This window comes from Heterodontus francisci, chromosome 38 (assembly GCF_036365525.1).
Source record: "Heterodontus francisci isolate sHetFra1 chromosome 38, sHetFra1.hap1, whole genome shotgun sequence".
Lineage (NCBI taxonomy): Eukaryota > Metazoa > Chordata > Chondrichthyes > Heterodontiformes > Heterodontidae > Heterodontus > Heterodontus francisci.
Window position 1 is genome coordinate 34,302,168 of NC_090408.1, and position 138,036 is coordinate 34,440,203.

The window sequence follows — 138,036 nt, forward strand, 5'->3', positions numbered from 1 at the left end:
CTCTTCAGATAATTGTCCAATTCTCTTTTGAAGATGTAACAATATTGCGGAAGCATTACTTTGCTTCTAACCCAAGCTGTATCTGATCTGGAGCTACTTGATGCTGACACTGGATACTTGAAATGGGAAAATGTTCCACTCCTCAGTACTAACAGATCTTGCCATGATGAGCATGGAATTCGCATGAGAAAAGTTTTTAAATGAGCTTCAGTGTCAGTGAGAACATTCATTGGGACATTTTGAATGTTTTTGTTAGGCTGTAATGTGCATGTGTTGAGGAAAGACTGGGATATATTGTACCCAGGGTATGACATCCTTCAGCACCATGTGGAATGTTAAAAATGTACGCAAATTAAAATGTCAAATCAATGGGTGGCCTGCCTGCAGAAAGCAGCTGGTCACTTGTCAACACAGGTCATCCTTTAAAGAATGTAATTGCTTAACAGCATTTACCACTTCACATGCAGCTCTGTTCTGTGAGGAGGGAGCTCCATTCCCAGATGGCTTCACACTGGCCACAATCAGCCCACATAACACAGCATTGAACCAACTTTGTGACGGGCTGCCAACAGCGTTGAATAGACCACCAGCTCCATCTTTACAAGGCAATGAACAGCAACAGCTTTTTGTCTGAAATAGTCACAAGTTTCTCTCTTCAGTGTGCTATCATTTACCGGTGCGTGAATTTCTGGTCACCTTCTAGTACCCCATCACGTGGCCTTTCATCATCCCCAAGCCTAGACATTGAATATCAGCAGGCTATACAACCGTGGAATGGGCATCACAATTGAGCCTGATCCTGTCCTTATCTGGCTAGCTGATGCCAGATCCGGACAGATACAGAGGTTTTATGGATAGTATGTGTGAGAGAGAGAGAGAGAGAGAGGGAGAGGCAGACAGACAGAGATGGAGACAGGTAGACAGATGGAAAGCATACCTGTGGAAAATGCTTGAATTTGTAGTGTTATATGGAAGTTACAACACAAAAACACCAGGTTGGTGTTTACCCTCCATGTGAGCAATAGTCCTAATCCCTTTTGCCCACCCTGTCCCCATATCTGATCTGCTTTCCTTCTACCACCTACCCATTCTGAAATGTTGACATTGCAGACTTAGCGATTGAAGCAAAGACAATGAATTCCACAGCTATGCAATCCCATGTGTCAAAAAGGTTCCTCTCCTCTGTCCTAAACCTTTTATACCTATAACCCCTAGTAGACCTTTTAAGCACATCAAACCATGCATTTCTATCTACTCTGTCCCTTCCCTCCATAATTTTAAACACTTCTATCAAATCACCCCTTAGGGTTTCGAGGGTTAAGTCTGTCCTGTTCAAATCCAGCCTCAGAGCTGAATAGTCTCCCTGTGAGTGTGGATCCGGTGACCGTTATTTTGGAGAATCGCTTCTTGTGCTGTGTGGATGAAGGCTTCTGTATTTGCTGCAATTTCGGGCTGATTGAATGGGGTCAGGTTCCTTTCAGGAAATGAGCAGTGATGCAGTGGGACATATGCCAATGGTTAAAAAATTTGCCCCAGACAGCAGAGCATTGAGGTGTTTAATAACACTATAATTATTCGCTCTTCAGGGCCAGAGGTTTCATTTCAAAGAATTTGTTCAAAAATGTTTCAGTGTTGACAGTATTCTCAACCCTCCCTAGCATTCCCCACCTGCTCTGTTATTGGGCTGTAGGCGGGAGCGGTGGGGGGTGATGGTGGTGTGAGGCAGAGTGTTAGCTAGTGACCCCTGCTGCAAAATGCATGGGGTGGCCTAGTGTTCTCCCCATGGTTGAATATCGTGATGACACACACTGTCTAAGCTCACACATGGAGAATGGTTACGTGAATGAGTTAACAGAAGGCTGCATGGATCTGTATCCCAGCAACAGTCAGGAGAAAAGGGAATGAGTGAGGTAAAAGAAGACAATTTACATTTCTATCGCAAGCAATGTATCTATATTCCAATCTATCTTCAGTCACAGAATTCAAAACGTCCTCCTTATCTCAACTTCATAAACCACCCCGTTAAGAAAAGTATTTTTTACTGGTTTCATCTGAAAACATAAACCAACATTTTAAATGCCTTTGCTGTTTGCCATATCTCACAATCATGCTGGACATTCAAGCAGAACATGGCATAATCTCACTGTAAAGCACCAGCATAAAGGAACACCAGGGGACGCTATAACCCCATCAGTTGTTGAGAGAAGACGAGCAGAAAGTGGCTGATTTTACACAGGGTTCAAAGTGTTCACTAGTCATAAATCTGCCTTTTTTCTATTTGAGACAAATTTTTAAGCAAAGACTATAAACACTTTAATAGAGTGCTTGGAATGCAAATTAGGGAGCTGTACCCATGCCTTTCTTATGAAAAACAGAAAATAGTGAAAGGAAGCCTTCAGTATCTGAGAACAGACAGGACAAGTTAACATTTTGGGTGTGAACTCTGAGAATTGAACACAAAATTACAGGTAAAGGGACATCTGGCAAGTGGGAGGCTTTTAAAAGTGAGATTGGAAGAGTTCAGGGCCAGTATGTTCCTGTTAGATGGAAGGGCAAGGGTGGCAAGTTTAAGGAGCCTTGGTTGACGAGGGATATTGAGGGTCTGGCCAGGACAAAGGAGGCGGCATATGTCAGATATAGGCAGCTGGGATCAAGCGAGTCCCTCGAGTATAGGGGATGTAGGAGTACACTTAAGAAGGAAATTAGGAGGGCGAAAAGGGGCCATGAGATTTCCCTGGCAGATAAGATAAAGGAGAATCCTAAAAGGTTCTATAAGTGTATTAAGTGTAAAAGGGTAGCTAGGGAGAGAGTAGGTCCCGTGAAGGAGCAGTGTGATAATCTATGTGTGGAGCCACGGGAAATGGGCAAGGTCTTAAATGAATATTTCTCATTTGTATTTACCGTGGAGAAGGTCATGGAAACTAATGAGTTCAAGGGAGGGAACAGCGATATTTTGGAGCATATCAACATTACAAAGGAGGAGGTTTCGAAGCGCATTAAGGTGGATAAATCCCCAGGACCTGACCAGGTGTATCCTTGGATGCCATGGGAAGAAAGGGAGGAGATTGCTGGGGCCCTGGCAGAGATTTTTGTATCATTGTTAGCCACGGGTGGGGTACCAGAAGACTGGAGGATAGCTAATGTTGTGCCTTTATTTAAGAAGGGCAGCAGGGATAAGCCAGGGAACTACAGGCCAGTGAGCTTTACATCAGTGGTGGGAAAGTTATTGGAAGGGATTCTGAGACAGGATTTACATGCATCTGGAAAGGCAAGGTCTGATTAGGGATTGAGTTTTTTGAGGAGGTGACCAAGAGGATTGACGAGGGCAGGGCGATGGACGTTGTCTACATGGACTTTAGCAAGGCCTTTGACAAGGTCCCACATGGTAGGCTGGTCCAGAAGGTTCGAACACATGGGATCCAGGGTGAGCTAGCCCATTGGATACAAAATTGGCTTGGTGATGGGAGGCAGAGAGTGATAGTGGAGGGTTGTTTTTCAGATTGGAGGCCGGTGACCAGTGGTGTGCCGCAGGGATCAGCGCTGGGCCCTCTGTTGTTTGTCATAATATTAATGACTTGGATGTGAATGTAGGGAGCATGATTAGTAAGTTTGCAGATGACACCAAAATTGGTGGTATAGTGGACAGTGAAGAAAGTTGTTTAAGGTTACAACAGGATATAGATAAACTGGGAAAGTGGGCAAGGGATTGGCAAATGGAATTTAACGCAGACAAGTGCGAAGTGATGCATTTTGGGAAGTTAAACTAGGGCAGGACATATACAGTGAATGGCAGGGCCCTGGGGAGTGTTGTTGAGCAGAGAGACCTTGGGGTGCAAGTACATAGTTCCCTGAAAGTGGCAACACAGGTAGACAGGGTGGTGAAGAAGGCGTATGTCATGCTTGCCTTCATCGGCCGAGGCATTGAGAACAAGAGTTCGGACGTCATGTTACAGTTGTACATAACATTGGTTAGGCCGCATTTGGAGTACTGTGTGCAGTTCTGGTCGCCGCACTACAGGAAAGATGTGATTAAGATAGAGAGGGTGCAGAAAAGATTCACAAGGATGTTGCCTGGTTTGTAGGGCTTGAGTTATAAAGAGACATTGGATAGCCTGTGTCTGTTTTCCCTGGAGCGAAGGAGGCTGAGAGAGGACATGATAGAGGTATATAAAATTATGAGAGGCATAGATAGGGTAGATAGCCAGAGTCTGTTGCCCATGGTAGGGGTGACTAAAACTAGAGGGCATAGATTTAAGGTGAGAGGGAGGAGGTTTAAAGGGGATCAAAGGGGTAAATTTTTCACACAAAGAATAGTGGGTATCTGGAATGAGCTGCCAGAGGAGGTGGTGGAGGCAGGAACAGTAGAAACATTTAAGAAGCATCTGGGCAGGTACGTGAATGCGAAAGGCATAGAGGGATATGGAATTAATACAGGCAGGTGGGATTAGTACAGATAGGCATTATGGTCGGCGTGGACGCGGTGGGCCAAGGGGCCTGTTTCTGTGCTGTACGACTCTATGACTCTATAATCTAGGCTGATTGCACGGCCGAGTACCATCCTATGGGTAAGATGTTAAACTGCGGCCCTGGCTACCCGCTGTGGTGATTTAGGTGGGTGTTAAAAGATACCATGGCACACTATCAAGAGCAGGGTGTTCTCCTGGTATATATATATATATTTATATATTTTTTTGTGTTTATTTTATTTCATCTTAGTTTGTTCAGTTTGCTCACCCACTGTTTTTTTCATGTTTGTACTTGCGGCTGTTCAATTTTCATTCCTTAACATCCTTTCTGTACTAATGCTTAGTCTTTCAACACATCATTAACATATCTTTGCCCCATGACCTTCTGGTCAGCTATTCTGTGAGCTTGTCCTACCTACACCTTCTTTGTTATCTCTTGCCCCACCCCCACTTTACTTGCTTATAACCTTTCACATTTCTAATATTTGCCAGTTCTGAATGAAGAAGGGTCACTGACCTGAAATGTTAACTCTGCTTCTCTCTCCACAGATGCTGCCAGACCTGCTGAGTATTTCCAGCATTTCTTGTTTTTAGTTCTCCTGGTATCCTGGCCAACCTAATTTCCTCTTATTTGCTGTGCTTTGGGACAACTTGAGACATATGATAAATTGTTATATAAATAGATGTTTTATTCCTTCTTCATCACACCGTAAGGATGCTAGGGAACATAAGCAAAAGGCAATGGCTAGTAAAGCTGATGGCACAAAGAGTAGGAACACTAACATCCCTCATCTTGATCGACACAAAAAATAGCTAAAAGAAAAATTATAGTTTGCACATTTTTTGATTCTCTCGGGGAATGTGGGCCTCGCTGGCTAGGCCAGCGTTTATTGCCCATCCCTAATTGCCCTTGAGAAGGTGGTGGTGAGCTGCCTTCTTGAGCCACTACAGTCCATGTGAAGTAGGTTAGCAGTTAGGAATGCTGTTATCATCATTTCAGATGATAAAATCATGAATGAGAATGACACATCGATTTGTTGCAATGAAAACATATCTAGGGGAAGATGCACTGGACCTTTTAAAAAACAGTCACAATGATTACCTATCTAAACCAAAGTTTTGATTGTTTAAAAAAAAAATCTCTTGCCTGCTGTTGATTTAATTGGAGAGTTCACAGGAGCAGTCATTGCGACCACTCCAGGTGCTTACAACGACAGTTATGCATAGCTACATGCATTTGAATATTCTCAGGGCCCGAGCCAGTCTTACTCAAGGGTCTGGGAGCTTGTGGGGGTGGAGGAATGCAAGGGACAGCAGAAAGTGAATGTGCTTCAATCTGAATTAAATTGTCCAAGTGTTGGAAGGCCTGTTTTTGTATGAGTTAGAGTTCAATACTGTGAAGGAGTTGACTTGTCACTCCTCCAGGCTTGATCAAGAAATAAATTGCTATTGATTAATGGGAATTAGTCAACAAGACCAACATGTTAAAAATTTACAATTTTTGAGCATCTTTTTATGCGTTACTTTTTCTAATTTGCCTCATACTTATATACACACTTAGTTGCATGGCATAGGGAGTAAAATACCCTCTATCTGTTGTATTTAAGTATATGGTTATTTTTGGACATGCCTATCTCTATTTCGAGGGGATCAAGGTTGGATGGAAGTCAACATATTTAAGCAACAACTGCCACATGGTGTCACTTGATTCTGCAAACTTTGGCTTATGTGACACTTTAGACCTACTTGGGGTAGAAGCCTGTCTCAGTGAGGTGTGACCTCCTGGGTTATTCACAGTTGTATTGTTTTGGTATCCAGTACACTGTGTCCTGAACTGCTGAAGTGGAGTTAGCATTTTCCTGATGCTTTTCAACCTGGGCTCCAGCCAAACTCTTCATCCTTCAACTGCTGTGTCTTCAGGGTGCTTTTGCTATGGACAATTTAGGGAGGGTAGAGATGCAGTTGGTTGCCATGTGTATGCCAGTTGCTAACCCCTACCAAATCCCTAGAGATTTTATTCTGCACAGCCAGCAAAGTTGGGACTCATTCACACAAATTTGATAAACACAAGCTCAATTTCTTCCCACTCTTCTCACATCGTTAATGCTTGAGGTATAGTTGCATGGGCACAGGCGTTCTCTGGTACATCACTCACGTGACCATCGCTCATGGGCGAGGCCAAACATTGTTAGGATACTCAGAGGATCATTGTTGAACCAATCTTGTGTTCAGCCAACATCCACACCTATGCAGGTTCCAGCAGGAGTCACAGGCCATCAGGCAGATTTTATGGAATATGCTGTATCACAACAGCAACATGCATTTAGATAACATTTTTCATGTAACAAGTAGCTCAAGACACTTTCTAGGAGAATAAAGGATACTGACCAGGATGTGGGAGATATGTTACAGGAGGTGATGGAAGATACAACTAAAAAGAGGAAGGTTACAGTGTGGCTTTGGATGTACATATGTCTTGGAAGGGGATTCTAAAGTACTAACATCTCTTCCATTGATGGAATTAGGCCTAATTAGCATGGGTGAAGGGTGCATGCTGCGATACAGATCTAAAGAGGGCTGCAGAGATGGGCATGCAAGGCCATGGAGGGGTTTGAAAAGAATAAGGTACTTAAACTCAATGTTCTAGGGATGGGGAGGCAATGGAGGCTGGTAAAGACATTTTTAACAGATGTACAGAATAAGATTTGAGGAGTAGAGTTTTGGAGTGCAGAGTCTATCTAGGGTGGGTACTAGGAGGTTGGAGAAGACATTAATATTTTATTGCATGGTAAATGCAGCAGTGTCATTCAGAGTCAGTGTTAAAGGTACAAGGGGCTTGTAAAAAGAACTGTCTGAAGTAAAATCAGCTCTCGGCATGTGAAGAATTTACATTATTTGAGCAATAAATCACTTCACATCCTGGAGCCCTATCGCCTCCAAGAGGCTGCAGTTGTCTCCAAATGTACAGCTTACTGTCACAACACAGCAGGCAACAGTAGTGCAGGCAAAATGAATCATACTCAAGAACAGCAAATGCTATATAAGGGAGAAAAAGCAATGTTGAGCAGGACTCGAGTGAAAAATGCTCAAGAAAAAACAAATGTGGTCTCTTGCAAGATACTTTTCTTACTTCAACCTCCCTCTCATTAAAATATTTCTGGTTTCCATTTTATTGATACTATTCGTGCACCTCTGCAATGACCACTCTTGTTCTGCCTAAAAGGCTAATTCCCTGATCCTACACACCTCCAGCATATCAAGACTCATCACACTATTATAGCTTATTCTTTCCCAGAACCTGAAAACTGCACCCAGCCTGCTGTGATCATAAGACAATTGGGTGAGCCAAATATCCTTATGTGTCGGACCCTCCTGACCAATGGGAAAAAAACTGTTACAGGAAGCCATACCATGAGTGTGTGCTTTTGGGTTAAGAGTAAACCAAAGGCAGAGTCCTAAGCTGAAAACCTTGGGCTGAATCTAATACAAAACAGAAACTGTGTGCAATCAGGGTTGATTGAATTTATAAGCTGACAATTATTACACGGCTCAGTCCTGCCGTTTAAATGTTTGCTTAAGTATAGAGCAGATGTTTGTGGAATAGTCCAAACAAATGACACCGAACATCTGGCAGACAGCTGGACTGGGAGATGCCTGAATTAACAAGTGCAGTGTAGTGCACTGGCAGATAACAATGAAATTAAGCTCTGATCACAGAATCTGAGGAGGAATAAATGGCCTGTATTTTGCAGTTGTAAATGACAGAGAAACTGTCAGCATTTGCTGTCATTATCCAATGAAACTGACAGCACTGCTGGTCTCCGCATATGTGGTTGAACCCGGAAATCCAGAAGTTGCTGTCTGTGATCCTCTGCTCCTCTACAGGGTGCACTGTTGAAGTCCCTACAGACAGCAATCTTTAGAAATCACTGAACTGATGAGAACATTCCCGTTTACACTCCAATATCTGTTAACCCCACCCCCTGAAAAAGGTAAGCCTTGAAAATGTGGAGCAACTGTTACTTTTTTGACAAAAAGTGGATTAAGCCATAACCCTTGCTGAACAATTTCTCTGGTCCTGGAAAATAAATTTTATATTTGTGTAATCTCAGTTTTTTCCCACAATACTAACCCATAGTTTTTATAATATACATTTTGTTTTTAAAGTTTATGATATTTCATCTTCTATGTCCCAAACTTTACTTTGCTCTCTGCAAAATTTATAAAAAGGATAATTAGTGCATTTTACTTCCTGGTTTGCTGCGAGAATGCTTCAATACAATTGTCTGCTTAACCTTCTTGATGACATCACTGTTGTTGGAAGCCTGGGGATCCCAGTGACTTGGCACCAGATTAAAATTAACTTTGGGAAAGGTGAGAACAATTCCATAGAAATCAATAGATCTTTGTGGGCAGCTTTCATCACGGTCACCCTCGCTTCACTGCTGACTGCAAAATCCAGGCCATTATTGCCCTTGGAGGGTGCAGATGGGGTAATGATAAAGATTCCAGTATCAGAGATAGAAGCAGACACTATAGATGAAGGCAAGAAAACCGTAGATGCACATTTCAGACAGAAGGGAATGAGGAAGATGGCAAAATGCTGCATTATTGAGATTTGGATCTATAAAGAAAATAGATAAAAATTATGTTCCCATTAATGTTCGAGTATTTCTAAAGCTAGATCCAAATGTTCATTCCTGATGCTGCCTTAGCAAGCTAATCAACACTCAACTCGCACTGCAACAATGGGAAATATTGACAATATGTTATTTGACGTAATTTCCATCCTTACCACTATTGCAAACTCCTATTTGAAAATAGGTGATTTAAATTCAAACTCTATAAAGGACAATAGATTGCACACAGAACATAGCATTAAATTTGAAAACAAATATTTTTTCCTTAACTTTTACCAGCAGCACTATGGCCGCCAGCAACTTTACACTAACAGATCTCCACCCCTCCATCCAGGTGGACTATCTGGCAGACGCCGAGGAGTTCACTATAATGATATATAAAATGACCTCATGGGTGGAAAATTGGCCAGGGTAGGGGCATAGCTTTGAGGTGAGTGGAAGGCCCATGACGCTGAAAACATGCCCCAATTCTGCAAGAGAAAAATATCCAGAACACCAACGAACAATTTAGTGAAGGAAAATCTATAATGTATAAAAGTTAAATATATAGGGCTTGGTGATATGATTATCAGACGGGCTGCCTTTGAATCCATCACAGACTGTCTGTGAGGTCCCTACATAAGATGAATTTGGAATGAATTCAAAGCACGAACCTAGCCCCACGTTAACACTAAACTGGCAAGTCCCATCACAGAAACCACAATGATAACGCAGTATCTGGCCTAGGACCACATAACAGAAGTGGAAAATGATCCAAATCCATGTCATAGGCATGGTTTGCTTTAGAAGCACATTTTAGAAATATACTAGCTGATCTCCCATAATAGTGCTCATGGTAAATTAAAGCATGGAGTTTTATAATAGGGATGTTATTGATAAAAATCTGGCAGAGAAATGTTGTAAGTAGTGTAACACAGGAATGCTCACAAGTCTTTTAATAAATAAATAATTTAGATTGTAGGAGTAGATAGATATTTTGAAGTTTGGTTTATTTGGGAGGTTCAGGAAGTATTCAAACACAACTTTCCCTTAAATAGGTGGAGTATAATTCATCATAGAGGTAGATTATGTATGATTATAGGAGAGATTTGGGTGGTCTTCTCAGTTTTCTTACGTTCCCTAACATAAGTCAAAATGCAGTGAGGAAATAAAAGACAGGGTAAGGCGGCCATTTTTATTTCTGGATTTTCCTCTGCTTAAAATCATGAACTGTGCCTGTCTCAGGTGTGGTCCATCTCCAGCTGCATTGTAAGGCATCCCTTCTGCAATGAGGCTTTTTCTTTGTGCAATTACATAGAACAGGAAAAACTGAACCATGAGATGAAACACTTATGCAAACCTCGTGCAACAAAATCAGTGGGGAAAGAATGTAAATTCCAATCAAATGAGGTCTGACCTCATCACTTCCTTTGAACAAATTTGAGTTGCATTCTTATAGGGATAGCCACAAATGGTCTTTAGCAACAAAAGATCATTGATTTATTTCACTGCTTGAAAAGCCTTACCAGGAGAACTTTCTAAAAATGATACAAAACATTAGAATTGTGACATCCAATATATTAAAGTTGAGAGATTGTTGCATTCCTTCTACGTGCAACATGCACTAACTACATTTTTGTTTAAATAATTGAGGAAAAAAATAGGTTGATACCAGCTGTAGAGTGAAGAAAAGCAAAATAAAAGATCCGACCTGAAGAAATTGCAGCCTCTATCTCTTAACATTTCCCCTTTCATGCTAACAATTTTCAGGCGGGTTAGTATTGGGCCATGAGGGAAAGAGGGGGGGGGGGGGAAAACATCTCAAAACCAAGCCTGAGAAGTGTCATTAGTCTTCCGATTTACCGTACCACAGCTCTGCACTTCCACACTGACATGCCTGTGATTTGAAGCTTAGCATCTGACAGATCATAATTTTCTGTCAAATTGGTGACGTGCGGTGGCGCCAAACCAGGGTGCAGCAGTAATAATGGATTGTCTAAAAAATAAGTCTGAACGAAATAAATTCCATTACTATGAATGCAAAGCCAAGCAAAAGGACTGATCCAATTGAAACATTGCAGTTTACCGATAAGGCTTCAGTTGCAATACTCCATGAGTAGTTGCCATTGATTCAGTTTTCTTTGGGAGAAGGAGGTGATCAAGGCAATGTTAAATTACAGAAAAGAGAAGCAAAGGACAGTATCTGACTGTGATAAAACGAAATGCATAACATTTACTTCCTCTGGAATCTAGGGCAAGGAAATTGGTCAAAAATGAAAATACTTTTCAGAAACCTAACAATTTTCCTCATGTTTTTAATTCCATCTCATAATTATAAGACATACAGTCTATAACTTGATAATTGCAGGTTAGTTGCCTGCAGCTGGAATTGGGAGGAGCCAATATCAACACAGGTGGGATTGCTCACTTTGTTGGGACTGTTCCTTCAATCAGGAGGTATTGAGTCCAGTAGAGCTGCTGCTGTTATAGCTGCTGTAATCACAAATACCAATGGATTGGAACAACTTCAGTGATCCACCTTATTGCAGATGCAGTTTCACAGAATATACCTTCTTTGACTCTCAGTTCTTCAAATATGACTGATGCTGATTTCTTCAAAGATGGCAAGCATGTTATTTGTAATTGGAGTCAGTATTAAACCCAAGTCAAAGTTGGGAAGTGATGGTTTTACTCAAGATATGTTGGAAATCTTTTGTAAAAAATTGATGTGCAAATGTTACTATGTTTGATCTAGTCTGCTCCCCTCGATTGTACTTGTTGTCTGTAAAGTTCTCTATTGGAATTCAAATCAATGGGGTACGGTCTCTGACTATTTCAGGACCTCAGAACTGTTGATCTGCTTGTTTTTTCCCCTTCTACAAACTACAGGCTTTAAACACAATTTGTCGTCACCTAATAACTACATCTTGCTCTAATTCAAAATCGTAACAGGAGAAAAATTAATATTGTTCTGCACTGTAGGTTTTGGACCTTTACCTCGGTTTCTCAAAAAATCTCATTAAAGATCTATGGATCACAACATTCTTTTAAACTCAAGCTTTTTCCACCATCTTCCTTGCTTGGTATTTCTAAAACTCGATCTTTAGATATTAATGTAAAATTAGAACTGGAATGAATTTGTTCATGCCTTGATATATTTGTGGGAATGTGTGGGTAACACTTGTGTCCAACTAAAGTTTATATTTTCTAGTTAAAGAAACTCACCGAGCAGTCTCTCAGTAATGACCATGGTCCCTAATTTGCACAGCTGATCAATCATGGCATGGTGGTTGCAGTCTTATCTGTGAGTCAATAGGTTATGTATTCATGTCCCACTCCACAGCACTTGACCACAAAATCTAGGTCAACACTCCAGTACAGTATTGAAGGAGCATTACACTGTCAGAAGTGTCATTTCTCGGACAAGACAGTAAACTAAGGCTCCATCTGTCCTCTCATGTGGACGCGTTCAAAGAGCAGATGAGTTCTCACTGGTGGCCTGGCTAATATTTAACCCTTCACCAGCATTGCTGTTTGGGGAACCTTGCTGTGTGTAAATTAGCTGCTACATTTCCTACATTACAATAGTGACCACACTTTTTATTAAAATAAAAGTACTTCACTGTCTGTAAAGTTCTTTGGACTATCCTGAGGTTGTGAAATATGCTAAATGTGCTATATGTGCTACAAGTCTTTTTCATTTTTAAGCTAGCAACCTCACTCGGCCCACAGGATAGTTGGTGAAAGAAACAAAAACAGTCACCTTGGGTGTCATAGGGGTGCTCTTCATTAACAGCTTCAGACTGGATTAGAATCTACGTCAAATTTACTAAACAAGGAGGAAAGTTGAGACAGGCGTATCAATCCTCAGATTTACAATTTTTATTTCAACAATTGATAACTTAAACGCACAAATTCAGAAAAAAAGTTCTATAAAATTCTGAAACAGTTTTAATGCAATAAAGTTAGAAGTGTAACTATTTAAATACATTGTACAATTCCAAACAAGTCAATAAGCAAATTGTTTTTAAAAATTAACATGAAAAGAACAAAATTCCATCTCGCACATGTAGGTAAACATTGTGACATTCAGAACATTGCATTGCTAGTTGCTTCTTGCTGTAATTCCCCATCAATTTTTGGGTACTGAATAAAACTCAGAATCTCACTTGATAGTTTGATTCTCCTGGAATGACAGATCAAACAGGCCACTGTGCCAGTGGTTTTGCGAAGGGTCTCCAATACCAATCCTCCAAGATGAATGCATGCACTTCAGCACGAGATTCACCCATCTGAAGGATGCAGCTAAGGCATCCAATTATTGTAGTCAGGACTGTGACTGTTTTAACTTGGGTGTTGGGATAGAATCATCCAAAATACCTAGTCTTTCACCTCCCCATATGCATACAAACTTTGAATTGGACATATCTGCATTTTCAAATGCTATCTTTTCTGCCTCAGCCCCCCAGCCTCCATCCAGGATTGATACTTTGGACTCTCAGGCCCCTAAGATTATGATCTCCAAGTATTACTCTAACACCTGTCCCCTTGTCCAAGGTCCTGTTTACATACATGTTGTTTGTTCAGGATCTGATAATTGGCACTCTAGTATTAGTCATCTCCAGCTCTGTTTCAAGTCTGTCCATTTACATACTCCACCTGGGTGCATGAATTGTCCAGAATATTGTGCAAATGTCAACATGTGAAGCAAGTGAAATGGAGGCCATCCATTCAAATTGTGTGAATCCAGCATGCATGACCTCTGCTCCTTCTACGAACAGGACTAAGAACTACAGCAACAGCTACAAGATTTAAAATTAAATCTGGCCAAAAAGGAGCTAGTTTCTCATTAAATTACACATTGAAACATGAAGGACTACAAAGAAACAGATTTATGCTCCAATTTGCAAAAGGCTATAATATTTTCATTAGCATTTCTCAACTTCATTCTTAACTGAATACCTTTCAGCATGAATAGACTATCATCCAATTATAAAGGCACAAGTTCAAGCCTCAGGGCAGCTCAATCACTTGAATTTGCTCATTTCAGTTGGTGGTTTTCATCTGTAGAGTCAAATACAAGGAGCATTACCTTGGGAAGACACAGGTAAGGTCAATAGATACTGCTTCTTCGTGTGTGTCTTTTATTTTTCATCCTTCGCCCCAGTTGTCTCCTCACGTCTTGCAACAAACATAGCAATGAGGCACAAGCAGGCCCTACCCTCTCCAGCCTCCATGCTGCTCTGAACCAGTTGCTAGTAATGAGCTATGAGTCTTTCCCACCCTCTGAGGAACAGCATCTGGCTTATGCTCAACACTTCTACACAAGAATTTGCAAAACTAGTGGTTAGAAAATGCACTTTCAAACCCTCATTCCACCCTTGCATCTCATTGCATGTATGCACTAGATATTGCCAGGTCTGTCCCCACTCCATTTCAAGGCAGCCAGTCACAGTATGCTTGGATCTGGCAGTGAGAGATTGTGGCTCAGACTTGCATTCTCCTGACTGCAGAAATATGCTCGACAGTGTACAGCAAGTGAAAGGATTAAAATATGAAAAGCTTTTTAGGAAGAATCAAGAAAATTATCTAATTCTGTCCACATTATTGAATATGCCTGGATAGAAATGTAATGGCATGACGAGACATACTCAAGGTTTATCCTAAAAAAAACTAAACGATAAGGATGTCCAACAATGCTAAATCACAACTGATTACAATCTAGAACACAATCAAAAAGCAGGTTAATTGCATTTTTCAGGTTAAGACCCTAGCAGAACTTCAGTACCAAAGATATAAAAAGAGGAAAGACATAAAATCATCTATCCAGGCTTACAACTGGGTTCAAATCCAGCCCAACAAAAGAGGGGAAACCCCTTTCATTGGAAAGCTGTTATTCATGGTAAAGTGAAAGGGATTTCAACAGAAACAGAATCAAATCCCAACAGAAGAGGGTCTACAACTCTCACATTCAGTTACAGAAAAAGGCTCTTTTTCCAGTTAAAAACAGAAAATATTGGAAATGCACAACCTGCTGGTCAACATCTGAAAGAGAGACACGTTAAGTATTTCAGGTGAGTATTGTTTGGGTCTTCATCCAAAACTCGTCTTTTCTGTTTTCAGATGCCGACATAGTTGGTATGCATTTCCTGTTTTTCTTTCATACATTCTGCCATTTGCAGATTTTAGCTTCAACTTCTTACAAAAAACTTAAAAGGTTTCAATTAGATTGCACTTAGATGTCTTGGAGCTGAACTCCACCACTACAAACTGAAGATAAGTATATGAAAGGTCCCTAAATCTCAGTGAACATTACTATACTATTCAAAATGCTCTATAATGGAACCTTATATGGCACAGGCCAAGAAAAGCCAAACAAAACAGTGCTGCTAACCATACTTGTAGATAGATAGCTATAATAGGTACATCAGGAACCAACTGGGAGCTAGTAAAGGTTTGCTTACTGTGGGATACTGCCAGAAATGTACTCTGATTTCAATAGCGATTTTTCTTTTAAAAGCTGTAGTGGTTTTCTTTTTTCTAAATATTATTGTTAATGATTCCTTGAGTTCCCACCAATCGTCCTTATTTTTTATTCAACATTATTGCAGATCAGAACTATCAAAACATTTGTTATATAATGTAAAAGGAACATGTAACATGCAAAAAGGACTGAAACTATACACTTTGAAAAGGGCCAAGAGAATAGTTTAAAAAAAATTTTTAAACTTGAGTACCAGTCATACAGCACTAGTAAAATCTTTGTATTCTCCCATTAACAAGATCACATCAAACATTGCTTTTTCAGGAATTTGTGATGGTGTGTCTTAAATCCATTTGCCAATCTACAATGTATATATCCAGATCCCAGAGATGAATAAGGAGTTTTTCATTAATATATACTGGACTAATGCAAATCTTGAAGTTGTGTGCGGTTTGTGCTTGTAACTCAAAGTACAAGTGAAGAAAGAAGTGTGTCACAAGGATGACAATGTACTCTGTTCACATGGAGGGGTGAGGGAATTCTTCGTTTCTTCACCAATACTTCTCCCTCAATGAACATTACAAAAAAAAATCAATGTTGAATGTGGAACATTCCCATATGCAATTGTTGTAATGTTCAGAAATACAGCAGCCAGTTACTATACTTAAAAAGTACTTCATTTGCTCTGAAATACTTTGCAACATCCTGAGAAAATGAAAGGCACTATACGAATGCAAGTTCTTTCTATCTATCAAATGTTAATGGGGATTTGTGTCTCTGGAAGTCCACATTTTCAGTACAAGTTATTTTTTAAAAAATTCTATAATGTGATGTGATTCAGAAATAAAGTTACACTGAAAGGCAAATTTTTCCACAAATGGAAAAAAGGCAAACTGGAATCAACAGGACAAAAGTTATTCAACATATGCTCACTACCTGAATGGAACAGCCTAAGTACAATTCATCTCTTGGTGTATCTTCTAGATGTGCCTTCATTACACTATAAACAAACAATTAGAGTTGCAGGAAACAGGAGATGGTTCAACAATATTTCCCAGCATACATAACATGAACATTGTGCAAGTGTATAAAAATTATATTTGTGCAATTTATGCATAATTAAGCTCACAATTATAACATTTTAAAAGTGCACAGGAGGAAGGGGAGAGGAGAGAGAAGGAAAAGGTTTAAGAAATCTGTGTTAATGTATAAATTTGCACACTATTCAACAAGTAAATAAATTACAAGAAATTTTCTGTGTCGAAAGAGAGAAACGGTGCATTAATATAATGTCACCATATCTCAAAAAACAGCTCAAGGTGCTTCACCTACAATTAATTATTTTTGAAGCGCAATAGCATTTGCAGAGAAAATGTTATATACTGACACTACCCCTAGAAGCAAGGCGATAGACAACACATGAACAAGGCTTGGATGTTCTATTGAGTTAACAAAAAGACAGCATGTTGATGCACTGAACACAAAGTAGAACAAATAGTAGCTAAGATGTAAAGTCATGCCTTTTCACAATGCTTTCCTAGTGCCAGACATCACAGATATTGGCCCTACTCACAATTTCTCATTTTTATTGGAAATTATATGTGCTGTCGTACTTTCATAAGGAGTATTAATGATTAATTACTACTGAATATTGTAAGTTAATCTGTATTACTCTGGAACCTTCACAGTGTTCAACAAGAATGGTGTTGCTGGATTTAAATAGTCAGTGAATAATTATATTTTCTATGGTCTCAACAGAATTGCAACTGCCGAAATAGACATTGGAACACAAGACATACAGCATTTAACTAAATACAAGATAAATCCTCCTTTTAGCAAAATTCAGAATGATTTTTGTTGGCATATGGGAATGTAAAAGGGGGAGACCCTGAAACATGAGGATATGAACAATAAAAGTTCTCTGGGCATTATAAACTATTAAAGGATTTAGAATATATTTTGGGTTTCTGACTTTTGGTTACAATTGATGAATTCTGATACATAGCCAGCTAAAAATATTTGCCCTCTTTATTTTGGTAGCATGTAAAAGCCAAAGAAATGAAGGATAAAAATAGAGAATTCGTAAGACATTCTCTTCAGTTAGATTCACACAATATCTTGGCAGCACTGCACCAAGAGCATGTTTACAAATTTCGACTAACTTTCGGCTAGACTACTACAAAGGTGACTAGAACAGCGCTTGAAGATAAATCCCCACTGCAAACTGAAGGCCTGCTCAGGTCTGCAAAAAAAAAAACCCGACCCGAACCCGACAGAACCACATCCGGCCCGAGTCCTTCCATTTTTCCCATGCCCGACCATCAGTTAGCTTACCTTCCGTTTTTCACTTTGTTGTTGATCTGCACAAGCTGAAAATAACTAACAAAACCACCTTCCTAGTCAAAAAATTACATTAACAGTGGAGCCACTTACCTGTGATCGAACATGTCCAACCTGACCCGAGCCCGAATACCGGACCTGGAAGTGCAACCCGACTCAACCCAGACACATGTCGTCGAGTCCCAGTTGGGTAGCAAGCCTGTACTGCAAACCCTAAATATACTTGCAATTATGTTATTTGGTGCATTTGAGGGTACTGATTTCCTCTGCTGAGGGCAAAAGCTTTATGCAAAATGTGTATAACCATAGTTTCAGTTCTCACCAGTTGGAGAGTAGAACATAAACACTGAAATGTAAAAAATTTTTGGGAGTCAAGACCCTCTGGTCAGGGCTAAGAAGTTAACAAAAGGTGCTTTGTACTATTAAACTTCACTTGAAAGTAGGTGGAGCATATGTTTATAGATTGAGATATTTGAAATCTCTTATACTGTGCCAGTGCTGCCAACTCCCAACATTCAGATTCTATAGGGTCGGTGGTATTAGCACACTGTAAAAACAGTTTGAAATACACCATATGCGAATAATATCTTTAGTTTTTACTGAAGTCTCACTCCTAAAGCAGGTTTTCTACCAATATTAATCAGAACCGAGGGGAAGCGGAGATCTAAACATTGATGAGAAGAATGACCAGAGTCACTAATAACTCACTCAATAATTGATAGTTCAAAGCAAACTTCCAGAGTCGTTGCTGCAAAACATTTCCTCGACATATACTTAAATCAACGCTAATGCATCATAGGAGTTGTACCTACACAGGAAAATATCCAAGATGCACTGCTGTGCCAAAACTGGGATTTATTTCGTGCAAGCATGACCACGCTTTATGCTTAAATGTTTCTATGATACTCAATTCTTTAATTGGCTCCCACGGAAATCTCGTGTCCATTATATTTTTTGAAATTTTAGTGACAGATTTATCTAGTCTTTAAAGTCGTAAGTGAAAAATTGCATTTTAAAATGATGTTACAAAAATATGGATCCTGGATTAGCATACATCAGTTCTACTCTACTGAAGCAAGACTTTTAATGTATAATTAAACAGCAAATGAAATCCACTTCCTCATAGCCCTAATCTTTAGCAATGAGCTCAAGTAGATCTTGCATTGGTAGGCTAGTCAAAAACAGACAAAACTCTGCATTTTCACCTAGCATGAAAATTCAAGAGTTGAATACAAGAAAAAGTTGAGCCAACACACAAGCTCACAGGTATTCTAACTACATCACAGTTTGTAACAGGTCTAACTCATTAAAAAGACAGTAAAGTGCACATATGTACTGCACTCCAACACAGGAATATCCGCATCTTACAGCAGCAATTCTAAATACAACACAGCTGAAATGCCAATGCGGATACTGCATTCTGAAGAAATTTCTTTTAATAAAATATTTTTAAATAATTAGCTCCCAGCTAAATGTTGAAAATGACAAACTGCTTCAATCATGGAAATAGCAATACTAAACACTCAAAAACCCTCACCAAAAAAAAAATTAAAACAAATCGAGCATCTTGCAGTACATTTCCATGATCTATTGCAACTCACCCTCCAGCATGTACTGAAAATGAGAAAAGCCCCAAGACAAAACATCTAACATTTAGCCTGAATAACAGAGACTAAAGTCTGTGAATTATTCAAAAACAAGAAACATAAAAAGAGGGAAATAAGATGTGTTTCACCGATACGTTGTCTGTGCATCTTACTGAATGAAACAAACATCACGTCTAATTGCCTAAATATATAAAAATTTCAACCAACTTGCCTTGAGGGGGTACACTGACATAGCTGGCATCACTCTCAACTGGTCAAGTTATCATCCACTAACGCAATCATTACATTTGCTAACTTTACTAAATCACTACTAATCCTAAAGCACATTATATTCATCAACACAACCTCAACTCTCAATTCCCTAAAGCTATTTAATGCATTGTAGCATTGAATCGACCTGCAACTAAACTGAGCGCAGTAAGATGCAGCTGAACCACTTTCATTACTAATTAACAGCAAATGAAATCCCCTTTCTTATTGTCCTAATCTTTATCAGTGAACCTTGGGAAAAAGATCTTGCATAGGTAGGCTACTCAAACGAACAAAATTCTATATGCAATTTTACCTAGCCTAAAATATTGTGTACCAAATATGCTGGTTAAGTATCTTTGGAGTGCCAATATAAGCCATAAGTGTCACTCCCAGCTGTACTATCTAAAACTTGAGAACACTCCATACGCAAGAACTGGAAGTCACATTTGCATGGATTAATTTTAAATTTCAAGCATCCCAATGGATGCCACTAAAACCTCAGATCTAGCCCATCATACCCCACCTCTACAGCACTTCATATAATTCCTTGAGTCAGGTTCAATTAAAGGATGAAGCAGCTAATCATAAGATAATGAAGGTATGTTTTCTTTGGTCTTCACTTAATATAGATGGTAGAGTCGATGCAACAAGTACAAAATGAGTCACCCCAAAAAAAAGTAGCAAAAAGTATGAAAACAAAAACAAGCATCAGCAGACCAAGTACACCCTAATAGAATCCATGGAAAGAGCAGTTTGACTACAGTAGCTTAAAGCTACCATTTCCCTCCATTTAAATAGGGATATCAAGCAAATTAGTAAACAGCTTAAAAATGTTGAGAATTGTAATGATTTTGTAATAGCTGATAAAGACTGTCATTATTCACACATCCAGAGTTATATTTTCAAGCAGGTAACCTCAAATTTTAAAAATATTTTTCAAACGCCACCCAGATACAGACAGTTAGACATGACAAAGCAGGATTCTGTCAGTAACAGGCTGTCTGGATGCCACTTCGCAAACTGCCCATACTCTGAGGCACTAGTTACCTGATCAGAAACAGTGCTTGTTATGGTATTAGTACATTTAATGAGAATGCTAAAAATGCTTCAGTTGACTAAGTATTACCAACGCTTCTCCTGCCCTTCCCCACACCCTCATGTATGGCCATGACGTTAACTCATGCATCTATAAACAGATGCTTGTACTGTCTCATAATATTATAAGGGTAACCTGACAGCCTTGAAAATCAGGGCTATGCAGCATAATCAGCTCTCATCTTAAAACACCAAGGTTCAAATGAATTAGTTTTCTTCTCAAGCTGGAAGCAGCAGACAGTGCAGCAATGTACATGTTTTGGACATAGTCAAAGAGACCCTGTGCCACAAAGACTGCTGCTGGCATCGTGACAGTGAATAAATACAAATGTACTCAACAGTCTTCAGTTTACTAATCTACTGACATGAACAAGCTGTGGTTCATTCCACATGACAGATAAATATTACAGGATGCAGCGTAAATATGACCCAAGTTGGATATTTTTGCTTTTATAATGGTTAAATATACCTGAATTGCGCGATTACAATAATTGATAGAATTCCTAAAACAGCTTTGAAAGTCCCAATGACTCAAAAGATTTAATTAAATTCAGTTTGATTTCAGCCTTTCACCATATAAATTTCAAATAATCAAAATCGAACAGTAGGACTTTGGCTTTCCACTGCAAAGTTAACTGGTACTGAGTCAGGGGAAAACACATCTACAGTAGTCAGTCTTACTTTTGGGAAACACGTACAGTTTAGTATTTAATCCAGGGGCAGCAGTATTTGTTTGGTTCAACCAGTCAAGGTGCTGGTTCTGGTGAAAGGTTGTTGACCTGAAACATTAACTGTTGCTCTCTCCATAGACACTGCCTGACCTGTTGAGGATTTCCAGCATTTTCTGTTTTATTTATGATTTCTGGTGACACCAGTTGGGTAGCTTTTTTTTTAAAAATACATTGGTTTAATGCTTTTACAATATATTTTCTCCAGTGTGCTATAGAGCAGTTAAGTCTTGAACTGAACAAGCTCTGATGAGAGCCAAGTTGACTCTCTGACTAATGTCATAAGTCTAGGTATCATTGGAACCCCCCAAATCATAACCGGACGGTCAATTAAATCTCATGCTCATCTACTGCTGATTGACAGATCAAATATTACACAGCTGTTCCTGGAAATGGACAATGCAGGATGGATCTGTTTGGAAATGGAAAGGGATGAGGCATCAGTTAATTAACATTAGATAACATTTGTTTCTCAATTTTCTCCTCTCCTGATAGTACTATCTCTCCATTTCACAGGCAGCAACTGCATTCTGGTACCCCACCCATATTCATTCCCAGATAATTGGTATTGGTAGGCTGCAGAAACTACTGAAAAGTAATCAGAGAGGAAGGCAATGAATTTTCCACTTCTTATCCCAGGAGTGCAGTGCCCAACTGAAGCATTTTCTCATACTTCGCTGACTGAAAATCAGTTAACTCAGCACTGATCAGGAATCAACCTGGGAAACACAGTTTTACAGGACTGATAACAAATAATCTTTAAGGACTGACCATAAGTCAGCAATGTATCAACAAACATCGTTGCAATTGGTTCTATTTCTCATTTCTTTGATTTGAAAATATTTAGGGCCGTACATGCGCAAAATATTGACCAGGCAACAGAACAGGCCAATCAGAATACGATGATTTAGAGGAGGACTAACTTCAGACTTTGCTGGAATGACTGAGCATGTACCAAGTTCCCCAGTGGAATGATCTCAAAACAGGTCAATGTTTATAAACAGACAGAACATAACTTTTTTTTAAAAAAGTGATTTTTCAATAAAAGATCTATTCCACATTCATGCCTGTGAGTCAGTTGCATACCACTGCATTTGAATTTTTTTTTAAAAAGGTAGGAATTTGCAGGTTTTAATGGAAAATTGCTTGTGTTGTTTTTTCAAAACAATAACTAAAATAATGCTAATCAAACACTGTAATAAGTGCCATGTCAATGCAAACACTCAAGTTTGAGACACTCATTCCAGAGACAAATTGCACCACAGCTGCAGGCCATACAGCTCAGTGAATCTGGAGTACCTGTCACAAAGGGGCAAAAAACAAATAAAATATTTTGCAAGTAAGAATTCTACTTTCTGTTTCTCTAAAAAGACAAAATCCAGTGGAAGTCTACATTTTGCAAATTTATTTTTTTTTAAAACTCAAAACACTTTGCTGCACTTAATCTGATCAAATGACCAAAACTGGATCTCTTGGTAGGGCAGAAAAATAAATGCCTTTTTCATAAATTAAAAAATATACAAGAGAAGGCACAATTTTTAAACAAATGAGCTCCTGCAAAACTTGTTCAACTTCTGGGAACCCTAAATGCGGCTCATTTGCTCCAAACCTACTGATACCAGATATACCTGTGGTAACAGTAACGCTTGTCCCATGTTCTAATCACTAAGACTGTGTTGTGCAAACGCAGTGAGTCATCGTTTGTGTGTGCTCCAAGTTGCTTTTAGTGGAGAAAGGCATAGAAAGGGCCTTGCAATCGTACTTAAACAGTTGTGATAAAAGAGTATAATTCTGCTGGTTGAACTACATTAATAGCAGGGATTAGTTTAAAAGGTAGTCAAACCCAGGTCAGGAATGTAACGATGATAAAGGGCTGAATGACTGAAGACAGAGTTTGGCAAATCAGGTTTGTGCAACGGTTAATCGCTGTGGTCCGAGCAGCTCTGGTCTCCAGCTGCTGTACACTGGGGCTTGTTTTTCTCCCAGTGACAGATGGCATTTGTGTATTCTACAATAAGCTTATCCATCCAAGTTAAAGGTTTTGGGAAAAGCACTGCTCCTTCAAAGAATCCAAGGTGACCACCATGCAGAGTTAACACAAACATGACGTTTTCTTTTTTCTCTGAAGAGGAAAGCGAGAGAGAATGAAGTTAGATAACACTGGTTATTCTCAGAGAACTCACCACACAAAAGTAAACACCATCAGCTAGTTCAAAATATTGCAACTTTGACTCTTTGCAAGCTTCTATGTAAAGAATTACCTTGGTTTCATATTGGCTTTATAGCTTCCTTGATGGCTCAGTTGGTAATTGCACTGATTACTGAAATACTGAGCCATATTGACCATAAAGATTCCAGGCACCAACTCCATTCTGGATTGAATTAGTTGGTCTCAGCCTTAGGAATGGCAAGGTTGTTAGTTGGCCTCAGTACCCATTTGGCAGGGGGAGGGGTAAGGAAGAGAAGTGGGGGTGGAGGAGAGGCAGGGGGTGGGAGCAAGAAGTCAGCCAGAATTCTTGCTCACTATCCAGTGACCTCTCCTGGAATGTTCACGTGTGGATGTTAGGTGAGGGCAAGATTAGGCCTGGTTGTGATGTCTGCACCACAGTCAATGAGGTGTTGCACTCCTATTAAACATGTAGATTAAACCTCCGCTTACACTGATTAAACAAAGCACGTGCTGTGCAGTTTATCCTGAAGTAACACCTATTTAAATAATGTATCCAATACATCTGAATCTCTGCGATAGCCCACAAAATTAAACACAAAAGATTCCTATTTAACTATAAGTTGTTCCAGCTCGTGAAAATTTCCACTTTGTAGGATAAGGATAAAAGGACGTGTCAGTAAGTGCAGTGTATTTGTTCAGGAGATGGCGCCGTTGCCAAATATTTACCCAGCAGCACCTGCTGTCCAGCTCAAACTGCAGCATAGCTTCATAGACAATCGGCACACTGTGAGTGCAAAGTAACCAAACAAACATCAAGGGTTTCAGACCTCTCCACTGCTGAATGACTTTTCCACTAAGCAGGCCATGTTTTCTTGTACATAACAGGAAATCAACAGCTTGACTGATGCAGCTAAGAAACTTCAATGTCTTTTATGGTACCTCTGCTCCAAAGGGAGGTTTATATTTACATCAAGCGAAATTAAAATTAGTAGATGAAAGATCTAACCAAAAGAGAAAAACTATTTTCCACTAACTTTCAACGAGGATGAAAATACATGTTGTGCTACACACGCCACATGTTTTTACCCATCAGTATACTGCAGGCATACTAAACTCAACATTGAAAGGTCAGAAATAGATTTGACTTCTGTTTGAGGAATTGTGTTTCCTGATCTATGACAATCATTGATATGAAAAAAACATGGTCATTAGGATAAATATTTTTAAACATTACAATAGCCTCTGCATGCAGACTCAAGTCCACATCATTGTTGGATAAACCTGCAGCCTATCAGCATTGACATTAGAGACAAGAGTTCAAAAGTTAATTTAAACATCGCCCTCAGACATGGAGTCAAAGTTCAGAGCCTTAAGCCACATAAAATATTGTTTTGTATAAGTGAAGCTGAGGAACAGGAGTAGGCAATGCAACTCCTCGGGTCTGCTCCACCATTCAGTTAGGTCATGGTTGATCTGTACCTCAACCCTATTTATTATACATTTCTACTCAATATCCCCTTATACCCTTACCCTACAAAAATTTAATCAATCAATCTCAGTCTTGAAAATTTCAATTCATAGTCTTTTGGAAAAGAGAGTGTTCCAAATTTCCACTACGCTTTGAGTGAAAATGTATCTTCTGATTCCACGCCTAAGTGACCTTGTTCCAATTTTAAGATTATGCCCTTTTGTTTTGGATTCCTAGACCATAGAAAACATTTTCTCCATATCCACCCTATTGAATCTCAAATCATTTTAAACACCTGAATTAGATGAACTACCAACCTTGTAAATTTAAGGGAATACAAGCTAAGCTTATGCAACTGGTCTTCAATTTAATCCTTTAAGCCCAGTATCATTCTGGTAAATTTGCTCCATGGCCAATCAATATACCTTTCTCGAAGTTTGGTGCTCAAAACTGAATGCAGTATCCCTCATGGGGTCTGACCAAGGTTCTGTACAACTGAAGCAGCACTTCCATAGTTCTGAATTCCAGCCCCCTTGAAATAAAGCATTTTTGATTACTTGCGCATTTGTGCACTAGCTTTCAGAGATTTGTGTACATGGATACCCAAATCCCTTTGCTCTTCCATAGCTCTTGACCTCTTGTCACTAAGAAAATGTTCCAATTTGTCTTTCTCAAATCCAAACTGGTGACCTTACACTTCTCCACATTGAACTCCATTTGCTATATTTTTGCCCACTCAGTTTGTTCCTTTGTAACTTCCTCCTCCCATCTAAATAACTTACTGTGCCTCGTAACAGTGTCATCTGCAAACATGGATATACAACTCTATTCCTTCATCCAAGTTATTAATATATAGAAACAAAAAGGTTCTAATACAGATCTCAAGGTATACCTGATACTTAATACAGATACCACTTGTCACATCCTGCCAAAGAACACTCTTTATCCCAGTGTTTGTCACCCATCTCAATTTTTGACAACCATCTCTTGTGCAGAACCTTAGAAAATTCCTTCTGGAATTCCTATAGATAATTCCCCTATAAATCAAGCTCCTCAAAAAATTCGACTATTTTTCAGACATGACCAACCCTATACAACCCTATGCTGACTCTCTGATAAGTTGAAACTTGGCCAAGTGGTCAGTCACTCTGTCTATGATGGATTCCAGTAACTTCAACTGGCAGGTTTATTGTTCCCTGATTTGTCACCTCCTCCCTTAAATAATGGGAGTGACATTCGTAATTTTCCAATCCAAAAGGCACAATTCCTGAACTGAGTGTGTTGGAAAACTAGGATTAACACAGCTGCAATTTCCTCATTCAATTCTTTTAATACTCTTAGGTATTCACTTTCCCTCTTCCTTTCCAACCCCCATCTGAAACGATCTGGAATAGAAAGCTTTAACAGCACATATATAACTGTTTCACATCCATGCAAAACTCAATAGTGAAAATCCAGGGCCAGGTCCTGATCTCTCTTCTGAAAGCAACTGAGATCCATATGGCAAGACATCTTCAGATCACTCAGGCTCAATTAAGTACATCTCCACTTCATAATCTTAAAATTTGTTTTCTATTTTAGTGCTTTACGAAAATGGATGCTTCCAAAATATTTAAATTGATCAACAACCAGCAGAGAGCACTGCTTGTGTCCAAAGTGTGATTCGCAGCACATAAGTATAATTCAGTTTTTGCATTGTGCAACTATCAGTCTCAGACTGGTAGCACACCATAACCACAGTAGAGGAAACTAAGAATTGAATGAATTCATTCCATCTGTGCAAAGAGGATTATTTCATGGCTGCCAAGCTTTTCTGGTACTTAAGAGTTCACACTAATCTATTTTGCTGCAGTCCAGAACAGTTATTCTTTAGAGATATACACCATGCTGAACTCATGGTTCAATCCGAGACAGTTGTGCAACAGGCTTTCCCATAAACCACTTCTTGTATCAAACAAAGTTTTAAAATCTAAAAACACATACGTTTTATTGAATACGTTCCTCCTGCTAGTGTTTTGTACTTCAAATTGTGCTCCAGATGAAGTAATCCGTCGCTCTGCTGTGGTCTCCCAGTTAACGCTGGTCATTTACTGAGAGTTACTAACTAACACTACATTTTGATTATAATAAAAAAAAAGTGCTGGAAATACTCAGCAGGTCTGGCAGCATCTGTGGAGAGAGAAGCAAAGTCAACATTGCAAGTCAGTGACCTTTCATCAGAACTGGCAAAGATTAGAAAGGTAATAGGTTTTAAGCAAATAAAGTGGGGGTGAGATAAAAGAGAACAAATGGGAAGGTGTTGATAGGACAGAATAACTGACAAGGAGGTCATGGGGCAAAGGCAAAAACAAAGTGTGTGTTAATGGTGTGGCGAAATACAAAGCGTTAGTGCAGAGAGGGTGTTAAATGACAGAATAATGAAAGCCCTAGCCAAAAGCAAAACATGAAAAAGTGAGCAGACACATGGTAAAACTAAAACAAAGTAAAACTAAAAAAGGAGGGGGGGGGGGGGGGGGGGGCAGTCATGCTCTGAAATTATTGAACTCAATGTTCAGTCCGCAAGGCTAGAGTGTGCCTAATCGGTAAGTGAGGTGCTGTTCCTCGACCTTGCATTGATGTTCACTGGAACACTGCAGCAATCCCAGGAAAGAGATGTGTGCTCGACAGCAGATGGGTGTGTTGAAATGACAAGCAACAGGAAACTCAGGATCATGTTTTCGGACTGAGCGGAGGTGTTCTGCAAAGTGGTCACCCAATCTGCGTTTGGTCTCCCAAGTGTAGAGGAGACCGCATTGTGAGCAGCGAATACAGTATACTAAATTGAAAGTAGTACAAGTAAATAGCTGCTTCACCTGAAGGGAGTGTTTGGGGCCTTGGATAGTGAGGAGAGAGGAGGTAAAAGGTATTACACCTCCTGCGATTGCGTGGGAAGGGGATGAGGTGTTGGGGGTAATGGAGGCGTGGACCAGGGTGTCGCAGAGGGAACAATCCCTTTGGAATGCTTCTCTCTCCACAGATGCTGCCAGACCTGCTGAGTATTTCCAGCACATTTTAACTTTATTGCAGATTTCCAGCATCTGCAGTATTTTGCTTTCATATGACATTTTGGTTGCTGAAAATTATGCTTGATGTTTGATTTATGGGACATTAGCAAAACTATTGTTTTTAATTTTCTGCCCTGTTGCATCCATTTCAGGCCGATTTTATTGGCAGAATTCAACACAGATGCGAAACATAATTGACTGCTGGGTATTAAAAAGTGGAGTAGGGTAACTCGAAGACAGGTCATACCATTCTGGAACCATTAAGTTAAAGCTTGGAGTGATTTTTTAAATTTATTTTTATTTAGAGATACAGCACTGAAACAGGCCCTTCGGCCCACCAAGTCTATGCCGACCATCAACCACCCATTTATACTAATCCTACATCAATCCCATTACCCTCTCACATCCCCACCTTCCCTCAATTCCCCTACCACCTACCTCTGCTAGGGGCAATTTATAATGGCCAATTTACCCATCAACCTGCAAGTCTTTGGCTGTGGGAGGAAACCGGAGCACCCAGCGAAAACCCACACAGTCACAGGGAGGACTTGCAAACTTTGCACAGGCAGTACCCAGAACTGAACCCGGGTCACTGGAGCTGTGAGGCTGCTAACCACTGCACCACTGTGATGAAATGGTTACAGGGAAAGCTGGTTTGAAGACTGCATAATTGTGGGGTTATGTCAAGTAAGAGAATTGCCAATGCTGATTCATAAACTGCTTTTATATTGCACCAGCATAACATGCTCCCCATGCACAGGTCTTGCACACCTGGTAGAAATACGGAACATTAACTTGCCAGATTCCAGGTGCTAGACTTGTGCACTTGGATTATATATAAGTAACTATAGTCTAACTCAATTATTTAAAAACTGCAAATAATATATATTTGAAAAGTAATTTTCTCGACACTAGGAAAATATTTAATCTATTGGCTTTTAAATCCCAGAAATAACATCAGCAAAATCAATTTCCCAATCTTCACTGATTTTTTAGACTGCAGACTTTAACCCATCTCTCCCAAGTTTCTAAAAACTCCCCAAAAAAATCTTAGCACAGTGTAAAATTAAGAGTTACGCATTAGATACAGATAAATGGCACAACTGCTGAACTGCAAGCATTTGTACCATGCAATCAATAGGCGGCCTTCAACAGGCCACTACAGCAGGAAAATAAACAAATTAAAGTTTCCAAGCTAACCTTTTAAAGATTGTGTCGTCTTTGTATAGAAACAATACATGTATAAATTACATTGGTTCAAAAAAATAGTGTTGAATAGTGTTGGGCCTCTACATTTCTACATTACGGCCAGAATTTTATGGTGGATGGACGGGAGCCGGCCTCTGACGTAAAAGTCGAACCCGCTTCCGCCTCGCCTGGGGATCCGTTCCGTATTTTACGAGTCCCCAGGCTTTAATTGTTCAGAGGTGGAACTTCCACTTGCTTGAGGGGGAAAATCCCACCTTATCAAGCTGCCGGCCAATTAGCAGGCTGGCAGTTCTTAGTCCCAGCAGCTCCACTGGCAGCGGTGGCCACTGCTGGGCAGGGAGAAGGGGGAATGTTGGGTCTTGGGGGTGGTTGGGGTAGCTGGGCGGCCCTCCATTGGGCATGGCCCACACCCAAGACCATCGGAAGCTGCTTGCTTTTCCCGGCTCCAGGATGCCCGCTTGCCATGTGTAAAATCCGCATGGAGGCAGGCGAAGGCCCTTAAAGTGGCTGTTAAGGGCCTTGATTGGCCTGGGCGGGTGGGCTGTTTTTCACTCCCCACCTCCCCCCCCCCCCCCCCCCCCCACCCAAAACGACCCCTGCCCTATGTAAAGGTGGACGGAGGCGGGAGCGGGTTGGGAAAGCCTCCTGCTCCATTTTACACTACACCCCCGCCACCATCCAGCTCGTTGGGGTGGCGTAAAATTCCGGCCTACATCCTCAAAATATTTTAGCACCATTATATGTAGAAAATATGAAAACAAAGAGGACATTGCCATATTTCCCTCTACCCCAAAAATACATGACACTGCAAAGAATGGTGTGCACTCCTTATTTTCCATTCTCCTCTTATGTGGTCCCTTGGGGCTACCCAAACACTTTTAATCTAAGGGGTGCAGTGCACAGCCTAATCAAAGGCTATTAGGAAACTTGTAATCAGCAAGCCCTTTGGGACCCCCTCACCTGATTTTTTTTTTTGAAGGGGCTTGCGAGGGTGGGAGGTGGACAAAGATAACTGGCCTCATCCAAGGCCGGAGAAACTGACATCATGCACTCCAGTGGAGTGGGAGCTTAAGCTCACAGCCCTTTGTTCTATGGCATCAGCCCTTCCATGCTTACTATCACTATTGCTTTTTCATAATACCAAAAACATGGTTGGATTTTAAAATGATCGTAAGTTGAATCTGAGCTTGACAGCACCAAAACATTCTGGCACATGTAGATTTAAACAGTAATGTAAATTACTTGAATCCTGAAGATGAGCTGGATCCAGCACATAGCTGCATCACTGTCATCACTTTATATGAATTTAGAGTCAGTCATTACAGCACCAAAAGAGGCCATTTGGTCCGAGTCCATGCCGACTTTCTGTTGAGCAATCCAGTCAGTCCCATTCCCCTGCTCTTATCTCTTTAATCCTGCAAGTTTACTTCCCTTAAGTACCCACCCAATTTCCTTTTGAAATCAATAATCTCCTCTTCCACCACCCTCAGACGACGAGTTCCAGGTCATTAGCAGTGGTTCTAGCACTGAACCTTAGGGAACACCATTAGCTACCATCCTCCAATTTGAAAAACAACCATTTACCACGACTCACTCTTTTCTGTCCTTATGCCAATTTTTTAAAATCTAAGCTGACACTGAGCTTCCTATTCCATAAGCCTCAATTTTGTTAACTAGCCTTTTATGTAGGTACTTTGTTAAACACTTTCTCAACATCCATGGAGACAACATCCATTGCATTCCCTTTATCAACCTTTTCATTCCAAAATTAATTTATGGTAAGTTTTCAATTTTGCATCTCTAATATTCTTCTTCCTCTCCCATAGGGAGATCGTTCTATAAGCAACTAGGGCCCTCCAGTACCTCATTCCAGTGGAAATTCTTCATGAATGCAAGCATCTTGACAATGAGGTGAGGGGCATCATGTAGCAAAGCCTGACCCCTGTCCCCAGCTGACATCTACAAATTTATATTTTCCAACAATTGTCACTGGAGAGCAATCAGGAGCAAGAGCCCAAGTTGAATTTTTCCCTCCTCAGCAGAGGAACATGGAGGCCAGTTATAGGACCTTAACATTTGCCCTAGCTGAGTGCAACTAACTCAGCAGAGACTGAACACTGCAATTTCCTGGTCAGTCTAGCATGGTGTAACAATTGGCATTGCATTTAATCAAAGGGCAGAGTTCCATGAAGATATTTTCAGAGGAAAGGAGGAACAATTAGACAATGAAACAACCTGGCTGAGATCAGGGATTGAACCTGGGGTGATTTTTCGAATTCAGATTAACTATCAAGAACTCTAGCTACTTAAAAAAAAAATTGTTCTTATGCAAGTATTAAAGATGGATGGGGACTTTTTTTTAAAAATCATTTCTAGCATGCAAAAGGCATAATCGTTACACTCACCTGCAAGTGAACGAGGGATAGTCAGCAAGCTTTCATGCACTAGAGGGTCATCAGAAGCATTCACTAGTAGAAGAGGAATCTGGATCTGTGTCAGCAGGTAAAACAGTCATTACATTACAAACAGATGCCATCTACTGACAGGAATAGCAAAGGCAAGCTTTTCAAATAATTTCATCTGCTTGTTGACACAAAGTTTGCATACCTTTTTTTTGACTAGCTTCCCCCCCCCCCCCCCCCACCCCCACCCCAAGTATTCTTGCTATACAAATGTTGACACTGGGATTTCAGTAAAGCTTAATGGCTGGCATGTTAAGTGCTTTAAGGAATGCACTGTAAACTCTTCTTTCCCCCCACCCGGGAAAAAAACTGGACTTTCAGTAAAGCAGAATGGTGAATATATGGAAAATGTTTGTACTCTGCCTAGCAACAACAATGTATAGTGTTTGAAGACCAGCACAAAAGCATGTTGTAACCATTTTAACCAATGATTACTCTGAAAGATCAGGTATTCACAGCTTCCACATTCACTATGAAGTGCAGATGCATAAAATGTAGCCACTGAAATCAACACTAGCATTTACAAATAAGAATATGCAATATTCATAGATACCCATAAAATCAACATTTTAGAAGCCAAGCAATACACCAGTGTGAATTAACTTAGATTTCTTTTTTAAAAAGCAAGACAAAGAATTATTAAGTGAGGAAAACAAACCCTCTGTTCTCCTGCAGCTGCAGTAACAATTCTCACTGGACACCCCACAGCACTGACTACTCCATCCTCCTGGACAAAAATATAAATCTCGTGCAAAAATATGCTGGAGAGACACAGATTTGCTTGCATCACAATGTCAAGCTTAGGAAGGCCCATGATACTGGGGAACTTAATCTTTCTTGCCACATGGCCCACAACATATACTGATTGTACTTTCATTAGTTGCAGTGGCAGACGTTTAAGGGGATATTGAGGGGAGGACCCACCATCCATGGTTAACTAAAAAAAGTTAGATAGGATCAAAATTAAAGAAAAAGCATACAATTGCGCAAAGATGGGTGGCAGGCCAGAAGATTGGACAGAATATAAAAAAAGCAGCTGAGAATGACTAAAAGATTGATGAGGGAAAAATTACAGTACGAGAGAAAGCTAGCTAGTAATATAAAAACAGATAGTAAGAGTTTCTATAGATATTTAAAAAAAGAAAAGAGCTAACAAAGTGAGCATTGGTCCTATAGAAAGTGAGTCTGGGGAATTAATAATGGAAAATAATCAGGAGACGGCAGGTGAATTGAACAGGTATTTTGCATCTGTCTTCACTACAGAGGATTCAAGTAACATTCCAGAAATAGCTGTAAATCAGGAAATGAAAAGGAGGGAGGAACTCGAGAAAATTACAATCACCAGGGAAGTGGTACTGAGCAAATTGTTGGAGCTGCGGGCTGACAAGTCCTCGGGTCCTCATGGACTTCATCCTAGGGTGTTAAAAGAAGTGGCAAGTAAGATAGTTGATGCACTGGTTTTAATTTTCCAAAATTCCCTAGATTCGGGGATGGTTCCAGTAGATTGGAAAATAGTAAATGTAACTCCTTCATTCAAAAAGGGAGGGAGACAGAAAGCAGGAAACTACAGGCCAGTTAGCTTAACATCTGTCATAGGGAAAATGTTAGAAGATATTACTAAAGACGGTATAGCAGGACACTTGGAAAAATTCAAGGTAATCAGGCAGAGTCAACATGGTTCAGTGAAAGGGAAATGATGTTTAACTAGTTTATTGGAGTTCTTTGAAGTAGTAACATGTGCTGTGGATAAAGGAGAACCAGTGGATGTACCGTACTTAGATTTTCAGAGGCATTTGATATGATACCACAAAGGTTATTGTGGAAAATAAAAGTTCACGGTGTAGGGGGTAACATATTTGCATGGACAGAAGATTGGCTAGCTAACAGGAAACAGGAGTAGGCATAAATGGGTCATTTTCTTGTTGGCAAGATGTAACAAGTGGTGTGCCACAGGGATCTGTGCTGGGGCCTCAACATCTTTTAATTTCTATAGATGACTTGGATGAAGGGACCGAAGGTATGGTTGCTAAATTTGCTAATGACACAAAGATAGGTAGGAAAATAAGTTGTGAAGAGGACATAAGGAGGCCACAAAGGGATATAGATAGGTTAAGTGAGTGCACAATGATCTGGCAAATGGCATATAATGTGGGAAAATGTGAAATTGTCCATTTTGGCAGGAATAATAAAAAAGCATATTATCTAAATGGTGAGAGATTGCCGAGCTGAGATGCAGAGGGAACTAGGTGTCCAAGTACATGAATTCCAAAAGGTTAGTATGCAGGTACAGAACGCAATTAGGAAAGCTAATAGAATGTTATTGTTTATTGTGAGGAGAATTGAATGCAAAAGTAGGGAGGTTATGCTTCAGCTATACAAGGCATTGATCAGACCACAGCTGGAGTACTGTGTACGGTACTGGTCTCCTTATTTAAGGAAGGATGTAAATGCGTTGGAAGCAGTTCAGAGAAGGTTTACTAGACTAATAGCTGGAATGGGTGGGTTGTCTTATGAGGAAAGGTTGGACAGGTTAGGCTTGTATCCACTGCCGTTTAGGACAGTAAGAGGCAACTTGATTGAAACATACAAGATTCTGAGGGGCCTCGTCAGGGTGGATGTGGCAAGGATGTTTCCCCTTGTGGGAGAATCTAGAACTAGGAGTCACTATTTAAAAATAAGGGGTTGCCCATTTAAGACAGAGATGAGGAGAATTTTTTTCCTGCGAGGGTCATGAGTCTTTGGAATTCTCTTCCTCAAAAGGCAGTGGAAGCAGAGTCTTTGAATATTTTTTAGGCAGAGATAGATTCTTGATAAACAAGGGGGTGAAAGGTTATAAGGGATAGGTGGGAATGTGGATTTGAGGTTACAATCAGATCAGCCATAATTTTGTTGAATGACGGAGCAGGCTCAAGGGGCCGAGTGGCCTACTCCTGCTCCTAATTCAGTTTGTATGTATGTTTGTATTACAGCCCAAAGCAACAGGCATTTGGACAGGGGAGGGGAAGAGGAAGAAAGGAGATGCGAGGCTAGTAAACTGAAAGCATCTATACATGTATAATGTAACAACAAACTCTGGGTTCTAATTAAGCCTTTGTTGTCATGGTGATGGTTTAGGACAATATCAAAATCCTTTGATTGCCTTAGTTTGCATTGGAACACAATACAGCTCAATACATTTACCTACAAAAACATGAATTCATCTGCGTAAGAATGCCTGCCTCTGTAAATCCTGTCTTTAAGCTTTAAGGCCTCAAGGGCACGAAACTGTTCCTCACCTGGATCCAACTGTAATTCACATTCCAAGCTGAGAGATATAGCTCACTACATAGGCAATCTGAATACAATGCTTTGTCTTTGAGTGAATACAAGGCCTTTTCCATCACTGAATATTAATGGAAAAGGATAAGAGAGCTTCTGCTGCCTGGCATTCCAGGAAGGTCAATTTGACCACATGCAATGTTTCGTCCTTTGTAGTGATAATTGCTCTTTAAAGCTGCCATTTTTTTTTAAAGTTGGAAAAAGTTAATATAATTCACATTGCAGTGAGATACAAAGAACTGGATTACAATTTAAACCAGAATCAGGATCACTTACATTCTGAAGGTAGTGCATACAGCTTTCTTGCTCATAATATTCTTTCAGTGTGTCATAACCATGGAACTTTCTGAAATAGATAGATATTACCATAGATCCAAGACGTATTAGAGATAGGCTCAATGGATGGAAAGAAAAAAAGTTTTGAACACTGAAGTTATACACTCACTTTAGTCAAAATATACATAAAAGTACAATAGCTACATCTGAAATATGCAATGTAAAAAAAACTGAATTACAAGAACATCTCAAATCAACATTCTTCACATGACCACAATCCATGTATTTGCTGTATAGCCTGGCTACCCGATCCGAACCCGACTAGATCTGACTACGTGTTGAGTTCGGGTCAGGTAGAAATTCCGAGTCCAGCAATCGGCTTGGGTCAGGATGGGCTGGACATTGCTTCCCGGAAGTCACGGGATCAGGCTTACCCATGATTCCTCAACTCCAGCTGCAGGAATAGCCTGCTGCTGGAACAGATGAAAGAGATTAGTGTCGATTGTGAAAAAATTCAAGGGCTCAGGTTGGCTGTGGTCGGGTCAGGCTTTAATTTCATACCCGAGCCAGGCTTTAAATTTGCTGGAACAAAGGTTAATGAGTGATCTAAAAGAAGTGTTAAAATTATGAAAGCATCCGATTGTTGATTGTGCAAGGTTTTTCCACTAACTAATGAACCCATAATTAGGGTATATATTTATATATGGTCTTTGACATAGTAAAACATCCCAAGATGCTTCACATGAACATTATCAAACAAAATTTGATATCGAGCCATGTAAGGAGATATTTGGGCAGATGGCCAAAAGCTTGGTTAAAGAGGGAAATTTTAAGGAGTGCCTTAAAGGAGACGACGTGGAGTGGTTTAGGAAGAGATTCCAGAGCTTAGGGAGTAAGTAGCTGAAAGCACATCCACCAATGGTGGTGCGATTAAAAACCAGGAACATGCAAGATGCCAGAACTGGAGGAACACGGAGATCTTGAAGGGTTGTAGGGCTGGAGAAGGCCATAGAGATAGGGAGGTACAGGACCATGGTGGGATGTGAAAACAAGGATGAGGATTTTACAGCTGAGGTGTTACTGGACCAGGAGCCAATATAGGTCAGTGAGCATGGCATGATGGGTGAATGGGACTTAGAATGAGTTAGGACATGAATAGCAGAGTTTGGCTGACCTCAAGTTTACAGAGGGTAGAATGTGGGCGGCTGGGCACAAGAGCATTGGAATGGTCAAGTCTAGGGGTAACAAAAGGCATGGATGAACTGAGGCAGTCAGGCAATATTACAGAGGTGGAAGTAGGCAGTCTTACCGCTGTTGTGGATATGTGGTCAGAAACTCATCTTGAATCAGATAGGGCATCAAGGTTGAGAAGTCTGCTTCAGCTTCAGACATTTGCCAGGAGAGTCAGTGGCAGGGATCAAAGACAATGGTTTCACTCTTCCCAATATTTAGTTAGAAGAAATTTCTGCTCATCCAATACTGGATGTTGGACAACTAGTGCGACAAATTAGAGACAGTGGAGGGGCTGACTGAAGTGGTGTCATTAGCAAAAGTGAAACCTGACGTGTTTTCAAATGATGTTGTCGAGGGCTAGCATGTAGATGAAAAATTGGAGGGGGAGCAGATCTACTGTAGTTCAAAAACATTGATGTTTGATTGTACATTTTCTATATTCATTTCACTTCCCACCTTATCTGTCAGCAGTACTCATTTTAAATTGTTTTCCATCATCATAATTGAAAATACTGTGTTGTGTACTATTTCTTAAAATCCATTTCTGGACCCATGGTAAAAGGTACGTAGGTTTCCCGGCCTCAAATTTAAAATTCTCATACTTGTCTTTATATCCCTCTATAGTTGCATCCCTCCAAATCTCCAACCTTACAAGCCCCCTCCCCTAATTCTCCAGTCCTTCCATTCTGACCTCTTGTCCACACCCCACTTTGCTCAATAAGTTGCAGTGGTGCCTCCAACAGCTTCGGCCCCACACCATGGAATTCCTTCCTCAAATTCCTCTTCCTTTCCCTGAAGGCCTTCCTTAAAACTCACCCATTTACCAAGTTTTTGGCCATCCCTGCTAAAACACCCTTTGGCTCAGGGAGCATGTTGAAGTGCCAGGGTTTTTTTCTCTACATTAAATGTGCCATATGAATGCAAGTTGTTTTATCTTTGTCAGATAAAATCCTATAAACAGCTCCAGATAATCAGATAAGTGAGCAAGCAAATTTAGCAGAAATATTGATTAATTGAAAAATAACAGATTTTTGAATTCTATTGTAATGTACAGTTGTCACCTATATATAGCAATGAAATACAAAGCAACTTCAAATCTTAACACTTTTGACAAAACCAAAATCTGTAACCCAGGGGCATTGGCAAACTCAAAAAAGGTAAGCAGATAATTCAGAATTAACTATCTAACACAGAGGCAAAGATATGTCACAGACTCTGCCTAACGAGGCAGACAATGTTGGCAAATTCAAAAAATGGATAGTTGACAGAAGCAGTAAGCAAGGAAGTGAAACACAGATAAAGTTTGTAAGGCATTTTCTGTTTTAAAGTTGGGACCAGTCAGAGGTATCACTCTGGTCTCTTCCAGTCCTGTCTATTTCTATTTTCCAACTTTAAAACAAAGCCCACAGAAATAACAGTTAAAGTGCCTATGTGCTAGACTCCCATGAACTGAAGCACTCCAACCAAGAATGAATTTTTCTCCTATATGAAAATAATTTATGTCCGTTTTTGTCTGTCTGGACTGTTGTGATCGTTCAGTTTAAGGGGTGCTTTTCTGTTGGTGGATTTATTTGGAGTGCGGTGCCTGGTGCCCACAAAGGCACATAGGATGCATGGAGGATTGGACTACCTGACACACGTGCGGCCGTCACAGGTTAGTTGCAGTAGCGGGGTGGGGTATTGGAGGAGAACAAAAACAGCAGACGTTAAGGGGAAGTCCTACAACAAAGTTACCCTGATTGGAGAGATTGTTTCCGCGAGGGATGGGATGGGATTGATGAGAGGAATGGGGATGGCAAGAGCAGGATGGTAAGGAATGGGATGGGGATGGCAGGAGCGGGATGGCATGGGAAGGGCGGAATGGCATGGCAGTGGCATGGGAGGTATGGATGAGATGATAAATTGGATAAGTGTGGCAAAATGACAGGGACAATTACTTGATACAACTTTTAATTCAAAAGTTATTCTTTGTGCTAAAGATGAACTTTTAGAAAAGTTGTCAGGTGAAATAAAATACATCTGCATTGATTCTATAGACAAAGATGATAACTGTCTACTCCTTCCAAAGTTTCTATACAGTCTAACTCCAATGGGCATGCCACCACACAACTGCAGACTCAAGAAAGGAGAAATTCTAATGTTGCTACGCAACTTGAATCCTAAACGAGGGATTTTGTCATGAAGCAAGATTGGTAGTTGGGAAGCTGTTTTCTTCAATGACAGATGCTGAAATTATAACAGGCAGATCTCAAGCAAATAGTGTTTACTCCTCGAATAATATTGAGCCCATCAGGTGTAAATCTGCCTTTTCAACTCAGGAGAAATCAGTTCCCAATTAGACTAAACAAGTCACAAGGCCAGACTCTTGACAAAATTTGTATTTTCTTCCTAGGCCTGTTTCAGAGGTTATAGGCCATTTGGCCCCCGAGCCTGCTCTACTATTCAATAAGATCATGGCTGCCTAGGTAGCGTCTGTTCAGGACTGAAAGAGTAATGCTACTAAGGCACTGGGAAAGCCCTCAGTTCTTCACTGAAAAGTGCATGGGACCTTTTACATCAATCTAAATAGGCACCATTCAAATAACAGCACCTCTGACAATGCAATGGAGTGTAAACAGAGATTAAGAGATCAAACTCCGAGCAAGGGGCTGGAAACCACAACTTCTAAGAAGTGAAGTTGCTAGCAGAAGCCAAGATGACATACTGCCACCTACCTCATGATGTTATCATCAATGTGCATCAACGAAGTTGCTGTATAGAGTTTGCTAAGGTCTACATCTGCCAGAGGATTTGGTGTTTTGCACTCATTTTCCCCAAACAGTATTTTTCTGCAACATATAAAATGTTGTTAACACTAAGAACAAAATGTTAACCATTTCTAACCAATATTTATCTATGTCAATTGGCAGAGAATCTAGCATTCTGAAAATCATACACAGGCAAACACATGCAATGTTGACCGACAGCAACCTTAGCAGTCATGGCTGTCGCTTCTGCCCTTGAAAAGTATAACTTCAGCATGGCCCCCCGACAAGGTAATTTCCTACCCCTGCTTTCTTTGACTTCAGTCTACTAGTTATTTTCTTTACTGTGTGCTATACTAGAAACTTGCTGCCAAAGAAAAAAGCAATAAAAGATGGATCTAACAGTAATTAATTAACAATTTGTCATATGCTTCTCAAAGTATAGGATATTTCTGACTTTGAAATAAGTATTAAAATCTAATGTCTATTCCCTGTAATACAGTATACTTACATAAATGAGTATTAATAGCCAAATCTGCACTAAACAATAAAACACACCTTGCCTTGTAAAAAAAATGGCCCCAAAGTTAGCAATTACAAGTCATATAATCACAAATTAAAAATACCAGAATGAAAACATCTCGTTTACCCAAGTCCCCACTTTGCTGAATTTAATGAAACAAAATCCTAAGCAAGTAATGGTCGCACAGACTATTTTATGTGGAAGTTAGGATACTGGAGAGTGCGCAGAGATGTCACAACCTCAGTGCTATTGGGGCCTGTTGGACAGTCAACAGGAACGAGGCCCACATTTTTGAGCTCTCAGAATCCCTGGGAAATTGGTTCTGGAAGCTGTTGGAAATGCAAAATTTATTTTCTTGTATAGTACTTTGTTCTGGTGGCAAGATGATCTTCTATTTGCAGCTGACAACACGTTAGCACAAAAGTGACATTATAAATCTGAAAAAGTAGTAATAACAAAAATCTTGTACTGGCCAATCGACAAGAGCTACTTTTATATGGCAATGAGTGCTAGCCACTTCCATGCAACTAGCAGCAGCACCAAAGTAAACTTGCCTGGGCCATGGACCAGGAGTACATGAGTGCTGGTATTAGCAAATTTAACAAGTTTATTTCGGCAGTCATTGGTTGGGTGAGACCTGTACATTGAGGGCTGGGACACTCCAATAGTAGTGAACACAATATAAAATCAGCGTACATTTTCAAATGTGCGCACTTGCATACGAGGGTGCACATAAACTTTGCTTAAGAAAGCACAAACAGGTGCATAATAGAGCTAGAAGGCAAGGATGAAACGAATTTATGTTAAGTAAACTACCCTTCATCGAGCACACAATTATGCAAAAAAAGTTAAACATTGGCTGTTATAATCATATAGCAGTTGCACAGGCCAGTTTTGTTCTCTAAATAAAAGTTTGAATCCTATGCAGCTTATTTTTCAGAATATATTCTACAATCGCAACAAGCAAATGAATAACCAACAGAAATAAAAGTCACCTGTGAAACAAAATAATCTTTTTCATGTTGTCCGCCATTAGGAAGTTGTAAAACCTCCGACATTGGTCCCATTGGAGGAATGTTTCCTGTGCCCTAAGCAAAAACAAAAGAAAATAGCTTAGGCAAATGTTAACAGAATATAGAGCACAATTACTGAAGAGCTGTGCAAACCCATTTCTTCCAGTAAGGAGATGCTAAAAATTTAATCTAAAATGAAGCAGTGATACTTTCGTCATGAAGACCCCCACCTGCCAAGAATGAGGCACATTAATTTTGTCATCGGAACATTAATATTAAACTGTTGCTGGAACGAAGAAATGACTTGTTTAAAAAGAGATCACCAGACATTTGGCTGGAGGACATTTGCATACTAAGAGACAGCGCTTGGAGAGACAAAAGAATTATTCACTGATTCAATTAACAGAGATTGGACTGGGGCAATGGTGATCCACATCTTGTTGGGATAAGAGACAGTACTACAACCCCCCACTGAGAGCTTTGAAATTCACAAACGCAGGAGTTTGTTTAAACAGTGAATCACATAACTAACCTGCTGGCCAACTTGGAGTTTTGAATTGTGCTCACAGGACAGTTTGAAAACAGAGACTGCAGATTGTAACTGAACCTGGAATAAGACGGCCTCTCTCCTGGCTGGCACTCTCTTGCTTTCGCACAAACCTCTGGACCCACTGAAGTCACTCAAACCTCAAGAAAGAAAGGACTCTGACATCGACAAGTTGAAGCATGCACTAGGCCCCAACGGACAGCAAGACTTACCGGCAACCAAAGACTCCACATTGAACTCAAAGGAATGTAATTACAACCCAGCTATTGCCTCAAACCTTTCCCCTTTATTCTTTCTACTTTTTCTGTCTCTATCTGCGTGGGTGTTTATCGCATATGCATGCTAGTGTGGTAGCGTCGCATAATTATTTTATTCATTCATGGAATGTGGGCGTCGCTGGCTAGGCCAGCATTTATTGCCCATTCCTAATTGCCCTCAAGGTGGTGAGCTGCCTTCTTGAATTGCTGCAGTCCATGTGAGGTAGGTACACCCACAGTGCTGTTAGGCAGGGAGTTCCAGGACTTTGACCCAGTGACAGTGAAGGAATGGCGATATAGTTCCAAATCAGGAAGGGGTGTGACTTGGAGTGGAAACTTGCAGGTGGTGGTGTTCCCATGCAATTGCTACCCTTGTCCTAGTTGGTAGAGGTCATGGGTTTGGAAGGTGCTGTTTAAGGAGCCTTGGCGCGTTGCTGCAGTGCATCTTGTAGATGGTACACACTACTGCCACTGTGCGTCAGTGGTGGAGGGAGTGAATGTTTGTGGGGAATGGGGTGCCAATCAAGCGGGCTGCTTTGTCCTGGATGGTGTTGAGCTTCTTGAGTGTTGTTGGAGCTGCACCCATCCAGGCAAGTGCACAGTATTCCATCACACTTCTGACTTGTGCCTTGTAGATGGTGGGACAGGCTTTGGGGAGTCAGGAGGGGAGTTACTCGCCGCAGGATTCCCAGCCTCTGACTTGCTCTTGTAGCCACGGACTTATATGGCTATTCCAGTTCAGTTTCTGGTCAATGGTAATCCCTAGGACGTTGAAAGTAGGGGATTCAGTGATCGTAATGCCATTGAATATCAAGGGGAGATGGTTAGATTCTCTCTTGTTGGAGATGGTCATTGCCTGGCACGAATGTTACTTGCCATTTATCAGCCCAAGCCTGGATACTGGCCAGGTCTTGCTGCATTTCAGGAGTTGCGAATGGTGCTGGACATAGTGTAATCATCAGCGAACATCCCCACTTCTGATCTTATAATTGAAGGAAGTCATTGATGAAGCAGCTGAAGATGGTTGGGCCTAGGACACTACCCTGAGGAACTCCTGCAGTGATGTCCTGGAGCTCAGCTGATTGACCTCCAACAACCACAACCATCTCCCTTTGCGCGAGGTATGACTCCAACCAGCAGAGAGTTTTCCCCTTGATTCCCATTAACTACAAATTTGCTAGGGCTCCTTGATGCTGTCAAATGCTGTCTTGATGTCAAGGGCAGTCACTCTCACCTCACTTCTCAAGTTCAGCTCTTTTGCCCATGTTTAAACCAAGGCTGCAATGAGGTCAGGAGCTGAGTGGCCCTGGCGGATCCCAAACCCAGTGTCACTGAGCAGGTTATTGCTACCTCCATCACTTTACGGATGATTGAGAGTAGGCTGATGGGGTTGTAATTGGCCGGGTTGGACTTGTCCTGCTTTTTGTGGACACGACATACCTGGCCAGTGTTCCACATTGGCAGGTAGATGCCAGCGTTGTAGCTGTACTGGAACAGCTTGGCTAGGGGTGCGGCAAGTTCTGAAGCACAGGTCTTCAGTACTATTGCCGGAATATTGTCAGGGTCCATAGCCTTTGCAGTATCTAGTGCCTTCAGTCATTTCTTGATATCACGCGGAGTGAATCGAATTGGCTGAAGTCTGGCATCTGTGATACTGGGGACTTCAGGAGGAGGCTGAGATGGATCACGAACTTAGCACTTTTGGCTGAAGATGGTTGCAAATGCTTCAGCCTTATCTTTCACACTGATGTGCTGGGCTCCATCATCATTGAGAATGGGGATATTTGTGGAGCCACCTCCTCCAGTTAGTTGTTTAATTGCCCAACACCATTCACGGCTGGATGTGGCAGGACTGCAGAGCTTAGATCTGATCTGTTGGTTATGGGATCGCTTAGCTCTATCGCATGCTGCTTATGCAGTTTGGCGCGCAAGCAGTCTTGTGTTGTAGCTTCACCAGGTTGACACCTCATTTTGAGGTATGTCTGGTGCTGCTCCTGGCATGCCCGCCTGCACTCTCAATTGAAGCAGGGTTGGTCTCCTGGCATGATGGTAACAATATTGTGGAGGATATGCCAGGTCATGAGGTTACAGATTGTGGTTGAGTACAATTCTGCTGCTGATGGCCTACAGCACCTCATGGATGCCCAGTTTTGCATTGCTGGATCTGTTCGAAATCTATTCCATTTAGCACGGTGGTAGTGCCACACAACACGATGGAGGGTATCCTCAATGTGAAGGCGGGATTTAGTCTTCACAAGGACTGTGTGGTGATCACTCCTACCAATACAGTCAGGGACAGATGCATCTGCGGCAGATTGGTGAAGAAGAGGTCAAGTATGTTTTTCCCTCTTGTTGGTTCCCTCACTAGGTGCCGCATATCCAGTCCAGCAACTATGCCCTTTAGTACTCGGCCAGTAGTGGTGCTGCCGAGCCACTCTTGGTGATGGACATTGAAGTCCCCCACGCATAGTACATTCTGCGCCTTTGCCACCCTCAGTGCTTCCTCCAAGTTGTGTTCAACATGGAGGAGTACTGATTCATCAACTGAGGGAGGGCAGTAAGTGGTAATCAGCAGGAAGTTTCCTTGCCCATGTTTGACCTGATGCCATGAGACTTAATGGGGTCTGGAGTCGCTGTTGAGGACTCCCAGTGCAACTCCCTCCCGACTGTATATCAGTGTCGCCACCTCTGCTGGGTCTGTCCTGCCGGTGGGACAGGACATACCTGGGGATGGTGATGGCAGTGTCTGCGACACTGTCTGTAAGGTATGGTTCCATGACTATGACTACGTCAGGCTGTTTGACTCGTCTGTGGGACAGCTCTCCCAACTTTGGCACAAGCCCCCAGAGGTTAGTAAGGAGGACTTTGCAGGGTTGACCGGGCTGTGCTTGCCTTTGTCCTTTCCGGTGCCTAGGTCGATGCCGGGTGGTCTGTCCCGTTTCATTCTTTTTTATTGACTTCATAATGATTAGATACAACCGAGTGGCTTACTAGGCCATTTCAAAGGGCATTTATTTATTTATTTTTATTTATTTAGAGATACAGCACTGAAACAGGCCCTTCGGCCCACCGAGTCTGTGCCGACCATCAACCACCCATTTATACTAATCCTACATTAATCCCATATTTCTACCACATCCCCACCTTCCCTCACTTCCCCTACCACCAACCTATACTAGAGGCAATTTATAATGGCCAATTTACCTATCAACCTGCAAGTCTTTGGCTGTGGGAGGAAACCGGAGCAAAAGAGTCAACCACATTGCTGTGGGTCTGGAGTCACATGTAGGCCAGACCAGCAAGGACAGCAGATTTCCTTCCCTAAAGGAAATTAGTGAAGCAGATGGGTTTTTACAAAAAATCAACAATGGTTTCATGGCCATCATTAGACTAGCTTTTAATTTCAGATTTATTAATTGAATTCAAATTCCACCTTCTGCTGTGGTGGGATTCAAAACCATGCTCCCGGAGCAATACCCTGGGTTACTAGTTGCTGGTCCAGTGACAATACCACTCCGCCACTGCCTCCCCTTATTCGTAGTTGTTAACCAAATTGGAGTTTAAGATTAATAAACTTCCACCTTTCTCGTTTAAATCTAAGAAAACCTGTGATTTGATTTCTTTGCCTTGCAATTGGAAAGCAGTGAATAAAGATTCACTGAGGTGGAGCTAAAAACAGTGTTCTTAAGAATTAAACCCTGTTATGGTTAAACCAGGCAAAGGCTGGAAGGGAACCCCGTGACCCCCTCTCACCTGGTCGTAACACTTTATTTACATTGAAGCAGTTCACTGAAGACCATTATGACAGTCTTAGCTTGGAGGCAAGAAGCAGCTTCCCGTCAAGTAGGCAATCCTTTTCTAGCCAACTTCTCTCTCCCTTACAAGCTATCTATGGTGCATCTATTCTACTGGCCCTACTGTGATCATGACTGGTCCAAACATATTGCACAGTCCTATTCCTTGCAACCTGAATATATTGAAATTAAGAGTTAGTGCAGAGTTTATACTAAAAGGGGGGGGGGGGAAATCTGTATTTCTGTGCACGAGGGCCATTTTTGTGATCAGAAAGTTCCAAAGGGGTTAACATTCCTGTCTGCAGTTTGTCAGTGCCCAACCTTAGTTTTTAACCCTAATTTTAAAAAGGTCAATTCCCACAGTATATGATCCACTTTGTAGCAATAAAGAGAATTAGACAGCAACCAGATGTTTTAGCCTTGTAAATAACTTCTAGCTGTTAATTATAGGAAGTCAAGCCTGAAATTTACATCATTCTAGAGTCATTTTGTGACAGAGTTACCACTGCTAAGTTATCACTGCTCCATATCAAGCATGGGAGCTACTTAAATGTATTGCATCAGTCTCCCAGAATTTTGCGAGACAAAGAGGAATAAACTCTGCTTTTAGTTTCACATTTTGATCTAATATTTGTATTGTAAACATAACTAGTCAAATGCTAAAGTGAAATCACCCATTATGATACCACAGACCTGTGGTCAAGTTGTGCCTCACATGTAAAAATGATTATAATACTAAACCTCTTATAATTCATTGCACACAAATAACATTTGCTAACAAAATAGTTATTTCTGCAAAATGATCAGAAAGGGGGAAAAAAAAAGAACGCTCCAGCTCTTCTTTGAACTAGTGTCGTGTGACTCTTATGTCCACCTGAGAAAACAGACAGGGTTCCGAAGAAGGGTCACTGACCCGAAACGTTAACTCTGCTTCTCTTTTCACAGATGCTGCCAGACCTACTGAGTGGTTCCAGCATTTCTTGTTTTTATTTCAGATTTCTAGCATCCGCAGTATTTTGCTTTTAAAACAGACAGGGGCCTCAATTCAACATCTCTTCCAAAAGACAGCATCTCTGACAGTGCTGCACTGGAGTGTCAGACAGATTTTGTGTTCAAGTCTCTGAAGTGGGACTGAAACCCACAACCTTCTGACAGAGGCGAGAATGCTACCACTGAGCCACGGTTGGCAGATAAATCTATATAGTATAAAACAGAACTGCCTATAGATTGACATAAAGGCCTGCTCAGGTCACAAAAAAAAATACCCGACTCGAACCACATCGGACCCGAGCCCCTCCATATTTTCCCCGTGCCTGACCCAAGCCCGACTACCGGAATGTTCCCATTACCTACCTTGCGACTCTGAAGCTGCAGCATGAGCGTGATGACGTCATAGAGATGCTCACTGTGCAGACTCAGAGTTTCCCTCTTTGATATCCCGGACTCCTAGCTCAGGTAGGTTTTTATTTTTAAAACTTTGCGCTGGGTGTCCCCAACCTGGACCCGGCCCGACCGGACCAGAGCCCGAAAACCAGACCCAGAAGAGCGACCCGATCCGAACCAGACACATGTTGGGTCCCGTCGGGCTGGGGTTGGGTAGCAGGCCTTTAGTTTGGCACTAAAATTGGAGCAATCGGAGATGACTAATGCCCAAAATGGAAATACAATGTTTTAGCAATGATTGGTTTTCTCATAATGCAGCAACAGAGGAGCTTTACCTTGAATGTGCATCTAACAGACACTTCACAGGAATACTGGGTGTAAAGAATGGGAAATGTTCCATTCTCCAATGCTTATAGATGAACAAAATAGAAACTGGCCCCTAACATGCCAAATCTGAACTAAACTCAAATAGGACAAACATTTCTGCTGTTAGAGGCCAAACAAATGCCTAGGGGGTAGGTTTTATTAGCTGCTTATCCAGCACAATGAATTATGCTGAAATGCAGTTAAGACTGAAAGCTATAGATCAACTGTTTATTAAAAGTACTAGCCACACAAGTTTACATTCTATTGCTTGGCTTTCAAATTTAATTACTGAAAGCTGTAAGCATGGACTTTTCCCTGGGAGTTTGTAAAGTTTAAGGTCAATGGTTACAAATTAGAGGGACAAGCAGTTCCTTTGTAATGCCCAACCTTTGCTTGTATGAAACAAGGGTAGTCTCTCACAGTAAAACATAACCCCTTTCAGCTTGTAGAACGAAACGAAAATATTGACACGACTAACCAAATTGTAGGTGTAACTGATATTAAAAGATGCAGTACACTCATGCAACACTAGAGGTCTTATCCTGCTTTGTATTAGCAACGTACTATGATATCTGAACGGCAGAAAATTTTCCTTTCACGATAATTTAAGAAAAAATCTCCTAGGGAAACTGTGCAATGGCGTAAATACTGGCAAGTGTCCCAATCTGAAATTCTCAGCATGAGCCTCAACAAAAATTCATTAATAAAGCCACCTCCAGTTTTGTACAGTTAACAAACTGAATTTTACACACTGATGGAATTAAACCAGCAAAAGTCTGCACTTTAAGGAGCACAGGGGTAAAGGGAGGCAATCCCAAGTGGAGAATTCTGTTAACTGTAACTGGCTGAGATTGTGTGCACACAATAGACCTTTCTTGAGGACTTCTTTTCAAAAGTTGCAACCTCTCATATTATTTTGCAACACGTTTTTTAAACTATCATAAAAAAAACTTCAAGCACCTTTGCATTCTCTGCTAAAGGCCACTCTGTAACCAGGTTCTTCATGAATGCGTTTAAGAAAGACTTTACAAACATTCTCCTCCCATCCTGTAGAAAACTGCTAAGCACGAGGGAAACAGTTTTCTACCCTAAAGCACTGTACAGGCAAGTACAGAATCTATGCAGGAAGTCATAGACACAAAGTCACAGCCTATTATTGTATGGCACAATGAGCTAGAGCATCAAAATGCCTAGCTACACACTTACTTCTCTGAAAGTGTGACGTTCTTAAATCACCTAATTATCTGCTTAATCTGGATTGGAACATTAAGTCAATATCTTTGCCACATTTTGTGTAGGATAAATAACTCAGCTGCTGTGAAAGCATTGTCTCCAGAACCAAATTTAATTAAGCTTCTGATTAATCAAATAATCTTAAATGCAACAATCCACAACACTCCACGGAACAGCTGGGATGTAACTTTAAATTAAATGCCGCCTCAGCGGGGATTGAAGGTTAGTGCTGAAATGTAATTGTACTTGGTCTATACTTGGATTAAATTAACATGCTTTCATTTAGTGTCTCATTTCGAGTGATATAAACTCAGTTTAATTAATTTGTGCTCCCCATCCCTTTTCCCACATTAACTGCTCAAGACATGGCTTGTTTCAGTGCTGCAGTCTGGCACTGGTGTTAAACATTGTAGTGTCAGCTCAGTAGCATTCAACTCAGTCACAAAAAGGCTGTGGATTGTAGCCCCAATCTGACACTCCAGTATAGTACTGAGGTCGTGTTGCTTTATTTGAAATTCCAGAATTCAGATTGAGTTGAACTGTAGCTCCTGCCTGTCTGTTCCAAACTTTAACAGATGGCATGGTTCCATATGACAAATTATTTTGAGATGCAGTGATAGTCATGTAGACAAATGCAGCAGTCATTTTGTACACAAGATCTCACAGAAAAATGAGATGCGATGAAATAATCTATTTTTTGTTAGTTGAGGGAAGAATTTGGTCAGCACAGCTGCAGAACCCTCTGTCAAATATTGGCAAGGGATCTTTATCATCCATTGCAACAGGAAGAGAGCTTTTACATATCATCTAATAGATTACACTTTCAACAATGCAGCACCCTCTCAGAACAGCACTGAAATGGCAGCCTACATTATGTGCTTAAATCTTAGGGATTTAACCCATAAACTTCTGACTGCAAGGCAAGTGTACTACCAGTACACCAACATGACACTAAAATAGTGCAAATTGTGCATGGTCTGTTGGAATAAGTTGGTTGGATGGGCCAAATGATAACATTACATTCTATCTTTTCAAAATATCCTTTATCTTCTCTACTATGGTGGCATTGACATTTGTACAGCTACCGGTGGCACTAGAGACCAGAGTCTATATTGGTTCAGTTCTAGTACCTGAAGGAACAAAGTGGCATCAGTACGGCTACTTGGCAAAATTAGTGCTCAATACGGAACAGAAATAGAACTTATGATGCCTGTGCTGGTACAGAATTAGTTAACCTTCATAATCCTTGGCTTATTCAACAAAGAACAAGAACAAAGAACAAAGATAATTACAGCACAGGAACAGGCCCTTCGGCCCTCCAAGCCTGCGCCGATCCAGATCCTCTCTCTAAACATGTCGCCTATTTTCTAAGGTTCTGTATCTCTTTTCTTCCTGCCCATTCATGTATCTGTCTAGATACATCTTAAAAGACTCCATCGTGCCCGCATCTACCACCTCCGCTGGCAATGCGTTCCAGGTGCCCACCACCCTCTGCGTAAAGAACTTTCCACGCATATCCCCCCTAAACTTTTCCCCTTTCACTTTGAACTCGTGTCCTCTAGTAATTGAAACACCCACTCTGGGAAAAAGCCTTTTGCTATCCACCCTGTCTATACCTCTCATGATTTTGTACACCTCAATCAGGTCCCCCCTCAACCTCCGTCTTTCTAATGAAAATAATCCTAATCTGCTCAACCTCTCTTCATAGCTAGCGCCCTCCATACCAGGCAACATCCTGGTGAACCTCCTCTGCACCCTCTCCAAAGCATCCACATCCTTTTGATAATGTGGCGACCAGAACTGTACGCAGTATTCCAAATGTGGCCGAACCAAAGTCCTATACAACTGTAACATGACCTGCCAAAAAGATTTTAGTTCAGTTTAGAGATACAGCACTGAAACAGGCCCTTCGGCCCACCAAGTCTGTGCCGACCATCAATCATCCATTTATACTAATGCTACACTAATCCCATATTCCTACCACATCCCCACCTGTCCCTATATTTCCCTACCACCTACCTACACTAGGGGCAATTGCTAATGGCCAATTTACCCATCAACCTGCAAGTCTTTGGCATGTGGGAGGAAACCGGAGCACCCGGAGGAAACCCACGCAAACACAAAGAACTTGCAAACTCCACACAGGCAGTACCCAGAATTGAACCCGGGTCATTGGAGCGGTGAGGCTGCGGTGCTAACCACTGTGCCGCCCATACAGAGGGAAAAGCAAAGGCACATCCTGAACCTTTACAACTTAAATATCTGCAAATTTCAGACATACGCTATAAAACCTTAAAAATACAAACAGCTCGAGTCTGGAGAACATTCATCTGAACGAAGTAGAATTCTAAAGCTGCAATTTCCCAATGACAAATGCACTTTGTCATCCCTATACGCCGTGTTAAAATTATCACATCATTGTCCACTCAACATATTTTGTTCCAGAACTTTGAACTGTAAAGTTCCTCACAGCCCTCAGTTTTCTCTATCAACTTGCTTAAAACCCAATCTTAGTGTATCCTATAAAATGATCCTCAGCTTTTACCAAGGTTTCTCAATGAAATAGAAACACAGTATCCCGCAATGTACTTATATTAAAATATAACAGCAAATGAGAAATGCAGAAATCATGTATATATTCAATTTCTGTACTATGTTGACCATCTTATCTGAGGTTCTACTGTATTATCTAATCTGTAGTATAAAGTCTTTAATTTACTCATGTGTATAAGCCCCACTTAATATACTGTCTTTAACTACAGTTCTTTGATTTACTAGAACCTTTGATACACCAAGCAATGCTTACTTTCGATTACAGTGATTTTATTTAGTCTAAAATGTAATTTAAAAAATAGATCCAACACAGCATGGGGGGTAGAATAGGGCAATTAACTAGTGGAATTTTTGAATCTGTGTCTGCAACTTTTTTGCAACCTGCTGAATGAATCCTCTCTCAAGAATAACTGATAAAATTCTGGAACAATTGTTGCATAAAGTATTACAACTTTGAGCCAGCAGTTATTCAAGTTTAACAATTTATACAAAATTACAATTCCTATGAGAAGCACATGCATCTTAAAACAAAGTTTAAATTATTTTCTCCTTTGAACTCATTGAAGGTGGCAGGTCAGGTTGAGAGAACAGTTAATAAAGCATACAGTATCTTAGGCTTTATTAATAGTGGTATAGAGTACAAGAGCAAGGAGGTTATGTTGAACTTGCATAAGAGACTAGTTTGGCCTCAGCTGGAATACTGCATCCAGTTCTGGGCACCACATTTAAGGAAAAATGTGAAGGCACTGGAGAGAGTCCAGAAAAGATTTATGAGAATGGTTCCAGGGATGAGGAACTACATTTGCTAAGATAGATTGGAGAAGTTGGGACTGCTTTCCTTAAAGATAAGGCTGAGAGGAGATTTGACGGAGGTATTCAAAATCATGAGGGGTCCAGACAGAGTAAATAGAGAGAGAAACTGTTCCCACTTGTGAAAGGATCAAGAACGAGAGGGCACAGATTTAAGGTAATTGGCAAAAGAAGCAATGACATGAGGAAAAACGTTTTCACACGAGTGGTTAGGATCTGGATTTCACTGCCAGAGAGTGCAGTGGAGGCAGGTTCATTTGAGGCATTCAAAAGGGAATTAGAAAGTTAGCTGAAAAGGAGGAACACACAGGGTTATTGGGAGAAGGTAGGGGAATGGCACGAAATGAATTGCTCACTCTGAGCCAGAACAGACATGATGGGCCGAATGGCCTCCTTTTGTGCTGTAACCATTCTGTGATTCTCTTCTTCTGAAGGAACTAGGGTGTAGTTCCAGGGTGCTGGAAGCCACCTGCTTCCCTTCTACAAAGCACCACTCATTACGGCTAACCTCAAACTCAAGTGTCAGCTTGCTATTCAACAATGCAGATTAGGAAGCCCTGACCTTGTCCTTATGCGATATCCTTAGTCACTGTCCATCGAGTCCTGTCATACAAGGGGAAGTGGTCTTAGTTTTTTCTTCCATTCTTAGTTACCCAGTCATAGCCAGAGAATCACCTGCAAAGGCTTCTCTACTTACTCCTGCACCATTTGCTCTGATGTCTCCCCCACCTCCACCCAAGGATCCCGCCTTGGCCTGCTCCTACTTCTCAGCTACATGCTGCCCCTCAGCGACATCATTCAAAAACGTTAGTTTCCACATGTTCGCTGATGACATCCAGCTCCACCTCACCATCACCTCTCTCAACCCCTCCACTATCTTCTAATCTTCTAAATTATCAAGACTTCTTGTCTGACATCCAGTACTAGATGAACAGAAATTTCCTTAAACTAAATATTGGAAGACCAAAGCCACGTGTCTTGGGTCCCTGCCACAATATCTGTTCCTTAGCCACCGATTCCATCCCTATCCCTGGCAACTGTGCACAGCTGAACCAGACTGTTTGCAACCTTGGTGTCATATTTGACCTCCAGAAGAGGTTCTGGCTACATGCCATCACTAAGACCATCACCCTCAACTCATCTGCAGCTGAAACCCTCCATCCATTGTCACCTCTAGACTTGACTTTCCTAATGCATCCTCACCAGTCTCCCATATTCTAGCCTCCATAAACTTGAGGTCATCCAAAACTCTGCTACCCATAACCTAACTCTTACCAAGTCCTATTCACCTATCATCCCATGCTCACTGACCAACACTGACTCCTGGTTAAGCAACACCGATATTAAAAATTCTCATCCTGGTTTTCAAATCCCTTCATGGCCTCATCCCTCCCCATCTCTGTAATCTCCTGCAGCTCTACAACCCTCCAAGATAACTGCTCTCCTCCAATTCTGGCCTCTTGTGCATCCCCAATTTTGATAGCTCCAACGTTGGCAGCCATGCCATCATTTGCCAAGGCCCTAAATTCTGGAATTCACTCACTTAAACCTCTTTGCCGTTCCTTCCTCCTTTAAGAGGTTCATTAAAACCTACCTTTTTGATGAGCTTTTGATCTTCTACCCTAATATCTCATGTAGCTTGTTGCCAAATTTTGTTTGAAACACTCCTGCTCGTTTGATAATGTTTTACTACGTTGAAGGAACTATGTAAAGTTTGTTGGTGTTCTCTAACCACACAGCATTGAAGCCAACTATAGCAGCCCAAATGCTGTCTTGGCTGAGCCACTGGGGATTGGACCAGAAAACATCTGGTCTGCTTGGCTCCGTATCACACTATACAATATATTTAACCTTGGTGAATCAATTTAGCATTTCAAGTTGCATGCTGGAATGAATAAAATAACTCACCGCAGCGCACTGTAGCCTTGACAGACACTGATACAACAAAGCACCTTCTCCTGATTGGCTCGATTCTCTCCAAGATATTTGCAAACAATGTTTCCACCCAGACTGAAACCCACAACAACTAGCTGGGTCTGAGGGAATGTCTTCTTTATGTAATTTACCATGGCACCAAACTCCCATGTACAACCTACAAAAAAAAATTAACAGTTAACTTTTACCAAAATGACTAAAGGGAAAATAGATTTTACAAGAATTTGTTCTAACACTTAAATCTCCATTCATTTTATTTCACCTCAGTTCTTCCACAGGCTCTGCCATCTGTGTCCTGACAATTTAACAAATTTAGAAGTGTAAATAGTATTCTGAAACAGGTTGGAAATATGTCCATTTTAAGGAAACTCATTATTTTCAGAATTATAATACTGTTTTTGCCTAAGAATTCACTTGAGGTTTTTGATTCCACTTATTACAGGTGACCCAAAAAAAGCCACATGCCATGGGAACATATGTAAGTTGCACATAGCATGCCCTAGTTTTGCAGACCAGATCCTAGCCACATTATTTTTGAGCAAATATTTTCCTCGTCGGTAAGGCAGGTCAATACATTCTGGAATTCAAAGATTTCTTACTCCAGATCGAGAGCTGTGCTGCCAACAAAGGGCAGTTCTGCAGAGGCCAACTTGTACTGGCACATATGTATGATAAAAGCAAAATACTGCAGATACTGGAAATCTGAAACAAAACAAAGTGCTGGAAATACTCAGCAAGTCTGGCAGCATCTGTGGAGAGAAGCAAAGTCAACATTTCAGGTCGGTGACCTTTCATCAGAACTGGCAAAGGTTAGAAAAGAATTAGGTTTTAAGCAAGTGAAGGGGAGGGGACTGGGGGAAGAGAACAAAGGGGTAGGTGTTTGGATAGGGCAGAGGGATATTAAATAACAAAGCTGTCCTGGGACAAAGGCAAAATGTATGTTAATGCTTGTGGTGAAAAACAAAGCATTAGCCCAGAGAGAGTGTTAATACTGGAATGAGCAGCTCTGCCTACATGAAAAGCAAGCACATGGTTAAAAAATATTTTTAAAAAGGCCAGTCATGCTCTGAAGCTATTGAACTCAACATTCAGTCTGCAAGGCTGGAGAGTGCCTAATTGTAAGATTGCCGCCCCTCGAGCTTGCGTTGATGTTCACTGGAACACAGGAGCAGGCCAAAGACAGAAATGTTGGCATGAGAGCAGGGGGGAGTGTTGAAAGGCAAGCAACTGGAAGTTCGGAGTCATGCTTTCAGACTGAGCGGAGGTGTTCAGCAAAGCAATCATCCATCTGCGTTTGGAATCCCCAAAATAGAGACCACATTGCGAGCAGCGAATATAGTATACTAAATTGAAAAAAGTACTAGTAAATCGCTGCTTCACCTGAAAGAAGTGTTTGGGGCCTTGGATAGTGAGCAGAGAGGAGATAAAAGGACAGGTATTACACCTCCTGCGATTGCATGGGAAGGTGCTGTGGGAAGGGGATGAGGTGTCAGGGGTAATGGAGGAGTGGACCAGGGTGTCGCGGAGGGAACGATCCCTTCAGAATGCTGGCAGGGGAGGGAAGATGCGTTTGGTGATGGCATAATGCTGGAGGCGATGGAAATGGCGGAGGATAATCCTCTGGATGTGGAGGCTGGTGGGATGGAAAATGAGGACAAGGGGAACCCTGTCACAGTTCTGGGAGGGAGGGGAAGGCGTGAGGGCAGAAGTGCGTAAAATGGGCCAGACATGGTTGAAGGCCCTGTCAACAACATTGGGGGGAATCCTCAGTTGAGGAAAAAGGAAGACATATCAGAGGCGCTGTTGTGGAAGGTTGCATTATCAGAGCAGATGCATTGGAGACGGAGAAACTGGGAGAATGGAATGGAGTCCTTACAAGAGGCAGGGCGTGAAGAAGTGTAGTCGAGGTAGCTGTGGGAGTCGGTGGGCTTATAATGAATATTAGTGGACAGCCTATCCCCAGAGATGGAGACAGAGAAGTCAAGGAAAGAAAAGGAAGCGTCAGAGAAAGACCGTGTAAAGGTGAGAGAAGGGTGGAAATTGCACATATGTAGTTGTTAAAGTAACAATGTAGAACCCACCACATGCAAAGCTGTGCACATACTTTCTTCCAGTCATGAACAGAGGACCTGTGTCACAACATTATCACCCTTGTGCCAGTGCAATATAAAGTGATAACTTTAAACAGGCTTTTAAAAAAAAGAGATACAAATGCAATGAGAAAGATATTAGTCAACCACAAACCCTTGATTGGAATGCACCAGTCTTTCCTTGAGAATGCCTTTCCAATTTGAGTGGATATACAGAACGGATTGATAGAATCTGTAGGAGTCCGCATGAAGACAGCTAGGCAGGTTTACACTAAGTGTGCCTTATCACGTCATTAAAATGAATAGAAGTGTTGCACAGAGTGAATTACTTTTTTTTTTAAGGAATGCAGTGACCATTGTGTGGGTAAACAATTGCTGTTTAGTACCTACAATACCTTACAAAGCAATACCTTACAAAGCAACAAGAGGTTGGTTAATTTGTTTCAGCAATCTGTGTTGAGAATAAATGTGAAACTTGACAGGAATACTGGAAGAGCTCCCTGCTTTTCATCAAATACAGTCACGATCACAAGATAATTACAGGTGAGAAAGGCCATTTGGCTTATTTTAGTTCATCCATGTGTAACAACCCTAAAATCATCTTCTCCCCATGTACATCTTTATCCTCCACCTGAACAGGAAAATGGGACATCAGTTTAACATCACATTTAAAGAATAGGATTGTCTTGATCCAGAGGCAACACGTACTACCAATTCAGACAAGAAATTTCCCTGTTTATGAACACAGTAATTTAATTAAGGACAACTTGCTTATGGAAATAATGCAAAAGCATTTCCCTCAAGTCATCAACTCTCTCGTTAGTCTTTTTTTAAATGAGATTGAGAACCCAGCCAAGGACCTCAGAGTAGGACGTAAAGGTGGCTGGGTTGGCAGGGGGGGAGGGGGGGGGGGGCGGGGAGGAGAATAATCAAATGCCAATATCAGTAGTTGATATTTGAAAACCTGATATTAAAAAGGGAAGACTAAAGTAGATAAAAAGAGTTCTTAAGTTTTGGGTTTCTAGCGAAGAGTAGAGTCTGAGATGGTGTGATGAGTCTTAAATCAGTGAGGAGGTAGGGAGGAGGAACAAGTACATAACACCCTCAGTGTCTTTTCTTTTTGAGTGATTTATTGCCAAAGCATTCAATCATCATTATGTGTGGGAAGGAATTACCAAGAAAATATAGGATTACAGGTTCGCTCTCAGCCCCCACAGCAATAAGAGGCAACCATCAAATAATTATGGCAGGAGAATCAAGAATGTTTAACCATTAGCTATATATTTGTAAAAACATTTGGGTGCACCAGGCCTATGGGATGGGTTTCACCAGTACACTGGAGTTGGGGATTGGATTCAGAACAGGCTCATGTACTTTTGTGAACAATTTCTGTCCATCTCTTCTAAACCTATTTATGATGTTGCATAAATTCACATGTGGCCACCACCTTACAGTACCTTGTCAAAGTAGCCATTGAAAGGAGTGTAGCTGACAGTCAGTGACTCAACAACAATATAAAAATTAGTAATGAAATGGGCATGTGTTCTAAATCTGGAACAAAAATCAAAGGGTTCTTACAGCAAACTACTAAAAGCTTTGTAGTTTATATCAGTGTCTTTCAATTATCTGGAAGCTTTGTAACAGAGCACATAGCCAGCTGTTTTTAAATTCTAAGTGTAATATGTTCACAACTTCTAACCTTGATTTATGAATGATAATTTTATTTGATCTTATGCTCATCCATCAGCATTGTATTAGAAGGCTGTATATTTACACCTATCTGTTCTCCTGTTACTTGTAATAGAGATGAGTGCATTTTTGAGAGTTGGGGTGCGCATGGGGAAGTGGTGGGGGGAAGTGGTGGAGGGAAGAGAAAGATAAGGGTTAAAATATTTGAAAATGAGAAACAAGGGGTGTGGCAGAAGACCCAAATTGGAATTGCACTGTAACTTCAAAAATAGGGCTTCTCTTCCCCTACCTCGAATCAGAAAGTCCATTTCACACAATAGAGATATATGTCAATATAAATATTCACCTGTTGAGATATATTATTAGCATCTGGCTAAATGAATCTGGACAAAGCATGAGCAGGCTATTGAAATGTTAATTTTTTTAAAAAGCAGGCAGGAAAAAATTAAATCACTGCCAAGAAACAAAAGCAGCTGGTAGGACTTTGAAATACAGAAAGATCTGCAGAGAACAAAGTAGAAATTAAATATGCTTCAAGCATAAGAGATAGAGCATTACTCTTCCATTCAACTGTTATCCATGTTCAAGCTAATATTTTTATGCCAATTCATTGCCAGGACTTATTATTCATTTGATTTATGAAAGAATATACATCTGAACTTTAATCCTAGCAATATTATAATTAAACATCAAGTCATCCCTGGCAACAGTGTTAAAAAATGTAGTGGGGGACTAAAACAGATGGGCTGAAACTTGAACAATTGATTAATGTTAATCCTTCGATTGTTTTGATGGTCGGTTTGATTACTACACTGAAATCAAAGTTCAAACAGATGCGAAACTACAGGGGCTTTTCAACTGAAGAGATGTTGCCAGCAGGAAAAGCATTGTAATCTGTTTGCTCCAGCACCTGATGATAAACTACACCTCCAGTGACATCAAGGATTCAGTTGTTCCTGGATCTCCATCGTTGTTAAAGGCCTGCCTGGAAAACAGAGGGCTCTTTCGCTTTCGAAAAAAATTGTTCATGAGTTGGCATCACTGGCAACACCAGTATTTATTGCCCATTCCTAATTGCCCTCGAGGTGGTGGTGGTGAACTGCTTCTTGAACTGCTGCAGTCAGCATGGTATAGTGCATCTAGAGTTGTTAGGTAGGGAGTTCCAAAATGTTGACCCAGTGATGAACAAAGAGCAATATTTCCAAGTTAGGGTGGTGCGTGACTTGGAGGGGAACCTGCAGATGGTGATGTTCCCATACTGCCCTAGATCTTCTAGGCAGTAGAGGTAGCAAATATGGAAGGTGCTATCAAAGACTAACCTTTCAATCACTGATGATACAAGGGTAACTTTTTTTTTTAAAAAGGGGCCCTCAGCGTTTCCCTTGGTGCCCATGCCCCCATATAAAAAGGCAATTCATATTTCAGTTTGCACCAGCATACATGCAGCACAGGCCTCACATAGATCAAATTTGGCAGTAACTACATCCCCAACTCCTTACAAAATACACAAAGCACTGGCATTCATAATATCATGGCCTTTTTGCAATTATACTGGAAATTTACAACAAATGCAAAATTTCAAGCTATAACAATCCCACATTAGAACAGTGGACTATTATGTATCAGAATCAACTTTTGGAGTTGAACCATGTTTTTTTTTCAAAAAAAAAGAGAGAAACCTGGGTGAAAAAAAACAATATTAAATCATCTCTTAGCTTTCTTTACTGCAGTGGAAATAGTCCCAGTATCTCAAGTCTCTCCTCAACGACAGCTTCCCTTCCCAGATATCATCGCGATAAATTTATGCTGAATGCTCATTGTAATTTTAACGTACTTTCTATAACAAATTCCTCAAAACTGCACATCATGTGGCCTAACCACTGCCACGTGCAAATTTATCATTCCCCTGTTCTTGAACTCTATACCTGATTTGCAAAACCCAAAAAGAAGCTATTTATGGTTTTATGTACCTGCATTTGCCCTTTCAAGGAATTATGTCTCTCAATCCCTAGATTTCTTTGTCCACAATCTTTCATTTCCACTCCATTTTTCTCCCAAAATGCATAACCTTTCAATTCTCTTTCTCAAATTACATCATACTTATGCCTTCCTAAATTCCAGTTCGTGTCTTCATTTTCCAAACTCTCTACTACTGTGTTAGCAACCAACCTTTGGGCTTTAAAAGCCTGGAGATTGTAAGATAAAGGAAAGATGGAGGCATTCTTCCAGGGAAAAAATAAAATTAGAGTAGATGATGATTAGATTGCTGCAATGAGTCTTAATTTCAACAGTGAGAATGCAAGGAAGGATAACAACATGTATAGGAGCAACACCCATCAATAAAGTATAGAAAAGGAAGATTGAGACAGGTTGTGGAAACACCACCTCTAATATCCTGCCAGGAAGGGCAAAAAAAACTCTTAAAGGATTCAAGTCCTGTATGTACTGGGGTTTCTAAAAAGTTTTTTTTTGTTAGAAGGGGTGTTGACATGGCACCCACTCCTCCCTGTCATCAACAGCATTCAAATATAAAGCTGGTGACCGCTGGAGATCCAACAGCATCAGACACCTAAATTTTTGTAGTGAGTCGTCGACAGATCTTCAATTACCTCTTACCTCAGAATGTCTTTCATCACTGACAGTATCAACAAACAGGAAATGGAGATACCTAGAGCTCACTGGTCTCCATTTGAGCATCACTCGCCTGGGACCACACTATTTAATATAAAACGTCTCAGAAAAATAATATATCCCTTTTCCGTTTTACATGGAACTCAAACAATTTTACAGCAGGGAGAGAAAACATACCATTCCAATTCCATGATGATTTAAATGGCAAATTCAGCAACCTTCTTTGGCCTCCTTATCTCGAGAGACAATGGGTAAGCGCCTGGAGGTAGTCAGTGGTGTGTGGAGCAGCGCCTGGAGTGGCTATAAAGGCCAATTCTAGAGTGACAGGCTCTTCCACAGGTGCTGCAGAAAAATTTGTTTGTCGGGGCTGTTACACAGTTGGCTCTCCCCTTGCGCTTCTGTCTTTTTTCCTGCCAACTGCTAAGTCTCTTCAACTCGCCACACTTTAGCCCCGCCTTTATGGCTGCCCACCAGCTCTGGCAAACGCCAGACTTAAATGGCAAATTCAGCAACCAGAGCACGTGAAATGCAGTTGGAAGCAGCAGTCTGCAGTTTGGTAATCTTGCAAAGGTGAATACAATCTCAAGTGCCATGAAATATAACCAGAGCTTTTGTGAACTTCTCTCATCGCAAAACATTAACAACTCTTGGTTATGCATCAAGATTCCATACATAATATAAAGACACTGAAGCAACAGAAGTGGGCTTTAAGGTTCCTGCAACCGTTTTATCACATTCCATTAAACCATTTTTAATTGCTAATACATTCAACTGTTGCTGTTTGCCTACATCAGTCGTTAGGAGTGTTGCCTGCAAGTTAAACAAAGCCAGTTGAATTCTTCCCAAAAAAAAGGCTGAACAGCAGAAAGCAATTATAAGAAAAGGAAACAAACACAAACCATGGTTTATATTTAACTGTCTGCAAGCTCCTTTTACCAAGAAAGTACAAATATTTCATAAGCTATCTCCCAAGGTGGGGCTTATTTTATTTAGTCATTCAAAGATGATCTCTGAACACTAATCTTGCACTATCAAATTCATGGTCAATAATGCACTTTTTTTCTCCTCGCTTTTTGTCCATGTCTCTCCTGAAAGAGCTCTTGCTGAGTTACTCCTCTGGTACCTCCTCCATACGCCACTCTTTATGTATGAGCATTCACAAGTAGGTAGGCGGGAATGTGGAGTCGAGGTTACAATCAGATCAGCCATGAACTTATTGAATGGCAGAGCAGGCTCAAGGGGCCTACTCCTGTTACTAACTTGTATACAAGTGAGCATATTTACAGGCAGATTATTCTACCATGGGAGGGGTCAGAGCAATTCCCAATGACGATGTCAGAGCAATTCTAATCCACTCCTCAAACTTTCTGCACATGCACTTTCCAGCAGGACAACAGTCAGGTTAATGAGTCTTGGACGATTTTCTCCCCCTTCCTACTGCACAGAGGCCAATTGTAGCTCCCTTACTACCGCTCAGCTGAAATCATCTCACCTAGGACAGATTAGGAATGAAACCCTGTACCTTCCTAATCTGTATTTTAACTCTGCACTGGAATTTTCCAGCTGAGCCACTGGCAAGGCTACAGAAGATTTTGGCCATTTAAAAAAAAATAAATAAATCGTAGGGAATCACCCTTTGTCCTACTCCAAGTGATTAAGCTGCACAGCTTGCTGTGCACAACAGAAAAATCAGGGAATTTCGACCCATAGCGTGCAGCTGTGTTTGGTTTGCTGAAGTAGCAGGTAGAGGCTGGGAATAGTGCTGAAGAGCAGATTAGGGAAGACTGTCAGGAAACTGGGGTTTGAAAGGTCAAAGGCGGCAAGTGGCCAACTGTATGAACCAGGGTAGTGGTGGTGGTGGTGACAGTAGTAGTGTGGGTCATGGGATGAGGGGGAGGGAAGGGAAAGAGAAAGAAGGAAGGAAGGAAGGAAGGAAGAAAACAGGTACCAACGTGAACTAATGCAGGGGGAATTGGGAGTGGGGTTTTGGGAGGGGAAAGAGAAGAGTGCCTCCATCAACTGGGAAGAAAAGAGGTTTTCTTTTTAAAAAGCAAATTAGGAATTTAAACAAAATAAGATTTAGTAAAGAGCAGAGATCCACAGTACACTGTAATTTCTCCAAATAAAATGAAAGTTACCCAAACATTTTAGCATTAGACATCACACTGGAGGAGCATTACTAGAAATTAAACAGAGCAATGTCATATTGTTTATAGTTAACAGTCTTATCGGTGCTTTCGTTGTGGGCTATAGACCTCATTTTAGCAGTACCCAAACTCACTGTAGGAGTTATGTAAATAGGGTGTTATTTCAGTAAATGTGGGCTTTCTAGCAAATGCAATGAGCCACTGAAAAGGTTAAACTACTAAAAAAATGTTTACTGCACTACATTTATGCACAATCCAAGTAACACAATGCTCACTGCACCATCAAAATCTAGCATGAAACACAAATAGGAATAATCAAAACTGTGGGAAAAATAACACCATGACAATAGCACCTTCTGTCCAGTACACAAAGTTCTCAAGAACATCTGCCTCTCAGCTACAAAAGTACCTTGCAAAAAGACACAATAATGCAGCTATTTTAAACCTCCTTTCCTCGCGGTCGCCCCAATGCCATCACTGAAGGGAAGCAGCCATCAGAGTCTCCAAACAGTTTAACAGGATGTGAAATAACCCAAGAATCGATCCAGACACCAAAACCCCAAAAAATGTGCTACTAGCAAAGTAGACAGTATACTAGCTAGCTGCAGTTCACCAAACAGGCCAGCTGGAAGTTGTGGCACCCATTAAAATCAAATAGCCTGAATCCTGGAATAGTGCTGTTGTGACATCATCAGAATGGCCTCAAGGATGATTATGCTCCTGTGAAGCAGCTTGGGACGCTTTAATATGTTAAGGCTGCTATATAAATATAAATAGTTGTTGCTGTTGAAGTGAAGTAGGACTGAAATACCTAGTTTCCAATGGAATAGAAAATGTCGTTTTTAAGGTTAAGGTAACATTAGGACAAAAGTTTGTTTTACATGAACTGTTTAGTTTTCCCGTAGCTATATCCATCCCTGTACACTATACCTGACCATTACTGTATAACATACTTTTCTCTCCTACTCAAAAAAATTTGGAATGAAAACTTGCTTACCGTACGTAAACATACGAGGAGAAGTGAGCTCAATATTTGGCAATGCACCGAGATGGTTGAGAACAGCACATCGGTAGCCATGCTTCTGGGCGTAGTCAACAAATGTTCGGATGTACTGCTTTTCACTGTGATTGGCTATCCCAGGACAAATCACCATAGTAATATCCTCTACCAAACAGGAAAATAGCAGTGTTAACACAAAACACAGAATTTCATTTAAATATCAATTCATGATAAAGATTGAGACATTGGATGAAATTAACAGAAGATTTTTGTTTACACCAGGAATAGGCCATTTGGACTTACCAAACCCTCTTTCAGCTCTACACCACCTCAATTCTAAAGTTCTCTCTCAAAACATGTAGTCTGGAACTCAATTGCACTGTACTTCAATGTCGTCCTCTGGTAAACCCTTTGAATGAAAATATTCTACTCAACTTCCCTGCTTACTCTAACTTCTTCTAAAGAGAAATTTGGGATGAGCAATAACTGCTGGCCTTGCTGCCAGTGCCCACATTCCATGAATGAATTGGGAAAAACTTAATTATTTTTTTAATGTGTGTTCTTAGTAGCTGACTCTGCATTAATGAACAATTTGTCCACATCAACTTTGTCAATTTTCTGTGTAACCTTATAAACCTAATGTCAATCTCGCCCTTTCTAAAGCATACAAGCTCAACATCATTAACCCCTTATAATTTAAATTCCTGCTTTTATTCTCATGAAACTTTTTTATCCTCAAGACTAATATGCTGTTCAGTTTTCTGTCAATTAACACGCTCTCTGTACTAATACTTTGTCTTTCAGCACACCATTAACATACCGTTTGCCTTTGCTCCATGACCTTCTGGTCAGTTATTCTCTGTGACCTTTTCCTATCAACACCTTCTCTTTTGTTATCTCTTGCCCCACCCCCGCTTTACTTGCTTAAAACCTATTACATTTCTAGCCTCTGCTAGTTCTGATGAAGGGTCACTGACCTGAAATGTTAATTCTGCTTCTCTCTCCACAGATGCTGCCCGACCTGCTGAGTATTTCCAGCATTTCTGGTTTTTATTTCAGATTTCCAGCATCTGCAATATTTTGCTTTTATTATACTAATATTACCTCCCTTGATTAGGTGACCAGAATTTTATACAGTTCTCTTGATGGGGCCTGACCAATGTCTTATATTGCACTGTACATATGCCAAGCATACACATTCTATTTCCCTGTAGGATGCAGCACAATGAGCTGAATACTGTCCTCACCCAACGTCTCCATGTGAATTTTCCAAAAGGGTTGTTGGATAGCGAACAGAACCAGAAACCCATGCCAATTTCCCCTCACTTTCCCCAAATCCAGCTGCAGCAGAGATCAACTAACCAAACGGACTGGAAATTGAACAGGTTATCTTCCTGCCTTTACAGCCACATACAAAAGAATGACAATACTATGAAAGCTTGATTACAATAATCACCAAATTTCCATTCACCACACTTGGTCGTTTCACTTACCTCCAGTGTTATGCTCTGCTAAAGGCTCAAAAAGATCCCATGTAGCAGTCGCCCCATCAAGCATGGAGAAATACTTGCGGAGACCATAGGGGTGAGGAGAGCTTACACGCCCCATTTTACCATACAATGCTGTCTGTACATGTCCACTCTTTCCCCAGATCAGGGGTGGGATGTATCTATTCATTAAAACAGATTTCAAAAGTACTAGTTACAAAATAGGCAACAGTAAGTCACTTTAGTGCTTTATTCCTCATCCCCTTTTCTTCCATTACAAGACCTTTCTCCCTTTCCAACCTGCCTACCCTCCAAACCAAATCCAAAGACCTCTGTAGCTGAAAGGGTGTTGTAGGCAGCCCTGTTACTCTTAACCAGTGACATCCTTTTGGATCTTTAACCTTTCCTCCCCCGTCCATCACAACGCCTGCGATAGAGAACTCAGCAGGGACTGTACAAAAACACTAAAAATATTGCACGCATGCCCTTATTTTTAATGTTTGCATTTCTTCAGTTTCCACTCACTAAGTTTTTACTTCACCTTTGTTCTGCTTGTTACACTGGACATGGGTGAGACCACACCCAGAGTACTACATACAGTTTTGGTTTCCTTATTTAAAGAGGAATATACTTGCATTGGAGGCAGTTCAGAAAAGGTTCACTAGGTTGATTCCTGGGATGAAGGGCTGTCTTATGAGGAAAGGTTGAGTCTATACTCATTGGAGTTAAGAAGAATGAGAGGTGATCTTATTGAAACATAAGATTCTGAGGGAGCTTGATAGGGTAGAATTTCTTCTGAGGGTTATGGATCTTTGGAATTCTCTACCCAGAGCGTTGTGGAGGCTGAGTCATTGAATATATTCAAAGCTGAGATTGACAGATTCTTGAATAATAGGGGAGTCGAGGGTTATGGGGAACAGGTGGGAAAGTGGAGTTGTGGCCAAGATCAGATCAGCCCTGATCTTACTGAATGGCGGTGTGGGCTCAAGGGGTCGGATGGCCTACTCCTGCTCATATTTTCTTATGTTCTTATACTGATTTCCCATTTCACTGGGTAAGTTTTGCATTCATCCAACTGCTGTGCAAACTATTACTGTTGGTCCACAAAATCTTCTTTCGCCATTCCCTGATTGGAGTCCTGCAGGTTCAATGGTCAAACCAAAAGCAAGACTGCAAAGCAGTACAAATCCACTGAATGGATAGTCAAAAAATTGCTTGGTTCTTCAGACAATGTCTTTCATTTATTTGTCTCAAAATCTGATCAGCTTCAATTAAGCTGAACAGTAATTCTTGTAGTTAAAAATGATCTCTGGGTCCCAGGCATCGTTTATGTGCAGCAGTGACAATGTATGAAACAGTTGGCACACATTAAAATTAGATTTCTTTGGGGAAACCACAGTGACTGATATGGTATTTTGTATACCCTACTCCAGTTTTTGGACAGAAGTAGAGGTGTTGCTTTATATGTGGGTTTCCTTATGTACTGAATTGGAAATATTATCACCAGAAAGCAATGAAGTCACATAGCACTCAGGATGGGACATACTCTCCAAACCAATGCCCGAACAAATGATTTTCATTTGTTCACTCTTCAGGTGAAGTGACTGACTGTCCCCACTATGTATCAACTTTTACATACATTTTCTAGACACTACCCATCAGGTTACTTGATGATTTCAATGACACCTCCAGTACAAAAATTTTATAACCCATAAATCAGATAATATTTTACATGAAATATTAGAATCAAATTATAGCATCAAACAACATTTATTCAATCAGCTTAAATTCAGGTCACATGAGCACAGTATGTCAGACTATTTTAGACCTAATAACTGCTTCTATCTTTTGGAGTCTTTAATTTGTGCCATATTTAGAGGACATTACCCTCTAACTCACTAAATAATAAATGCTGCATTACATACTGTTGACAGAAGCAATGCAATTAAAGTTAATTTAAAACACAACTGCAATGCTGTTAAGTTAGGTATATCTTCTAATTTCCTTACAATGAGCCCATATGTGGCTCCATTCAGTGCAAATTGAAATAGGGTTAGTACATTGCGCTGTTAAAGTTACACTGCTGGCTCTTATACTTTACTCATTGACAGCACAGGCGTACTCAATTACTCAATTCAATTTCATTGTTAGGAGAGAGTGATTATTTGCTGGCTGTCTAATAATAAAAAGAAAAAAAAAAATTCTGAAGCACAAATGTCTTGGACCTGATGTATTGTAAAACACAAGGCCAGCTCCTGGAAGTAGTCTTGCACTCCTTGCCATAGTGTAGTCTGTAATTAAGATTGTTGACCAGATTGGGATATAGTTAATTAAATAAAAAGCTAGAAATATTTAGTCAGTCTCTACCCAAACATCACCCCACCTTTTCAGGTGCTGAGTTTTGCTGCGTACTTGCAACATTTTCTCTTCTAATCCCAAATTTTTGCCGTTCACTATTTATCGTTCCAGTTATATTAAATGCTTTGCATGAATATGCATTCACAAGCATTTCCACTGACAGAAAAGCATTACTATAACTGACCATTAAAATCACAGTTGATCACAAATTAGAAGTTGGCTGGTAAACTACAGTAATTACACAGCCTGAGCTGTCAAGGGTTAAGTCACTAAGAGCAGCATTAAAATGTCACTTTGTCTAAAATGTAATGGGATTTAAAGAAATTGGGAAAAGCTCTTCAATTACAACATGATTTTAAGGTGAAACAGGAAATAATTTGGTGCACTGCAAAATACACAATTATCAGCATATAAAGTTAATGGGAAAGGATATTAAAAATCCAGTCAGGCGTGTGGGACTGTGTTGAACAGTACTCAAAGATCACAAAGCTCAGTGACCTCTCCTTTCATAAAACTTGAACATAAATGGGGGAAAGAGGGTGAATAAGAAATGAAGGTTTCAGATTTTACAGGGCATCAAAAACTCAGATTAAATTACAGTGTTATTAAACCTTGACATTTAACAGAGACCTAAAAAGGAGACTTTGCGGGGTGTCACAATATAAGATTGAGAGAGTAATGTACAAAATTTTCATACTACAGCCACCTAATCTGAGGAAATATACCTAACAGTAGTTACAAATTTGCTCCTTGTAACCTTCGAAATTTCTGGAGCATTTTGTACTGTACAACAGCAGAGTTACGGGTCGGCCACTGATGATGGTAGCATTTTAACATGGTAAATTAATTATATTCCACAAGAGAATGTATTGGCTTAAATGCAATTTTACAAACAGTGCATGGTACTGTCACATAAAAGCTTAGCGACAACACTTGTATGTCAAGACAGTTTATGTATTATTCACCCCAATGGGCTATGGTTGACTTTCAATTGTAAATGATTGCCCATGTATCCAACATTGTGTTAAAGCTCAGAGGACACACAGTTCCTGTTTACTCAATCTGTACCCTTACTTTTAAGAGAGGTGTCAGCAGGAAATAAGGAAGCCAATCTATTTGGAGGAAAACACACTTTTTGGAACCACTTATGAAATATCCAAGTTTTTTTGCAGCCAGAATCAATCAGGGAAAAGCAGTCTGAAACTCTCAATTATCTCTGCTTTCTTGCAAATTACACCAACAGAACCCACCAGTGTAGTTAGCAACGCAAACACAAAAAAGAAAATGTTCCTCTTTGGCAGACTGTTTCTCCTTATTTTACTTTTCTTATGGTCCAAAATTTGTAAAGCTGGACTTGCCAACAGGAACTAATCCTGCTTTGCCACAGTTATGGGCATGATCAAGAGGAAGCTGTTAATTCCAACCGGTTCTCTTTACAAAGCCTTAACAGTCGTTTCCTCGCTACGTGCTAGCACCAGAGAAACCTATAGGGCGATTGGAAATCAATGTCTGCATCCACAATTCCCGGCATGACAAATTCCCACCATAGGCTGGTCAACTATCAAATACAAATCTTTTTCCTCAATCATAAATGCATTTTTGTGCAACTAGAGTTCTCAAAACACAACTCCGGTTCAAAAACCAATAGAACAAGGCTCAAATGGATTGCATTAGTTGAACTGCTCCAAGGAAGACTGACATTTACATAGCAATTCATTGTGTCTCAGGAAACTGAAGTGTTTCATATATACCGAGTTACTCTGAAGTGCCATTGCAGGTATTTAGGCAAACGTGACAGCCATTTTGCACACAGCAAAGTTCCACAAAAAAAGTGATTAGATGAATGATTCATTTGTCTGCTTTTGAAGGAATCGGTTAATGAAAAATACACTGCCTAGGACACGCAAAGTTCCCTCTTCAAAAAAAAAATCTACTTCACCCAAAAGAACGGACTGATTATGGACTCAGTTCAACACCTTGTCTGAAGGAAGGACTTCTAACAATGCACCCCTGCTTCAGTACTGCTAGAATGCTAGCTTGGATTATGTGCTTAAACTGTGGAATGGTGTATGAACTGATAACTTCAGATAGCAAAGTGAGTGTCTACCAAATGAGAGATAAATGTAATACACAAATAGCCCAATTTAAAAAAAAAGACAATTTTGAAATTCTTCCTGCCATGTCACAATAAATCCAAGGACTTTGCGTAAAAATTCTATACAGCTGTACTGGTTCAGTTTACACCTGAGCCCAAAGGGCGCACAAGCTTCAGCTCTTCTCTATATAAATAAAGCTCACAACACTACCCCAGTAAAACCATGATGTCACTCACACAAACAATGATCCCACAGGGTATTCCGTTATTGACTTCTGAAAAATTTAATACAGACAGTAAAGAGAAGCATCAAAATGGATAATTCAAGTTGTCGGATGCCAAATTACCAAGTTATGCAAGTTGACTCATTTATGAAATACTCAAATTAAAGCTTTATTGATGGTTTAGTGGGTAGACAGCCCAATCTAGCACAGACATTTAAACTAGAAATCTAAGGCTCCATTTCTTGCATGTACTGAGTTAGTTGATCTCAGCCAGGACAGCAGGTGGGGCATACTATTTGGCCTCAATAACCTTGTATTGGGGTGGGGGAGGGAGAAGCAGAAGAACAATCGGATCGGATTCTTACTCAATTGTTATCCAGTGACTCCTGCTGGAAACTGGATGTTAGATAAGATTGGGTTAGGCTGTGATTGCTCCCACACATTTGAATGGCCTCAAGTGCTCACTGTCTAACTCACACATGGAATCACAGAATGACACACAAGAAATGCTGCTGCACCCATGGAACCATATCCTGGCATGAGTCAGGAGGGGGAAAACCAAAAAAAATTTGTGTCAAGGTAAACAGCATTTAGTGAGAATTCAAATATGAATACAAAGAGCAGCGGGACTTCATCTGACAGCTCATCTCCTGCACAAAGGAATATTAATCTAATTGAAGAATATTTTTAGACATGTACCATCTTAGTCAAATTGGTCACAATCCATGAAGAAAGATGGCTGAGAAAAATAAAGATTGTGCATCTCAAAGTAAAGACAAGTGCTGGAAATATAAGTCAGTCAACATCTGAAAGGTGGTAAGTTAATGTTCAAGCTCAGAACAGTGACATATACTTTAAACCATTTAACCTTTTCTCTTTCATGGATCTGATGTAGCTTTCCAGCATTATTTTTATTTAAATTTGCAACTTTTTTTTAACTTGTATACTGCAGTTATTCTTTAAATGTTATGTATTTTGCTTTGGAGTTACCCATCAACACTTGCCATCAAGGCTCACACCACAGGAAACCATGTACCCACAGATCTGTGCCCAGCAAACCAGCAAGAAGTTAACTACTTCAGGAAATGGGAAGGGGAGAACACAAAGAAAAATAGAATTCGTTCCACGTTTTTAAAAAAAAACAGCAGTTGGTAACACTAAATGGAGGATGCAAGAAGTTACAATCATGCATATCATTCAATGTATTATCTTTGTGTATATTGTATTGTTATTGTAATTATATAAACATTTCAAGGAGGGCTTTTAGCCAGCAATTTAAAGCAAATATTTATATAAACTGATGTAATACATAGTAACTGCGTACATAATGTTCACTGAACCACAGACATCAACGTCAAATGACTGCTAGAGAGAAATTATTTGGCGGTGGGAGGGGGGGGGGGACGGGACAAAAAGAGAGAGTAGGCATCTCAAAAGACAGACAGTGCCTTTCATGTCCTCTGGACATCTAAACAGCTTTAACGTCAAAGTATTTTTTGAATCAAAGGCAAGTGAGACAGCCAAGTATCCACCAACAGCAAATTAGATAAACGATCAGTTAAGCAGTTTTGGCTGGTGTTGGCTGAGGGTTAAGTGTTGACCAGGACACAGGGAGAACTCCCTTGCTCTTCTGATAGTGCCATGGGATCGCTTGTCCACCTAAACACTTAAATTCAAAACATCTGAACCACATGCAGAGATGGTTTTACAATCCTCAAGAGGGGTAACTGGATCGCTGTTTGCATCAAAGACCGCTGAACTACTGCTGCAGGAAGCTTTTCATTCTTCTACATTTCAAGTTTATATTTTAAAAAAATCAAGACTCTCTCAAAAGTATCTCACAGAAACAGAACTGCTACTTCTAACTGAAAAAACTAAGCCAACTCAAAATTTCTCTTCGGAAACCTCTGCGGCGTGCAACTTTCCATGTAAAGTAACAAGTAATGTAAAACACCAACAATTCTGTTAATAAAATACACTTCAGCAAATGTTGTAGAGCATGAGTGCAGGATTTAAATTCCTAAACCCAGACATGCAAGTGGAGTCCAATCCAATATACTCCTGTCTGCCAAAGTGTCTCCTGCCAGGCTTACATGGTTCATGTTTATTTAATAAAGGCTAAATACATGTCAATACCCCAGTATTATTGAAACAGATGAAGTTTTCAATTCAGATTTTCAATTTCAACAGAAAGTCATTTTTGTTTTTAAAAACAGCCACTTATCCTCATGGTTAAATCCCTTCATGGCCATGTGCCTCTATCTGTAATCTTCCCCAGTCCTACAACCCTTCAAAAACTGTCCAGTCTCTGTGCATTCTCCATTCCCTTCACCTCACTGGCAGCAGTGAAGCCTTCAACTGTCTCAGTTAAAGCGTGGCTGGCCGACCCAACACCATGCATCGGGTTCCAGTTGGGTCAGGTCTCTCTTCCGGATCCAGCATTCGGGTTCGGGTCGGTCTGGACGTGGACAGTGCTGCCTTGCTCTGGGAAGTAATCGTCAATGAACATTTAGGACGTCAAGGCGGGAAACGTGCAGTCTGGACTCCGCACCCTGCAGTAAAGCCTGGCTACCCGACCAAACCTGACTACATATGTCGGGTTTTGGTCGGGCATTTAAAAATTTAAAAGGACTTGGGGCCCAGGTCAGTTTTAATTTTAAACTCGAGTCAGGCTTTAGTCTCAGCTCTACACAATTGGAATTCCCTCCCTAAACCTCTCCACCTTTAAGACCTGATTTTAAATCAATTTTTTGCCATAGCTTTCAGCCACCCTCCGAATATGACTTTATTTGACTTGAGGTTTTTTTTTAAGCATTTCTATAAAGCGCCCTGGGATGTTTTTTTCTGTTCAAAGAAAGGAGAGTTGTTAATGCTAAAACAGTAAAACTTTAAAAAGTGAGCAGTCATTTTCAGAGTGTTTGATGTGGCAAATTGCAGGTACAAATTCATGTTCCACTTCCTGATGTCAGTTTGCTGTGAGAACAGCATGTCAAGTTGAAGCCAGGTGCTTTGGCCAAGGAAGGGAGGGGTATTGGGAACTCAAGTGAACTAGGATACTCTTACATTCTCCCTAGCAGAGAGCCACACATCCCATTTACTTTACAGGGTTGCCTACGAACATGAGCACCAATGCCAAAACCTTCCTTGGGAGGGCTTTACCAGGGTACAACACTAAATTGGACCATTTTGCAATAATTTGACAGTTTAAAATTAATACAGAATAATACAGGGGCAGGATTGGCAGCTCAATATCCCGGGATATAGAATCTTCAGGCGAGACAGAGGAGGGGGTAAGAGGGGGCATTGCAATAGTAGTTAAGGAGTCAGTTACTGCAGTAAGGAGAGATATCTTGGAGGGGGCATCAAATGAAGTTTTATGGGTAGAGTTTAGGAACAAAAAAGGGACAGCCACATTGCAAGGTGTTTATTATAGACCCCCAGATAATCAGCGGGAAATTGAGGAGCAAATATGTGCACAACTCGCAGAGGTGTGTAAAAATAATAGGGTAATTATATTAGGTGATTCCAACTTTCCCAACATTAATTGGGATAGTCATCGTGTTAAGGGCTCAGATGGAGTGGAATTCTTAAAATGTATACAGGAGACCTTTTTAACTCAATATGTAGAGGATCCAACAAGGGAGGGTGCAGTGCTAGACCTAATTCTGGGGAATGAAGCCAGACAGGTGGTTGATGTGTTGGTGGGGGAACATTTTGGTGATAGCGACCACAACATGGTATAATTTAAGCTTGTTATGGAGAAAGAAATAGACAAGTTGCAAAAAAAAGTTTTGGGATTGGGGGAGAGCGAATTTTAGTAAAATAAGGCAGGATCTGGCCAAGGTAGACTGGAAAGAGTTACTTGTGGGGAAATCTACAGAAGAGCAGTGGGGGGCATTCAAAAAAGAAATGGGGAGGGTACAGGCCCAACATGTTCCCTCTAGGGTAATAGGTAGGAGCAACAAGCCCAGAGAACCATGGATGACCAGAAACATTCAGGGTATGATGAAAAGGAAAAGAGAGGCTTTTAGCAAATACAAGGAGAGCAAATCAAAGGAAGCATTAGTGGAGTACAGAAAGTGTAGGATGGAGCTTAAGAAAGCAATTAGGAGAGCAAAGAGGGGATATGAGAAAGCTCTGGCTGGTGAAAGTAGGGAAAATCCCAAGATATTCTATAAGTATATCAATGGGCAGAGGATAACCAGGGAAAGAGCAAGACCCATTAGGGACCAAGGGGGAAATCAGTGGGTGGAGCCAGAGGACATTGGTAGGGTGTTGAACAAATACTTCACATCTGTCTTCACCCAAGAGAATGAGGATGTGGAACGCAGAGAGAGACTGAGATTCTTGAGCAAATTGTCACAGGGAGTGACAAGGTACTGGAGATTTTGGCAGGCTTAAAAGTGGACAAATCTTCAGGTCTGGACGATTTGTGTCCCAGGATGCTGTGGGAGGAGAGGGTGGAAATTGCAGGGGCTCTGACCCAAATTTTTAATTCCTCTCTGGCCACGGGAGAGGTGCCAGAGGACTGGAGAACAGCTAATGACAGACCAGTGAATCTCACGTCAGTGGTAGGGAAACTACTGGAGAAAATTCTGAAGGAGAGAATCTATCTCCACTGGAGAGGCAAAATTTGATAAGGAATAGTCAGCATGGCTTTGTCAGAGGGAGTTCATGCTTAACAAATTTGAATTTTTTGAGCATGCGACCAGGTGTGTAGATGAGGGTAGTGCAGTTCATGTACTTTACATGGATTTCAGCAAAGCCTTTGACAAGGTCCCACATGGGAGAATTATCAAGAAAGCAAATGACAATGGGATACAGGGTAACTTGATAAGGTGGATTCGAAATTGGTGTAGCTTTAGGAGACAGAGTGATGACAGACTGTTTTAGTGACTGGAAGCCAGTGTCCAGTGGCGCACCACAGGGATCTGTGCTGGGTCCCCTATTGTTTGTCATTTATATCAACGACATAGATGACTATGTGGGGGGTAGGATCAGTAAGTTTGCGGATGACACAAAGACGGGCCGAGCGGTTAACAGTGAGGTTGTGTGTCTTGGGTTACAGGAAGATATAGACGGGATGGTCAAATGGGCAGAAAAGTGGCAGATGGAATTTAACCCTGAAAAGTGTGAGGTGATGCACTTTGGAAGGAGTAATGTGACACGGAAGTATTCAATGAATGGCCTGACACTGGGAAGTTCCAAGGAACAAAGGGACCTTGGCGTGTTTGTCCATAGATCTCTGTGGGCAGAAGGGCAGGTTAATAGGGTGATGAAAAAGGCATATGGGACGCTTGCCTTTATCAATCGAGGCACAGATTACAAAAGCAGGGAGGTCATGTTGGAGTTGTATAGAACTTTGCTAAGGCCACAGCTGGAGTACTGTGTGCAATTCTGGTCGCCACATTATAGGAAGGATGTGATTGCACTGGAGGGGGTGCAGAGGCGATTCACCAGGATGTTGCCTGGGATGGAACATTTAAGCTATGAAGAGAGGTTGGATACGCTTGGGCTGTTTTCGCTGGAGCAGAGAAGACAGAGGGGTGACCTGATCGAGGTGTACAAGATTATGAGGGGCATGGACAGGGTGGATAGGGAGCAGTTGTTCCCCTTAGTTGAAAGGTCAGTTACAAGGGGACACAAGTTTAAGGTGAGGGGCAAGAGGTTTAAGAGGGATTTGAGGAAGAACTTTTTTTTTTTTTACCCAGAGGGTGGTGGCGGCCTGGAATGCACTGCCTGGGAGGGTGGTAGAGGCGGGTTGCCTCACATCCTTTAAAAAGTACCTGGATGAGCACTTGGCACGCCATAACATTCAAGGCTATGGGCCAAGTGCTGGCAAATGGGATTAGGTGGACAGGTCAAGTGTCTTTAATGCATCGGTGCAGACTTGATGGGCCGAAGGGCCTCTTCTGCACTGTACTATTCTGTGACATTTCATCCTGAAAAGCTCTCAAACTACTCATCTGTCAGAATACTTGTAAAAATACAAGAAACCATAAACCAGGTATTTGTAAGATATGTTATAGAATCATAGAAAGTTTAAGGCACAGAATGAGGCCACTTGGCCCATCGTGTCTGTGCTGGCCAAAAAACAATCCACCTATTCTAATCCCACCTTCCAGCATTTTGTCCGTATCCCTGCAGATTGCGGCACTTGAGGTGCATATCCAGAATCCTTTTCAATGAGTTGAGGGTTTCTGCCTCAACTACCCTTTCAGGCAATGAGTTCCAGGCCATCACCTGAAAAAGTTTTTCCTCATCTCCCCTCTAATTTTTCTACCAATCATTTTAAATCTATGCCACCTTGTCACTGACCTCTCTGCTAAGGTGAATAGACCCTTCACCTCCACTCTATCCAGGCCCCTCAAAATTTTGTACATTTCAAATCAGATCTCCCCTCAGCCTTCTCTGTTCCAAGGAGAACAACCCCAGCCTATCCAATCTTTCCTCATAGCTGCATTTTTCCAGTCCTGGCAATATCCTCATAAACCTCCTCTGTACCCTCTCGAGTGCAATTACATCCTTTCTGTAATGAGGTGACCAGAACTGCACACAGTACTCAAGTTGTGGCCTGACCAATGAATTCTACAGTTCTAGCATAACCTCCCTGCTCTTGTATTCTGTACCTCGGCTAATAAAGAAAAGGATTCCATATGCCTTCTTAACCACCTGATTGACCTGTCCTGCTACCTTCAGGGATCTGTGGACATTCACTCCAAGGTCCCTTACTTTCTCTACACTTCTCAGCATTTTCCCATTAATCGCGTATTTCTTTACCTTGTCTGACCTCCCCAAATGCATCACCTCACACTTTTCCAAGTTGAATTCCACTTGCCACTTTTCTGCCCATCTGACCAGACCATCAGTAGCTTCCTGCAGCCTCCTCACTATCTACCACACGGCCAATCTTTGTCGTCCGCAAACTTCTTGATCATGCCCCCAAATTTACGTCCAAATTGTTAATATACACCACAAAAAGCAAGGGACCCAATACTGAGCCCTGCGGAATCACTGGACACAGCCTTCAACAATCACCCTTTGCTTCCTGCCACTGAGCCAATTTTGTATCCACCTTGCTGCATTTCCCTGGATCCTATGGGGTTTTTTTAAAACCAGTCTGCCATGTGGGATCGTCAAAAGCCTTGCTAAAATTCATGTATACCACATCAACTGCCCTACCCTTGTTACTTCCTTGTTATCTTCCTGTTACTTCTTCAAAAAATTCGATCATGTTGGTCAAACAAGATCTTCCCTTAACAAATTCATGCTATCGTTGATTAACCTGTGCCTAAGTGACAGTTTATCCTGTCTCAGAACAGATTCCAATAATTTGCCCACTACAGTGGTTAGACTGACTGGCCTGTAATTATTCAGTCTATCCTTCGCTCCTTTTAAACAGAGGTACGACGTTAGAAATTCTATAAACCTCCGGCAACATATCTCTATCCATTGAGGACTGGAAAATGGTCAGACCCTCTGCTATTTCTTCTCTTGCTTCTTTTAACAGCCTAGAATACATTTCATCTGGCCCTGGTGATTTATCAACTTTCAAAGGATGCTAATCCCATTAATACTTCCGCTCTCCGTGTTTATCACATCCAATGCTTCACACTCTTCCTCCTTAACTACAATATCTGCATCGTCCCCCTCTTTTGTGAAGACAGACGCAAAGTATTCATTAAGAACCATACCAATATCTTCTGCTCGTACACATAGGTTACCGTTTTGGTGAAAACATAGCTCGAAAAAGCACAAAATTAGCTTGGTAATACTTCTGTGTCAGAGTCAGAAGATCAAAAGTTCAAGTTTCACTCCAGGACTTGAGCACATAAATCAGACTGGCACACCAGTGTGTTGTGTGTTGCACTGCCGGAAGTACTATGCTTCAGATGAAATGTTAAACGGACGGGCTGTCCAGGTTAAAGATTCCATGGCACTATGCAAGAATCACAAGTAGTTCTGCGTTCTGACTAATATTACTCCTTCAAGCACCCTCACAGCAACAGGTCATTGCAATTTATGCAATCTTGCCATGCACTAAATGGTTGCTACCATTTGCCGCCAGGTGTTTTTTTTTTAAGTTAATAAGCCAAAGAACCACAGGCCCTGCTCCAAGCTGACCATTAGTCAGTTACTCAAGTTTCCAGGCTCACTTTAATGGAGATATCTGAAAGATGATCTTCAATCGTATTCTGTTTCAGGAGACTGATTTTGTCCCCGCCTCTAATACACACTTGCATAAAAATGAATAATGTACCATATCCACTAAAGCTTAATCCAGGGAAGTTTTTTTTAAAACTGCAATGATTTAACGAACAGAGGAAGAGCAAGAGATTGGAACAGGTAACTGCGGTGGGGGAACTATCAGCACAGGCACAATAGGCCTAATGAATTACTTCTGCACCAAACTTTCAGACCTTAAAGTTCAGACATAAAATGTATTAAAATGTATTCAGGATTTCAATTTATAACTGCAGAGTTTTAAATGATAAGTTGTAGGGGAAAAAAAGCAGAATGCAGAACATAAATTATAGATAGCAACAAGAACATAAGATGGGGCGGCACAGTGGCGCAGTGGTTAGCACCGCAGCCTCACAGCTCCAGGGACCTGGGTTCGATTCTGGGTACTGCCTGTGCAGAGTTTGCAAGTTCTCCCTGTGACCGTGTGGGTTTGCGCCAGGTGCTCCGGTTACCTCCCACCGCCAAAGACTTGCAGGTGATAGGTAAATTGGCCATTGTAAATTGCCCCTAATGTAGGTAGGTGGTAGGGAATATGGGATTACTGTAGGGTTAATATAAATGGGTGGTTCTTGGTCGGCACAGACTCGGTGGGTCGAAGGGCCTGTTTCATTGCTGTATCTCTAAATAAAAACAAAACTGCCAGTGCTCCAAATCTGAAATAAAAAGACAATGCTAGCAAAACTGGTTAGAGAAAGGAAAGTTCACCTGCTGTGTATAAGCCAGAATTTGTTTTTATTACAAGCCTCTAAATATAGCACATTTAATACTAAAAAATCCTGAACTGTACATTTGGTGATACTGAAACACTAACAGCCCTCAAAAACGTGAGCCCTGCATCTGCTGCAAGAGCTAAAGTACCCGGCATTAAAAGCCTGCTACCCGACCCGACGACATGTGTCGGGCTTGGGTCGGGTCGGGCCCATCTTCCAGGGCCAGCTTTCAGGCTTGGGTAGAGTCCGGGTCGTGCTCGGATCGGGCCAGACACACACGGTAAGAGCTCTGCCGGTAAATATTTTTTTAAAAACTTGGCTAAGCTGGGAGTCCGGGAAGAAACTGAGTCTGCGCAGTGAGCGAGTGACGTCACTATGACGTCATCACGCATGCACTGCAGCTGCGTGGAGCTTTCCAGTCGGAAGGTGAGTAAAGAGATGGTCGGGTCGGGTCGAGCTTGGGGTGAAATTGGAGGGACTCGTGCCGGGTCGGGCTCGGGTCCGCTGTAGATCGGTCGGGTTCTTTTTCCCGACCCAAGCAGGCCTTTAAGCATCAAAAGAGAAACATTTGCAATACTGATCTCTGCACTAGAGCAGAGCTGAAATTGCAACAGTTGGGATGCTGAGTCACCATTATGGCAAGTGAACTATCGAGAGGAAGTTTAGCCTTCAGGTTTCATAATGGCTTTAAGTCATGCCAGTATGATTGCCATGACCTTAAAAAAAAAATCTACTCACTTCGAATTTCCAAACTATATTGTGCTTTGTGATGTTCTGGTTAAAGGCCTGCTCGGGTATGCAATTGAAACCCGACCCAGGCCAGAGTCCTTTGATTTTTTTTCCTCCCATGCCTGACCTGACTACCGGAATGCAGTTGATTATATCAAAGAGCTTGTGCTCTACCTTGGATGGAATGGAGACGTTCACTCGCTCACTGCAGACTAGTGCGGTGTCCAGATGCACGTTTCCCGCCTTGATGTCCTGACTGTTTAAATTTTGAAGCTCTTTCCTTCCTGAGCAAAAGGCAGCACTGTGTCTGACCCGAACCAGACACATTATCGGGTTTGGTTGGGTTCGGGTCAGGTTGCTATGCTCTAGTTCTGGTGGTATGTGCCTTCAGACAGGAATTTCCTCATTTTCCACCCACTACCTGAATACAGTAACTGATTCAGCAATAATCAATGTTATTATCCTATTAGATGCTCATGGCTTAAAAGTCAAAACAGCATTAGGTAACTCAATTGGTGAGCATCAGAAGTATGTGAAATGGGAGCAGAACAGTAGGTGTCTCTAATTCTGAGACAAAGGAAAGGACTGCACAAAAGGAACAGCAACAAACAGGAAAATATTGATGCAAATCATAGTATGGAATCAACACTTAAAAAGAAAACTGTTCATCAAAGCAACTATGGAAATAGTTTGCATTTGCCTATTTCTCCTGGCAAGGCAACACAGTCAGTCAACAGTAAAATTGAGGGGGAGGGTGGAAAGAACAGACCATAAAGGTGTGGCTGGCTTGTAGGAAATTCTGCTAATGCCATAGAAGCAATGATACTGTAATATTTACATCAGTGATACACATTTTACAATTACAGTGAAAACCTAAGTAAAACAAATGTTTGCAGTATAGCCTGAACTATCATTCAAACCTACATTATATGACTGTAAAAGGAATCGACTTGTGCCAAATTTCCTTTTCTTGATCATAAACTTGTTTCTTTAGGAGTTGCCTATTTGTGGAGCAATTACTGTTGCAATGGCATAGCTTTCCAGCTAAGTTCAGCACTGTGGGTATACATATACATGAACTGCAGTGGTTCAAGAAGGCGGTTCACCATCGCCTTCTCAAGAGCAGTGAGGGATGGGCAACAACTGCTGGCCTTTCTAGTGACGCTCACATCCCATGAATGAATTAAAAAAAAAACATTGCATTAGTGGGCCCGATTTTAAATCTGTGTAAGCGAATGGGATTCAAGTTAAAATCTCTCTTGCTGTCTCACTACTCACATGAGATAATACTACAACAAAACCAAATTCCTCCTCATAGTCACAGTCATTTACGACACAGGAGACTATTCAGCCCATCAAGTCCATGCTGGCTCTCTACGGAGCTATGCACTGGCTCAATCCCCATAGCCTTCTAAGTCTATTTCTCTCAGCCCATCCAACTTCCTCTTGAAGTTACTGATCGTCTCTGCTTCCACCACTCTTGTGGGTAGCAAGTGCTAGGTCACTACCACCCGCTGCATAAAAAAGTGCTTCCTCATATTTCCCCAAAACCTTCAATCTGTGTCCCCTAGTCCTGGTACCATTTGTTAATGGGAACAGCTTTTCCTTGTCCAACTTATCTAGTTTGTCATAATCTTGTACACATCTATCAAACCTCACGTCAATCTCCTTTGTTCAACAAATAATTGGATGCTATAATGGCAGAGGGAGGGGCAGAAGTGGGACATTAAGATCTCACTGGGTGGGCCGAACTGTAACTATCTTGTGACAGATGAAATGGTGCCTTTCTCTACAAAAAAGCAACTACTTCCGGAACCATCCCTCACTTTACACAGATTGGTGCATAAAAATATGAACAATGTAGCCATTTGACATGTTATGGTGAACACTGTAAAGTTTCTGATGCATTTTTGAAGTACTAGCACATGGGTTCGCACCAGTAATGATTAAAGATGAATAGTCATTGGATGGAGAGGTGGAAAGCAATTTCTTCTTTCCCAGTGAAGGGTCAAATGCAAGAAAGTTATAGTCTTTCAGAGTCAGTTAAAGAAGCATTGACAGAGGGCTAAGATTTCTAATTTGCTTAATGCAAAAAGGAATCAAATGAAAAAGGATTTTCTCATCCATTATGAAGAAAATTTACCTAATTATAAATGTGAAAGCTCAGAACATTTAGTCATATACTTCAAATTAAACTTATATACAAATGGAACTGGAGGATTTAGAAAGGAAATCACTTGTTGAGTCTGGTAAAACTCCAGACCTTACATTATTGAGGCAATAGACTGCTTCTGACAGATGAACAGATGTGGGTTGTTTGGATTATGTCTTTTTTTATATATATATATAAATAAAAGAGGCACTTTTAATATAGGGAGGTCACATTTTGGGTGAAATTTGATGATACATTCATAGGTTATGGATGCGATAGGTTTGTCTCAACTGAAAGATGGTTTTAATTTTTCTGTAGTAAACGGATAGCTGAACACAAAAAAGCTTTAAAAAAAAACACACAATCTAGTGCCCTTCCAAGGTTCAGCTCTTAAGTGAGTAACTGAGCCATAAAGACCAGAAAGGATAGAGAAAAGAAAGTTGGCAGGAAAAAGTCAGAGGAATATTTAAAAGAAAAATCAGTGTTCTGAGGAGTGATACATTATCTGCTTAATGTTTTATACAAATAGTATATAAATGACCAAAAGGCAGCACTTTAATAAAAAAAAAAACTGTTGGCCTCCTCAAATATCTGTTTATCAACATACTGGTGCCCACTATAGAGAGACACCCCACTTATACTCAGCCAGGAAAGCACAATGTTGGAAGATTTTAATATGGTAGAGTTTTATTTCTGTTTCCAAGCCCAAACCAGATGTTTTATGTCTGTCAAGTGTTCAATTTTAATCAAAGTACGTTTTCTTTCAATTATTTTAATGAAAAGTTTTATTTATACAAATTCAAAAAAGAAAGCTCCCATCCATGCATTAGTTAAGTTTAAACCAGTCCCATGATGATCATTCAGATTAATCCAATCTGAAGAATAGCTGTACGATCCAAAACAGCAGTGTTTAGACACGTCCCTTTGGAGTGAATGTTAACAATACTACAGTTATATTTTTTGATCTTTCAAAAAGGAAAATGAAAATAATTTATTCTATCAGTTTTCTTACAACAGGATTACTACATGTATGGGCAAATTACAGCTTTCCTTTTTATAGATCAGCTGAAGAACTTGGAGTGAAACATTCTGTTGATATTCAACAAATTTATTTGGAAGAAAAAGATCATAAAGGTTAGGTCAGCACGGGGCTGAATTTTCCAGGCCCTTTGGGGACAGGTTCGAAGGCAGGAGGGGGTAAAATATCAGGATTGAAGACATCGGGACGGAAGAGGGTGGATGCGGTTGCACAAAAGGCCCTAGAAACTGAGACAGGCCACCTGCCATGGGCCTCACAGACTCAGGCTTTGGCATCTCCAGGTGAGGGAGGGGAGCAGCAGCAGAGTCGGAGGGAAATGCAGCGACAGGCAGTAAGGAGCACCAATCTCAGGGAAGGGTGCAGAGAAGCATGTGAGCTGCGAGGGTGTACCGCCAAAAGCTCAGCTACCTTCAAATGCCCGAGCAGCAGTGTCATCAATAACTGCACATCCCCAGGGAGGCCACTGATCTGTGTGCCATGTTAGAGGACAGGCTGAGCTCCATGGGTGGTAGCCACCTAATGCCAGTGCCACTGAGTCACTGTGGCGCTGAACTTGTGCTCCTCCAGATCTTTCCAGGGATCCATTGAAGATGTGTGTGGGATTGCCCAGGCTGCAACTCATTGATGCAACAAGGTCATGACCGATGCCCTGTTCAAGTAGGCTATTGAATATGTGCATCTTCACGCCGCTCGAGACAGACAGACTGAGAGTGCCATTAGGTTCGGGCCATCACTGGATTCCCCTAGGTGCAGGGTGTGACTACACACGTGACCATGAAGAATCTCAGAACAGCCAGAGGTCTTAAGAACAGGAAGGGCTTCCATTCCATCAATGTCCAATTGGACTGTGACCACTGAAGGACTTTTCAGATGACCCTCATTACCTGTTGAATCTATGCCAATAAAGCCTCACTTTTCTGCAGCTCTGCTGTCACCTCCTTCAGTTACCATTTCATCGTCCAGCGGTCAGTGGCAAGGGTGAAGCAGCGACCGCACGCAGCATGGTCCCTCAATCCAGCCCCTTAAGGGAGCTAGGTTTAGTGGAAGTCCCAGAGGTCCACAAAACATGGAAGGAGATGTTGTGTCACCACATCAAACATTTATTAAATGGAACAAAAAAAGCAAGGCATTAGACTTGAACACTCTCTTCACCCATGAACCCAAGTGCAGCCAGGTGCTCTTCCTAAGTCTCTTACGCATGCTCCAATGCAGTGCTCCCCTATGCTTTCAGCCAAGATAAAGGCAGACTGCTGATCGTGCTGCCCAGTGGCTTCGGATGACCTTGGCGGTCGTCCACGGGCTGCCCGATCCTGGGGATCCTGGCACGCTGAGGGGCTGCTGCACAGGTGCAGGATCCACCTCTGTCGTCGTGGCTACTTGAGGCACGGGTGTCACTGGCAGAGGGGCTAAGGAACCACTGTGCACACCAGGAGCGCCCCGAGAGGAGTCCCCAGATGTAGAGGTCAGCCACTCCTCCTCCATTGCAAGGAACACTTGTACCTTGCTGTTGACCTGAGAAGTATGAAGAACTGATGGAGACTCCAGGTGCCTTGTCCTCCTCTCGCCTGTGACTGCTGCATAGATTTCATGAGTGAGGCGATGGTATGCAGGTCTGTGCGCATTGCCAGCATTCACTGTGTGGTCTGCTGGACCTGGTTCTTCACAAGGGTCTCCAATCTCTCAAAGGAGGAAGTCAAGTGCACACCCAGAGACACGGCAGCACTCAAAGGCTGGATAGACTCCTTCACTGTCCGTGCCAGGGCGAGTATACCCTCTGGAAGCTCCACCAGATATTCCCTTACCTCACGCTGCAGCTCCAGCATTAGCCGCGTTGCCAACGACTGCAGAGGAACATCATCAACCAGAGTCAGCATCATGCTGGCCTCAGCCAGTCCTCAGAGTGTCACTGGACTTGGCTCGCTCAGCCTCTATTAGTTGCTTGGGCACGTCTGTGCTGTGCCCACCAGACTGACTCAATCTAATCAGATATCCGCTGGCGTGAAAGTATCTGCGCAGGTGAAGGGTGTGGTGGACACAGAAGCACTATGCCTCGTGTGCGCCAGAGGCTCTCTTGTGCATATGCACTCAGCCACTCACCCTTGTGTCTGCACTTCTATCTCACCATCTGCCCATGCTGCCCTGCCAATTCCAACACCTCCTCCTCCAAGGGGTTAGAATGGCCAGGTATAGAACCCCTCTGCTGGTCTTGGCCTGTTCCTTGACATTATGGGCTGTCTTCTCCTGCAAGCACAAAGATGAACTCTGTTAGTCACCCCATAAAGACAAACATATGAACATACATACGAACTAGGAGCAGCAGTAGGCCACTCGGCCCCTCAAGCCTGCTCCAACATTCAGTAAGTTCATGGATGAACTGATTATTCCATATTCCCATCTACCCCCGATAACCTTCCACCCCCTTGATCAAGAATCTAACTCTGCCTTAAAAATAATCAAAGACTGCTTCCATCACCTTTTGAGGAAGAGAATTCCAAAGACTCACGACCCTCAGAGAAAAAATGTCTCCTCATCTCTGTCTTAAATGGGCGACCCCTTATTTTTAAACAGTGACCACTAGTTCTAGATTCTCCCACAAGAGGAAACATCCTTTCCACATCCACACTGTCAAGATCCCCTCAGGATCTTATATGTTTCAATCAAGTTGCCTCGTACTCTTCTAAATTCCAGCGGATACAAGCATAGCCTGTCCAATCTTTCCTCGCAAGACAGCCTGGCCATTCCAGGTATTAGTCTAGAAAACCTTCTCTGTACTGCCTCAAACGCATTTACATCCTTCCTTAAATAAGGAGACTAGTACTACACATAGTACTCCAGATGTGGTCTCACCAATGCCCCATATAGCTGAAGCATAACCTCCCTACTTTTGTATTCAATTCCTCTCGTGATAAACAATAACATTCTATTAGCTTTCCTAATTACGTGCTGTACCTGCATACTAACTTTTTGTGATTCATGCACTAGGACACCCAGATCCCTCTGCATCTCAGAGCTCTGCAATCTCTCACCATTGAGATAATATGCTTTTTTATTCTTCCTGCCAAAGTGGACAACTTCACACTTTCCCACATTGTACTCCATTTGCCAGGTCTTTGCCCACTCGCATAACCTATCTATATCCCTTTGTAGCCTCCTTATGTCCTCTTCACAACTTACTTTCCTACCTATCTTTGTCATCAGCAAATTTAACAACCATACCTTTGGTCCCTTCATCCAAGTCATTTATATAAATTTTGAAAAGTTGAAGGCCCAGCACAGATTCCTGTGGCACACCACTCGTTACATCTTGCCACAAGAAAATGACCCATTTATGCCTACTCCTGTTTCCTGTTAGCTAACCAATCTTCTATCCATGCCAATATGTTATCCCCTACACCATAAGATTTTATTTCCTGCAATCATTTTTGATGTGGCACCTTATCAAATGCCTTCTGGAAATCTAAGCACAATACATCCACCGGTTCCCCTTTATCCACAGCACATCTAACTCCCTCAAAGAACTCCAAAAGATTGGTTAAACATGATATCCTTTTCACAAAAACAGGTTGACTCTGCCTGATTACCTTCAATTTTTCTAAATGCCGTGCTGTAACATCTTTCATAATAGCTTCAACATTTTCCCTACGACATATGTTAAGCTAACTGGCCTGTAGTTTCCTGCTTTCTGTCTCCCTTTTTGAATAAAGAAAGGAGTTATATTCACTACTTTCTAATCTAACAGAACTTTACTCAAATCTGGGGAATTTTGGAAAATTAAAACTAATGCATCAACTATCTCACTAGCCACTTCTTTTAACACCGTAAGATGAAGTCCATCAGGACACGGGGACTAGTCAGCCCGCAACTCCAACAATTTGCTCAGTACCACTTCCCTGGTGATTATGATTTTCTTGAGTTCCTCCCTCCCTCCCATTTCCTGATTTACAGCTAATACTGGGATGTTACTTGAATCCTCAATAGTGAAGACCGATGCAAAATATCTGTTCAATTCATCTGCCACCTCCTTATATCCATTATTAATTCCCCAGATTCACTTTCTATAGGACCAACTTTTCTTTAAATATCTATAGAAACTCTTACTATCTCTGTCTTCACATTTCTAGCTAGCTTTCTCTCGTACTCTAATTTTACCTGCCTTAATAATCTTTTAGTCATTCTTTGCTGTTTTTTTATATTCTGTCCAATCTTCTGACCTACCTCCCACCTTTGCGCTATTATAGGGTTTTTCTTTAAGTTTGATACTAACTTTAACTATTTTCGTTAACCATGGATGGCGGGTCCCACCCTTGGAATTTTTCTTTCTTGTTGAAATGTATCTATTCTGTGTATTCTGAAATATCACAACACCTATGCTGGTGGCAGCCCAGCTGTCCATAATGGGGGCACACTAAGGCCTCCTGCATGTGGCCACTCTGGAAGGACCTTGTGGAGTCAGCAATCACAAATGGGCGCCTCTTACCAAGATGTGGCCATGCCTCGGACAGGATATGCTGCTGCCTGACCCCATTGCTACCAACTGGGTGGTCACTTGCTCTCCACTAAACTCACCCTCTTGCGTTGCCACATGCAAACCCCAAAGGGAAATGAGGTCTGGAGTACTCAACTTAACAGAACAAATGAGGTCATTGATGCACTTGCAGAACTAGAGCCAGGTTCTGGGGGTCCAGTCTTGCTTGATCAGTCGTGCCAGTCTTCTCCTCTGTTCCCTGGGGAAGACGGCCTCCCGCCTTGCCCTGCAGGAGCGCCTACAGGGAGGCATTGCTGAACCATGGGGCAACCTCGGAGTCTTCTTTCCGCCAATGTCTTAGCCGATTTCTCTCTCAAGCCTTCAATTCCTGCAAATGTCCTGGGAGTCACAATTTTACTGAGTGCTGGCAGCCCTTTAAATATGCCGCCAGGAACTGCCAGAGCATGACCTCCACTGCCTCTCTACCCATCCCCGCTGCCTTTATTGTCGGTCTTGGCGCCTGCCGACTCTTAATTGGCCGGCTGCGGGAAAATAGTTGCTGGCCAGTTGATCTCCATCCAAGAGGCAGCAGCTCCCGCTTCCAACAGCGTGACCTGGGGCCTAGATGCAAAATTCAGACCATGGTTTCAGAAGCCAGAGATCATTTTCACTAGTCTACTGGAATTCTTTGAGAAAGAGAAGGGGAGTATCAAGGGATATAATTCACTTGGGTTTTTTGAAATAAATGTTATGTCTCAAGCATTTGAAGAAAAACGGCATGGAATTAAATCCAAAATGATTTAGCCAGCTTCAAAATTGGGTTTGCTATTATAGTGTGGTGATAAATGAAAGAAGCACTGTCCAACATCAACAGCACATTTTATATGAGTAGAAGCAATATCCCTTTAATAATCTATGCAGTGAGTCAGAAAAGACTCCTTCAGTACAACAGTAGCCGTGCCCTTTCCTTCCCCACCTGCCACAGCCTGTTACCATCTGCTTGCATTGCTAACCCCACTTTCAAATTAGCTGGTTAATTTTGCATTAATCTATGACTTTTTTCCATGCCACATGTGCCCCTTAGTTGCTTTTAAAGTCAACCTTCTGTAATTCTGATTCTGCAGAATTGTGTTTAAGCTGTTAAATCTGCCTCCCTTACTCCAGGAGCAGATTCAATAATCCACAAAAAATCTGGTCCACAAGACTCTCATCAGAATGAGGAAACTGGATTTAATTGAGGGAACGGCAGGAAATGGTTCAGAAATCTGTCTCAGAATCCAAATTAAAGCAAACCAACATTCAAATAGCTTTCAGCAAAATGTCTTCGAGAAATTCAAGTTATAACCTGAGCGATCGGTCTTATTCATTAACTGCATTGGCCTCCTCAAAAGAATTCCAGTAGATTAAAGGAACTGTGAAATGTTTCCAAGACTATATTAGCTTCCCTTTACAGACACCGTGGGGAAAGCACTGAAGCATTTTGCAGGAACCACCAAAATTTGACTAGCTGATGACTGGAGTCCCACACACTTTTTATACATCATGAATATTTAAATCTTCAAGCACATATCAGTGTAAAATTGCATTGAATATTACAAGCAAAATGATGGCCCAATGTTTCTTGTAATTCAACTCTGAATAAAACTCAATGATAAGCACAGCAATATCTGCAGTAACTGATCAAACTTAAAAGTCCAAGGCAAAAAGGCCCTCGAGTTCCAGGCTCATGCATGTAAACTTTTAAGAGATCTATTTTATAAAAGGGATGTTGAACAACCAAAAGAGACCATGCCTATTACCTAAACAAATAACCTGCAGCACAAAGGGTGCAGCAGAGTTTTCAACATTGGGAGCCATGCCTTTCGGAATCAGTAAGTACAAATATATTCGTGACTTAGTGTTTTGCAAGGGGCTCAAAAAATAAAAACTGTTGCAAAAATGAAAAATATATGTTTAAATATTTAAACAGAAAAACATGGAATGCAATTCAAACTAATTTCCAAACAACCTGGATACTCACTTAGCATCTTATGTACTCAAGCGTTTTATAAAAAAAATTAATAACTGGAAGCAATTGATATACATAATCTGAATTAAAGGATTCAAAGAACGCGCAAAAGCACAACCCAAGGTGATTTAAAATGGCCTTGTATATACAAAATGCACAAATAGCCATTAACTCAAAATGCAGATAAAACCAGGCCACAAGTCAACTGCCTATCTATATAAAAAAAAACAGATTTAAAAGCATATTGAAAATGTCAGGACCCAGATGAGGGATACTGGGGTCCTGGAATCTGAATTAAGAGATGATATGAAAGAGGCTTAACAGTCGACTAAATGCAAGAGCTAGATGGCTCGCTTATCATTCTCCGCAACATCTTAGCAAAGAATGCAATTCATTTTGCAGCAATAATGCTGGAAAGGCTCAGGTCAACATAACAGTTCTGACAAAGCCTGAAACATGAACATTGTAAAGAAGCGAACAGATGCTGTCTGGGCTGCTGACTACTAATAGCATTTTCTGCTTTTGTTTCAGAATTCCAGCATCTGCAGTACTTTAGTTTTGAATCAATTATGGTACATACATTGGTTGTCAGTGCTTGATCTCAATGCATGACAATCATGCTGAAAAATTAATAGAGATTTCTGTAACAGAAATTCTATGATATGCATTGCTGGATCTTTCTAATTAAGAAGTAGGTGTTGGGTCTCTACCCCCAACAATGCACTTATCTTTGTACCTAGCAATAGCTGGAAAACGATTCATTTACTTACTCTTTGGTCAGCAGCGGACATGATTTCAATAAGAATCGTGTCAGTGGGGTATCCTGGAAAGTCAGCTCTGGAGAAGCAGTTGGACTCTTAAGATTCAGACATCTTACAATGATGTACAGCACTGCGGCGACTGCAGCCAGCTTCATCCCATCAAACATGGCTGGCATTTCAGGAGCAATCCTTACACTCTCGGAGTCTGCCATCGTTACCTACAGTTTTCTTTCAAAAAAGTTCGACAAATACAAATAGCATTAAAATAAGGGTTCAGTGCTTACAAATAGATGGCCATCAAGCTTTAGATGCAAGGCTCAAGGTTGCCCAATTCAAATCAGTTTTACTTCCAATGAAGACAAAATAGTTCCCAAAAAGGTGGGGTGGGGTTTGAGGGAAGTTGGGAAAACATGCTTTGACTAATATTAGTGGCAGTTTGAAGAAAAGGGAAGGCAAGAAAAACAAGAATATTTTCAAACTGCCAGAAACATGTATACAAAGCATTTTGGACTCAAATGTTCACTTGTTCTACATGCAACCAGCATGTCTGATGCACAAGATTGCATTTTGCAAAGTGAGTCACCAACCTTAGAGAAAGAAAGGGAAAAAAGAATTCGAGCATGATTTGCAAACATGGCTATACATCAGCTGCACTTGCAGGAAGTGACAGGGGTTTTCAACTTCAATTCTTCACACAGCAAATTCCTAATCCAAAGCCCATCCAGACTGACAAGATAATGAACCCACCTTGCTCTTGCACACCTTTAAGTGGCAGACTGGCAACATATTGGACTTTCTTCCTTCCAATACTTAAGGGTTTTGTAACCCAAGTTGCATTATCTAACCACCACTGTATTATTTACCTCGCCCGTTCTGCTCTTTTCAGTTTTGGTGGTGTCCTGCATGATGGGCTTTGCCTCTTCACCTGGATTTCTCATTTTAAAAAGGCATAGAAACAGTTTGTGGGAGACCCCTAACTACATGTTGGAGAATTTCAAGTGTAGGGCTGTAGAGGGTGGGAATTAATCTTTAAATCAATCTATCCAACTTTTTAAATAGCCCCCTTTTACAATACAGTGCAAAAGTAAGAGAACATTAAGGATGATGGGAAGAACTTACCAACTTGGTTATTCACTCGAGAAAAAAAACAACTTCAGTCATCAGACTAGTTCCGTTCAGGTAACAAGATTCAATTCTCTGACTCCCAACCTAATAACAAACAGAAACTACATTATTGCATGTATAAAATTGTAAACATACACTAACTATATGAAAGCATCCACAGCATGGAGTTAAAAAGATCCTGTAAATTAAGTCAGTACAAGATATCGTTGTACATTGTGACGGAAAACACACCTGCCAAAGGGTAACATGTTAATTTCACCATATGGAACACTACTTGAACTTTTTTTTAAACTGGGAATTGCATATAACTTGCTTTTAAAAAGATCAGAGTTGAACAGCTGAAAACCTGGTTGCACATTTGCATTCTGAGAGACAGCTGAATAGAGAGACAGTGGGAGTGCTCACTGATTCAATTAACATGATTGGTCTGAGCAATGATATTCAACATTCGTTGTCTGTCTAAGAGCCAGAGCTCCACACCCCACCAAGTGCGACTGGGGAACTTTGGGAATCTACAACCCTCGCAGAATATGCCGTTTCAAATAAAGAGATGGTCACAAGACTTACCTGCTGCCAAGACTGGGGACTGTTTGAATTGCGCCTCTGTTTTGGGAGACTGCAACTGAACAAGAGAGAAAGCACCGCTCTCTCTTTGTCTCTCTCTCTCTCAAAGTCCCAGGGACCCACGGCAGCAGCTTAAGCCTCCAGACAGAGAACCTCTTCAGCCTTCTGGTATCAGAGAAGCAAGTGTGAAAGTGTGCACTGGGCCCCAGCGAGAACTGCAAGACCTCAACTCCAACGAAGAACTTTCCATCAAAATCAAAAGACAGTAACTGAATTCCATTTATTGCCAACTCTACTTAAACCCCGTTACGACCAGGTGAGAAAGAGGTCTAGGGGTCCCTTTCAGCCTTCACCTGGTCTTACAGTAACAGGGTTTAATTTTAAACACTGTTTTTAGCTCCCTCTTGGTGAATCCTTGTTCACTGCTTTCCAATTATAAGGCAAAGAAACCAGAACAGGCTCTCTCAGGTATAAAGAAGAAAATTGAAATGTATTAAGCTTAAACTCTAATTCGGTTAATGCCTACGGATACACGACACGCCCAATGCTAGCATGCATACGCAATACACACATGCAGATAAGGCCAGAAAGAGAAGAAAAATAAAGTGGAAAAGTTTGAGGCAATCTCTGAAGAGGGTTTTTTGTTACACTGCTTCAAGCTCGCTGTAGAGGCCTTGATTGTAAGTAGATCCTGCTTTTTGTTGGGCCCAGTATTCTTAAGTCTTCTTCACTGTAGGAGACTATTCTCTCTTGGGGTTCATGTGTCTTCAATGGGTTTTGGAGCTCTGAGAAAGAGATGGCAGCAGACAGGAGAGGCTGTGGCAAGCCAGCCAGGAGAGGTCTTTTCAATCCAAGAGCAAACAGCTTTATTTCTGCCAGTTCAAATACTAAAATTCAGAAAAAAACCCAGACTACCAAGCAGGTTAGTCATGTGACTAACTGGTTTGACCACATCTGTTTGTGGATTGTACTGGAGCAGGGGATAATTCCTTTGTTCCACACACTGTTAATATGCAAAAATGTCTTTTCAGCCAGGAACCTGGCAACCCTTGTCACAGGCCTTTTCTTCCCAGCAACAGTTTGAAAATTAATGGCCATGTGGCGCAATTAGTATGCCTCATTCTTGGCAGGCAAGGGCCTGCATGACACCCCCCCTTAATTCTTTCTCCCCCTCTGTATCTATTTGTGAGTGTGTTTATCTCGTATGCATGCTAGCATGGTTGTGTGGTATATTTTAGTAATTTTAACCAAGTTAGAGTGGTAAGGATAATAAACTTACATCTCTCTTGTCTAAACCTAAGAAAACCTGTCTGGTTGGTTCATTTACAATTACAATTAGGGAACAGTGAATAAGGACTCATTGAATTGATAAGCTAAAAACACTTTTAAAAGATAAACACTGTTACGGCCAAACAAGGAAAGAGGCAAGAGGGGAACCAGAGACCCCTTCCTCACCCAGTCGTAACATCTTAAATCTTAGACAACAGATACCGCATTCAGCCTTTGTGAAACAGTTTTAGATTTAAATAAGCTACGAATCAAGGTAATTCCTCTTATCTGTGTAACTACTTCCCTACTGCATTTACATTGATATTTTCTAAAGCTATGGAAGTTGCTGTTAACTCTCAAATTATCTATCAGCTTGAAAGCTCTGGCCTAATCTAGAATTTGCTGTATACATCTTGCCATGATTGTTCCACTAGTGTTCCTATTGCCTATACTGCATGCCTCTGGAACTTTGCTTTTAAAGACTTTGGTGAATCATGACTGCATATATGAAAAGCTTTTGAGGGAGTCTGGCACTGTGCATTTCTCAGTAAGTAGCCATTATATAACCAAGTTATATTTGTGCCCAATGTCATGCATTTCCATAGCATCTTTAAAGTAGAAAATGCCCCAAGGTGCTTTAAGGTTGAGGTCACACTAAAGTGGAAGAAGTATTAGGGGAACTGGCTGAAAGCACTACTGAAAAAGGCAGGTTTAAAGAAAAAAAAAAGAGGATTTTGAAAGCATGGAAAAACATAGCAAGACAAAGGGGTTGAGAGAAGAAGCTCCAGTGTTGAGGTAAAATGCCTGAAATAACTGCCATTGATTGCACACCAGAGAGGAAGAGGACCATTGTCTTGAAGTGGAGTGGGCTGGCAGGACAGGACAGAGGACTGGAAGAGACCGCAACATTCGGGAGTGATGAGGTTGTGAACAAATCTGAAGGTGGCGATCAACGTGATAGTTAGTAATAAACCCAATAAGGAATTCAGGAGAAACTTCTTTACTCGGTGGTTAGAATGTGGAATTTGCTGCTGCATGGAATAATTGAGGCAAATAGCAAAGATGCATTTAAAGGGAAGCAAGACAGGTACATGAAGGAGAAAAGAACAGAAGGCTATCGTCATTAGGGCGAGATGAAGTAAGGAGAGGGGAAACTCATGTGGAACATAAACACTGGCATAGACCGGTTGGGCTGAATGGCCGGTTTCTATGCTGCAAGTTCTATGCAATCTAATTTTGAAGTTAATGAACTGGGGAACAAGAAATCACTGAAGGACTGCAGGGATTACATCACTGGTGCATCACTTCTCATTGCTCCATCAGTAATGGTTAATTCTTTGACACTATTAGCACACAGGTCTGCAAGTGCATTGCCATCTCATTTTCTTCCACCCTACAACAATCACCTCCTCCACTCATCATCCAACTTCACCATTTACTTTGATGATTTGTCTCAATATTCATCAACTTCCTTCACAAGTGAACAGTGCCTCAGTGCGCTCAATCTACATGTAGAAAGTCTCTTTAGAGATTTGAAGAAATAACAGCGTCGTTCATTGGAGAATTGCACGTTACACTGTCAGTAAAATAAAAAGATAAAAAAGAAAAAAAATCAATGTGGCTCAAAGCATCTCTTACGTGCCCGCCTGGAGGCACCTTGAACACAAAATCATTTGCAAAAGGATCAAATGTTACCAACCAAGCCAAGCTAACAAACACACCTAACAAAATCAACAGAAGTTCAACTACAGGTTTTAAAACGACCTAACTCTCTTTAATTAAGTTTTAAATGATTAACGTGCCTCTTGCACTCTCCTTTTCCATAGGTGTAGTCATCATTTACAGCAGCCTGCCTCAACCATGACAGCTTGTTTGCAACTATGGAAACAGTTAACACGATTCACACATTGCACTATGGTAGATGATATTGAGAACAAATCTACGTTATTTGATCAGCTTTGCAGTCAAGCTATTAAAACTGGCAAATGAAAATTAGATTAAATATTGAGGGGAAGTCAAGAGCAACCTAGTGAATCACAACCGTAACCCAGGATGGAGGAGTTATAAACATGAAATACAAAGTCTGTGCCACACAAACACCGGAAGGAGATTAGGAAGTGAAATATTATTTCACATCATGTTTGAAAGCAATTTTTTTTGATACCTACCTTTTTCAATCCTAGTTTTTGGACCTTAGCAGGTAGGCCAGTCTCAATTTGGCAATTGTGCAAGGCAAGTTAAAAGTACTTTTTTCCCCCCAAAACTAACAGGAACTATTTAGCTTCCAACACCCACTGCTCTTGCCAAAGTACAGAGTACCTCATAAATGAGCACTCAATACCTCCTATTACCTCATCTGCAGTATAGCAAGCTTGTCAAGTAAAGTCCTTTGAATTTGCATATTGCAGTTTAGACTGGTCATAAAAAGATAAAACGTCACTGTTGACAAGTGCATCATCAGGATACTCTAATACAATCAAACCTGTTTTAAGAACACAAAGTCCAAAGTAATTTCCATTCAAACACAGTGGACTGAAAAATCTTATTTTCCACAAGCTATTCCAATTTCTAGTCTTCGGGAGTATTATGTAGAAAACAACAGGTATGGAAGAAATTGCTTGAAAATCTCCGATTTTAAACAAACATTCTAAAAATAATTGCAAGAGTTTAATCATAAAAATTACAGAAAAAGTCCATGCAACCCATTGTGTGCATGCTAACTCTTCAATTGGAAGAACTAGGTCTACAGAATCACATTGTTTTTATACACCAGTTATTTATATGCAAATAACTGCCAGTGTTGATGGTCAAATCTATGCTGCTGCAATTCTACCAACAATTTTCCAAACACAAATGCTCTTCCTGTCCTTACATCTTCCCCAGCAAAGCAGCAACCTTTTTGCCCTTGCAAGGTCCTCATCTTGCATGTGGTAACTCCAGCTGTGCATGCCTGTATATCTGCACCATGACCCTGTTTACCAGCTAATAGATAGTACAGTGATCGACATCATAAGCGAAATATTGCATCTGGCAACCATACTGCTGCAGTCTTTGCGGAAGGAAAAAACAGTGGAAATGGACCATTTAAGGAGTACGTATTTTCCCATTCTTACTTTCAAAATATATTTCACATTTCTTTAAATTGAATGGCATCTACTAACGATCAGTCCATCCTGCTAGCCGATGCATATAGTCCTGCAGTCTTTCACAGTGCTCATCACAATTTGCCTTCTCCCTGCACATCCCCACCTCCCACTCCCGCAATTTGGTGCAATCAAATCTTGGGCTTTTTTAAAAAATTCATTCATGGGATGTGGGCGTCACTGCCTATGCTAGCATTTATTGCCCATTCCTAATTGCCCTTGAGAAGGTGGTGGTGATCTGCCTTCTTGAACCGCTGCAGTCCATTTGGGGTAGGTATACCCACAGTGCTGTTAAGGAAGGGATTTCCAGGATCTTGACCCAGCGACAGTGAAGGAATGGCGATATAGTTCCAGGATGGTATGTGACTTGGAGGGGAACTTGTAGGCGGTGGTGTTCCCATGTATTTGCTGCCCTTGTCCTTCTAGTTGGTAGAGGTCGCGGGTTTGGAAGGTGCTGTCTAAGGAGCCTTGGTGCATTTTGTAGATGGTACACACTGCTGCCACTGTGCGTCGGTGGTGGAGGGAGTGAATGTTTGTAGACGGGGTGCCAATCAAGCGGGCTGCTTTGTCCTGGATGGTGTTGAGCTTTGATTAATTTTTTTGATTAGAGATACAGCACTGAAACAGGCCCTTCGGCCCACCGAGTCTGTGCCGAACATCAACCACCCATTTATACTAATCCTACACTAATCCCATATTCCTACCAAACATCCCCACCTGTCCTTATATTTCACTACCACCTACCTATACTAGTGACAATTTATAATGGCCAATTTACCCATCAACCTGCAAGTCTTTTGGCTTGTGGGAGGAAACCAGAGCACCCGGAGAAAACCCACGCAGACACAGGGAGAACTTGCAAACTCCACACAGGCAGTACCCGGAATAGAACCCGGGTCCCTGGAGCTGTGAGGCTGCGGTGCTAACCACTGCACCGCCCTTGTGTTGTTGGAGCTGCACCCATCCAGGCAAGTGGAGAGTATTCCATCACACTCCTGACTTGTGCCTTGTAGATGGTGGACAGACTTTGGGGAATCAGGAGGGGAGTTACTTGCCTCAGGATTCCTAGCCTCTGACCTGCTCTTGTAGCCACAGTATTTATATGGCTACTCCAGTTCAGTTTCTGGTCATTGGTAGCCCCTAGGATGTTGATAGTGGGAGATTCAGCGATGGTAATGCTGTTGAATGTCAAGGGGAGATGGTTAGATTCTCTCTTGCTGGAGATGGTCATTGTCTGGCACTTGTGTGGCGTGAATGTTATTTGCCACTTGTCAGCCCAAGCCTGGATATTGTCCAGGTCTTGCTGCATTTCTACACGGACTGCTTCAGTATATTTGAATAATCTCAACTCAGTTCTCAAGTCCAGATCATTTCTCCAAAATGTAAACAAGAACAGCTCCAATACCATCTTTCCAGTCTGATGAACTTTACTCTTTACTTCTTGTCCTCCAACTACCTTTCTATCCACAGACCATGTTCCCTTTAATCTTATGTGCCATAATTGTTGCTTGAAATCTCTTATGGGACCTTGCCTTTAGAGCTTTTCTTCCTGTTAAATTAGAACGTGGTTTAAGAGTCCAATGGTTGAGAGCAAGAAGAAAATAAAAATATCAGTTAAAATCCACAACACGATTACGAGAGTCAGAAAAGTTTAAAGGAAACAATGACATTGAAATTTAAAGGAGCTGTGTGCTCTGGGGAGCTTTTCTGCAGTGTTATTCACTTCTTGTACTGTACTTGTGGGAATCTCAAGCTGAGATACTTCTGTTGAGTCAGGACCAAAAGGTGATTATGCCATAAATCTCCAAACTACACATATGGTACAAGCGAGAACAGAAGCTACCCAAGAGACAGCTCAGTTCCAGCAGCTGTATCTTTAGCAAAAACAAAGCAAACAAGATGGCTATCATGTCAACAATTTCCATTTCCAATGGATCTGCAGACTCCCCAGCTAAATTCATGAAGCAAACTGAACAAACAAGGCACTAGTCTACAAGATTTTAAATATGTGCCTCCAGTCTCAAGCTACCTTGCTTCCATAATTTGTACAGATCATAGAATCTGAAAGCATAGAAGGGGTACATTTGGCTGACTTTTTGAAATGGCTATCCAAATAGTCTTACTGCTCTGCTTTCCCCATAGCCCTGCAAATTTTTCATTTTCAAGTATATGTTCAATTCCTTTTAGAAACTGACGATTGCATCTGTATCCACCACCATTTCAGGCACTGCATAAAAAAAAAAGTTCTCATTTTCCTCTGTTTTTTTGCCAATTGCCTTAAAACTATGCCCTCTGGTTAGTGACTCTCCGGCCAATGGAAAGAGTTTCACCTTACTTATTCTAACCAAAACCTTTCATAATTTTGTACAATTTTAAAATTTCCCCTTAACCTTCTTTGCTCAAAATGAAAACAATTCTAGCTTTTCCATATAACTGAAGTTCTTCATCTAGTGCCATTCTAGTAAATATTCTCTGCACCCCCTACAGGCCCTTGACATCTTAAGATGCGATGCCCAGAATTGAATAAACTACTCCAGCTAAGGCTTAACCAGTGACTTATCAAGGTTTAACATAACTCCCTTGTTTTTGAACACTATTTCCATATTTATAAATCCAAGGTACCTGTACATATTTTTTTAAATCAACTTGTCTCGTCAGCTGTAAAGATTTGTGTGAGAGAACTCCCAGGTCTCTGTTCTTGCACCCCATTCAAAATCGTATCATTTAGTTTATTTTCCCTCTCCTCATTCGTCATCCCAAAATGCAAATGTTGGTTCAGGGAAATCATTACTTGTTTCATTCTAATCCTACATTGTTACTGTGATGGCTCCTTCAATTCAAAGGAAATGTTATATTCTCAGATAGACCAATACTGAAAGCAGTTACTGAACAATTGTGTTCTTTTAAAAAAAAGTTGATACATGCAGAATCACTGTATAATTTTTGATGAATATCTGCACACAAGACCACCTGTAAAGCAACAAGATGCCACTGTTTTACCTACAATTTTAATGTACTACTTCACAAATTGTTAGGTTTCTACAGAGCCAAAAAAGCTTGGGCTGAGACACGTTGGGGAAAACCCATCAAAAAAAGCTTCGTTCATTTGTGAGGCTAAACCACGCAAGATATCCCTTTCCAAAAATGAATTTAAATACACAGGAAAGTGTTGAATTACACATTTATACACAGTTCGCTATCTAAAATTGGAGTTTAGAACTCAACTGACCAGGTACGTTGGGAAACACAAGCTCTAGATTCTTGGCATACAAAATGTTTGAAGTTGCAATGGAGAGGGGGCAAGAAACCAGGCACCTTCCCATAGGAAGAACTACCCCAGAAAGCTCTCTTGCTTTTTGCAGCCAGTTTCAGGAAACCACTGGCAGAACGTTAGTACATGTCACGTCTGCCCTCCCAAACAGATGGTAACAATGCAACATAAAAAATAGCATCAACCATCTTGCCTGCCCATCCTATTATCTTCCATTCCTTTGAGTTACCTTTACCCATGCTCAACTATAAAATGTAATCACCACAAATCTTTCAAGTAGGAATTTGTCTACTCCCTAAGAGTTTCCTCCTCTCCACACACACTGGCAGTTTGTTTCATAGGCTGATCATCCTTAAGCGTTTGACGCACCAGCTCAGATGCTGAGCTCCCAGAACAATAGGAAAAAAAGTGAATAGGAAGAATCAAATGCGGAAAAGGAGAAAATGTCCTTAGAAAGAGGAATTCTCAACCTAAATTTTAAAAATGGACGAGTTTTTTTTTAAAAAAACACCTCCCTCAAATTTGACAATTAAAAAATCTTTCAAGAGTCTTCACAAATGAGAAACCCTTCATCGCTGTCCTAAATGTCCTGTAGGTCACATCTGGCAAGCAAACCCTAATAATCTAGCTCATGTTGCTCTGATAGTTGAATCCTATTTATGTTCAAATTTCTTCTTCACTGCTTTGTTCTGCTGAATTTATCAGATCTGGAAGTCTGCAAAGAGCTGTGGTGGACTAATACTAAATCAGGACTCAGATTTGTTCATATCAGCAACTTGGAATATATGTAAATTTGTTGGAATATTAATTTAATATACGACCCTAAGCAATCTAGAAAGATGAAAATTGTTTTACATGCTTTCTAAATTCAATTTATAAACTTCTGGTACCCTGTTCTTAAACCAATAATTTCAAGCCTTGGGTTAGCAGACCTTCTATTTTCATATTGAAAGTCACGATTACCTAGGTCTATTTTGGCACCAATACCTTGACCCAATTATAAGCAATGTAAAAGCAGTGGCGCAGTGGTTAGCACAGCAGCCTCACAGCTCCAGGGACCCGGGTTCAATTCTGGGTACTGCCTGTGCGGAGTTTGCAAGTTCTCCCTGTGACCGCGTGGGTTTTCGCCGGGTGCTCCGGTTTCCTCCCACCGCCAAAGACTTGCAGGTGATAGGTAAATTGGCTGTTGTAAATTGCCCCTAGTGTAGGTAGGTGGTAGGGAATATGGGATTATTGTAGGGTTAGTATAAATGGGTGGTTCTTGGTTGGCACAGACTCAGTGGGCCGAAGGGCCTGTTTCAGTGCTGTATCTCTAAAAAAAAAGCCGATTCAGCTTATATAAACTGAGGTCACTTCTATATAGTAAAATGTATGCATTGCCTTCATATGTAACCTCAACTCACTCCTGGCCATTTCATCTTTGCATTTGTTCTTAGCTATCATTTACAACATAGAACTACAAAGCTATATAAAGTAACTGAAAATATTAATGCTTGCAATTGTTAATTGCCTAATAAGCACCTAATAGAGGTCTTTAAAAGTTATGAAGGGACTCGATAGGGTAGACGTAGAGATGATGTTTCCAGCTGTGGAAGTTCAAAACTAGGAGTGGTAAATATTAGACAGCCACCAACAAATCCAATAAAGATTTCGGGAGAAATGTCTTTACTCAGAGGATTGAGAGAATGCAGAACATTCAGTAGTTGTGGCAAATAGCATAGATGGATGTAAGAGAAAACCAGGTAAACCCATGGAGGGTCAAAGGAATAAACAGGATATGTTGATAAGAGTTTGATGAAGGTAGGAGGGGGCTTGTGTAGAGAGTAAACATCAGCACAGACCAGTTGGACCAAATGGCCTATTTCTGTTCTGTAAATTCAATTTAATCCAGTAACTTTTCTATGTTCTATGTTCTAACTATGTGGCACACAAAGTTACCAATTCCCAACACGCTCTGCTTGTACATTTTAATGATGGTCTCCAAATCCCTTGAAATTGGTTTACTGCCCTGAAGTCAGTCTCAGGTATCCATCATGCTATGTACAAAATATATTGGCTCATTAGTCATCATATATAAACCTCACAAAGGACAGTTGCACACTGGAACATAAAACAAACATTATAAATGATTAAGATACCTTTGACTAATTTTACAGCCGTCATCTAATCTCCAGTTTCATTCGACAATACCAACTGATGATTTCACTACTGCAACCTGAGACGTGCAGAGCCGCCCTTTAAAGCATGGGTGTATGCAAGCTACACAAAAGGCCACAAGTTCCAAATTAATAAGCCTAATAGACTAGATTAAGACACTTCCTCCCCACCTCCCCCCCCAAACTCACCCCAACCACACCCAACAAATAATGGGCATGTGGAACAGACATCAGCAAAATCAGCTGATGTGGTGTTAATTATTCTGTCAAAAAGAGAGCAAATATCTGGTTAGGAACTGAAATGAAATTACAAAGATAGATACAGACTTTATGATTAAATACTCCATAAAGACAAGATGGGGCCAGTAGTGTCATTTGTGAAGTGTTGCAGGCCAAGGGTAAATACAGACAAAAGAGTGATATATACTTTAGAATTTCTCATTACGGATCAGGGATAATTCCTCTGGGATGTTAAATCTGTCGTGCTGAGTGAACAATAGGTGTAGTTCTAGGTTTGCGAAAGCAGTCGATTTTAACGCCCATATTGAATTTCTTATTCAAACCCCTATACATAAATCTAAATCCCTTGATTAAATCAGTGCTATATATCCAGCTATTCTCCAAGTAAATGGAGTTAAAACTAGTGTATTTTATGCAGCATCACTCACAGTGAGGCAGAAGATATGATAGAAGTTTCAGAGATGTAGCACAAGCAGTAAAGTGGACAACAGTAGCACGTTTTCATTGGTTTCTGGGAAACTTGAACTCAAATATTTTTGAAACAAGCAAGATTGCCTATCTGACAATTAGTTTTAAGTACATCAAATAGGGATACAGCATTTAAAGTAGCACTGGATACTGTTACATAACTTGCAAGTGATGAACTGCAAAGCAGCAGCAGGATATCTGCTGGCAGTACACACTTCAATGGTTGAAAACAGTCTCATGAAGGAGTGCCATTACAGCGTTCCCGAGACAACAGCTAGAAAATTTCCAGTAACCACCAAAAATAAACAAAAATCACTGCAGTTCAAATCACTGGGGAAGGGGAAGAGAAGAAACTCTTCCATGTGATTTTAACCATTTACCATATTGAAGTGAAAGATTTCACTTCAGCACTTTTAACAAAATTGGCTGACAGTAAACTTTTTTTAAAAAATCATTCTATTTCCTTACTATTTAGCAGTAGGTATTTTACATTTGTACACATTACAGTGAAATACATGCAATTTGGTAGGTTTCAGGCCAGGGCAGATAAGGGTTTAGATGTCAGATGAAACCATTTAAGCTCCACTTGGAATTAAATTATCACCTACTGCTTTGCCATAATGAGCACAATCTCGACTGCCTTACACAGAGTTATGGTAAGTTGCATTTGGAATAATAAAAAATATTTGGACTGCAGCAGTGGCTCATCGTCATCTTCTCAAGGGCATCCAAGGATGGGCAATCAATGCTGCCCTTGCTAACATTTTTTTGGTACAAAGTTGGCAACTTTTTTTTTTACACGCATATTACAAACCTTGTTCTTCTATATTTTCTAGATGCCACAATCAAATTAAGCACTTCATTAAGTACATGTGACAGATATCCTAACCATTGGATTCAGCTTCAATCCTTCTTTAAAAAAGGTTATATATTTATTCCTTGTCCCTTCTTTAATCAGTTTCTATACTTCATAACAATAAGATTTAAATGACCAAACATCTCTTCATTTTATTAGCAAAAGACCTGCCAAGCCACCCACAATACTGGAAACAAACAGTCATCCATTCATATGGACATTCAGCTATCTACTTTAATACCTTCAATTCCATAAACAAAATATTTAATACAATTACTTGAGCTGCTGCCATACATTAACCCCATTATAGTATCAAGGTTCATCACATTTGTTATTTACAATACATCACCAACTTTTGGCTGTAAAATCCCCAAATTACTAATGTAGCATCCACAGACAAGAAAACAAAACATCCTGGAGTTGAGATCACTTTCCATACTGCAATTTCAATTATGTTAGCACTTGAAACAACAATATACATCTTTAACAGAATCATCACAACACTCCAGATGTCACTTAACTACAGATTGAAAAGAAAACTTCAGAAAAAGAATCAACCAGTTCACACTAGGTTCTTCAGTCCTGAAGTCAGAAATTTACAAGCAACTACAAACGGCCTCAAACGTTTACAAATAGTTACCATTAACAACCTTCCCACAAGATGTGCACCTAAGCAGTAGTTGTAAAGGGTGAGGCCACACTGAAGACAACTGAGATTTAGCAACCCAAGTATTACAATAAGCTGGGGTCTTCCACTTCAGCGCTTGACAGGTCGCCTGCATGTTTCGACAGGCAGAAATAAACAACAGATTTCACAATAAATCAGCCAAAAGTGGGAAGAAGCCTGGTTTCCAGCGCGACAGCAGCCATGATCAACACCCAAGGAGATCAGCTGGTACATAGTAACAAGGAAAACGTAAATTGTGTTATAAAGCTCCCAGAATAGTAAATTTTACCCAAATAAGGCAAAGAGAAAATAACATTTATATTGAAAAGATGTAGTGAATTTACACGCTTAATACAAATACTTCATAACTTTCGGAGATAAGGCACAAATGGATGTAAAATTATGGGTAGGTTTGGTCTTTCATCCAATTTACACTATTGCTATTTTATAAAGTTGTTGTGAGGGAAGCTGAGGACAGTGGCTGGAGAGGAAAGAAGCGGCGTTTTCACCCCCCTGACCACCGCAGGCCGCTCCAACCCCGCCCGTCACCATCACACCTGCTGCTCAACCGGGAAGTGAAGCCCCACCACCCCGTCTCACTGTCTCCCCCTCCACCTTACCTCCCCTCCCTGTCCCTGAACCCCTCCTCTCGCTCACACGTTCGAGCACTTTCCTCACCTCCAACCTCCAACGCCGCCAAGCAACACCTTCCCTCCCGGCAACCGTTGAGTCCCGCCCAACCGCCGTCTCTCGCTGCCACTGGGCAGCACTTGGCCTTGGTTCCGCCCCCCACGCTAAGCCTGCCATTGCTATTGGACGCCACGGACATCCATCTCTCCTCCACGGCTTTTGTGCGTCGCCCGTTTACGTCTTCCGTCACAAGCATAGCTCCCGCCTACTGCCTTTCCCCATTGGCTTGTCATCGTAATGACGGTTGCTAATCACGACACTGAATGACAGCACGGTTAGCCAATAAGACGCCACAGTCCTGACAATCAAGTTGTACCCCCTGATTTTCAGGTGATTTTTTTTCCATGCCACTATAATTCATTTACTTTACCAATTAGGGTGATTAATCCTTAAACAGAAACACTCAAACCCTCAAATCATAATTTTCCCCTTTTTAAAGGGGCATAAATAATGAATTGCAAATTCTAATATAAAATATTCTCAGTTTATAATATTGTTCTTTTCATCTACAATGCACTCCAGTCCACCTGGTGCCCACCAGTCACAGAAAGTCTCAAGTTTAGTGGAAGATGCTGCGTGACTAATTAGGCCAGTATTTTCTCCAGGTCTGAGGAACATGCAGTGGAAGGATGTCAAGGGGTTGTAGAGGTTGCAGAGGAGATTTATTAGACTGGTACCAGGGATGAGGGACTTCAGTTATGAGAAGAGACTAGGAGAAGCTAGGATGGTTCTCCTTAGAGCAGGAAAGGTTAAGGGGAGATTTTTCAAAACAGTTCAAGGTTATGAAAGGTTTTGATAGAGAAAATGAGAAACATTCCACTGGCAGGTGTCTACTGGAACCTACCAAAGTAGGATAATATATGTTTTTAAATTTGGTATCATTATGTGGATATAAATTAGATCATTTCAGCCAAGCAACTCTGATCATACTGATTACACAGTACATTTAACTTTGCTGTGGATAATGCAGCTTACAATTTGAACCAAATTGCTCGGCCTTCCTTCAGAAAGACATATACGTGCAAAAGACAATTGTGACTAAACCAAATCACAAGGAGATGCTATTGTTACATCCCCAGGTTATGCTATCATACAAATAAACACCATACTATGTGAATCAACTTTCATAAGATGTTCAGGCCTCACAGGAGAGAGACTTACATCACTGAATCTTCAAAACTATGCACAACAAATCCACATTCATAAAATTACTCTTTAATTTTTTTATCTGATTATCTTAAATTTATTCCTTCTTGTTGTTGTTGTACTGACCCTGGAAACATATTTAGCACTATTTATCTTACTATAGCCCTTCACATTCTTGAAGATCTCTGTCAGATCATCCCTTATCCTTCTCAGATCTTGTGACACAACCCTAATTTCTCAAACGTTTGTAACCCCATCATCCCTTATATATCTACGTTGCATTTTTCCCACTGATTTTATATCCTTTCCATAATGGGGTGCCTAAAACTGTACATAGTACTTCAACTGGAGCCTAAATAAGATTTTATATAAGTTCTACGTTATCTCCTTGTTTCGTATTCCATGCTTCTAGGTACTAAACGCAAGGATTCCATTTGCCTTTTTTATGGCTTTATCTGCTTGCACTTTCACTTTATTGATCTATGTATCGGCCCACCAAGAACCCTTTCCTGTACTCCTTTTAAAATCTTACAAATTCATTTGTATGTCCTTTCCCTGACCTTGCTTCCAAATGTATTGCTTCTATTATGGCCACGTGGTGTGACATGGGTGGTTCCCACTGTTCAACTCCCCAGCTGACCGCAGCAAGTGTATTTGTATTAAGATTTTAGCCCCTTGGGGTTTTATTTTTCAAATAAACAGACAGTGACAGATTTTCTTGTAGATTTTAAAAAACAGGAAGTCAATTGTTTATTGATCAATACGCCTTATCCCAAAATTGCCGCAACCTCTTTCACTCACGCACGCACACACACGCACATGAAGAAACAGATTGAAAAGGGATAGATGTAGGTGGGTTTTTGTGGGAGAGAAGTGTTACAATAAACCTGCTGTATTCGCTTGAGACTCAAGTTCCAGACAGTTGCAGGACTGAGATGATTGTAGATTTCTCTTTCTTAATTGAAAGTTCTGTTGAAGATTGTGGGTCATTTCCAGCTCTTTCTCTGCTGCATTATGTGGATGTCAGATTTTTTCAGCAGGGCAGGTGCCTCCTGGTTTGCTGGAATTCCAGCTGTTACAAGTAGCTTCACCTTCTGGGTCAGTCTCTCTCTCTCTCTCTCTGGCTGTCTTTGTTTTAAGGTTTAACTGTGTCACCACTCACGTCCTGTTAGGAGACATGCTGGTTTCTGCCCATGGTGATCACACAATGGCCCAGGACGTGGCTACTTCAAAACTCCTTTTTTTTTTAGAAGAAGACTTTCAATTCTGGAATAAAGGCCTGCTCAGGTCTGCAAAAAGAAAACCTGACCCGAGCCCGATAGAAACACATCCGACCCGAGACCGAGTCCTTCCATTTTTTCCCGCACCTGACCTAACCCGACCATCAGTTTTATTTTTTTTATTTTGAGATACAGCACTGCAACAGCCCCTTTTGGCCCATCAAGTCTGTGCTGACCAACAACCACCCATTTATATTAACCCTACAGTTATCCCATTTTCCCTACCACCTACCTACACTAGGGGCAATTTACAACAGCCAATTTACCTATTACCTGCAAGTCTTTGGCTGTGGGAGGAAACCAGAGCACCTGGCGAAAACCCACTCAGTCACAGGGAGAACTTGCAAACTCCACACAGGCAGTACCCAGAATTGAACCCAGGTCCCTGGAGCTGTGAGGCTACGGTGCTAACCACTGTGCCACTGTGCTGTCCCCAGTTAACTTACCTTCCAGTTTTCACTTTGTTACTGATCTGCACAAGCTTAAAATAACTGTAACAAAACCACCTTTTAGTCCAAAAATTAACATTGGAGCCACCTGTGATAGAGCATGTCCCACACAGCCTGACCCAGCCCGAATGCCGGACCCGGAAGTGCAACCCGACCCGAACACAACACATGTCATCGGGTCCCGTCAGGTTCAGATTGGGTGGTGGGCCTTTGTCCTGGAATGTTTTTAGAATAGGTGTGAGATGGGGTTTCATTAACAACTTTTGGCTTTGAAGATTTTTCCTTTGTCTTTGACAGACTGTTTAAATACACAAAATTTCACTCCATTTTTTTTAATCTTTCCTATTGTTTCTTTAAAGAGGTTTATTCAGTCAGGCATGACCAGGCTTATAGAAATCCATCCTGACTGCCACTAATTAACTTGATTCATGAAATACATCTCTCATATAGGGCTGCATTTTAAGAGCCCGCCGCCGAAGTAGGTGGGGGACGTAAAAAATGTACCCGGCCCGCACGGGCACCATGTCACGGATTCGCCGCGATTTCAAATGTGACGGCTTATTTGCATGGCCGCAGAACCTGCCCCCCCACAATCACTGGAGGGGGCGGGCAAGCCGTCACAGGCAATGGCGTCTGTCGCCAATGTGCAGGCGCCGGCACCATTTTTAAAGGGTTAACAGCCCTTAAAGGAGATTTTAAAGTTAAAGGGCCATGTCAGTACAATGACCAAAAAAAAGAATTAAATTACCATTAAATTAACTTTTCCACCACCCTCCCCCCCGCATCCCACCCGCCTCCAATGGCATTTCAAAACATTCCTGTCCTTTCCCCCCCAGAATTTGTTAATTAAGAATTTGACCTTTTCCCCCCAAAGTTCGGCACCTTTGCCCTTTAACCCTTCCCATCATCCCCCATCTAATCTGCAGTGATGTCACCCCACTCCCACGCACAGAGAAATAATCCTCCTCCCCCCTCCCCACAGGTGTCGCGCCACGATTCCCCGTATGGAGATTCGAAGGCGCAGCATTCTCGGCCACCCGAATGAAGATCAGTGCAGCGATCAAGGAGGCGATGGGACCCTCATTAAATCAGGTATGTAAATTTGTTCACATATTTAAATGGGGTTCTCGTCGCTGAGTGGCGGGGCGGCTGCCATGAGGCCTCGCTGCCGCCGTCGATATCGGCATGGGGCCTGTCGCCGTTGGGGTCAGAGGTGGGCCTTCACCCTACCGATCTTCAATGCCCCCCACCAACGTTCCCGATGGCAGAGGGGCTTTAAAATGCAGCCTATGTAGTTTATCAGCCACTGAAGTGAGACTAACTGACATATAACTTCCTGAAATAAAAACAAGAAATGCTGGAACCACTCAGCAGGTCTGGCAGCATCTGTGGAAAGAGAAGCAGAGTTAACGTTTCAGGTCAGTGACCAACTTCCTGGCCTATTTCTGTCTCCTGTTTTTGAAAAAGGTTGTTGCGTTTGTCATTTTCTAATCTTTTGGCACAATTTTCATTTCCACAGTGCTTTAGAAAATTATAGTCCAACCCTGCACTATTTCATTCCTACCTTCCCTCAGGACCCTTAGATGTAAACCATCGGGTCCCAGTAATTTATCAACTGGAAATTTGGGTGACTTCTTATCATTTCTCTTTGAATAAGAACCACTGATCGACACCCAACTCGAGCACAACTACAATCTCAATATGCAACTTTTCAGTGAAAACTAAGGCCGAACGATCTCTGAAGATGTTCTGGCTATGATCAGAAGATAAGAATGGAACCAAGTCAGGAGAGAAGTTCAAGGAAGATAGCAAATAATGGCAATAGTTATCAATCAGTGATTGGTTTATCAAAGCCTGCAGGGAGGACAAGGAGGATGAGGGAAGAAATGCACCATGGTTATAGTCTTTGTGTCTTTGATTAGTATCCTGTTTCAGTGCTGTTGCAGGAGTGAAAACCTGATTGAAGTAATTAAAACAGGAATTAGGCTGTGAGAAAGTTGGGCGTAGATTTGGGAGGCAACACATTGGAGAAGAGCCAAGAATGGGTTGGTGAGGAAGACAGTGATGACATTGGTCCTGAAATGGAGGGGTACGATACCAGAAGAGAGGGAACCATTTGCAATGTTAGTGGCAAACGCAGGACCAAAGGTTAGGCGGTTCGGAGTTTGAAAGTGCAGTTGTGAGTGATTTAGAAGAAGTAGTTTTCCATGAGAGAATGCAGAAGGAAGTGTGTATGGAAGGCAGTGGGGGGGAGGGGGTGAGGGTGGTGAGAGTTGCAAGGAAATAGTTGGAGATGGCCCTGTCAGTGATTGAGACCATGGGTGTAGAGAGGGAAGATCAAGAGGGTTTTCATGAATATAGGTAAGAAAGTTCATATAGATGGCAATGTTCAGGGAGGATAAAGGGCAGTGAGTCTCCCAATATCCAGCATTTCTTTGCTGCAAAATGTTGCAATCATGTAGACATGCTTGCAGACCTGATTTTCCAACTGCCTCTCATCTCCAACAATGCTTTGAGCTATGATGAAGCCTCTAGCAAGTGATCTTTATCGTTTTTTCAAAATATCAATCTGAACAAATTTTCACTTTTAAATTCTGTTCCTTGGTAAATCATTAAAATGGTTTTTAAATAATGTGAAATTTCACAGTCATACTTCAAAATGAAAGCTAATAGAATGTTATTGTTTATTGCGAGGGGAAATGAATACAAAAGTAGGGAAGTTATGCTACAGTTATACAGGGTATTGGTGAGACTACATCTGGAGTACCGTGTACAGTATTGGTCTCCTTATTTAAGAATGTAAATGCATTGGAAGCAATTCAGAAAAAGTTTACTAGATTAATAACTAGAATGTGTAGGTTGTCTTACGAAGAAAGGTTGGAAGGGCTAGGCTTGAATCTACTGGAGTTTAGAAGAGTAAGAGGTGACTTGATTGAAACATATAGGATCCTGAGGGGTCTTGACAGGGTGGATGTGGAAAGGATGTTTCCCCTTGTGGGAGGATCTAGAACTAGGGGTCACTACTCAAAAATAAGGGGTCTCCCATTTAAGACAGAGGTAAGGAGAAATTTTTTCTCTCAGAGGGTCATGAGTCTTTGGATCTCTCTTCCTCAAAAGGCGGTGGAAGCAGAGTCTTTGAATATTTTTAAGGCAGAGGTAGATAGATTCTTGATAAGCAAGGGGGTGAAAGGTTATTGTGGTAGGCGGGAATGTGGAGTTCAGGTTACAAACAGATCAGCCTTGAACTAGTTGACTGGCGGAGCAGCCTTGAGGGGTGAAGTCGCCTACTCCTGCTCCTAATTCATATGTAAAAGATTGTGACAGAAAGATTGCATTTTAGAATCAAGTAGTTTTTAATTAGTTCAAAATGTTGTATTTGCAGAATTTGGCCTGGTAGAAAAAATTGGACACTAGTGAGTCCCATTCTCAGACCATTGAGAATGATCTTACCACAGAGTAGCGATCGTTACGACTAGGTGAGAAAGGTGTCTAGGGGCCCCGCTCAGCCTTCACCTGGTCTTACCATAACAGGGTTTAATGTTAAACACACTGTGTTTTAGTTCCCGCTTTTCGAATCCTTGTTCACCGTTTTTCAATTATAAGGCAAAGAAACCAGCACAAACAGGTTTTCTTAGATTTAAAGAAGAAAAGTTGAAATTTATTAAACTCGAACTTAAACTCATTCAGTTGGCGCCTACGGATACATGGCGCGCCCACACTAGCATGCATATGCGATACACACGTGCAAACAGAGACAGAAAAGAGCAGAAGAAAAATAAAGTGGAAAAGTTTGAGGCAATATCTGAAGAGTTTCTGTTATGGTTCTTCGAGCTCACTGTAGAGTCCTTGATTGTAGGTAGATCTTGCTTTTCATTGGGGCCCAGTATTTTTCTTAAATCTTGTTCGTTGTAGGAGACTTTTCTCTCTTGGGGTTCATGTGTCTTCAGTAGATTCAGAGGCTTGTGAGAGAGAGATGGGAGCAGACAGGACAGATCTTCTCAGTCCAGGAGCAAACAGTCTTTCTCCGTTCAAAATGTTTGTATAATTCAGAAAAAACAGGTGGCCAAGCAGGCTAATCACCTGACCAGTTGGTCTGACCATGTCTGTTTGTGGATTCGGCTATCCCAGCAGTCATCCTGAAATATGAGCTTCCTCACCTTCAATGTCTGGTGCTCAAAGTCTATTGTGAGTTAAATTGGATAAGGGAAGTCACCTCTCTTGTCCCTATTGGTATGCAAATGTACTCCATCCAAGTCTGGCAGCCCTTGTAACAGGCCTTCTCTTCTTCCCAGCAACAATTTGAAATTTAATGCTCATTTGGTGAAATTAATATGTCTCATTCTTGGCAGGTGAGGGCCCAGCATGACACTATTCTCTGGAATCTGCTTATTCATGTTACAAAAAGTAAATTTACAATTTGTGGGTAGTTTGACTGAACTGAGACATGTCTCCACACCACCCGACAAAAATAGGCTACAGTTTAGTTGATGATCGCAGACAACTTTAGATTAGCTCAGATAAAATGTACTTGAGGTTCACATCACCTTTTTGAGATTCTGCAATTTTTTTTCCCGAGTGGTGCTGTTGTTATTCAATCATTTAATCTACTCATACTAAGTCACACTGTATGTATTTTTAACTTGGGCATTGACCCAAAATGAGTTAATAATGCATTAAAAAGCATTAAAAAGATTGCAATACAAGTGGATTAAGCATGTATATAGTACTAATTGGAAAACAAATTGAATTAAGCAGAACATTTGACAAAAGTTTCAGCTATGTGCTGAGACGATTAAAGAGGCACTTCATAAAAAAGTGTTTGCTATATTTCTTTTGTTGGAGAATGGAGAAGTGCTGTGCCCCACTTTAGACGTCATGGTTGAAGGTTTTTCCCGTGCATGTGATTTAGGGAAGTTGTAAATGTGTTCATGATTTTGCAACAAGTACACAACGGAAATCTTCCCTTCCATGTCACAGATCAAGGATGTATTTGGATATGATTTACATCACTACATCAGAAACACACATTATAGAGATACAATAACGAGACTTATTCAGGAAGCCAGTGTTTATTTGAATCGCATCACTGTGATGGAACAACCCGTACAAATAGGAAAATAATGAGGGAAAAAAAATGTGCTTGAAAGATGAAATGAAAAGAAAAAAAATGGTGGAAACATATCTCAGGTCTGTCAGCATCTGAAAGACAGCAGACAGGTTAATACTTTACGTAGAGACCCTCACCCAAATTTATGCCCAACCGTGGCCTCCTCAAAATATTAACAAGTGTGAAGAGCTCATGGAATGTTTTTCCTGTGTTAAAGGTGCGATCTAAATGCAAGGTGTTCTCCTCAAGCGGGAGGTTTAGTGGTTTAAGGAGGGACTTCCAGAGCATGGGGCCTGTACAGCTGAGAGCAAGGTGAGGTGAAGGGAGGGAGGATATATAAGAGACCAAAGGGACTTGGTGCAGGATAACAAAAAGACAGCAGAGTTTTGGATCAGCTGAACTTTATGGCGGGAGGAGGATGAGAGGTCAGCTAGGAGAGCATTGGTATACGGTCTGAAGGTGACAGAGACACGAATGAGGGTTTCAACAGCAGATGGATACAGGTAGAGGCATAGATGGGTGATGTTACAGAGGTGGAAGTAGGTGGGCTTTGTGATGGAGACAATATAGGATAGGAAGCTCAGTTCAGGTTGAACAGGACTCTGAAGTTGAAAACAATTTTGTTCAACTGAGAGTGGTTTTGGGAGAGGGATAGAGCCAGTAGCAAGGGCAGAGTTTGTAGAATGGGCCGAAGCCAATGGCTTTGATCTTCCCAATGTTTAGCTGGAGGAAATTGCGGCTCATCTAAGACTGGATGTCGGACAAGCAATCTGATCACATAAAGGCAGTGTAGGCGTCGAGACAGGTGGTGTTGAGGTAGAACTGCTTTGAAAGTGTGATATGTTTTGATGTATGCACCTCTTAAAAATAAACACAGTTCTACATCTTTCACTAGTAGGCACTAGAAAAACAGATTAACTGCACATTCATCTCAATCCTGTGTGTAGGATTTTCTTGTGTGCCAAATAGCTGCCATGTTTGCCTACACAACTTTACTGCAAAAGTAATTCAATGTATGAGAAACTTTGAGACATTTTGATAGTGATATTGTGCAATAGAAATGCAAATATATTATTTACTAAAACATCATTCCTTTGTAATGCATTTTGGTTCTTGCCTTTTTAATAGAAAATATGAAAAATATCCTTATGGCTTTACCACATTACTGAGGACTAAAATTTGTATATTGTGTTTATAAATATACAGAAGGACTAATTCCATGATCCAGTGCTACTTGCAGGATTGCACGTTTGCAGGTAATGTGGGTTAGAACATCAGGGCTACAACACTATAATCTTACCTCCAAATAACACTCCCTTTGATTGTGGCACGGAACGCAGTCAGGTAGAGCACAGTTAGATGTACCGCAAAGCTCCCTTGATATTGATGCTGTATCTCATCCCCCAGCCTAAGAAAAGCAGTCACTGGGGTGAGAGTCTAAAGCCTGGCTCGGGTATAAAATTATAACCTGACCTGGGCTCGACCCGACCACAGCCAATCCGAACCCGACCCGAGCCTGAGTCCTTTAATTTTGTTTTGTGGCTGTATAAGGAGCATGGAAGTGAACTTCTCTTTGAAAAAGAAAGGGTAGAGAAATGATGGGTGGAGTACATCAGAGAGCTGTATGATGATGAAGACGGTAAAAAGAGGGATGAGGTCCTGCGACAAGAATTTCGGGAGCTAGGTAGCAGATTAAAAAGCAAGACCCGAAAGGTTGTAATCTCTGGATTACTCCTGGTGCCACGTGCCAGTGAGTATAGGAATGAGGATAGAGCAGATGAATGTGTGGCTGAAGAGATGGTGCAGGAGGGGGAGGGCTTTAGTTTCCTGGATCACTGGGTCTGTTTCTGGCGAAGGTGGGACCTGGACAAGTTGGACGGGTTGCACCTGAACTGGAATGGGACCAACATTCTTGCTGGGAGGTTTGCTAGCGCTGTTGCGTGGGGTGGGGAGGGGGGGTGGTGGTGCTTAAACTAATTTGGCAGGGGGGTGGAATACAGAGTGGAGGTACAGTAGGGGGTGATGCACAGCCAAATATAGAAGAGAAGCTGAGTCAGTCTGGAAGGCAGCAAATCTAGACCTGTTAAGGCACAAGTGAACAATGTAAGGCTGGATTGCCTCTATTTTAATGCAAGGAGTCTTACTAGTAAGGTCGATGAATTGAGGGCATTGATTAACACATAGGAATATGATATTGCTATCACAGAGACATGGTTGAGGATAGGGCAGGACTGGCAGCTCAATACTCCAGGGTATAGAATCTTCAGGCGTGACAGGTGAGGGGGTAAAAGAGGAGGTGGCATTGCACTGTTGATCAAGGAGTCAATTACTGCAGTAAGGAGGGATGATATCTTCGAAGGTTCCTCAAATGAGGCCATATGGGTAGAACTTAAAAGCAAAAAGGGGGCAGTCACTTGGCTGGGAGTGCACTACAGGCCTCCAAACAGTCAGGGACAGATAGAGGAGCAGATATGTAGGCAAATCTCAGAGAGGTGTTATAATAGTAGGGGATTTCAACTTCCCCAATATCAACTGGGATAGTCTTAGTGCAAAAGGCTTAAAGGGGGTGGAATTCTTAAAGTGCATACAGGAGAACCTTTTGAGCCAGCACGTAGAAAGGCCCTACAAGAGAAGGGGTGGTACTGGACCTAATCCTAGGGAATGCAGCTGGACAAGTGGTAGAAGTGTCAGTGGGGGAGCATTTCGGGGATAGTGACCATAACTCTAAGGTTTAAGGCATTTATGGAAAACAACAAAGAGGGACCGGAAATAAAAGTACTGAATTGGGGGAAGGTCAATTTCAATTTGATAAAACAGGATCTGGCCAAAGTGGACTGGGAGCAGCTACTTGCAGGAAAGTCTACATCAGACCAGTGGGAGTCATTCAAAAAGGAAATAGTGAAGAGTTCAGGGCCAACATGTTCCCGTCCAGGGAACCCTGGATGTCGAGGGATATAGAGGATTGGATAAAGAAGTAAAAGGAGGCTGGTGGCAATTTCAAAGCGCTGAAAACAGTAGAGGCTCTAGAGGAGTATAGAAAGTGTAGGGGGGGTACTTAAAGTAATTAGGAGAGCGAAGAGGGGACATGAAAAAACATTGGCGGGCAAGATAAAGGAAAATCCTAAGGCGTTTTATTAAGGGAAAGAGTAAGGCCCATTAGGGACCAAAGTGGCAATCTGTGTGTGGAGCCGGAGGACATAGGTGAGGTTTTAAATGATTACTTTTCATCTGTATTCACTATGGAGAAGTACGATGTAGGTGTAGCGATCAGGGAGGGGGATTGTGATAGACTTGAACAAATTTGCATTGAAAGGGAGGAGGTATTAACTGTTTTAGCTGGCTTAAAAGTGGATAAATCCCCAGGCCCAGATGAGATGTATCCCAGGCTGTTACATGAGATAGCAGGGGCTCTTACACAAATTTTCAACTCCTCTCTGGCCACAGGAGAGGTACCAGAGGACTGGAGGATAGCAAATGTGTAACCATTATTCAAGAAGGGTAGCAGGGATAAACCAGGTAATTATAGGCCAGCGAGTCTAACATCAGTGGTTGGGAAACTATTGGAAAAATTTCGGAGGGACAGGATTAATTTCCATTTGGAGAGGCAAGGATTAATCAGGGATAGTCAGCATGGCTTTGTCAGGGGGAGATCGTGTCTAACAAACTGATTGAATTTTTCGAGGAGGTGACTAGATGTGTAGATGAGGGTAAGGCAGTTGATGTAGTATACATGGATTTCAGTAAGGCTTTTGAGAAGGTCCTGCATGGGAGATTGGTTAAGAAGGTAAGAGCCCAAGGGATCCAGGGCAATTTGGATCCAAAATTGGCTTAGTGGCAGGAGGCAGAGGGTGATGGTCGAGGGTTGTTTTTGCAAGTGGAAGCCTGTGACTAGTGGTGTACAGCAGGGATCAGTGCTGGGACCCTTGCTGTTTGTAGTGTACATTAATGATTTAGACGGGAATATAGGAGGTATGATCAGTATGTTCACAGATGACACGAAAATTGGTGGTGTTGTAAATAGTGAGGGGGGCTGGTAAGATGGGCGGAGCAGTGGCAAATGGAATTTAATCCTGAGAAGTGTGAGGTGTTGCCTTTTGGGAGGACTAACAAGGCAAGGGAATATACACTGGATGGTAGGACCCTAGGAAGTACAGAGGGTCAGAGGGATCTTGGTGTACTTGTCCATAGATCACTGAAGGCAGCAGCACAAGTAGATAAGGTGGTTAGGAAGGCATATGGGATACTTGCCTTTCTCAGCTGAGGCATAAGAGCAGGGAGGTTATGATGGAGCTGTATAAAATGCTAGTTAGGCCACAGCTGGAATACTATGTACAGTTCTGGTCGTCACAGTATAGGAAGGATGTGATTGCACTGGATATGGTGCAGAGGAGATTCACCATGCCTGGGCTGGAGCATTTCAGCTATGAAGAGAGACTGGATATGCCATGGTTGTTTTCCTTAGAACAGAGAAGGCTGAGGGGGGACCTGATTACAAAATTATGAGGGGCATAGATATGAAGAAACTTTTTCCTTTATCAGAGGGATCAATAACCGGGAGGCATAGATTTAAGGTAAGGGGCAGGAGGTTTAGAGGGGATTTGAGGAAAAATTGTTTCACCCAGAGGGTGGTTGGAATCTGGAATGCACTGCCTTAAGGTGTGGTAGAGGCAGGAATCCTCACAACATTTAATAAGTATTTAGATGAGCACTTGGAACACCATAGCAGTCAAGGCTACGGGCCAAGTGTGGGAAAATGGGATTAGAATAGATAGGTGCTTGATGGCTGGCACAGACCCGATGGGCCGAAGGGCCTGTTTCTGTGCTGTATAACTGTATGACCTGACACAAAGATCCTTCATGCATTCCGGCAGCAGGCTATTCCTGCAGATGGAGTAGTGGGGAATCATGGGTAGGCCTGATCCTGTGACTTCCCAGAAGCAGTACTGTCCAGCCCGACCCAACCTGAGCAACTTTGTCAATCTGTCAATCTCTACTTTAAATATACTCAGTGACTGAGCTTCCACAGCCCTCTGGTGTAGAGAATTCCAAAAATTCACAACCCTCTGAGTAAGGAAATTTCTCCTCATCTCTGTCCTACGTGGCTTCCCCCTTATTTGAAATTGTGTCCCCTGGTTCTAGACTCCCAACAAGGGGAAAGATCTTACCTGCATCTACCCTGTCTATCCCTTTAAGTATTTTCTAGGTTTAAATGTGATCACCTCTCATTCTTCGAAACGCTAGAGAATACAGGCTGTTTCCCCAATCCCTCTTCATAGGACAGTCCTGCTATCCCAGTCTGATGAACCTTTGTTGCACTCCCTCTATGGCAATAATATCCTTCCTAAGGTAAGGGGACCAAAACTGCCACAGTACTCCAGCTGGGTTCTAACCAAGGTTCTATACAATTGAAGCAAGACTTCACTACTCCTGGACTCAAATCCTCTCACGATAAAGCCGAACATACCATTAGCCTTCCTAATTGCTTGCTGCATCTGCATGTTAGCTTTCAGTGACTTATTGACGAGGACACCCAGGTCCCTTTGTACATCTACACTTTCTAATCGCTTACCATTTAAGAAATACTCTGCACATCAATTCCTCCTACCAAAATGGATAACCTCACATTTTTCAACATTATATTCCATCTGCCATGTTCTTGCCCACTCCCTAAGTCTGTCCAAATCCCCTTGAAGCCGCTTTGCATCTTCCTCATAACACAAATTCCCACTTAGTTTTGTGTCATCTGTGAACTTGGAAATATTACATTTTATCCCCACATCCAAATCATTGATATATCTTGTGAACAGCTGGGGCCCAAGTACTGATCCTTGTGGTACTCCACTAGTTACAACCTGCCAACACGAGAATGACCCATTTATTCCTATTCTGTTTTCTGCCTGTTAACCAAACATTTTTTTAGGTCTTCTCTTCTGATTGCTAAATGTAGATAAGTGCTTTGAAGTCACCAATGATAGTCTGTAATTCAAACCCATGTGAGCGAGCAGGAAGCGGGAGGAGTTGTATTATCATAATCACAGTTCTGTCATCTTAAACTATAGAAGGGAAGCACACTAAATACAACCAGCATAAGTTCCTAAACCCAGAATAAATTATCACAAAACATAATTAATATAAAAAGAGGAAAAATGAAAAGGTAATAATGGATCAGAGAACAAGGAGAATTTCCTGCAAGAAAATACTAAGATGTTCTCTCTACACGAGGGGCCAGTGAAGCAGTAATTAATCCTTAGAACAAACACACGACATGCTTAGACTGAGCTATGCTGGGTAGTTAGGTACTGAGTGAATCGTAGCAAAAGGGCCCAAATTCAACTCCAGATGTGTGTTGAGTTAGCTGATTCTAGCCAGCAGAGGGAAGTAGCGACAGACAGGAAAAGACAAGCTGGTCAATCAGATTAGTCCACAATAACTGGGTGAGAGACATCAGGCTCCTAGAATACAAATTAAAAGGACAATATAAAAGGTCCTATTTAGAATAATACAGCGATTGTGGTTTTAAAAATATTTTTGAAGAAGCTTTATGCTATCCTGTGATTAGCATTTTCCATCAAAATGACTGCAGGTGAAAATGGTTCCACAGTCATGCTTTATAAATGGTACGTTGCCAAAATCCATCCGTTATGCAATGGTTTATGGAGTTTTTATGTCGACTGGATATAACATGAGAGAGGCCATTACGGTTCAGATCTGGAAAGTACTAACCGTTCCCATGTTCCCATTTCTACAAAACAATTTGGCTTAAAGAATTTTAACAGGACCCTTCCAACAATAACTCATGCAACATCATGGAGCTGCACACAGCGGTGGGGAGTTATAGTTTCACTGATTGTTTTTTGGACACTAAGGGAATCAGGGATAGGGTGAGTAAGAGGAGTTCACAGAATCTTAGAATTGTTACAGCACAGAAGGAGGCCATTTGGCCCATCGTGTCTGCACCAGCTCTCTAAATGAGAAATTCACCTAATGCCATTCCCCTGCCTTCTCCCTGTAACTCTGCACATTCTTCCTTTTCAGATAACAGTCTAATTCCATGTTGTAGGCCTCGCTTGAACCTGCCTCCACCGTACTCTCAGCCAGTGAATTCCAGACCCTAACCACTCGCTGCACGAAAAAGTTTTTCCTTATGTCGCCATTGTTTCTCTTACCAAATACTTGAAATCTGTGCCCTTGCGTTCTCGATCCTTTCACGAGTGGGAACAGTTTCTCCCAATCTACTCTGTCCAGACCTCTCATGATTTTGAATACCTCCATCAAGTCACCTTTCAGCTTTCTCTTTTCCAAGGAAAACAGTCCCAATTTCTCCTATCTATCTTCATAATTGAAGTTCCTCATCCCTGGAACCATTCTCATGAATCTTTTCTGTACTCTCTTCAATGTCTTCACATTTTACCTAAAGTGCGGCACCCAGAACTGGACACAATATTCCAGCTGAGGCTGAACTAGTGTCTTATACAAGTTCAACATAATCTCCTTGCTCTTGTACTCTATGCCCTTATTAATAAAGCCTAGGATAATCCAGACTTTATTAACCGCGCTCTCAAAATTTTCTGCCATCTTCAATGACTTATGTACATATACCCCAGGTCCCTATGCTCCTGCACCTCCTTTAACGTTGTATCCTTTATTTTATATTGTCTCTCCACGTTCTTTCTACCAAAATGAATCACTTTACATTTCTCCACATTGAACTTCATCTACCACTTGTCTGCCCAATCCACCAACTTGTCTATATCCTTTTGAAGTTCACACTATCCTCCTCACAGTTCACAATGCTTCCAAGTTTCGTATCATCTGCAAATTTTGAAATCATGCCCTGTACATCAAGGTCTAAGTCATTAATATATATCAGGAAGAGCAAGAGTCCCAACACTGATCCCTGGGGAACTCCACTACAAACCTTCCTCCAGCCCGAAAAACATCCATTAGCCATTACTTTCTGTTTCCTATCACTCAGCCAATTTCGCATCCATGTTGCTGCTGTCCCTTTTATTCCATGAGCTATAACTTTGTTCACAAGTCTGTTGTGCGGCACTGTATCAAATGCCTTTTGAAAGTCCACGTACACCACATCAATAGCATTGCCCTGATCAACCCTTTCTGTTACCTCTTCAAAAAACTCCAGCAAGTTAGTTAAACACAATTTTTCCTTAACAAATCCATGCTGGATTTCCTTAATTAGCCCGCATTGTCCATTTGAGTATTAATTTTGTCCCAAATTATTGTTTCGTGTCTGACACCTTCTTCTAATTCTTATCATCTCACCTCTTCAACAAAGCCTGTTTCTCAGCTGTCACGTTGGTGACATACCGAGCGAAACAGAGGTGGGTGGGGGGGTTATTTGTTCATTTGCAAGTACCTGCCAGTGGTCAGTTCAGAGGATCAAGGTGTGGGGCATGTCTCGTAGTTACCTTAAAAGTGAAAATCGGTGCAGCAATACTGGGCAATTGAAACAAAGAAAGAGGAATTATATATACTTGCAACAATGAAAAATACTACAGTGATTCATTGTTTAATATTGAGATTCGAAATGTAAAATTAAACCCATAAATGTTGTGATGGAAACCACACCTGCCAAAAGGAGACATTAATTTCATCATATGGAACCTTATTTTTGAACTGTTACTGGACTTGAAATAACTTGTTTAAAAAGACCACAACAGTGGCTGAAAACATGGCTGCACATTTGCATTCTAAAAGACAGTTGCATGAAGAAGACAATGGAAGTATTTCCTGATTCAATTTGCCAGATGGATTTTATCCATAGTGATTATCAAGAGACATTGAGAGTTATTAAGCCAGCATCCCACCCTGCACTGAGGGTGTCTGGTGAGCTTGAAGGAATCCACAAATCTCGCAGGCGAGGCTGCTCTAAACAAGGAGTTAGTCACATAACTAACCTGCTCGCCAACCTGGGGGTTTTTGAATTGTGCCTGACACAGAATAGTTTTGAAAGAGACTGCAACTGAACTTCAAGAAGAGAGAGTCTCTCTCTCTCGCACAAAGTTCCAGGGACCCATGGAAGTAACTAAGCCTCAAGACAGAAGACCAGCGAAACAAGTTTGAAAGTGTGCACTGGGCCCCAATGAGAACTGCAAGACTTAACTTCAATCAAAGACTTTACATCCAATCCAAAACCAGTAACTCAACTCCAGCTATTACTTCAAACCTTTCCCCTTCTTTCTCCTCCTCTGTCTCTATTTGTGCGTGTGTTTATCCCATTTGCATGCAAGTGTCGTCGTGTCGCGTATTTTTAGTAGTTTTAACTGAATTAGAGTTTTAAGGTTAATAAACTTACACCTTTCTTGTTTAAATCGGAGAAAACCTGCCTAGTTGATTTCTTTGCAGTCACTATTCGAGAGCAGTGAGCAAAGACTCATTGAGGGGAAGCTAAAAACACAATGTTTTAAAAATTAAACCCTGTTATGGCCAAACCAGGAAAAGGCTGAGGGGAGCTCTAGATCCCTGCCTCACCTGGTCATAACAATGTATTGATGACAACTTCGTGTCAACTTCACCATAAAATTCTGTTTGTTTCTGTGCTATCTGTACTCCAATAACACCTCATCTGACATTATTGTGAGACCCAGTTCCTACCTTTAACCTTTTCTAAAGTGAAAAATCAGTAGCAGCCACAAAAATGAGGCTGAGTGGGGCCCTCACTTGATGCATTCATTCTTTCTGCACCACAGTGGTCAACTAGTCATATAACCAACCATTCAATTAATTATTGATTACTCAGCCAACCACTAAATTCATTGGAGACTCAACTACCTCCAACCACTTTCTCAAACAATTGGCTGCTCAAATACTCACTCAACTAACTAACCACTTACTTAGCCAACATCTCAATAAACTAACCACTCACTCAACTAGTAGCCATTCTAGTAAACAATTCTGAACTGACACAGGAATGTACAGAATTGGAAAGAACAATCTACCTGACTCCAGAGTTCCTAAACAGAACATACAGTCCAGATTTCAATGACCCTTTGCATGAAAAGGTGCTTCCTGACTTTGATCCTGAATGACTTTGTGCTAATTTTAAGAGTATTTCCCCTCATTCTTGATTTCACAACCAGGGGAAATAGTTTCTCCGTATCTACTGTACCTAAACCAATCACTCGACCACTCGATCCACCAGCCATTCAACCACTTGGCTCTTCAATTTATTATCATAATCACCCAGCTAGTCAATTCAACCATTAGTTTCTCTGTTTTTGGTTGGTTGGCATCCTTCCATCTCCGAAAGATGCTGGACACACAGCAAACAATCCATTTAGATGAGATGTCTTCTCTTGATGCACCTTTGCTGATGGCTGTGAAGGCCAATCCTTGAGAGGCAGGTTCCACCACAAGTGCCACACATGAAGCTGACAAGTGAGTTGCTATTTTTGGCATTGGCGGCAGTTGCCAAGCTGTAGCCACTGGTTGTCGTGGCAGTGCACAACAGTCCACAGCATGTGTCACCATCTTTCCCTCTTTCACCAGCTAGTGACTCCCAGGTGCAGTAGTTGACATGTCATGTTTGCAAGCACCCTTGAAGCGGAGTTTTGGGCGCCCCACTGGTCGTCTGGCCCCGGCTACCTCACCATACAGAAGATCCTTGGGTATGCGACCGTCGTCTGTCCTACAGACGTGCCTGATCCACCGAAGCCACCTCTGTTTGATTAGTGCCAACACACTTGGGAGCTCTGCCTTTGGGAGGACTGCCGCATTTGTGATGTTGTCCTGCCAGGATATACCCATAATGCACCGCAGACAGCGAAGATGGAAATTATTCAGCTCCTTTTCCTGGCTTTTGCCTCTGTTTATGTTTGAACACTTATCACTCACATAACAATAATAATTCCAATAATGGGTAGGTTTGGGCCAGGTGGGATGTAAAACATTTTTAAATCTCAGACTCAAACCCAACCCACCTCTAGCCTGCCCACTTCCAGTTTTAACGGTCAGTTGTTCTTTTAAATATTTTATTGAGACTGTGCCTCAGATTTGATCTCTCATCCAGGTTTAGGCCTAGCCACCTGGCTGGATTCCCCGGGCCTCAGGAAACCCAGTGGCTAAAGGAAGGGGAAGACTGCTGCATGGAAGTGGTAAATGGTTTTCCAGCACTGCTACTGGGCCAGGAGCAGCAGGAGTGCTTCCCCCCCATCCCTGATCCCCAACCAGTAAACCTCCCTTGATCAGACCTCACACACCTCCCCACATGCAACTGATGCCACCTGAGACCATGATTGGACCCCCTCACAATTGGACACTATTCCTCTTGATTGCAAGGGGAGTTGAGGAAGAATTTTTTCACCCAGAGGGTGGTTGGAATCTGGAACACTATACCTGAAGGGGTGGTAGAGGCAGGAACACTCACGACATTCAAGAAGTATTTAGATGAGCACTTGAAACGCCATAACATACAAGGCTACGGGCCAAGTGCAGGGAAATGGGATTAGTTAGGATGGGTGCTTGATGGTAGGCGCAGGCACGTTGGGCCGAAGGGCCTGTTTCTGTGCTGTAAAACTCTATGACTCTTTACTGTGATTGCTGACCACCCCACTATCACTGACCTTGCCTCCTCTAATCACCGATTCCCCCCAACAATTAGACCCTCCCCATGATCACTGATCACCATGCCCCACCCTCATTGACCTACAATCTCTGCCCTCAAACTGTCTCCAAACCCCCTGCGATCACATTGGCCCCATCCACCACCACCCCCACCCTCCTCCCCCAGACCCTACATGCTACGCTGTACCATCCCATCCTCGCAATCTCTACCACAGCAACCGGATGGATACCTACCTATTCCTGAGCTGCGGCTTCTTCTGCAACATTCCCGTCCGAAAGGAGCCAGGCCTGTACACCAGGCTGGCTTCAGGGCAGCCTGTTGGAAAAAAAACCACACACATTGTGCAGAAATTTCCTCTCACGCTTGGAAATCCAGTTCGAGCAAAGATTGGGGCCAATGTCTCTGTTTGTAATGTTTAGTTTAGTTTAGTTTAGAGATACAGCACTGAAACAGGCCCTTCGGCCCATCGAGTCTGTGCTGACCATCAACCATCCATTTATACTAATCCTACACTAATTCCATATTCCTACCACATCCCCACCTGTCCCTATATTTCCCTACTACCTACCTAGACTAGGGGCAATTGCTAATGGCCAATTTACCTATCAACCTGCAAGTCTTTTGGCATGTGGAAGGAAACCAGAGCACCCGGAGGAAACCCACGCAGACACAGGGAGAACTTGCAAACTCCACACAGGCAGTACCCAGAATTGAACCCGGGTCGCTGGAGCTGTGAGGCTGCAGTGCTAACCACTGCGCCACTCTGCCGCCCCAAATCTCTAGATATTTTCTATAATTTTTTCATTTGATACTTTTTTCCAAGATTTAGGGCTAAGGAAGACAAAGGATGCCAGCTGCTGACAATTGAACTTTCATTTCAGTGCAGGCATCAAACTGTCAAAGTGTTCCAGGTGAGATACAGTACGGACCTGGGTAAAAAGATTTATTTACCATTGAGGGAATCTGGTGTAGTCTGTTTCTACCCTCAATTTCAAATTCAAATTTAAATTCTATTTCAACTTCACTTCCAGTTTCAAATTCAATTGAATTTCAAATTAAAATTCAATTCCATTCAATTACAATTTGAAATTTGGTTTGCCATTGAATTTCCTAGCTGGGAAATGTTGCTATTGAGGTTGTGGCATAGATTTGATGGAGGGGGAGTTGAGTAGAAATCCTTAGGGGACCATGAAGGTAACAGTGTGGGGAGGAAGGAAGAGAAGTCATTGCTGTTGACACACTGGCTCCATTCAGACAGGTCTGAATAAGACCAAACAAGGGCAGCTGCATGGAGCTGGAAGACAGAGGAGAGGGGTTGGAGAAGAATGGCCCAAAAACAGGCCCAGATTAATTTCTACCCCAGACTGTTTATTATATCGAAAAACAGCACCACAATTCCAGTCTTTCCACTTTCCTTTACTGATCCATTTTGTTCCTTCATTTTTTCTCATCTTGAGAATGCATTGACCAGTTTACAATTCCATGGCCACTGGCCACTGGCTACCTTCCACTACAAAGCTTTTGACACACCTCATGGGCTGTGTTTTTAAAGCCCGCTGGAGGCAGGACGGTGAGCTAGTGCATGCACGATTTAAAGATCACATTCTCGAAGGTCAGCATTGAGTCCCATTGCCTCCAGTACATGAAGGCATTTTTAAAGGGTGTCAAGAGGGAGGGAATGGCAAGTCAACGCGCATCCAGTTAAGTGCCTGTTGAGCTCACCAAAGAGCTCACAAACAGGCTTGTCAGCAGCAGTTCACAATTTTTTTAAAGCAAGTGAATGTGGAAAATGCCATGTCTGGATCATGGCAGGGTGGTCAAGTCGTGAACATTGTGGGGTGGGCCATGAGGGCTATGGAAAGGGCTAATTAAAATAATGCAGAGGCACAAAATAAAGCTCAACAGCTTCAGAAGTGCCAGAGTAGCCATTGCTGGAGTTGTAAGACTTGTTTTTTTCAGTGGTGAGTGGTAGGAATCTGGAGAAGGATGTGAGACCACTGACAACACTTGGGCAGCAGGGTTGGTAAAGGAAGGTCTGGTGAATGCAGAAAGCCCAGCTGAAGGAGTTCAGATGGAAACAGGCTACTCTGACATTGGACAGAGGAGCCAGGATGAGCTGCGACAGATACAAGCTCCTGGACAGCGGGAGGCCAGAAAGCACAGCAGGGAGCTGCAAAGGGAAGAAGGCACTACCAAGACATCGGGCCTACCGCCCAAGAGTCAGCTATTTATAAATGATGGAACACCCCTGCCATCGGAGGCTGTGCCTGTCCAGGCAGATGGTCTCAGACCTTTGTGCTCTGATCCACAATGAACTGAGGCCTTGCGAACCCCATGGCAGTCCCTTACCTGCAGCCGTCAAAGTTCTATGCAACTGGGCCATTCCAGGGATCAGCTGTGGACCCAGGTGGAATCTCGCGTTCAGCAGCTCATCACACCATTAGGCAGGTCACGAATGCCATATTCATGAGGGCAGGGAACCACATCTACTTTGACACAGATGGGATGTACAGGCACAGAGGGCATTGAGTTTGGCCTCCATGCTGGATTCCCCCAGGTGCAGGACATCATTAATTCTGTTCACGTGGCCACCAAGGTCCCAGTGTCCGCCAGTGAGATCCATCAACAGGAAGAGTTTCTACACCCTCAACGTCCAACTGGTCTGCGACCACAACAAGAGCTTCCTCCATGTGTGCATTCACTTTCCTGGAAGCTGCCAAGACTCCTTCATCCTTCGCCAGTCCAGGCTGCCTCAGATCTTCACTCCATTCCCCAAAGTGCATGAATGGATCCAAGGGGACAAGGGAAACCCCTTAAAGAGATGGCTATTGACTCCTCTATGGTAGCCCCAGACAGAGGCACAGAGGCGAAACAATCAATGGCATCTGTTCAGCAGGTCAACCATTGAGCAGGCTATCGGGCTTCTGAAGATGTGATTCCAGTACCTGGACCAGTCGGGTGGCACCCTCCAATACCCTCTGGCAAGCGTCTCGATCATTGTGGTGGGCTGCTGCGCAGTCCATAACATGGCCCTCCAGAGCGGTGTGGGTCTTGAGGACAATGAGGCCCTGGAAATAGACAGCTCATCTGGGGAGGAGAAGGAAGTAAGAGAGGAGGAGGAAGACAGGGTGGAGGGGGATAACACTGAACAGAGAGGCGCCCCTACTGCACAACAAGGTGACCTCCTCCTGCCACCCTCTGGGAAGAGGACCTCCCTCCTCTCCTTCTCGGCATCCAGCTTTAGATCCAGGTCAGCATCAGTGAAGCGAAGGTCTGCTTTGCCCCTAGTGCCTCCAGCTTCCCTGTAACATCTCCCTTCCCTCTGGTGCTGTGGAAGACAGATTTCTCCTTCAAGACAACCAGCAGCCTCAGTGATGCCTGCCGTGGGACTCTACAAAAGTCCCACACTTGATCTGACTCGCCTCCATTCTTGGCCCCACATGCTCTAAGTGGACAGGAAACCTATCTCCATACCAATTAAGTGCATACCCATTTGAAAATCTGAACCTGAATCAGTTCCCACCTGAGGTAGGTTTCTGACCCAAAATCAGACCCGGTTACTGTTTCCTGCCTCTGGAAGGAACATCCAGCCCCATATTTCTCGGTCTAAAAGAAGATGTTGATTAAAGACCAATCAGGAGATGGGAGCATTGCCTTCGGCATTGTTACTCCCTCTCAATAACAGATAGTTCTACTGTTCATATAATTATCAAAATAACTCTTGTAATGCATGCCCTCCAGCGGTGCGTTTCTGAAATGATTTGCTCTAATGCTGGGGTTAAGTGGTCAGGAGACAGGAATAGATGGGTGCATCTCAGCCTACTGCTGAAGTGTTCCTTGCAGTGTATGACGGTGTATGAATAATCACCTCATCTGAGCTAGGACAATAATCAGGGCAGAAAGAGACAGAATTCATGGCACTGCAAATACAGAATGTTAGTTGTTATTGTGTGACTCACTGGACGACGTTATGAACTGAGCCATCAAGGAACTTGAAGATTCATCAAGGGATGATCAAATGACTTTGAAGAAGTCAGGGATTGCAAATAAAAAGCATTTTCTAGTTTATGGATCCGTTTTTGTAACAGCGAGCTCCTGCTACAATTCAGGCTTTATACTGCAGATTGCCTGGTGGCTGTCTGTAACAGCAATGAAAACCTTTGTTTAAACAACTGCATGGAGAGAACATCTTTAAGTTTGCAAATTAACCACATAGAAACCAGTCTGACTCATTACTGTACCTTGTGCTGTTGAATTAAGCAACTGTTTTTAGTGCTTTCTGTGACAGTAAAATCTGATACTTTGAGCAGGATTAGATGGTCTATTCAAGTGAAGTTGATGTACTGGACCTTCAGGCCTCAGGCCAGAGCTGTTCCATAATGTCTAGTTCCCAAAAAAGACACTCACTGCTTTACCTACAAAGCACTTTTAAAAGCACAAATAAATCACAGACCTGTTCACCTTCCACTTACAAGTGGTTTGTGTTGGAGCAAACATGGAGCGAAAATATATTTTTCAAAGAGTTAGTGATAGTTTTTTGCAGGCTGTCATTATATGTCAGCTTTTGATAAAGATATATCATTAGAGAAAAAGAAAAATGACCAGGGCAGTGGAGAATGTTGTCACAAAGAAAAACATAATTAGTATGTTTGCATTAAACTGAACAGCAGACACCCTTAGTATCCCAGTAAAGAACTGAGACTCACCAAACTGAAGGTTCCATTCTCATTCTGTGTTAACTGGTCTCAGTCCAGGAAGCAGTTGGAGGGCTAAATTTGAACTCAATTGTAATGCCCCAACTTAGCACTACCACCGTGCTAAATGGGTTAGATTTCGGACAGATCTAGCAACTCAAAACTGGGCATCCATGAAGCATTGTGGGCCATCAGCAGCAGCAGCAGAATTGTATTCAACCACAATCTGTAACCTCATGTCCCGGCATATCCCCACTCTACCATTAACATCAAGCAGGAGGATCAACCCTGGTTCAATGAAGAGTGCAGGATAGCATGCCAGGAGCAGTACCAGGCGTACCTAAAAATGAGGTGTCAACCTGGTGAAGCTACAACACAGGACTACTTCCTCCTCACTGGATGAGGAAGTGCCAGAACGACGGCACCTGCAAAAGAAGCGCAGAACTCAAAGGAGCTGGAAGATAAAGCCCCCCAGCCCCCGCGCACTGGAAGCTGTGATGGGCCCAGTGCGCCTCAAACCCAAAGCGCCGAACCTAGGACATGCCCAGCGCATCCCAGCTCCGGGACACTGAGAGCAAAGACACGTCTGGCGCACTCCAGCTCCGGGAAGCCGGGAGCAGTGATGTTTTTGAGGAGGAACAGAGGTGAACAGCAAAGGACAGCCCAATCCTTGCAGCCTACAAGACCCCCCCGATGTCACCCCAGCAAAACAAACCCTGCATGAGAAACCAGGAGGGGTTTCTGAGCCCAATGAACGTGAAACAGCTTGTGTACACTATGGGTACACAGGAACATATGGAAGGACTGGGACTAGCAAGGACAAATGGTATGGGAAGCAAAAACTAACTTAAAAAAATGGGTATCAAGATTGTTTCAATTAACGTACGTCGCATTAAATCCACTACGCAATGTGTTTCAACCTTGGACTAACTTGCCAAGGTCAAAGCCGACCTACTGTTTCTGCAGGAGTGTGGAATACCACACCTCAGCACCTACAGGCAATGGTTGCGATGGTGGTCCCACGGGCCATCGATCTGGTCAGGGGGTAATGATTCCCGTTCCTCCGGCCTCGGTATTCTGCTGCGGGAAGGTAACTTCACCATCTCCGAAGTTAAGGAGGTAGTGGGCGGTCGTCTCCTCATACAGATGTAATGTACAAAAATGCTCCGCTCCGATTGATCGATGTGTACGCCCCGGTTCAATGCAGCGAGTGGCTGACCGTCTTCCAGCAGCTCCCGATGCTGCTGGTGATGTCCAGGCCGGTCATTCTAGGCGGTGACTTCAACTGCATCATTCATGCAGCTGGACGATCCGGCAGTGACGACAGCAAACTGGATGCTACGTCCAGATTCCTAATAGAAACAGTAAAAGATGTCAAACTGCACGATGTCTTCAGCAAACCTGCAGATGGAGTGCAGCGTAGATACACCTGGTCAAGATCGGACGGGTCTGTCCGTTCCAGGATTGACTTCCTGTTTGTGTCCCGTGCTTTCACGATCAGATCCACCGACGTCAAGCCGGTGTTCTTCTCCGACCATTGCCTCTTACTGTCACTTACAGGATGACCAGTGGGACAGGGAAGCTCAATGCTACACTGCTAGCCCCAGAGAACGTTAAGGAACTCAAAAGGGATTACAAAGGTTGGAGAACCGTGAAACCCCTCTTTGAGTCTCCAGTTCACTGATGGGAAGCGATCAAGGAGAACATCAAGAGGTTCTTTATCTTCAAAGGTGTTCAGAGGGTGAGAGAGAGTCAGAGAGAAATGTCCCGACTCCAGAAAAGAATGCAAAATCTGCTCCGGCTGCAGTCGATGGGGGTCGAGGTCAAGGAGGACCTCCAAGAGGTGAAGAGCCAGCAGGCCTCGCTCTTTGCCACAGAGGCCTCCAAGATCATCTTCCAGTCCAGAGTCTGCTCCACTGAGCAGGATGAGATGTGCTTGCATTACTTTTTCCAAAAGGTACACACAGAGAGCTCTGTGATCAGAAGCCTGAAGGAAGAGGATGGCTCGGTAACGTCTTCGCAGTCCGACATACTAAAGATCAGCAAATCCTTTTATGCTGGGCTGTATTACGCGAAGCCCACAGACAGCAGAGCCTCCCAGTCCTTCCTGTCATCTATCACAGAGGTCTTAGATGACAGCACGAAGGATAGACTGAACAAGCCGCTAACCCTGGACGAGCTGACAAAGGCCGTCAAGTCCTTCGAGACGAGTAAAACTCCCGGAAGCAATGGCTTACCAGTTGAGTTGTATTCGGCCCTATGGGACTGGGTCAGCCCAGACCTGCTGGAAGTATACGAGAGTATGCTCCTGGCCGGCAGCATGTCAGAATCCATGAGGAAAGGCATCATCACCCTCATCTACAAGCGGAAGGGGGAGAGGGCAGAAATCAGAAATTGGCGGCCCATCTCACTGCTTAATGTTGATTACAAGATTCTGTCAAAAGTCATCGCCAGTCGAGTCAAGTCTGCTGTGGAGTTGGTGATTCACCCAGACCAGACCTGCACTGTACCCAGCAGGAAGATCTCTAATAGTCTCACGCTACTCAGGGATACGATCGCCTATGCACGGGACAGGAGGGTGGACACCTGCCTCATCAGCCTGGACCAGGAGAAGGCTTTTGACAGGATATCGCACACCTAGATGATGGACGTGCTTTCCAAAATAGGGTTTGGGGAGGGAATCTGCAATTGGATCAAACTGCTCTACACAAACATCAGTGGCACAGTCTCAATCAATGGGTGGGAATCAGAAAGTTTCCTGATCCAATCTGGAGTCAGACAGGGCTGTCCTCTCTCTCCTGTCTTGTTTGTTTGCTGTATTTGCTGAGTCTATTAGGAAGGTTGCGAGCATAAGAGGGGTGACAATCCCAGGCAGTGGAGGCACTCAGGTTAAAACCTCCCTGTACATAGATGACGTCGCCGTCTTCTGCTCGGATCCGCTGTCCGTTCACAGACTGATGAGCATCTGCGACCAGTTCGAACTGGCCTCGGGAGCCAAAGTTAAACAAGGCAAGAGCGAGGCCATGTTCTTTGGGAACTGGGCTGATCGATCCTTTGTCCTCTTCACCGTCAGGTCAGACTACCTGAAGGTGTTGGGGATATCGTTCAGAAGGGCCGGGGTGTGCACCAAAACCTGGAAGGAGCGAGTAGCCAGGGTACAACATAAGCTGAGCATGTGGGAGCAGCAATCTCTCTCCATTATGGGTAAAAACCTGGTCATCAGGTGCGAGGCACTCACATTGTTGCTGTACGTGGCGCAGGTCTGGCCCATATCCCACTCTTGCAATGTGGCGGTCACCCGAGCCATTTTCTGCTTCATCTGGCGATCCAAAATGGACCGGGTCTGGAGGGACATGATGTTCAAACCTCTGGATAAGGGCGGAAAAAATGTGCCCAACGTCGCCTTCATCCCGATGACCACCTTCGTGTGCGGCTGCATCAAGCTGTACGTAGATCCCAAGTACGCAAACTCCAAGTGTCACTACATGCTGAGGTTCTATCTGTCCCCGGTGTTGCGAAGGATGGGTCTGGCCACATTGCCGCGGAATACTCCATCCAGTTGGAACGTGCCATACCACCTATCCTTCGTGGAAAAGTTTCTGCGGAAAAACACCTTTGACCACCAATCCATCAGGCAGTGGGCTGCACGACATGTCCTTAAGGCCCTACGGGAAAAGGAGATGGTGGATCATGTTGGATGGTTCCCCGAGCAGACAGCCAAAGTCATTTGGCGGAATGCCTCATCACCAGGACATTCAAACAAGCACCAAGATGTAGCTTGGCTGGTGGTGAGAAGAGCCCTCCCTGTCAGATCCTTCCTGCACGCCCCGAGTCTCATCCCCTCCGCACAATGCCCTCGCGGTGGCTGTGGTGGGGAAGAGACAGTTGCCCACCTCCTTCTGGAATGTGTCTTTGCAAAGCAGGTGTGGAAAGAGGTGCTGTGGTTTTTGTCGAGGTTCATCCCAAGCAGCTCTGTAACACAGGGGTCTGTACTCTATGGGCTGTTCCCAGGGACGCACACCGAGACAAACATCAACTGCTGTTGGAGGACTATCAATTCAGTGAAAGACACCCTTTGGTCTGCCTGAAACTTGCTGGTCTTCCAGCGCAAAAAGTTGTCCACAACCGAATGTTGCAGACTGGCACATTCCAAGGTCCAGGACTACGTGCTGAGGGATGCACTAAAGCTTGGGGCAGCCACAGCAAAGGCTCAATGGGGAAAGACCACAGTGTAAGGTCCCCCCACCAAGGTGGCCTGAAGGGCTGGATCCATGGGAAACCCCGTGGGCTGTATACACCAAATATGGGTTTGCTGTAAAATGTACATGGCATGTAAAATGGAATGGAAGGGTTGTGAGGCAACTCACTCCTGTTCGAAGAAATTGATTTCCTTTGCACTTTTTGGAATGTCAACTTGGTGCTGTTTTGAACTGTTTTGTAGTGCATTTTTTACAGATTTTTATGAATAAAGTATATTTTTGGGGAAAAAAAAGCTAAGCAATCCCGCAACTCCGCGTGATATCAAGGAACGGTTGAAGTCACTGGATACAGCTAAGGCTATGGGCCCTGACAACATTCGGCAATAGTACTGAAGACTTGTGCTCCAGAACTGGCTGCACCCCTAGCCAAGCTGTTCTAGTACAGCTACAACACTAGCATCTACCCAGCAATGTGGGAAATAGCCCAGGTATGTCCTGTACACAAAAGGCAGCACAAATCCAACATGGCAGGTTACTGTCCCATCAGTCTACTCCCGATCATCAGCAAAGTGATGGACGGGGTCGTTGACAGTGCTATCAAGGGCCACCTACTCAGCAATAACTTGTTCACTGACACTCAGTTTGGGTTCCGCCAGGGCCACTCAGCTCCTGGTCTCATTACAGCCTTGGTCCAAACTTGGACAAAAATGCTGTACTCAAGAGAGTGACTGCCCTTGACAACAAGGCAACATTTGACCAAGTATGGCAGCAAGGAGCCCTAGCAAAACTGGAGTCAATGGGTATCAGGGGAAAAACTCTCAACTGGTTGGAATCATATCTAGCACAAAGGAAGATGGTTGTGGTGGTTGGAGGTCAATCTTCTCAGCCCTAGGACATCACTGCAGGAGTTCCTCAGGGTAGTGTCTTAGGTCCAACCATCTTCAGCTGCTTCATCAATGACTTTCCCTCCATCATAAGGTTGAACTGGAGATGTTCGCTGATGATTACACAATGTTCAGCACCATTTGCGACTCCTCAAATATTGAACCAGTTTGTGTCCATATGCAGCAAGACCTGGACAACATCCAGGCTTGGGCTGTTAAGTGGCAAGTTACATTCACGCCACACATGTGCCAGGCAATGACTATTTCCAACAAGAGAGAATCCAAACATCTCCCCATGACATTCAATGGCATTACGATTGCTGAATCTCCCACTATCAACAACTTGGGAGTAACCATTTACCAGAAACTGAACTGGACCAGCCATATAAGTAGTGTGGCTATAAGATCGTCGGAGGCTGGGAATTCTGTGGCGAGTAACTCACCTCCTGACTCCCCAAAGCCTGTCCACCATCTACAAGGCTCAAGACAGGAGTGTGATGGAGTACTGTCCTGGATGAGTGCAGCTCCAAAAACACTCAAGAAGCTGACCATCCAGGACAAAGCAACCTGCTTGATTGGCACCCCATCCACCACCTTCAACATTCACTCCCTCCACCACCAATGCACAGTGGCAGCAGTGTGTACCATCTACAAGATGCACTGCAGCAACTCGCCACGCCTCCTTCAACAGCACCTTCCAAACTGGCGACCTCGAACACCTAGAAGGACAAGGGGAGCAGATGCATGGGGACACCATGACCTGCAAGTTCCCCTCCAAGTCACACACCATCCTGACGTGGAACTATATCACCGTTCCTTCAGTGTCACTAGGTCAAAATCCTGGAACACCCTTCCGAACAGCACTGTGATTGTACCTACACCACATGGACTGCAGCGATTCAAGAAGACGGCTCACCACCACCTTCTCAAGGGCAATTAGGGATGGGCAATAATTGCTGGTCTAGCCAGCGATGCCTACATCCTGTGAAAGAATAAAATAAATCATAGCTCAATGGTAGCACTGTCTCGCCTCAGAATGTCATGGTTTAAATGTCCAGCGAGGCCAGATGGGTAGAACTTAGAAATAAGAAATGGGTGATCACATTGATGGGATTATACTATAGGCCCCCCAATAGTCAGAGGGAAGTGGAGGAGCATATATGTAGGGAAATCACAGATAGGTGTAGGAATTATAGGGTTGTAATGTTAGGTGATTTTAACTTGCCTAATATTGACTGGGACTGCCTTAGTGCTAAGGGAACAGATGGGGATGAATTTGTTAAGTGTGTCCTGGATAGTTTTCTGAAGCAGTATGTGGATAGCCCTACTAGAGAAGGGGCTACACTCGACCTCCTCTTAGGAAATGAGGATGAGCAGGTGGTTGATGTGTCAGTGGGGGAGCACTTTGGGACCAGTGACCATAACTCTATTACCTTCAAGATAGTTATGGAAAAGGATAGGACTGGTCCTCAGGTTGAAGTCCTAAATTGGGGGAAGGCTAATTTCGATGGCATCAGACAGGAACTCTCAAAAGTTGAATGGGAGAGGCTGTTTACAGGTAAAGAGACGTCTGGCAAGTGGGATGCTTTTAAAAGTGAGATAGGAAGAGTTCAGGGCCGGAATGTTCCTGTTAGATGGAAGGGCAAGGCTGGCAAGTTTAGGGAACCTTGGTTGACGAGGGATATTGAGGTAAAAACAAGAAATGCTGGAATCACTCAGCAGGTCTGGCAGCATCTGTGGAAAGAGAAGCAGAGTTAACGTTTCGGGTCAGTGACCCTTCTTCGGAACTTCGGGTTCCGAAGAAGGGTCACTGACCCGAAACGTTAACTCTGCTTCTCTTTCCACAGATGCTGCCAGACCTGCTGAGTGATTCCAGCATTTCTTGTTTTTATTTCAGATTTCCAGCATCCGCAGTATTTTGCTTTTATTTGAGGGATATTGAGGGTCTGGTCAGGACAAAGAAGGAGGCATATGTCAGGTATAGGCAGCTGGGATCAAGCGAGTCCCTTGAGGACTATAGAGGATGTAGGGCTACACTTAAGAAGAAAATTAGGAGGGCAAAAAGGGGCCATGAGATTTCCCTGACAGATAAGATAAAGGAGAATCCTAAAAGATTCTATAAGTATATTAAGAGTAAAAGGGTAGCTAGGGAGAGAATAGGTCCCCTTAAGGATCAGTGTGGCAATCTATGTGTGGAGCCACAGGAAATGGGCGAGGTCTTAAATGAATATTTCTCGTCTGTATTTACCGTGGAGAAGGTCATGGAAGCTAGTGAGTTCAAGGGAGGGAACACTGATATCCTGGAGCATATCAACATTACAAAGGAGGAGGTGTTGGAGGTTTTGAAGCGCATTAAGGTGGATAAATCCCCAGGGCCTGACCAGGTGTATCCTAGGATGCTATGGGAAGCAAGGGAGGAGATTGCTGGGGCCCTGGCAGAGATTTTTGTTTCATCGTTAGCCACGGGTGAGGTACCGGAAGACTGGAGGATAGCTAATCTTGTGCCTTTATTTAAGAAGGGCAGCAGGGATAAGCCAGAGAACTACAGGCCAGTGAGCCTTACAACAGTGGTGGGAAAGTTATTGGAAGGGATTCTGAGAGGCAGGATTTATATGCATCTGGAAAGGCAAGGTCTGATTAGGGATAGTCAGCATGGCTTTCTGCTTGGGAAATCATGTCTTACGAATTTGATTGAGTTTTTTGAGGAGGTGACCAAGAGGATTGATGAGGGTAGGGCGATGGAGGTTGTCTACATGGACTTTACCAAGGCCTTTGACAAGGTCCCACATGGTAGGCTGGTCCAGAAGGTTCGAACACATGGGATCCAGGATGAGCTAGCAAATTGGATACAAAATTGGCTTGGTGACAGGAGGCAGAGGGTGGTAGTGGAGGGTTATTTGTCAGATTGGACGCCGGTGACCAGTGGTGTGCTGCAGGGATCAGTGCTGGGCCCTCTGTTGTTTGTCATATATATTAATGACTTGGATGTGAATGTAGGGGGCATGATTAGTATGTTTGAGGATGACACCAAAATTGGTGGTATTGTGGACAGTGAAGAAGGTTGTCTAAGGTTACAACAAGATATACATCAACTGGGAAAGTGGGCAAGGGATTGGCAAATGGAAATTAATGCAGACAAGTGCGAAGTGATGCATTTTGGGAAGTTAAACCAGGGCAGGACATATATAGTGAATGGCAAGGCCCTGGAGAGTGTTGTTGAGCAGAGAGACCTTGGGGTGCAAGTACATAGTTCCCTGAAAGTGGCAACACAGGTAGACAGGGTGGTGAAGAAGGCGTATGGCATGCATGCCTTCATTGGCTGAGGCATTGAGTACAAGAGTTGGAATGTCATGTTACAGTTTTACGTGACATTGGCTAGGCCGCATTTGGAGTACTGTGTGCAGTTCTGGTCGCCGCACTACAGGAAAGATGTGATTAAGCTAGAGAGGGTGCAGAAAAGATTCACAAGGATGTTGCCTGGTTTGGAGGGCTTGAGTTATAAAGAGAGATTGGATAGGCTGGGTCTGTTTTCCCTGGAGCGAAGGAGGCTGAGAGGGGACATAATAGAGGTATACAAAATTATGAGAAGCATAGATAGGGTAGATAGCCAGAGTCTGTTGCCCATGGTCGGGGTCACCAAAACTAGAGGGCTTAGATTTAAGGTGAGAGGGAGGAGGTTTAAAGGGGATCAAAGGGGTAAATTTTTCACACAAAGAATAGTGGGTATCTGGAATGAGCTGCCTGAGGAGGTGGTGGAGGCAGGAACAGTAGCGACATTTAAGAGGCATCAGGACAGGTACTTGAATGAGCAAGGCATAGAGGGATATGGATCTGCAGGCAGATGGGATTAGTATAGGTAGGCATTAGGTCGGCATGGACGCGGTGGGCCGAAGGGCCTGTTTCTATGCTGTACAACTCTATGACTCTATTTCCACTCCAGATGCTTGAGCACTTAATCCAAGCTGACACTCCAGTGCTGTACAAGGGAGAAATGCACTATCAAGGAGTACCTTCTTTCAGATGAGATGTTAAACCGAGGCCCTGTCTGCCTTCTCAAGTGGATATAAAGGAACCCATGGCACTATTCGAATAAGAGCAGGAGAGTCCTCCCTGGTGTCCTGGTCAACATTGAATGAGCCGAGGATTAGGATCAGCGGTGCTGCTTCCCATGGTAATTTAATTTGGTCGCACTAACCGTCTAGGCTGACTTATGAAAAATGGTCATATTGGTGAAACTATACAGCAGCAGGAGACTGGAGAGGAGATGGATTTTAAAGAAAGAGTTGCAAAAAAAAAATCTTGAGTGTTCTTTTAATAATTTTTTAATGTTTTGAATCAGAACATACAAAGCAGAGAATGTGTTATTGTTCCATTTGCACTGTTGATCCTTGTAAGTGTTCTAAGGCAATCCCAAAGCATCTGACTACTTTTAGCTGGCCATATTTCAGATTCTGCCCCAGGGAGGGAATAAACAGAGTGTACACAT

At 42.1% G+C, this 138,036-nt stretch overlaps 1 protein-coding gene across 1 annotated transcript; it reads right to left on the reverse strand.

Annotated features, from left to right (window-relative positions):
• Positions 1–12,952: 12,952 nt before the first annotated feature.
• Positions 12,953–104,275, reverse strand: LOC137352524 (monoacylglycerol lipase ABHD2-like). The gene is made up of 11 exons (XM_068018073.1): positions 104,196–104,275; positions 90,878–90,967; positions 89,768–89,986; positions 64,980–65,155; positions 63,484–63,651; positions 53,903–54,086; positions 41,034–41,126; positions 39,486–39,599; positions 35,539–35,608; positions 31,888–31,972; positions 12,953–23,713 (listed from the first exon to the last, which is right to left on the reverse strand). The coding sequence occupies exons 3-11, from the start codon at positions 89,968–89,970 to the stop codon at positions 23,511–23,513; spliced, it is 1,296 nt and encodes a 431-aa protein (XP_067874174.1). The 5' UTR covers positions 89,971–89,986; positions 90,878–90,967; positions 104,196–104,275; the 3' UTR covers positions 12,953–23,510.
• Positions 104,276–138,036: the final 33,761 nt, after the last annotated feature.

What these genes read in the sequence shown, in the direction of transcription:
- LOC137352524 (XM_068018073.1), bottom strand. Translation starts at nt 89,970, where the DNA reads ATGGCAGACTCCGAGAGTGTAAGGATTGCTCCTGAAATGCCAGCCATG. An exon ending in CAAGGCTACAGTGCGCTGCG is followed by an intron (nt 41,127 to 53,902) that starts GTGAGTTATTTT and finishes GTTTTTGCTTAG; the next exon opens with GGCACAGGAAACATTCCTCC. An exon ending in AAGATTATTTTGTTTCACAG is followed by an intron (nt 39,600 to 41,033) that starts GTGACTTTTATT and finishes TATATGTTGCAG; the next exon opens with AAAAATACTGTTTGGGGAAA.